Here is a 120,593-nt window from a genome sequence, read left to right as displayed (position 1 = left end):
AGCACAAAATGCAAGAAGCAAATAGGAATTTCAAGATGTCCTCAAATGCTGCAGTTCATTATGGAACAATGTTATAATAACCTGAACAATCTTCTAGATTGACTGTCTTGGGCAATTGCCCCTCATTTTTGTCATTTTTCCTGGTGTTACCTTTGCCAAATCCTGCAGATTTTTCTTAGGACCTGATCATGTATAACTGACTGACTCATACTACTGATTAAAGAAAACTGGACATCTGGGTAGGCAAAAAATAGGTACCCAGTCCATCGTGCTACAGTACAATGTACATGAGTTCAGCCTGCAGAAAGACTTCATGACTTGGCCACCTATCTTTGCCTTCTTGAAAGGGGACCAACAAAACCACCATGGGACCAGTGCAATTGGGTAGCATCCATAGAAATACCTCCTGCTTTCTTATGTCTTTAAAGAGATCAGACACTATATTTTTTGATTAGGACAAGTGGAAATTTCTTCTCTTTTACTACTGTCTGTTCCCGTTAGACAAACACCTGTTGGCATTTAAGGCCGTGGCTACAATTATTTTTATTTACCGAACAAAGAACTGTTTGGAGTGGAATAAAATATATATATATATAAGTATTAATAACAATTGTATCACGTGTAGTTTTCTTTATGGCCAGCTAGCTCCTTGATTCAAAGCAAAACATCGAATAGCAAATACTACTGTCCCAGTGTAACTGATACTGGCTATCTCACCACTTATTCAGAACTCTGTGGGGCCGTGTTATTCTGCTGAGGTTTTGGAGACTAAATTTCTAGTAGATAGACATGTAGGAAGTGTGTTGATGTACCCTTGTATTATAATCTCTTTCTTGTACTTTAGATCACTTGTACCAGGTATTAATAAAAACTGCAGGTAGAATAGTTCAAATAGCTGTAAAACCTTATTGTTACCAGTTTTGACATTTTGTTGAAGCATGATGTCCAGTGCCTCTCTGCACTTAGTGTAGATAATGTAGCTATCAATGTGTAATTTCAGTGAAATGGTGTGTACAGTATGGGTAGTGGTGCATTAATTTAATTTAATTGGTCATTGTGTACTGAGCCATAGTAGGAAATTAGGCTGACTTTCAAATTTCTGTTCTACTTTTGGGTTTTGTTCTTTTGTCTGGCTTCGTTCTCCTTCTGGCCATTCAACTGAGTCAGTTTCATAGCTTAGTAGCTGCTTTATCGGTTGATTATGAACTATCCTGTTCTGATAACATTCAGAATAATGTATGCAGCCAACTTATTGTAAATATGTTCTAGTTTTCAGCTCTCTAACTGACATGGTACGTGTCAGTACCCGCATGTGTGTGTTTCCCTGGTAGTGAGAGAAAGTGATGCAGCATCAATGTGCTGGCTCAAGAGTGCACTTGTTATGACACTAAGAACTAATGCACACATGGAGTGATTCGGGTTTTTTTTTGTTTTTTTCTTCTTGTTTGCTTTACACGTTGGGACTCTAGCACCAGAAGTTCAGTAAGTCACTGTTTAAATTAGCACAATGAGCAAGGGGAAAGCCAATTTTTCCTGCTAGGTGCCCTCTCTGCTACCTGTGCAGTGTGTGACTGATGGGCAAGGATCCACTGCTTCTGACATTGTTTGAAAAGGATACTGATAGGAAAATATGCTAGAAAATACTGCTGGAAATAAGTGCAGAGCTAAGTGCTTCTTGAACCACTGTGGTTGAGGTCCAGGGGACTGTTTTTTACAACAAGTAGGTCTGATCATACAGCAGACATATGAACTATGTATTCAGTGGCAAAATTCTTCAGAACTAAGAGCTATGATTGAGATCTGTAAGAAGGTGACTTTTCTGGGGCGGAAGATGAAGGTGGTTCTGAAAGAGTTTGGGTGGGAAAGCAAACAAAAGCTGGTTCATGCCCAAGGTACCTGAGCCTGGTTCTCATAAATATGTTCTTGCCCCATTAAGTGGAAAGTGATCAAAATCAAGTCCCAAAGCACAGGAAGTATCCTTCTTGGTGAGTCCTCCTACGGTGTTTCAGTGTGAATCACAATGTACGGGACGATGCACCGCCTGCTCCTGCTGCTGATACCCTTTGCCTTCTCTTAAAAGTGGAGGAGAGTCACGAGATGGAATATTTTCATATGTTTCACCTGAAAGGAACAAAAAGCAATAGGAATGGGATTGGTTCTTTTTGTTACTCTCAAGAAGTTCCCCAGATTTTGAAACATACTGTACAGTAACTATAGCACACGTTATTAACTAATGAATGCAGATGATAAAATTTTTCCCAACTCCGGGCTTTGTTCTTGTATATTGTAGCTGGAATGCTTTGTAGACTAATTCTATTTTTGTAGTTCAGACCTTTACACTTATCTGTAGTCATTTGGTTTTAATGCTTTCTTACGGTGTGAACTGATTTCTGTAACTTTCATGTATAAAACAAACTGGACATTCTTTCTATACTGGAAATAGTCGCGAATATAATATTTCACTAAGTGTTGTACCTCTTCTGTATATATCATCAATAAATGTTGATTCATAATTTTCCTGCCTTATATCTGTGAGTTTTGCTCTCAGTCGGGGCTGAATACTGGCATGATTTGGGTAGGAGTTTAGATGAAGCAGGTGGATGGATGAGAGAAGCTGAGAGATGCAGGCAGGGCAGAAGGTGGACGTGGATTTGCCAGTGCGCCAGAAATTCACCCACTGAGCTGTATACTCCAAATGTCCCCGGGTGCCAGCTGCAGCTGAGCTGATTTGCCATGAAATCCAGCATCTGCTTACTGCAGTGAAGTCTAGAACAGCCTTGGCAATGAAGGATGGAGGAGGAGTAAGAAATGTTAGGAGAGTAGGAGGATGTGATAGTTGGCTTTAAAAACCTGCTTCACACCTCTGTGTGTCTGAGCCACGCACTGCCAGAGGAAGGATGTTACCACATCCGGGCCTGGCCCTGTTCACATGCACTGCTGCCATAACGACTCCAGTCTCTTTAGTACTCGCTACTCCCCATTACTTGCAACTTGAAAGTAAAAGAGATGAGATTTGAGGGCTGCTAGAACTCAAACAGCCTCCTCTGTTGTACAGGTGCCTGTAAACAAGACAAGGTTGTGAAAGAAACAGGTGGCCCCAACGTGCCATGCCTAAGGAGGGGAAGAGCATTAAAAATAACCTGTAGGCAGGCTGCTGGGCACCCCTGCACCAACCACTCACAGGGCTGGAGAGGACAAGCCAGGTTTGGGTTGCTGTGCTGAGGGGAAGCGAAGGCAGCCGTGTGGGGCCTGCTGGCACTGAGCCCCGCCGCAGAGCAGTGTGCTGCCACAAGGGAAGCAGGAAGGAAGTGAGATTGCACTCAGTATCAGGCCGTGCAGCCACAGCGATGTTAGCGTGGCAGAAAGTCTCTGCAGTGATAAGCAAAGCACGTCACCAGTGACAGATAGCAAAGCTGGCAGCTGCCCACTGAAACCCAGGGAGAGTTTCTGAAACGGGGAGGGGCAGCAGAGGAACCAGACCCCCCAGCTTCAGGACAGGTGTCTAAGAAAGCATCCTAGGGCCTGCCCTTCACAGAGTTGCAGTGCTGCTCATCCATGGCTGAACTGAACAGAGAGTGCATCCTCCATTCTCATTTGTGACACTGATCCACATGGTGCCGGGGTCTTCCGCCTCATGCTCCCACAGCCCACAGGCAGCAGGTGAGAGGTACTGCTGTGGAGGTATCCCAGAAGGAGGAGGATGGCTCCAAACTGAGAGAGCAGCTGAGGGAATTCACCCACAAATTCACTGGGTGGTTTCACACACGTTTCCAGGCTTACCTGAATTACCAGCACTAAACAAACATTCAGCTTACCATTACAATTTTTGAAGTGTGTGTGGAGAATGCTCCAAAAAGGCTCAGTAAGCACCTCACCTTTGCAGAAAAGCAGCACAAAGCTCTGAGCTGTGCCTCGGCTCTGCTTCTGCCACGTGAAGGGCATGTAACCAGGGTGTAGGCTCTGTGCCTGCCTCTGCATGGGGACCTTCACCCTTTGTGAACAAAGGAACACTGTGGTTTAGCTGAACAAACAAGCGTCCTCACCTTGAGCGTATTTCAGGCTTTCTCTTGACAAGTGAAATAAACAATAACTAGAAAATGAACCACAAAAGAAGTGCAGGGAAGCTTCACTGTAAAGCTGTCCCCACTGGTGAATCTGACAGCCCACTGCTGCAAAGCAAAATATGCCAAATTGTGGTGATAATTGCAGGGCTGACTTTGCAGGAGTTGAGGAGCTGTGCTGCAGCCAGCTGAGATCCTGATCTGTGGGCACTGGGCATGGCTTTGGATGGCTCAGCTCATCCTATAGGCTCAAGCTGCAGTCTGCTGGCAGCTCTGTCTGTCCTGGCTCCAGAGAGCATGCTGATAGCAATCAGCAGCCCCCAGACAGATGTTTCTTATTAACAAGGATAGGCTGATAAAAGATGGTGAGTATAAACTCAGACTTAGATCTGATTTCTGGGCAAAACATCCCCGTTTGGTACTGCTTGTTCCATGTAAAATGAAAGCATGGAGTCTTATACACCCAAAGAAAATGTGGTTGATGAAAATTATCTAAGCTCTTTTTTGGATTAAGCCAGGAAAAAGAATAGGCTTTTGAGAACATGGTGCCAGAACACAGATATAGACCCATGACTGCAAAGTAAATTCAGATTTCAGGCTAAAACTCTGCTGTAAACAAACCACTGCAAAATGGGCATTTAGGTTAACACCATCTTAGCACAATAGCCCAAGGCTTTCAGACACAAGGTGCAAACTTACAGTCTCTGGTTGAAAGTGCCTTCTTGTTTCTTCCTCTCTTCTTTATTTCTTTCTCGGAGTTTGAAGGATGTCAGCACTAACTTGGCAGCCAAGCCCTTTTGGTGAGTAGAATCACCACTGTTTCTGAGCTGCATGCTGGCTTCCCAGTGCTGCCTACGTGCACCTAACTTCAGCTGTGTCCTTGGCATTCAACGCAGCCACCCATCTCAATCCAGCACCAGAATGGAGCTGCTGTTGAGCTGCAGTCTGTTCAGTGGGTGCTACAGAGGGAGACTTTTTTTACTCATACTGTAAAAAAAGGTTTTAGTTTTCTGACAGATACACTTAAAGTTATGTTGGATCCTATTTGACTTGACAAGCCCTATTTTCCTGTAAATTTCCAAGTTGTTGGTTTTTTGTTTTTTTTTTGTTTTTGTTTTTTTTTTGGTGAAAGGAAATAATTTACTCTTAATAATATCACAGTACAAATAGAAAGTTGTATTATATATTAGGCATCTTCTCCGCCTCCCCTCCCCCCCCCAAAAAAAAGGTAATCTATCAATCAGATATATTAAAAGTATCTAAACTATGTCTATTTCTGAAACAAAAAATATTTCTCATTTGACAGCCTTTGTGCACCTGTTTTGATCCATAGCATCATCATCTTCATGTCTTTCTTCTGAAAGAAAACACAAAACTAATGATATTGACATCAAAGTTCAATGCATGGCAGAGAATGTGTGAACCTGGGTTTCAACCCTCCACTTGTTCATCCCAATCCCTTTTGCTTATAGAGTACAAAGATTTAACAAGAAGTGTGTAAAGCCTTGAAGTTGTAGCTCAGGCAAAACCTTTCTGTTGGATCCATTCAGGCAAATCTTAAAGAAAGCTGTGTTTAAAGCACGCATAAAACTTTCACTGCTTCTTCTTCACCTGCATCTGAACAACAACAGCTCCCTTGAGGTCAGGGCATCTTCAGCTTTTCAGAAAACCATGCTGCAGCACAACTGACCTGCGCAGACAGAAGTCGACTAGAAATCTTGTAGCACACCCAACTCTGGATGGGAGAGATGGGCAGACAGAAGACCAGGTGCTGTTAATCACCTTTGTGAAGCCGGAGCTTTGCCTCTCATTTCCCACAGTCAGAGCTGGGTGCTCTCAGCATGGCATTGGTGAGTGCCACAGCAACACAGATGAGTAATAGTGAGAAGTAATCTACCAGGGGAAAACTGGTCAAAAGCCATTTGCAAATCAGGTGGTGAATGCAGAAGGTGACCTGGAGGTGGGGGAGTTCACAGGAACAGTTTTTCCCTTATCTGAAATGTGAAATCATTCAAATGCCAAAGTCCTGGGGATAATGGGGGACTTTCCCAGTCGGTAGCAAAGAAATTTTACTCACTCTCCATTTCATCTTCCAGTGACTGTACTCTTCCTTCACCGAAACCTCTGGAGTTCCCACCCCCAAAGTTCCCACTGTCTCATGCTTCTTGCCCCAAAAAAGAGATGAGACCTTTGTCCCCTATACCCACAAATCTGGAGCTGCACCCCAGGAACCTGCCCACGTCAGCATTTCTGCTCCCACCTCTTTGTCTCTTTCACCTCTGCAGTGGAAAACACATCAGTACATGTGGTTACTCAAAGGTAACCATATGCTCTTTAACAAATCAAATCTCTTGCAACCAGAGATGTCTAGCCTTGAACTGTTTAATAAGGCCAAGAAGTAATTGCTGGCTAACAGCCTAATGTAGCATAAAACAAACTGCTAGTGTTGTGTAAGCAGAGGCAGAACAGCGTTCTCAGAGGATTTTATTGCTCCCCTTCATCTATAGAAAGAGCAACGAGGAGAAACCCCAACCAGGATGATGGACAAACCTCTGCCTCTGTGTGATTGTGTCAGAGTCTATAAGACACCTGGAAATTTTCTCCAGTAATATTCCACCCAACATACACTCCTTAATGCAGTGGTAGTTGGCAGTGGTAGTGCAGTGGTAGTGGTGTTTTTTGGCAAAGGATGTGCAGAAGACATTGTATGAAGGAAAGAATGTTATACAGAAATATCACTTGGGAACTGATGTTTTGAGAAGACTTTAAAACATCCACACAGATGGAGACAAAGGCTGTACATCCTTTCTCTGCTTTAATCAAACATTCCTTTCAGAATCTTCAAGAAAATACAGGTGAAACCATCACCCAGGATTGTTCAATGAAAATATTACATTCTTGTAAAAATATCAATCACCTCTCTTTTAAATATACTTACTGCTTTAAACATTATTTCTACCTTACTGCGTTGACCTTAACTTGGACCAAGATTTGTGCTCCAAGGGAACTGAGCTTGTTGCTAACCCCATGGAGATGGGGGCCCACTGGAAGCTGGTGGAGCACGAGAGGTCCCACAGCCTACAGCCAGTTCTGCAAGCAGGAGATCTGACCGTGGCTCTGTATGACCACACTGCCAAATGCTTCTCCTCTCCCACTAGCAACATTGACCTCACTTCTTACCCTCAACATGGAACCAAGTTTATTTTTGGAAGCTTATTTTACAGTTCCATGTGGTATTTTTTGGCAATACTTTTTTAATTACAATTTAGAGATGATATTTTCTTTAACATTGATTAATCTGTTAAATAAATATGCAAATATATCTAGTGCTCTCTATAAAAAAATACATACACACAACAAACAACCCCTGAAATAATAAAACCAAGATTAATAAAAATATGCACTATATTACATGTATGAAATGGCCATCTAGTTTTGAAACTACAATGAAACTTAATTATGCATCATTCGCACAACATAACCTAAAAAGAATCAGCATATATAAAATAATGGCACTGCCTTTTTAAAGAGAAATTGAGCATCTCCATATAACAAATATAAAAAGAAGCCAACAAGTATGGTCCATACTTCTATAGGTACTGAGCATTAGATAAATTAGAAGGATTTGGTGGATTTCTCCATTTTCTCAACATCTCCATAAGAAGATGAATAACATGACCTGGCCCTTTTTATTTTTTTAAGAACATTCACCCATCAAGACAGTGAATTATCTCCTTTTGACTGAGGCTTATAATAAATTAAGATTTAAGAAGAGGCAAAATTCTTATTCTGGATCTCCACACCTAGAGAAATATGTACGTAACACCAGTTTAAACAGCCTTCGATAGATCGTTCTGATTTCTAATGACAAATAGAAAAGCTGGCCTTACGGGAATTAAACAAAAACCAACGCAGACTGTCAACAGACTTTGCACAGCACAGCTCAGTGTTGAAATATGTGCTTATGGTTGGGCTGAGAGGTTTGACAATGGGCCCCAGGTACTGACAGTGTATGTCACCTTGTCCTTATTGGCTTCAGCTTGTTTGAGCACTCTTGGACTGCTCATAGATGAGACATACACAGAGTCAGAAAGCATCCTATGCGTACACTGAAATCACACCTCATCTTGGGACCTTTTGCCCAAATGCACATTTTCCCTGAGGAGATCTGCCTGCAGATACCAGGGCTCTGAGCAACTCAATGGAATGCTTGGGAAACTGCTGAAGGGCTCTAAACTGAGAACCATAATCACGATTTTCGTTGTGCTTGGTGTCCCAGTAAAGATTAATACTAGCTAATGTTAGTATGTAGCCAGCTGAAAGCCCATCCTCTGCACTGCTTCAGATGGACAGCATAAAGTAACATGTGTTAGCAGAACATTTTCCAGTACAGGTGCTGTGGTCAGGGAGCAGCTACCTCTGAACATCTCTTACCAAACATTCCCCATCCCAGCTAACACAGACCTCACTGCTCGCAGTTCTCCGGTTGTTTTACTTGCATTTTTCTGAGGCAGACCAATTAGAAGTTATTCTCCACTCCAATATGCTTTCTTAAAAATAGCACAAATCACTGGTAGTAAATAATTTTCTTTCTGGCAGTTCATATCAATATAATGCACAGCATCATTGCTTAATACAAATACTTCACATAACAGACATAGAAGGACAAAACAAAAGTGTATGACAATGCAGATGCAGCTATTTTACTGTATTACATTACTGGGAGAGTTTCCTTAAAATTTCATTTATCTTTTCTGTAAAATTTCAACTTCTATTATCAATAAACAGTTTTTCTTTCGGCATTTTTGACTAGAAGAAGAAAATGCGGATGAAACAAATCAGAAGTGAGCAAGATCATACAAAAGTAACTTTCAAAATATTGGCAAACTGGTGCAATACAACAGTTCTGGGAGAAACTGCATCTCCTATGTAAAGTGGAGCAGGGAGAGAGAAAGACCCATTCTTCAGGAATAAAAATGCTGTCATCATCTCTGATGACTTCCAATTGCTTGATTTGTGCATGCACAATAGAGCTGGGGTCATACTGCTTTATTAACTTTACAACTGACTCCTTAAAAAACATACATGAACTGTGATCCATGAAGGAGGGAGGGGAAAGAGCAACAGACACCTCAGAAATTCAAGGATATATGTACAGATTGTTAAGATAACAAAGAAGAAGTTTATTATGTACCAGCTCATGCTTTCCTCCCTTTGTTCCCCCTCCCAAAAAAACTTGCTGTATGCCCACAGACATTTTAAAATAGAGATAAATAAACTTTGTCCTTCTGGATTTCTCTTGTTACAGACCAAGTCATCAATCATTACAAAATGTCACTTTTTGCTTTTACTGGCAGACTTTGAGTGCACCTACCACTCTTCCTGGCTGGAAGGCATTGCTGGTGGATTCTGCTGGGTTAGGCATTGTATAGGAGGCATTTCTGTTTTAAGCCTTTTTTATTTTGGATCTTGACATCTGTTACTCACTTACTGTTGTACCATGATAAGTTTAGTACCTTAAATGCCTGTAAGATGGAGCAACTGGATGCTTCTGTAACTCCGCACAGCGAAGGCACTGCATCTGGGGAACAATGACATGCCACATGCCCAGGACACAGTAAGTGCCCTTTGTGTAGGAACTGGGAACTGACTGCAACACCTGGGGCTTATTTCAGAAAGCAAATGTCACTTTTGTAACTCAGACATCATGTTAAAATAATTAAAAATGAAGAAAATTTAAGCTTAATTGTGTTCAAAAGACATCAGTAGCACAGTGCATCTGTGAATTCCTGTCCAAGGTCCGTGTGATTTTGACTTCCCCAGCACTGATCTATTTGGTGACTTTGTACCACTACACCCCGCTCTTCATATCATCTTCATGATTCTGTGTTTCATCAATGGTGAGGAATTCGTCACATGCTCCTGTTTGGTCATTTGACTGTTCTTTGTGAACCAAGTGCACCATTTCTTGTGATTTGCTGGCATCTCCATTTAATTCTCTTGTCTTCCTGTCCTCCACGGCACCTTTGCCATTATTAATGACTAGCTTTTTCTTCTGCCCACATCTAGGTCAAAATAAAAGAATATAAATACCATAAATGGAGAGTAATGGAAATATGAAAACAAAATTCAAGTAAATATTTAGGAAAAGGTTCCTGGAAATGAAACTTGTGTCTGCTAGTGCAGACCTATGCAAAGCAAAGTGCACAGTTTCTCCATGTTGCATATTTTATTTTTGAAAAAATGCAGCATTACGTGCATGAACTTTAGCAGGAACACAATGGTCCACTTAGTGTCCCAGGATCACAAAATGGTTGGGTTGATAGGGAGTTTAAAGACCACCCATTTCCAACCTCTCTGCCATGGGCAGGATTGCCACTCATTACATCAGGCTACCCAGTATCTATTAGTAGAGATGGGGACTAACATGCACTGTTGAAAGATGGAGATGGTTTTCTGATTTGGGTATATCCATATTTATGAACTGTTTATATATCCCACTATACAGACAGGATAATTCCAAATCCAGACTCAGAATCAAGATTCAGCAGCTGAGTGTTCACTGAATGCACACAGCACAGTTCTCTTAAAATGGACACCAACTTTTAAATTTGTACTGTAAAAGTGTTCTCTTTTCAGTGAAGCAGGTTTTGTCTGAATGACTAATCTGGCAGTTAAGTATCACTTTTATTCATGCTTACTGACTGATGGCTGAGGGTTATTTTATCTTAAGCAGTTCAGTTTGCTGTATAAATGTTGGGTACACACTTGGGAATGATTCCTGCTCTGCAGCTGTATAAATGTTGGGTACACACTTGGGAATGATTCCTGCTCTGCAACCATGAAATGCAGAGCGAACACAGGCTTTTAAAAGTGCAACTCATATTTTCTTTCCTGAAATGACAGCGAGTGCCTAAATGTGGGACACTGCATGGAAATTCTAACTCTTTTGGCAACAGACACCATACAGAGGGAGTCTTCTTTGCAACATGAGGAATAATAAAGACATAAATAAACAAGTAAACTGCCCCGCGCTGAACCTTGGGCAATTTGTTTGGTTTTGTTTTGTTTTAAGATAACATCAGTTTTAATTAAGACAAGAGCAATTAAACATAAAAAAAAAATAAAAATTAAAAAAAAAAAAACCCCACAGCACCAAAAACACTATGATGAAGCAATTTGCAATTCACTGAGAATGACCAATTGCTTTGTGTAAGTGCTCGAGATTGCTGCCATACTGATGTTGTAACAAACATGTAGTTCTCATTTTTAAATAAATGAATGCTTGGAACATTCCCACCTCACTGCCCAACTAACCCTGCCCGAGTCTGCAGCCAGTTAGCACTTATCAGAACAAATAAATCTCTTGTTATTTTGATCCTGCTAAAACAAGAGAAAACATTCCACCTGTTTCAAGCATACTAGATGACGTCCCTGCTTGAAAAATTGCTCCCCATAGGGATTAGTGCACGCTGCTGGGTCTAATCTGTGAATCCGTACACACGCACTCACCCACGTGCACTGTCTCTCCTTGGGTCTCACTCCCAGCTGCATGGCAGCTCTACATAAGAGATGTTTTCCACGCGCAGCATCTGGGACATAATTTTTAGCGTTGAGACCGTTTCAGTTCTTGTCAGTTGCAATCTATAATTAGTCATCCTGGCCCTGTTTGTCTGTTTCTATGGTGACTTGGGGTATGAGGAAGGAAACAAAGGCAGCCTCTGCTTTTATAGGCATAGCAGAGTGAGATATAAATCAATAAGCTGTGCTGTTCAGGGCGTGTAACTCCAGAGCCACTTAACTTAAAAGAAAGCTGTAGATACTTCTGTCTCACCATGTGCCTGATATCTTTTTTATTTCACACGGACTCTAACACTATTGTGTCAGTGCTTCATTCTATCACCCCCATCACACTTCAGTGTGTTTGAAGAAGTACAGGGTACCTCACCTCCTCCGGCTGTTAACGGCGATGCACACTGCGAGGATCAACGCCAGTGCCAGGAGAGCAGCAACGATGATCAGCCATTCTGGTTGTTGATGGAGGGAAGAAGAATGTGTTAATCCATCCCATGCAATTTCAGGGTTTCATGGACACTCAAGCATTCTTTAAACCGTAAGAATTTTCTTCTAGTTTAAGTGGATATTTGCTCATTTTGCAAATTTCTTCTTTGCAAATGAAATACATTTTCATCAGTCATGTTGCCTATATGGCCAAAAAAATTGCTCATCTATGCCCAGGCCTACTCTGATGAAATACCTGTCCAATATATAAGAACTGCACTTTGGCTGACATAGGTGTAAAGCTGTTGTATCACTGATTTATTTCAAGAGCAGGAGAAAAGGCTGAGACAACTGCAATTCTAGGTGCAAAAGTAGGATGGATTGAAGGTTGAGTGAAATGTCTACATCCATTTTGTCATTAAAAACCTTAAGTTAAGGAGCATTTGTAGGGCAAATTCTAAAAAATAAAAATAAAAAGGAACTGCAATATCATAAGGAGGTAAAACTGGAAGGGAGATCACATATGCTGTTTCCAGTGAAACAGAATGAATAAAAACACCCCTGATAAATGTTCCATTTGCTCTTAGCATTTTTCAAAAATGGAGATTTCATGGCAACCTCTCCTGTATCCTGTTCTTTATGCAGGTCGTGCTATGGTTACCTTACCAGACTTTATCTTTGTGCCCTTCCCTGTTGTTTCTGTATGATTCAGTGCCTTGAACTGAATACAGTAACTCAGCTCCAGACTTGCCAGATCTACACTGAGTGGGATAATTACTTTCTCTCTCTTAGAAATGACTTTACTGTTAATATGTCACAGAATACATTTGCATTCTTTTGCAATTGTATCACTCTGTTGGCTTCTTTCTATTCTATTTCATTTTAATCTGCAAGCCTTTTTCTGCAAAGCTTGTCTCAGCTATATTTTTCACTGAATATTTTCACAAATATGATACTTTATATCTACCTTCACCAAATTGTGTCTGATTGCATATCGAAGTATCAAGGTTATTTATCTCTAAATCCTGTTCTTCAAAACTCGACTTCTCTCATCTAGATATTACTAGAGTATTTTATGAGTTACAACACGCTCCATTTCTCAGACTACTAGTGAAAATGCTGATTCTCATCCCAACCCTGATGCCCCCTGATTCTGTGCGTTACCTGATTCAGAACAAAACCAAAATAACCGTACTTGACCTACATTTTTGTTCAATTCATATTCACATCATTCTGTTCGCATATTATTAAAATATATGACTTTGGAAACCTACCTGGTACCTGGGCTGGCCTTGGTTGTGATCTTACAGTTGTTGTTGTGGACTCTCCAGGGAAAGGAGTAGGTTCACTGTCTCCTGTGTATGGTCCCTGATCGCTATCTATATTGGATGTAGACCCTAAAGAACAAAGCCATCTGTTAGTCCAAATATTCTTACTGAGTATTTCATAGGGAGGTACAAAAGCTATGATTTTTATTATTAAAATACATATATATATATATATATATATATGTCTAGAAAGTTCACACGAAGAAACTACATAGGCTGTAAATGTTGTACTCATCCAAACTGTTGCTAGCTCTCATATTCTGATAACAAAGCTTATGGCTGCACCCTTTCACCTTTTATATATTCCATTTTTGATTGTGCTACACTTTCATGAACCAATATGCAATGATAATTGCCTAGAAATTATCTGGAAAGAGTGTAAGGACTTCTGCATATTGGCAACTTCTTGAAGAGGTTTCTACTGCTTATGTCAAAGGTCCTGCCTGTTCTACAGGGAAAAGAGAATGAGAAATGACTAGAGAGAGAAGACGGGAAGTGGTCAATAAGAAGAAATTTTAAAACTTGTAATTTTATTCCTATGAAAGATAAAATTGAATTTCTAAAACTTTCCTGCTTTCATAAAATAGAAGTACAGTTCTCTAGATGGTTTACATTTGCTAGCTATGTATCATGTGGGACCTTAAAAATTCAAAATGTTTTTCTTATTAGCAAAAATTCTCTCTGTAAACACAGAGATGGGTCCCTTGGCACTTCAAAATAAGTTCTGTAACTTGGTTCTAAGACAGAATTAGATCTTAAATCCAAATGAGTTGTTCTAGTCTCACGTATTTCCTGTGATGGTTATATGGCTTGAAATCTTAGGTGATGACAGTAATATTTCTGGGCCACATTGTTGCCATACAGGTATTCCATGTCTAAAATTATTTGTATACAGTGTTTCACGTGGGACTACAACTTTGTTATCAGTACGAAAACAATATTACAGATCTGCACCTCTCTGAACTCTTCCAGACCCTGATAAAGCAAATTAGACATCGTAATCAGCTGCAAAGTTCTTTTTCTCTAGCACATACTGCAATTCCCCTCTGTCCAGCCTTTCTGATCTCATTTCCTAACAGCAGCTGGCAAATACAAACTAAGCAGCACATTTTTCCCCACTGTTGAGCGTAGCCAACAAGTAGTTCATGAATGTTCCAGATGTTTTCATTATTATTAACAAGTAACTTATTGACTGATGAGTTGTTCTGCGATAGCTCATCCCAACGGACAGAGCACTAACTCAGCAACTAGAGGACTTGATCTAGCCTCCAAGAAAGCAGACCAAGAGGATTGTACTGACTTGCCTAACCAGTACTTCAGTGGATATTTTTTAAGGTGCTTTATGTCACCTTTGAGAAATGGTAGAGCTTTTCTACCACAAAGCCCCTTACTAATACATTTATTAAAGACTGCCGTGCTAGAAGAACTGCTACATTCACCATTCCCCTCTCCTGAGCGCTGAGGAGAAGCAGAATTTGGCCATGATCCCTGGTGTCTTGGCTCTGGGGAAGATGCCTGCAGTGGGCAGGGAGGGCTCTCAGTTGCCCTGACATTTTGTTTTGATGACATTCTGGGTTTTTTTCTTTTTGACAGTTATTTTTTGATTCATTCAGTGGACTGTTCTGTTTTTACACTGTGACATTTGGACAAAAGATCAGTCATTAGGGCAATGTCAGACCACAGCTTTAAAACCGCTGTGGAGGAAAAGAAATTGAAAAAAAAAAAAAAGCAGTACGGTACATGACACCATTCATTTGTTTGGAAGAAGCCTATAGCTAGAGCCAGCCAATATATTACTGAAACTTTTTCATTACATTACAGCTATACAATTGAAACAGTCCTTCAAGAAATGAGCCTTAAAAAAAAAAACAGCAATACTAGTAATTCCCTTAGACTGTAATTATAAAAAGCACAAAGAGTAGATAAGGGGGGGGGGGAAGGGTATTCACTTTGAAAAAGGCCTTCAGAGCAATCCGTACAGGTTTTCTATGCTCAAAGCAGAAAAGTAGCAAACATTTTTCTGCACGCTACATTGAGGCTGCTTGGCTTACTTAAGTTAAAGGGCAGTCAGTGCCAAGAAATGAATTTGTTGTAGTAGGAAACAGATTATAAAATAGGATTATCTTTCCAAATAAATGCAAATACATATTTTGCATTTATATCGCTGTATCTATGTCTAAATACTGTAATTTTTGCAGTTTTGATAAGAGTGATATTGTTGAGTCGATATGAAATTCTGAAGAAGAAAAAGGAGGAATTCTACTTGCATGAATTAACATTAATTAATGATAATTTAAGTAGACTCCACAGAATTGAGTGGAGCTATGCCAGGGTAAAAGTGGAAAGAGAAATTATGCAAACTTAGGGACATCTAGCCTACATTCTAAAATCCATTTCTAGCTAAGATTTTTCAAAATGACTACATTCACTGGAAACAAATTCTAACTCCCAGTCATTAAGAACAATAGAATTGTCTTTAAAATATCTGCTGTATAATGTTAAATATATACAAGTACATTATCATGCTTAACTGTAAAGAATAACCACATAGCATTGGCCAAAATCTATCCTGGCACAATTCCACTAACTTCCAGGAAAGTGCATGAAAGCACTATTTAGATCAGTATGAGAAAGAAATCGTTCCTGGAAAAAAAAAAAATATATTGCTGTTAGAACAATGATCTGTATGGAAAATGCATTTGGGAATAAGGAAAAGTTCTTTCATTCCGTGTTCTAATAGCAAATGACAAAAAAGAAAAAGGTATCTGTAGTGTAATAAGTAAAGTATTAACTACACTAACATTACCAGATGAATAACCCCTTTTAAATAAACTTCACAAACAAAATGTCGGTTACAACTCGGTCACTGGCGTGATACCAACTGCAGATATACCTACTATGCGGAAAAAAAAGTTAGCACAAGAAATTTTTGATATATGTTCAACCAGTGCAGAGGGATTGAGGATGGCTGAAAAAGTGACAGATAGTTGGGTTACACAGCAGTCATCTGTGCCCATTTAAAAGGAAGTCAAAATGCTAGTGTGTATTCATGGGCATAAGGAGAAAGTTTATACTTCTTCATTTTTTGAGAAGTGTTACAAAATACAAATACAGATATATACTATAAGAGAAAAATATCTGCAAAACACTACTATCAGCTTTTTGGGACAAGTACTCTGACTCACAAAGGAAAATATTCCCCTCAGTTGCATCTTGGATGAGGACTAAAAACATATTGAAAAATGTATATAAAAAATAACAATGAAAAAAATCCAAGCAAATTACACTACAAGTAATAACTAAAAATTAAGGATACTGCAAATACTTTCAGAAAACCATCATTGATAAAAACAAGAACTGACGGACAGATAAATGAGAACACTGGCAACGTATAGTTCTTACTAGGAGAAGGAGGGGTTGGTAATTGGTATAGATGATCATCAATGTCTGGAAAAACTCCAGGTATCAAACTGACATGAGAACCATCTGTGGCATTTGCTTGTCCACTTTCACTTCCAGGCTGAGTGCTGGGTGCCAGGGCCCTGCTGGTTGCTTCTTCTGGGTGGAAAACATCCGTGGACACTGTGACTGCTGGGACGATGGCACAGTCAGCTTTAGAGGCCAACCAAACCTTCACCCACATTGCTTCCCGCCTTCCTATATCACAGCACACCAGAACGCATGTTCTGCTGCCTGGCAGAAAGCACGGTAGGAGAGAAGGCGTGAAGGCCTCCCCTTCTCCTTTCACACTGTCAGTGGCTTTTGAGACCCCAAGGTAGCATGTGATTGCCACATTGTAGGAAGATGTTGGCTGTATCTACATATGCCAGTGACAGGTGGAGAGGGAAGACCTTCAGAAGAAGAGACCACAGCAGGAAACCTGATCCTGTAACTCAGGAATGAGCGGCCGCACCACAGCCAGATTTTTGTGTGTCCTGCATGGGCAAGGAGGTGCAAGGATTTAAAGACAGAATGTGTAGGGCATGGTTCCTGTGTGACTGCCCTGCCCTCACCACCAGGACAACACTCTCTGGAGATGGTGTCACTGCTGAGTCACAAGAGCAAGTCACCCAGCTAACCCCAACAGAGCACCTCCACCACACCGACCGTGTCACCAGAGCACACCAAGCCTGACCTCACTCATGTGCAGGGGAGGAGGATGAGGCCGGAAATTCAGGGTCACCAACATGCGTGACTGGCAGAAAAGACAGGAGGCCACCCAGAAACATGCTTCAGCAAAGAACAGAAACCACCAAATGCACCAGCAAGGAGACCCTTACGCCAAGTCCAGAAGGTCATTCTAACACAGATCAGATCCCGCCACAAAATTTTGCACTGCAAGTCCACAAGAAGAATGTAGACCCAAAGATGAGAAAGAGAGTAGGAGGAGTCAATTTCAGAAGAAATAATGTCTCATTTCACATGCTGTGTGAGAAATGAGCATGATCCATTATTCTTACTGGTACTTGTGAGCAGAGATTCCTCACCAGCTTCATCTGTACTGGTGGGATCCAGCCCCATAAGAACTGGACCCCCAGGGGCATCAGTGGAATGTGTGATGCCTTTAGTGCTCTGTGCTGCTTCGTTTTCTGAAGGCAGAGTTGGCCGAGTTGGGTCTTCATGAGGAGCACCATGATCAGGTGTGGCAAGTGCTGTGTCAATGACTCGAGGTGTCCACACTTCCTCGGTTACATCTTCTGGTTTCAGAACATCATTGGAGTCTGTGACTGTTGTGATGATGGCTAAGTTAACTTCAAAGATGTTTACATATCCCTACCTTATCAACTTTTCTCTCTTTATTTCATTTATCAAGGTCTACCTTTTCCTTTATTAGCCTCTGTAGAGAATAGAGTTAGGAAAAAAAAGAAAAAGCAGGACAAAGAAAAAGATCTGTATCGTTCTTTTTTTTTGCTTTTTTTTTTTTTTTTTACTATTGTTTTATTGAACACTCTAATAGTTACATACTCATTTCCAAAATGTTAGTGATTTTTTCAAGCATGCAAATCTATCAAAATCTAAGCAGCAGCTATTTAGACCTAACTATTTAAGACTGATAATCTAATCATGTTAAAAAAAAGTCCTTTTTTTTTTTCTTTTCATTTATTTATGCATCTCTACTTTTCTATGAGATAATCATAAAAAAATGTGTGCTCATATCCCTATTGAAGAACTCATAATGAATTCACATGGAGAATTATGGAATTAAACTATTTAATGAATATCCTTCCCACATCATTAAGACAGTGCTCTTTTTCTGAAGAGACTATTGTCGATGCAAAGGAATAATGATGTCACAAAAGCATGCTAAGAAACAGCACAGCCTAATTGGATGCACTTGAAGAGTATCCAAATGCCACAAAATACAAACTCAGTAATAAACATTAATACTGATGAAAAATTTACCACTGAAATTCAACATTATGAAGTAAAATGAGAAACCAAAACATTCATTTCCAAAAACTGTAGCTTACAGTGTTATCTTTGAAAATATCTAGTAATCACTATTTAAGAGGGAGATAAATCATGATATTTTTAGAATTAAATGAATTTTATGATTCCTATCATTACATAACAGTAAGATTTCAATGACCTGTCTGAAAGTATCTGAGTAAATTTTCAAATCCTATTAGGGTTTTTCCTATTTGTAATTGATCTGTCAGACCACATAAAGCTTAACATGCTGATGAAAATAAACGATAAAGCTTCATGTGATCCCTTTCATACACAGCAAACAAGAAGAGGAAGTGGAGAAACATACTGTCTTTTGTCAATGCAAACTTTGTTTTTTATAGCTCTTTGAAAAATTCCAAGAGTTAAAGTAATCCTGAAGAAAACTGAAGGTGAAGAAGAAAAGGGAAAGCATAAATATTACTTTTTCCCATAGAGGTTTTTTGCAGGTTTGTTACTCTTTTAAGAAAATACAAGGGAGGAAAAATTTCCAAAGCACTACAATGTCATGAGTCCATTATTAAACAAACAAACAAAAAATTAGAGTAAAGCCCCAATGTTGTGATAGGGGATAATTCAATAGGATAATATTCGGAACTTTTCAATAGGATAACTTAAAAACTTAGGAGCAAAAACTCATAGCTCTTCATGAACAACAGTGTATTGTTTGTTTGTTTTTTTAAATTCACAGTACTAATGTCATCTGTGACAATAGCAAGAGCAGGAGTGAATAGGTATAAAAATCTGCTTTTAAGCATATGATTCATTTACTCTAAAAGCAATAATATTTTCTCAATATGACATTCCACTAAAATCAACTTGAGAAAAATTGGAGGACATAAGAAAAAAAGATGCCCAGGGAAGAATGTTCTTGATAAATAGCATTTCTTATTTAGATGTTAACATGCAACAGGATTATTAAACAGTTTATGATACCGCAAGTCTAAAAGAAGAATGTAGACCCAAAGATAAGAAAGAGAGTAGAAGGAGTCAATTTCAGAAGAAATAATGTCTCATTTCACATGCTGTGTGAGAAATGAGCATGATCCATTATTCTTACTGGTACTTGTGAGCAGAGATTCCTCACCAGCTTCATCTGTACTGGTGGGATCCAGCCCCATAAGAACTGGACCCCCAGGGGCATCAGTGGAATGTGTGATGCCTTCAGTGCTCTGTGCTGCTTCTTTTTCTGAAGGCAGAGTTGGCTGAATTGGGTCTTCATGAGGAGCACCATCATCAGGTGTGGCAAGAGCTGTTACGACGATGGTTGAATCAGCTGTGAATGTAATATGTGCCCCTCTCATCCCCATCACATTCAAGTCTCTCTTCCCTTAAAACATTGCTACTCTTTTCACATCAGAAAAGAGGAAGAACATGTTTTGTCCCCCTTTATATCCTCGTTGCTACATTATGAAATATTAATTTCATGCACTTCATATCTTAATCCAAAAGATACCCAAGACAGTGGACACATGGAGGGGACATAGTGAAAGCAATCAGGAGAATTTCTGAACCGGTTCTCTTTCTGATCACAGATCTTCAATGCTAGTGTCATTTCCAAATTATTCTACAGAGCATTTTACCTTGCAGTTAACATTCTTGGCAGAAAAGAACACTTTCTATAACCCAGTAACACTTATTTGCTACTGAAGACTACCTGTATTTTTTCTACCGTACAGAAAATTCAATTAAATAGTAGTTCTTACTAGTAGAAAGATGAGTCGGTAATGGGTTAAGATGATCATCAATGTCTGGAAAAACTCCAGGTATCAAACTGACATGAGAACCATCTGTGGCATTTGCTTGTCCACTTTCACTTCCAGGCTGAGTGCTGGGTGCCAGGGCCCTGCTGGTTGCTTCTTCTGGGTGGAAAACATCCGTGGACACTGTGACTGCTGGGACGATGGCACAGTCAGCTTTAGAGGCCAACCAAACCTTCACCCACATTGCTTCCCGCCTTCCTATATCACAGCACACCAGAACGCATGTTCTGCTGCCTGGCAGAAAGCACGGTAGGAGAGAAGGCGTGAAGGCCTCCCCTTCTCCTTTCACACTGTCAGTGGCTTTTGAGACCCCAAGGTAGCATGTGATTGCCACATTGTAGGAAGATGTTGGCTGTATCTACATATGCCAGTGACAGGTGGAGAGGGAAGACCTTCAGAAGAAGAGACCACAGCAGGAAACCTGATCCTGTAACTCAGGAATGAGCGGCCGCACCACAGCCAGATTTTTGTGTGTCCTGCATGGGCAAGGAGGTGCAAGGATTTAAAGACAGAATGTGTAGGGCATGGTTCCTGTGTGACTGCCCTGCCCTCACCACCAGGACAACACTCTCTGGAGATGGTGTCACTGCTGAGTCACAAGAGCAAGTCACCCAGCTAACCCCAACAGAGCACCTCCACCACACCGACCGTGTCACCAGAGCACACCAAGCCTGACCTCACTCATGTGCAGGGGAGGAGGATGAGGCCGGAAATTCAGGGTCACCAACATGCGTGACTGGCAGAAAAGACAGGAGGCCACCCAGAAACATGCTTCAGCAAAGAACAGAAACCACCAAATGCACCAGCAAGGAGACCCTTACGCCAAGTCCAGAAGGTCATTCTAACACAGATCAGATCCCGCCACAAAATTTTGCACTGCAAGTCCACAAGAAGAATGTAGACCCAAAGATGAGAAAGAGAGTAGGAGGAGTCAATTTCAGAAGAAATAATGTCTCATTTCACATGCTGTGTGAGAAATGAGCATGATCCATTATTCTTACTGGTACTTGTGAGCAGAGATTCCTCACCAGCTTCATCTGTACTGGTGGGATCCAGCCCCATAAGAACTGGACCCCCAGGGGCATCAGTGGAATGTGTGATGCCTTTAGTGCTCTGTGCTGCTTCGTTTTCTGAAGGCAGAGTTGGCCGAGTTGGGTCTTCATGAGGAGCACCATGATCAGGTGTGGCAAGTGCTGTGTCAATGACTCGAGGTGTCCACACTTCCTCGGTTACATCTTCTGGTTTCAGAACATCATTGGAGTCTGTGACTGTTGTGATGATGGCTAAGTTAACTTCAAAGATGTTTACATATCCCTACCTTATCAACTTTTCTCTCTTTATTTCATTTATCAAGGTCTACCTTTTCCTTTATTAGCCTCTGTAGAGAATAGAGTTAGGAAAAAAAAGAAAAAGCAGGACAAAGAAAAAGATCTGTATCGTTCTTTTTTTTTGCTTTTTTTTTTTTTTTTTTACTATTGTTTTATTGAACACTCTAATAGTTACATACTCATTTCCAAAATGTTAGTGATTTTTTCAAGCATGCAAATCTATCAAAATCTAAGCAGCAGCTATTTAGACCTAACTATTTAAGACTGATAATCTAATCATGTTAAAAAAAAGTCCTTTTTTTTTTTCTTTTCATTTATTTATGCATCTCTACTTTTCTATGAGATAATCATAAAAAAATGTGTGCTCATATCCCTATTGAAGAACTCATAATGAATTCACATGGAGAATTATGGAATTAAACTATTTAATGAATATCCTTCCCACATCATTAAGACAGTGCTCTTTTTCTGAAGAGACTATTGTCGATGCAAAGGAATAATGATGTCACAAAAGCATGCTAAGAAACAGCACAGCCTAATTGGATGCACTTGAAGAGTATCCAAATGCCACAAAATACAAACTCAGTAATAAACATTAATACTGATGAAAAATTTACCACTGAAATTCAACATTATGAAGTAAAATGAGAAACCAAAACATTCATTTCCAAAAACTGTAGCTTACAGTGTTATCTTTGAAAATATCTAGTAATCACTATTTAAGAGGGAGATAAATCATGATATTTTTAGAATTAAATGAATTTTATGATTCCTATCATTACATAACAGTAAGATTTCAATGACCTGTCTGAAAGTATCTGAGTAAATTTTCAAATCCTATTAGGGTTTTTCCTATTTGTAATTGATCTGTCAGACCACATAAAGCTTAACATGCTGATGAAAATAAACGATAAAGCTTCATGTGATCCCTTTCATACACAGCAAACAAGAAGAGGAAGTGGAGAAACATACTGTCTTTTGTCAATGCAAACTTTGTTTTTTATAGCTCTTTGAAAAATTCCAAGAGTTAAAGTAATCCTGAAGAAAACTGAAGGTGAAGAAGAAAAGGGAAAGCATAAATATTACTTTTTCCCATAGAGGTTTTTTGCAGGTTTGTTACTCTTTTAAGAAAATACAAGGGAGGAAAAATTTCCAAAGCACTACAATGTCATGAGTCCATTATTAAACAAACAAACAAAAAATTAGAGTAAAGCCCCAATGTTGTGATAGGGGATAATTCAATAGGATAATATTCGGAACTTTTCAATAGGATAACTTAAAAACTTAGGAGCAAAAACTCATAGCTCTTCATGAACAACAGTGTATTGTTTGTTTGTTTTTTTAAATTCACAGTACTAATGTCATCTGTGACAATAGCAAGAGCAGGAGTGAATAGGTATAAAAATCTGCTTTTAAGCATATGATTCATTTACTCTAAAAGCAATAATATTTTCTCAATATGACATTCCACTAAAATCAACTTGAGAAAAATTGGAGGACATAAGAAAAAAAGATGCCCAGGGAAGAATGTTCTTGATAAATAGCATTTCTTATTTAGATGTTAACATGCAACAGGATTATTAAACAGTTTATGATACCGCAAGTCTAAAAGAAGAATGTAGACCCAAAGATAAGAAAGAGAGTAGAAGGAGTCAATTTCAGAAGAAATAATGTCTCATTTCACATGCTGTGTGAGAAATGAGCATGATCCATTATTCTTACTGGTACTTGTGAGCAGAGATTCCTCACCAGCTTCATCTGTACTGGTGGGATCCAGCCCCATAAGAACTGGACCCCCAGGGGCATCAGTGGAATGTGTGATGCCTTCAGTGCTCTGTGCTGCTTCTTTTTCTGAAGGCAGAGTTGGCTGAATTGGGTCTTCATGAGGAGCACCATCATCAGGTGTGGCAAGAGCTGTTACGACGATGGTTGAATCAGCTGTGAATGTAATATGTGCCCCTCTCATCCCCATCACATTCAAGTCTCTCTTCCCTTAAAACATTGCTACTCTTTTCACATCAGAAAAGAGGAAGAACATGTTTTGTCCCCCTTTATATCCTCGTTGCTACATTATGAAATATTAATTTCATGCACTTCATATCTTAATCCAAAAGATACCCAAGACAGTGGACACATGGAGGGGACATAGTGAAAGCAATCAGGAGAATTTCTGAACCGGTTCTCTTTCTGATCACAGATCTTCAATGCTAGTGTCATTTCCAAATTATTCTACAGAGCATTTTACCTTGCAGTTAACATTCTTGGCAGAAAAGAACACTTTCTATAACCCAGTAACACTTATTTGCTACTGAAGACTACCTGTATTTTTTCTACCGTACAGAAAATTCAATTAAATAGTAGTTCTTACTAGTAGAAAGATGAGTCGGTAATGGGTTAAGATGATCATCAATGTCTGGAAAAACTCCAGGTATCAAACTGACATGAGAACCATCTGTGGCATTTGCTTGTCCACTTTCACTTCCAGGCTGAGTGCTGGGTGCCAGGGCCCTGCTGGTTGCTTCTTCTGGGTGGAAAACATCCGTGGACACTGTGACTGCTGGGACGATGGCACAGTCAGCTTTAGAGGCCAACCAAACCTTCACCCACATTGCTTCCCGCCTTCCTATATCACAGCACACCAGAACGCATGTTCTGCTGCCTGGCAGAAAGCACGGTAGGAGAGAAGGCGTGAAGGCCTCCCCTTCTCCTTTCACACTGTCAGTGGCTTTTGAGACCCCAAGGTAGCATGTGATTGCCACATTGTAGGAAGATGTTGGCTGTATCTACATATGCCAGTGACAGGTGGAGAGGGAAGACCTTCAGAAGAAGAGACCACAGCAGGAAACCTGATCCTGTAACTCAGGAATGAGCGGCCGCACCACAGCCAGATTTTTGTGTGTCCTGCATGGGCAAGGAGGTGCAAGGATTTAAAGACAGAATGTGTAGGGCATGGTTCCTGTGTGACTGCCCTGCCCTCACCACCAGGACAACACTCTCTGGAGATGGTGTCACTGCTGAGTCACAAGAGCAAGTCACCCAGCTAACCGCAACAGAGCACCTCCACCACACCGACCGTGTCACCAGAGCACACCAAGCCTGACCTCACTCATGTGCAGGGGAGGAGGATGAGGCCGGAAATTCAGGGTCACCAACATGCGTGACTGGCAGAAAAGACAGGAGGCCACCCAGAAACATGCTTCAGCAAAGAACAGAAACCACCAAATGCACCAGCAAGGAGACCCTTACGCCAAGTCCAGAAGGTCATTCTAACACAGATCAGATCCCGCCACAAAATTTTGCACTGCAAGTCCACAAGAAGAATGTAGACCCAAAGATGAGAAAGAGAGTAGGAGGAGTCAATTTCAGAAGAAATAATGTCTCATTTCACATGCTGTGTGAGAAATGAGCATGATCCATTATTCTTACTGGTACTTGTGAGCAGAGATTCCTCACCAGCTTCATCTGTACTGGTGGGATCCAGCCCCATAAGAACTGGACCCCCAGGGGCATCAGTGGAATGTGTGATGCCTTCAGTGCTCTGTGCTGCTTCTTTTTCTGAAGGCAGAGTTGGCTGAATTGGGTCTTCATGAGGAGCACCATCATCAGGTGTGGCAAGAGCTGTTACGACGATGGTTGAATCAGCTGTGAATGTAATATGTGCCCCTCTCATCCCCATCACATTCAAGTCGCTCTTCCCTTAAAACATGGCTACTCTTTTCACATCAGAAAAGAGGAAGAACATGTTTTGTCCCCCTTTACATCCTCGTTGCTACATTATGAAATATTAATTTCATGCACTTCATATCTTAATCCAAAAGATTCCCAAAACAGTGGGCACATGGAGAGGACATGGAGAAAGCATTGTGGAGGATTTCTCTGGACTAGTTCTCTGTCTGACCACAGATCCCCTACTTTAGTGCCATTTCCAAATTATTCTACAGAGCATTTTACCTTGCAGTTATCATCCTTGGCAGTAAAGAAGCCTTTCTACAACCACTCATGCTCCTTTGTTGCTCAAGACCATATGAATAGTTACAAATTATGGAATATATTTGTAATTTGAAGATCTGTTTATGGCAGTAGTAAGAGCAGTTTTCCTAACATAGTTTTCTTGTTCCTTGTAAGTTTTATAGAAAGATATATTTGAAATCTTATATCTCAACACCATCCAGGCAGATCACAGAGAAAATGAGTCAATTTATAATCTTTGTCACAGACTTAAGGACATCAGTAAGCTACCTTCTCTAAGTCATGCAATAGCTTTCCAAGACAAGCTATTTGAAGGACAGAAGTGATGAATTATACAAAATTGATATTATGACTAGTACCTGTATAAGAAGACTCTTTTTCATGATTACTCTCTCTGGAAGGAATAACTCTATCCATTACAGTGGGTTGTGTGGAATAATCTTCCTTGCCCCAACCTGGATACACCAATGGGTCTTGCGCTGAGTCATTCTGTTTGGCCCCATGATTGGAGACCATAGCTGTTATGATGATGGTGAAGCAATTATGAACTCAGTACATAAAGATCCATTTCTCATATTATTCTCCTCTTCGGTTCTTGTCTCTATGACAGGCCTTGCTCACATGTCTACTACATTTAATGGCAAAGAGAAGTAAAGCAGATTTTCTTCTCATTATGGTTTATGTTTAGAAAGGCTGCCTACTGTCACCAATAGGAGTGAATCCTTCCTCAAACTGAGCATATGCTTCTCAGAATCAATACATCTCCTTGACTTTCAAAAGTATTTCCCTGACTTATGCACTTCATGACTTCATTTTGGTTGAATATCGAACTAATATCCACTAATGTATAAGTAAGAAATGCAAAGTAACTGGAAGAATCTGACCTGTAAGACTTTAATCACAGAATTTGATGTATTGATTATATTCAATTTTTTTCCCCTCAATTTCATGATAGAGCATCCCAAGTAATGACATATATCTCCTCTTCAGTATTTGATAATTAGCAAGAAAAGATAGCAGTGCTTAGTATAGCACATCAGTCATCAACTAGCAAATGATACACTCACAGGGACATCAACAACTAATATTCATCAATTTTCAGATACTAGCTGTACTGTAGAATTTCATCATTTATGTTTCATTTTCTTTGAGAAACCTCTCTTTTATTGTACACTATGCTTTTTTCGTTCACTTCAGTATCATCTTGTCATATTTCAAAAGTGAAATGAGTAGCTATTTTGGATACTATTTAGTAAGTTAAAATTGCCATATTAAAAAAAAATAGTGCAAAAATCAGCTCCAATAATGACTTGCAACAGGAGTGTGAACACAATTCACAAATATTATTCACAAATGAAAAAATGCAACATATGTCACTGTTTTTTCTTTTTAAACATTCCTACAGATGTAACCCTTGCAGACAGCCTGGTAAAGCCTTGTGACTGCATGACATAAAGCACTAAATGTAAGAGCCAATTCCAGTGTTAACTCACTATAGGTCTTGACACATGATCCAAATGAGAGAGAAAGCAAAGTTCCAAGACTAAGTCTGAAGAATAGATTAAAAAATTTTAAAAAGCAATCAATAGATCTGTATCGCTTGGGTTTATCCACAGAACATTTCTTATGACCTCAGAGTGCAAAATTGTTCATAAAATCTTTCTAAAACTAAACCTTAAGTAAACTCTGATAATATATTAGAATTTAAGTTGCAATGTTACCTGTATAAGAAGTTTCCTTTTCAATATCATTTTCACCTGGAGGAGTAAATTCTTGTTGTTCAGTAGCCCCAGTGGTGTTTGCAGGATTTTGTCCTTGATTGATCCATCCATAGTGAACACTGTGTAATAGTGGATGTTGGGTTGGTCCTTGACGTTTTTCAGTTTCACTTGTAACAAGTGCTGATAAGATGATGATTGAATCAATAATGATCAAAATACCCGACACCAGTCATACTATCCTTATCTTCAGTATCCTTATCTGCAGTAAGGTTGGATTTTGGATTTTGTGTTTTATCTTTTATTTGTTGCAGTGGGTGTGAAATGAAAGACGGAAAGAAATAAAGCTCCTTTGGAAACCAAAGTCTGTTTTGTCCATCACCAGATCAGTGAAAGATTTAAGTTTCCTACAGAGTATCCTAATGACCAGTGGCAGAATAAAGCTATAGGAAAAGCAGTAGAAGACATAGCAATAACGGCTTGCATCTCTACTTTGTATTAATTAACACTAACTTAATTGTTGAGTCTGTGGATTTGGGGTTTATAAAAGTGAAAGAGATGATGAAGTCGCTCTTCTGAGTAAATGTATAAACTACACAATTGCAAGGAAGGCTCTAAGGAAGTTGCCACTGCTTCTGGGAATGGAAGAATATTTAGTTGGATGAATGAAATGAATAAGTTCATATATTTGAGGTTGAAAAGCATACTAGTCTTGAACTTGGTAATAATTAAAGCTAAAATAAATTAACTAGTCAGTGTTTGATTTACTGTTTACACAGCAGAAGATGCAATCAGAAGTAATTTGAAGTACCACCACCTCAAGAGATTTTGTAATAAACATTAAAAGGCTTAGAAAATGTACATCAGAAAAGAATACCTGTAACACCAAGATGAGCATTAGAACCCAAATTAAAAAAAAAAAAAAAAAAAAAAAAAAAAAAAAAGAATGAAAGAAAGAAAAGAAAAAGTATGAGGTAGCAAATACTTCTATGAATGATGTATGAAAGTGAAAATAAAGGTTCCAACTAGAGGATACAGAGAATGAACTGGAGCTGTTACACATGCATTAAGTCACCAGCTAGAGAAACCTACATTTTCCAAAAAGAACAGAAATGGAGAGATACGCATCTTCAAATGATGAAATGTTCAAAAAGAGAGCATTCCAACAAATGTAATTAATTATTTTCATAATTAGAAAAATATTGAGAGATAATCCTGTAAAATATGGTCCTGAATTTGCAGCTAGTAGGACATTAAAACTAAGGAAAGTATGAACACATTATTTAACAATATTTCAGAATTAAAATAAAATTTTCATACAAATTCTTTCCATGTGATTAAACCTCCTGCCCAATGCCAACTGTATTGTTCCTAGAAACCCCAGGACCATAAAGAAATGTCCGTAGCTAAAGAAGGCAGATCCAAAGAACTACCACAGAAGGAAGAAAATGGTTGCCTTTACAGAGGTGTAATAAAGTTTTCCACAAGTACAACTGTAGAAAGGTACATCTTCAGCTATTCAGTTTTGATCTTCTTTTTAACAAGATAAAATGGCATTGTTGCCAAAAACAAAGTTCATATTAAGCTATACTTTAAAAACAAACAAACCAACAGCAACAAACTGGAAACTATTTATGTACACAGCAAAAACAGCTGGAGAATGCACTCCATAAGCCTTTGCCTACAGAGGTTTTTGAGCTTGAAGAATGTAATAATTGAGAATTTTCAATAGCTTGGTTGGCTAATGAGACTAACAGAAGGAAAACGTTCACTCTGCTTTGGAGATAGCATCTTATCTTTTGTACCACAGTTGGGAATGTAATGTTTACTGTTCTGTCTAAAATGGACCCTCAGGAGTAACAGATCCTAGGCTGAGCCTTTTGTGTCTTCAAGACCAGAGTGTAGTACCAGCTGGATAATTTTTAACTTAACATGGCCAAATTTATGCTACTATCACTATCTTATTATCCCACACTAAAGAATCTACTTAAATCAATCTGAGCTTTATATCTGTAGGTTTTCCACCCACATACTTTTCAAATATTGCCCTGGATGTTTCTGTAAGTATTCCTATGCTTTTATGTGTATTAAGCAAAGGAAAGAGTAGGTGGTTACTATTTAGCTTTGTCACATTTGTAACTGACAAAAACTTGTTTTTCAAGGCCTGATTTAACTGAGAAGTTATGGTTAATCTAACTTTCATGTTTTTGAATCACCGGTGCTATTTTCTGTCTTTGTCTTCAGATTTTACAATAGACATTTCACAGTGAAAAAGGGGATTTTTCTTTACCAAGCTGGGCCTACAATTACATGTTGCAATCTGCTCAGTTTTATTACACCACTGGCAGTACAAACTTTAAAACCCCAGAGATATGTGGGGAAGAGATAAGTAATGAATATTAGGTGCAAAAGATTAATTTGGAGTGACAGATGGATGTCACAGATGTCACCTCTGAGGTCTATAACACAAATAATATGAAGTTATAACCAAAGCTAATGATATGGGAATTATAATTGGCAGCACTGTGAGATTGCTATACTTCACTGTATTATGTCACAAATCTGAATATTATCTGAAATGTTTAATTGCTTTACCCCTGCCAGCCGAGCTAGGATATCTCTCCTCTTCATCTGTGTAGGAGGGTTTCCAATAATCTTGTGTGGAGACATCCAGAAGCGTTTCATATTGTGAGTCCACAGCTGTCAGGACAATGGAGGATTCAATACTGATCATGCTCTACTTCTATCATTATTACTCCACTGTTTGTGTGTGCCATAAAGATAAGGGATAATGGATATGCATGCATAACTAGATGATAGTCACAACTATTCTTCTTATCAAGTTTCTTTACACCAAGCTAGTATTTCTTTTCTTTGCATCAGACAGATGCAAAGACTTGCAGGAATAATGGTGGAAACAAGAGATAGAAGAATAATGTATAGCAGAAGTAGTGCAACACTGTTACAGCAGTTACAGACATTCAAATTTGAGTTTAAAGAATAATCCTGGGCCTAAAGAATACTGTAGGTGTCTGAGGAAATGTAAAACATTCTTGCTAATTATTCAACAAGTATTCAGATTCATGAATGAATCTGAATCTGAGAGCACCACAATAGCCACCTGAGAAGCTAGAATTAGTCAATAAAGTTATAATACAGTTGAAATGATAAAACTGCCACAAGAGCCTATGATCAGAAACTGCATACATTTTCACCCAGAGAGTGCGCAAACATCACTAGACCATAGAGCTGGCATATTATATGCCTCATGGAATAAGTCAGAGAGTAAAATGCAGAGAGCAAAAGCTAAATGAATGAAAACCAGAAACATCTAAAGCTTAGACAAAAGAAAAAGAAACCCTAAACAAGTTGAGTTATTTTGTATCTTTCTGAAAAAACAGAGACTACAGCTGAGAAAAAGACAAAATTTGAGAACATTCAGATGAAAAAAAAAATAGTAAAATGCTTAAAAGTACAGATTTATTGACACTACAAAGTACACAAGTGTACAGGAAAAATACACAACAAGAGGTGCTTAAATTATATTAAATTAAATTTTGAAGTAGAGATATGTTACTATCTTTGCGCAAATTAAAGTGATAGAGTGACAATTTCTAATGAAATGGGAATGGAGATTGTTTTTGGTCTTCCGTATCATAACTAGACTCTGTATAACAGAGCCAAGAAATCTACTAAGAAAATATATCAACAAATAGTGATGAAGGTCACGGTTACATTTCAGCAAAGATATGGTGAATGTTATAAATAATACAAGATAGATAATACTGTTTTTCTAAGAAAAACTTGGAAAAAATTATAAACATTTCTTCCAGGAAGTGCAGGTGTGGAACTACTGGGTTAAACAGGGATGAAAGTGACATGAAGCTATAAATACTCTAACATCCTTTTTCCAGTGGCAAGAATGTAATTTTGGAAAGAAGAATTGATAAGAAGAATGCACACTGTTCCCAAAACATATATGTAGCAACAGGGGAGAAACATATGATAAAAAAAGGAAAAATGAAAAACCAACACATCCAAAGGGAAAGGAAATTCCTAAGTAATGCTTTAAACAAAGCACTATGTTAGCATGACTTGCTTTACCCCTGGTTGACTGTGTGGGTTCTTGGGTCTTCTCTCTGGGGTATGACCACCACCACTGGTCTGAAAATGGATTCCACCATGACTGGGTGGTGGTTTTCTCCAGGTTGTCACGATGAGGCTCTGGAGCTGTCAGGACATGGTTCATTGAACCAAGAACTTGTTACTTCTTGAGAGGCTTACTTTCTCCAGCAAAGCCAAATCCACCAGCATCAGCACCCTGAGCATGCTCATGCCACTGAGAGAGATGTGAGCACAAAGGGAATGTATGAACTTGGGGAATCAGTACATTCCTGAAACTCATAGAGAGCTGAAAGACAGACTGCTGGCAATCCCCAGAAAGAACATGGTTGCTTGGGAGGAGGCATCACAAAACCCTCTGAGTCTTTCCTTGCCATTTAGCGTGTTAATGAGTTCCTTACAGACTGTGCCAGTAGGAGAAAAAGCAGATTGCCTCCAGTAACCTCCACAATTGAGAACATCCACCAGGACTTGGAAGAAAAATGACACAGAGAGAAAAAAGTATCGCAACAGCCTGGAAAGAGTACCCAGAAAAAAGCACACCCATTATTTTTGCATTCTCTTCTACTGATAGTTCTCTGAAGCCAGATCTGGGCTCAGAACTATGGAAATTCTGCACAAAAACGCATTTGCTCCCACTGGTGAGCTGCTGACAGTCAGCTCCACAACAGAAACACCTTTGAGTTTGGCATCAACAGATCTGGGAAACACAACTTCACCTCTATTACATTACCACCACACAGCATTTTCTCAGAATATGGCATTTCAAATAGTACCAAACCATTGATTGTGACAGACGTTTAAGGGTGGAAACAGATATCCACTTAGAGAAATTACAGGACTTTGCTCCTTTTTCCTTCGCTGTGCCATACAAGACAAATATATCACAGTGTCACTCAGGGCCAGTGCATACGGAAATGAGAGAGAGATTTTAGCAGCACTGGAAGAAGGCCCTTCTAGGGATGAGGACCTCGCAAGGTCAAAATAAACTTTTTCTTTGGTATGGGAGAGTTACCTGAAGCAGGAACTGACTAGAACAGCAGCTACTCCTTTAACAAATGCTCCTATGGTGAAGGAAGGGAAGACTGCATAGAAAATGGAATGATGAGCAAGCAAACTTAAAACCGCAACCACAGCAATGTACCCAAAGAGAGAGGAAGTTCCTTACTAGTACTTGGAGCATACTCATTCTTGGCTACACTTATTTCCCATCCTGGAAACACCGTTGAGTATGTCATCTCCTCTGAAGAGTCTTCGTCATCTGAACCATTGCCGCTTGAAGTCACATCTGCTGTGGTGATGTTAAATGTGCCATGAAGCCTGAGCCCACAAGGTCTCTTGCTGACAGCACTTAATCTTTGCTATCTCCCCAGCATGCACCCCACAGTCACAGAGGAGCCCGAACCGCACCATGCTTGCCTCGGTCCGTATCTCCTACTGGTCCTTCTTCCCACAAGACATTCATTATCTTACCATGGCCCTACTGAAGCTACCCCAATATTGTTAGCTATGTTTCTGTGCTATACATGGAGTCAAAACACTGATATCTGATCCATTTTTGCAGAGCTAAGTACAAACAATGTAATTTCAGCAAAATTTAATGAAGAGAAATCTGGTTTTATATGAATGAATTTTCAAAATGAAATTTATAATTTGACCTTTTTTTTACTCTCACAGCTTTCATTCCTTCAGAAATTCTGGTTGTCCATACAAGCAAAACTGTATACTCTTGTATTTTATGCTGTCTTGTATTTTATGTATAAGACGGAGTTATGACTTAGTGTACTTATTGATACCTTTTTTCCAAATATTCCTCATTGTTATAAACCCTATGTAAGTAATACAACAAAGAGTTTCTGGAATGATAATTCATTCATTTTCCACTTGTAGTCATCACAGTAATATAATCTAATTTCTCTATCAGAATATTTTCTCGATCAGGGCCACTGGTGGGATGTAATTAACTGATGTTAGAGATTCAATAGTTCTTTCTTTTCAAAATCAGACTTCATACTCCGAATGTTTGTTAACCACAGGCTACATGATGTGGTCTGTCACTATCAAATACATAGTCTCCAAGAAAGAGCCAAATACAATTTTCTTTGCTTTTTAAATACATTGTACCAAAAAAGAAGTAACACACACTGCCCACTGTAAACACCCTCCACTTAATGCTTCAGAAGCTAACTGCCTTGTCTCATGAGTTAAAGCACTGTGTTAGCATGACATTCTTTACCCCTGGTTGACTGTGTGGGTTCTTGGGTCTTCTCTCTGGGGTATGACCACCACCACTGGTCTGAAAATGGATTCCACCATGACTGGGTGGTGGTTTTCTCCAGGTTGTCACGATGAGGCTCTGGAGCTGTCAGGACATGGTTCATTGAACCAAGAACTTGTTACTTCTTGAGAGGCTTACTTTCTCCAGCAAAGCCAAATCCACCAGCATCAGCACCCTGAGCATGCTCATGCCACTGAGAGAGATGTGAGCACAAAGGGAATGTATGAACTTGGGGAATCAGTACATTCCTGAAACTCATAGAGAGCTGAAAGACAGACTGCTGGCAATCCCCAGAAAGAACATGGTTGCTTGGGAGGAGGCATCACAAAACCCTCTGAGTCTTTCCTTGCCATTTAGCGTGTTAATGAGTTCCTTACAGACTGTGCCAGTAGGAGAAAAAGCAGATTGCCTCCAGTAACCTCCACAATTGAGAACATCCACCAGGACTTGGAAGAAAAATGACACAGAGAGAAAAAAGTATCGCAACAGCCTGGAAAGAGTACCCAGAAAAAAGCACACCCATTATTTTTGCATTCTCTTCTACTGATAGTTCTCTGAAGCCAGATCTGGGCTCAGAACTATGGAAATTCTGCACAAAAACGCATTTGCTCCCACTGGTGAGCTGCTGACAGTCAGCTCCACAACAGAAACACCTTTGAGTTTGGCATCAACAGATCTGGGAAACACAACTTCACCTCTATTACATTACCACCACACAGCATTTTCTCAGAATATGGCATTTCAAATAGTACCAAACCATTGATTGTGACAGACGTTTAAGGGTGGAAACAGATATCCACTTAGAGAAATTACAGGACTTTGCTCCTTTTTCCTTCGCTGTGCCATACAAGACAAATATATCACAGTGTCACTCAGGGCCAGTGCATACGGAAATGAGAGAGAGATTTTAGCAGCACTGGAAGAAGGCCCTTCTAGGGATGAGGACCTCGCAAGGTCAAAATAAACTTTTTCTTTGGTATGGGAGAGTTACCTGAAGCAGGAACTGACTAGAACAGCAGCTACTCCTTTAACAAATGCTCCTATGGTGAAGGAAGGGAAGACTGCATAGAAAATGGAATGATGAGCAAGCAAACTTAAAACCGCAACCACAGCAATGTACCCAAAGAGAGAGGAAGTTCCTTACTAGTACTTGGAGCATACTCATTCTTGGCTACACTTATTTCCCATCCTGGAAACACCGTTGAGTATGTCATCTCCTCTGAAGAGTCTTCGTCATCTGAACCATTGCCGCTTGAAGTCACATCTGCTGTGGTGATGTTAAATGTGCCATGAAGCCTGAGCCCACAAGGTCTCTTGCTGACAGCACTTAATCTTTGCTATCTCCCCAGCATGCACCCCACAGTCACAGAGGAGCCCGAACCGCACCATGCTTGCCTCGGTCCGTATCTCCTACTGGTCCTTCTTCCCACAAGACATTCATTATCTTACCATGGCCCTACTGAAGCTATCCCAATGTTGTTGTTAACTGTGTTTCTGTGTCCAGTATAGGTCACAGCACAAATGGGCACCTGTCTTATTCCATCAGAGTGAGTATAGTGCACTGCCATGACAACACACTTTTCATTTTTTCTACAATTCTTTCTCATTAAAATAATCTCCTTCTAAAGTGACTTCAAGATGGAAAATTAAAGACTCTAATACATCCATTAGAGAATATCTGAAATATTCAACCCTATCAGATCTGTAATTCATGAATAATGTGGACAAATGCTCTTTTGCTACAATGCATACTACTAGAGAGAAAGAACGTTGTACTTTCATAGAACAAAGGTAATGGCCTCAATTTGAACCAGTGGAGATTCAGTTTGGATGTTAGGAATAAAAAAAAGTCTTTTCCAAGAGAGCAGTGATGCAATGGAACAGGCTGTCCAGGGAAGTAATGGAGTCACATTCCTTGGAGGTGTTCAAGAAACATGTAGATGTGGCACTTTGGGACATGGTTCACTGGGCATGGTGATAATGGGTTGAAGGCTGGACTGGATGATCTTTGAAGGTCTTTTCCAGCCTTAATGATTTTATGATTCTTTTATTTTTCCTCTTCAGAAACATTACAGAGAAAAGCAGCAACACATACTGCCCACTGTAAATACCCTAATGTTAATGTTTCTGAAGCTTGCTGTCTTGGCTCACTGGTCATTTAGCCCCTGAAAAAGTACCATCTTAGCACGAGATTCTTTACCCCTTGTTGGCTGCGTGGGTTCTTGGGTCTTCTCTCTGGGGTATGACCACCACCACTGGTCTGAAAATGGATTCCACCATGACTGGGTGGTGGTTTTCTCCAGGTTGTCACGATGAGGCTCTGGAGCTGTTAGGACATGGTTCATTGAACCAAGAACTTGTTACTTCTTGAGAGGCTTACTTTCTCCAGCAAAGCCAAATCCACCAGCATCAGCACCCTGAGCATGCTCATGCCACTGAGAGAGATGTGAGCACAAAGGGAATGTATGAACCTGGGGTATCATTACATTCCTCCAATAGCAAAAATATCCAATCATTTTAGTGTAAGTAAACAATTTTGAATCATTCTGCTGAAGTACAAGATTATATTACCAGCTCAAATATGCAGTGTGTGTGAAATACACTCCTTTTTGACAGAAAGCATGCAAAGCTAATAAAAATGCATACACCAAGAATGAAATCCCTCAAGAAATCCAGCTTATCGTTATTTATGTTTTCTTAACTGTTAACTACAAAGCGTATGGACTTAAAACTGCAATTTTACAAAGAGTAGCAATGATGGCACCAAACCTTAACAAATTGTGCCTTTCTGGTAAGCTGTGCCTGGCTGAATAATTGTTTTCTCTTTTTGTGCTTACTTTTGACTCCTTGTATTTAATACTACTCTGACTCATATCAGAAATAAAGGATTATAGTGCTCAATCTCCAAAATAAAAACAAGTAGATCAATAATGCATTAAAATCCTCAGCACTTAAAATTACAATTGTTACTAATTTTCAACAGATATACTCTGAATCAGTATGGATATTTTGGTTAGAAGAGAGCTAATACATTCTTTAGCTTCATTTGCAGTCATGTTTCAATTTTATGTATACAGAACTACACATGATTATGTGAAAAATTCCACTAATGCTTCAAGCAATAACTTCTCAGTAAGAAACCTGTGCAAAGTTATCACAAATGCCCTAGAATTTAATTAATGAGAAGGTTTATTGTTGTATGCACATACATACACAGAAACAGATTACAAATATTCTACATGCTCATAGCATTTCCAACAACCTAAAGTTGAATAACTCCCTTAATGTTGTTTTCTGTATACCTGTCATGAAGAAGACTAGATTTAGACATAATGAACACATAATTTAGACATAATGAAGTCAAATCTGATGGATTTTCTGGAGTATTAGTATTGTGCTTACCTGATACCATCACTCTCTAACTGCAGAAACAGATCACTGTAGTATGGTAGAATTTTGTTGTGATGTTGAGCAAAAATTCTTTAAAAGCATGTAAATACATTCAGGAGAAAGCTTCTCTTAATCCATGAAGAATTAAGAAATACTACACAAAAATTCACAAATAGTGATATAGCAGCGTAAATGCTATGAATCTATTTTTTTGTTTTCCGTATCTGTTCATTGCAACAAATTCATAGTTTGACAGAAGTAGCTTGAACACGTAAGAGTGTAAGATAAATCTGAATGCAATATTAGTGAAGAAAAAAATAACACTGGCTTTCAGAAATGTCAGTCCTGCTAAAATTCAGTCATTATGACTTTAGTTTCCCCACATAAAATGCTCAGTGAGCATTTACAAGAAGATTTGGAATTCCTGTACTACCAGACATGTTCGGTGGAAATCTGTCACTCTCATTTGACCCTGTGGGCTGCATCTGGACACAAATTACACAATGAAATATGAACTCATCTACAGATAAGTGAGGTTTTCTATTTAAAAAGATTGAAAAAAGACTATTGTGAAAACAACTTTGAATGAAAAAGTGGAAGAAGTTGTGCAGGCAGAGTGCCTAGATGACTTTTATGTAAACCAAGAGGTCTGAAGATACATCAATCTGAAATGAAAATACTTAACCAGCACGGTCAGGTTGTATTTTGTTCATTTCAAAACTTAAGATTTGTCTTCTACTCCAAGCCATAAGAACTCATTTAATAAGAAAGATTCCCACAGAAGTAAGAGGCAATTTTTTAGATAGAAAGTTCAAACTCAGTAAACTAAAAATAGGTGCAAATTGATTTTCAGGCATTTCAGGGCAAGAGGAGAGGATGGCTTGCCTTTTTTAAGATCAGAAAATCTGAACATTATAAAATCTGGGCTCTGAGCAATTGAGTAACAACAAATTAGTTATCTGGGGCTTGGATGGAACTAAGATCAAAATGATCAAAATTATCAACAAGAAAATAACTGAAGTACAGAGCTGCAGAGTTTTGTTACATATCAAGCTTCAAATTATACTGAAGAATTAACACGATTTAATAGAGGAAAGATTTTTCTGACACCATCCTTTAAGATCACCTACATTGCTTACTTTTGAACAAGATAGATTAAGCTTCTGTCTATAGCATCCCTCAAGAGATGAGTCCCCTGTATGTTATTTAAGGAAATCTGCTAGTAGAGTTTGTGTCATGGGAGATAATATGCGAGATGTCAAATGACTAATACATTGATTAGCCATCGTCTGCTTCCTACCTAAGTGTTATTATTTCTGGAAATATCTTAATTCACTTTCTTGAACTAGAGGGGCTAATTGTTTTGTTGTGGTTGTTGCTCTTGTTCCAGCATTATGGAATCATTTTTGGTTCTTGACTTCACTAATTTCTATGGGTGAACTAAAGTACAGTGCATTTTGTAGCAAACATTCAGTAGAAGCATAACTACTATTCATGTCCATATTCAACTTTTCCTTGAATGGTCATCTTACTTGCCGTAGTCACTCCTACCTTCTCTCCACAGCAAGTGTTAGGAACATATTTACTTGAGTGACGAATGTGGATTTACAGCTTCTTCCACATATATAAAATATCGATGTAGATGCTTTCCTATCTAATCAGTCAAAGAATGGACAAAAGCCTTTTTTAAGTAATGAGATTTTTCAAAGTATGCTCCATATGAAGCATAAGGAAAAACTCACCAGAGCACAAGAGTGTCTAATATAAATGGATGAAAAAAATCAGTCACAGTTATTGTTTGAGTAAATTGTTCTGGTAAGTTAGGGAAGTAGATCTTTTTTTTTTCTTCTTTTTTTTCTTTTTCTTTTCCTTTTTTTTTTCCTTTTCTTTTTCTCTCTCTCAGAAGGAAAGAAAAAGCAAGTGTTCGGTTCTCCTTATCTCTTTAACTAAGTGAAAAAATAATTTCACTGTCTATTTCTGATGTAATCAGTCCAGAAAGTAGTGTCTTTTGGGGTCTTTCTGAAGTTGGACAGAATGCGTATTACACCACTTACCAGAATGCACTACTGGAAAAAAGAAAGTAGTTTTAATGCAATAATTAATTGATATAGTTATTATAATGCATAAATCTTACTAGTACTTGCAGGATGCTGTACATCATCTTCTGTGGGGAAATCAGTAGCTGTTGCCAAGATAACAGTTGATGTAGGAGAACTTTCATAACCTGCATGAAATGGATGAATCATTACTATTTCATTAGCTGAGGTGTAACTTATTACTCACAACTACTTCAACTATTCTATATTGAAAGCTTTGTTCTTTCATTTACAGAAGAGAAGAAAGATACAGAATAGGTTTTTCACATGATTCAAACTTAAATATTCTTATTTTAGTAACATAGCAAAGATAATACCAAAATAAATAATTCCAAAAGGTATATATATTACAGTGATGATGAACAATCTATCAGTGACTTCCTTGTGTGATTCAAGCCCTGACTGTACATGTGTGGCATCTGCACAGGAAATCCAGAGCAACAAGAAATGTTATTCGTACTCCCCTCCTTACTGAGAAATATTCTGAGCTTTAGCCTAAAGAACTGAACTATAAGTAAGAGCTGATAAGAATTGTCATGGCTAGCAATTGAACTACATGGCATACACCTGGGAGAATGGCTCTGGTCCTAATTCCTGAGGAAGAAAACGTTAGGATTTACCATTTATGATGTGAATCACATGGAAAAACAAGTAGAAGATTCCATTAATATACTACCAATGAAAAGCTATTTTATAACTCTTCCGCCCAATTTTTAGTTTATATTTTTTAAAAACATCAGGATTAATGGAGGATAATTATGCAGACTACTGGCATTCTTCACTGGTAAGTTGTTGGCGAGTTGATAGAAAGCCTGTGGCCAGCGGTCACACAGTAAACATCACTGTACTTAAGGTATATTTGTTTCCCATAGGCTCAATGGGAGCTGGTATTTTAGACCTCTGATCATTTCCAGTACACAAGCAACATAAAAAACAAAACCAAGTACACAGCGCCTTCACAAGAAAGCAAAATGCAGGCAAGCTGCCTTAATTCACTGATTTTCCACCCTGCTGAATGCCCTAAAAACAAGTATAGTATTTGTATTTGGTAACACTTCAGGAAATTAGAATTTGGTTCTACTACCTAAAGGAAGAAGGTATTACATTTTAATTTGACGCTTTTATCACTCTATGTGTTGTGAATATGCTGTAGAAAGAAGATGTTCCAAAAAATCCCTGTATTTGTGCAAAAGGAAATCACTTGAAATGTATACCGCTCCTTTTATTACTTATTATCAATCCATTCTATTAGAGAACAGATAAATATATGTCATCCTATCTCTAGATATTCATAAGCATTGGCTCACTAACCTATCTGTTTTCACTGCTAGACAAGTTTTTGATTCTTCAACTGAAATCAATATTTTATCAGAGACATTAGCAAATTCCTAGGACCATCTATTCTCAACATCCTGGGAAGACGTTGATGTTTCCATGTGGGAAAGTATGCATATGTACAGCTGCTTTGTACACCCATGCAAAGAGAAGAAAAAAATCTTTAGAAATTCAGTAAGTTTCTGGGTGGGTTTTTTTTCTTTTGATTGTTTGTTTGCTTTTTTCTAGCCAGAAACACACTTTTTCTTTTTACTTGCCAGTGATATAAATTAGAGACAGTGCTTCCCTTTCACTCATGATATCATTTATCTTGCAATGCAATTCTTCACACAGTTTTTATAAAAGGGATATAATTGCATCCTACTATCCTTACCATATTCTTTCACATGAAGGTCTTTTTCACCTCCTCCAGAAGAATGGTCTGGCATATGTGAGATAGGAGTAACACTTCCATAATATGAAGGACTTGATCTCCTGATAGAGGTATCCCCTGGAGTTGTGTCATGTATTGATCCACTACCTAAATTTTCATCATCCACACCTGAGGTTGAGGAGTCTCCACTATGACGTGTGCCATCTGCATTATAACGTGAGCCATCCTCATTGTCAATAACTGTTGGAAAGAATAAATAGGGCAGCTGTTGATAACCAGGAGGTACATAGCTGCATTACAATTATGATAGACAGCTATGTCTTAGAACAACAAAGATGTAAAAATAAACAGTTCATCTGTTTTTTTTTCATCTCATCCAATCTATCTAGATCATCGCTTAATGATGTGCAATGTCTTACTGTTTTAACATACATAATTGTCAAACATAGCGGCTACTCTGATTCAAACATTTTGAAATTTTGATCAGATCAGTTTGTGTTTGAACATAAGATCTTGGCTTCTGTGAAGTAATAAGAATTTTAGAATGTAATCTATTATGAACATTTTCCTCCACTTCTGGCTGCTCTTCTAACCAGAAGTTTAAATGAGATGTTGAAGGGTTGCTATCTTAAACGAAGACCTGTAGATTAAATAAACGTTAGCAGCTCTGTTGTTCAAAGATGTCAAATAAAACATGCCTCCTAACACCTTGAGACAAACTAAGCCCCATATGATTTATAGGAAGACGAGTGATTAATCGTTTTAACTACCCACAGTTTATCTATACATCTTTTTCTTCGTTGGTTTGATCTTTAAAAACAACGATTGCTTATGTGGAAAAAAGATAAAAGATCCTAAAAAATGAAAAAAAAAAAAAAAAAAGGCAAGGCTTTCTGATAAGTACAATACCTATTTCACTCTGATTGCTGAGGAAAGAAGTATCTATTCTTTCAACTGGCTCACATGCTTTGCTCCTTGATTCTGAAAAAGAAGGAAAATAAAAAATATTAATTTAAGGAAAATGTGAAAAAGTCTTGTATATACCACTATTAGTTAGATTGAAAGACTTATAAAAAATAACCTATGGGAAAGCTTCTCTTCTATTCCTAAAAATCACTTGATCCTCTTCTAATCATTGTGCTTTTAGATAGAGTTGAAGACGGTGATATTTGATTTCATCCCTTATCTGACAATCCAGAAAACTTCCAAGAAAATTTCTAAAACTGTACATAATCACAGATATTGATAATAAAGTGTACTGATACTATAGATGTGCTTCTGGAGGCTGACAAAATGTATTTCTCAGTTGAGAAATAGGTTCTGTTTAATGTAGAAGACCTCATTATCACCTTAAACAAGAATTACACGTCATGGTTATTTAATTTGTATATAAAACATCATAAATACACTTACATACCTGTTGCATTGTAACAGTATGCATCATACCGACCAGTTGTGTTTGCTGAAAGTTTGTAAATGCCTGTATGATTCGCTGCACAAAGATGATATGGATTGATTCGTGGGATAACAATATGCCCCACTATAAAACCATACCTGTGAAGTACAGAGGAAAGCACATCATATATGTGCAACAGCAGATAACAAACACTCAAGATGTCTCAAATGTGAAGAAGATAAAAATGCGCCATTATTTTCATCTTAAAAAAAAATCAGTGCATGCATTTATGTATAATTTTTGTATACACGGAATGTTTCTCTTACATGTAGCTATATAAGTCTCCAGCCCATGTAATGTAATGCCTACAGCTAAATCTAATTTAAGTGAGGATTTCATTAGTTAAGATGCTTGGATTCACAGCAAGGCGGTGAAAATGAGGGGCTAGAAAGCTATGTGTGCTTTTTATTCAGTGAGAGGATGTATCACCTGACACCATAGTTTGGCTTCTTTTTCCCTACTTTTTACATTAAGCATAACATTCTACCCAGTGCCATTTCATACAAAGATGTTTGGGTCTCAATGTTACAGTACTCTATCAAATTTAGAGAGTGACTGCAAGACACACACAAGTTTCTACTATGCAGATACCTTAGTAAAATATTCAGATACACCAGTCATTCATCCACACGTTCCTGCTGTTCCTTACAGTGGAAAAATGTGGCAACTGTGTAAAGAGCTTGCCCATTTCAGTGAAGACTGTGGTTAACAGAGTTCCATAATGCACAATGCATTGGTACTATTTTGCAATGCTGTAACACCTGGTGAATTCCAATGTATTCAGCTTGAAGGGATGAAAGAATGGTAATGAAACTGTGGCTTTGTTCTGGTTTTTGCTTTACTTCTTAATATGTACAGTCATCAGGAGGAATAAATTTCATAGCTTAGCAGTTTTTTAATCTGGGAGCCCTATTCCAGTTGCATGTATAATGTACAGAGTTCATTGCAATTCTAAAATTCTGTTGTAGGTAGAATTATAAACTACTTCACCTCCACTTCCAACTGATCCTATGATGTTGACAATGTTTAATCTGTTAATCACCTTCTTTTCTTATGATCTGTTGATTCAGCTTACTCACCATTCCACACATATTTTAGCTATTTCATACTATTATTTTTTCTCTCCTACTCAAGCTCGATAAGAGCCTAACTCTACTGACAAGGACTTCTGACATAGCATCAGCAAATAAGAGGGTGGGAGGGCTGGCAGGCAGGGAGGGAGGGAAGAACCCTATCTACATGCCTCACATATCCAAATTTGTCCTCTGCTAAGATATGAACAAGTTCAATGATAAATTCAAGAATGCAAAGTTAAAATTGTGGGGAAACATATACTGAACTTTTCTATGCCAGTGAGTAATGAATTCAATTCTTCTATATTTGCTCTTTATTTTAAATTTTTATACAGTTGAAAGCTACTCAACATGAATCTGTTATGTGATCAGGGAAAAAAAGAAAAAAAAAAAAACCCTTCAAATTTACAACTCCCCATATCAGTCTCTTTTGAACTTGAATGTTTAGGTTGACTTGTGCAATAATGTATTCAGTGTTTTGTAAAACAATGTCACGTGATTATCTAGTCTGACCTATGTTGTATTAGGCAACAGACCAATTTACAGACCATTGGACTACCCTGAGCTAGATGTCATCTTTGGGGCAAATATTCAATCCTGATGAAGCTTAGGTGAGACAAAGAATCTGTTCCAACACTTGTCTTTTAAGCCAAAATTATCATCAACTTTCAATGTCTTTGTATATATTTTGCCAAACTGAGGAATTCCTATTATTCACATTTGTTTCCCCTTAAAACATTAATTATAAAGGGTGATTGAGTTACTTAATGTATTTCTATCTTTCTTTTTTTTCTTTTTTCTGAAACTTCTGTATCCACATAATTTAAGAATGTACAAACACTGTCACCAGTTCTTCACTGGAAGTCAGTAATTTATCCCCAACAATGCTATCTGATGCTCTTTGTGTTGACTGACAGGAAAGAGTTCCTTATATTATTCGTCAGGTCATTAAATATCACAAATATTTTGTATGTAATTGCTTTACCAATTAGCCAGTGACAGAGTATGATCTGAACATCACCCTTAATGGTTTGTTGTGCTCTCAATCTTCTACTATCTTTACATTTTATCTGGAGGAGTTCATGATTTCTTCAAAACAGTTGGTAAAAAGAATATGCAAAGAGTTATTATAAAACCCAGTGCAAATGTCCATGTGCCAAAAGATGGTTTGCTCATCACATAATATAACTTACTTCAGGATGACATGGCCATCTAATTAGCAACAACAGTAATTATTACACTATGGATGGCCTTGTCACAACATATAATTTTTTCCCCCAAATTCTTTACCTGCATGTTTCAAATCCAAGTTCATGAGCTCTTTCAAATTGTTCCAGTGTTGCCAAGGTACTATTGAGAGCTCTACAGAGCTCAATTGCTTCAGTTCTTGTGAGACTGTAGCGACCATTTTTCTCCACATGAAACACTCCTCCATATCTGCAACTTACATTGAATTCTGTGATTGAAAGAAAAGAAAAGAAAATTACGAATTATTGGACTTGATGCTTCACTGAGGACCGGAAATTGATTTATTTTCAAGTATATCTCTTCCAACGCAAGCCAGCAGCAAACAGCAGATATTAATTCATTTAGAAAGAGATTTGGCACTTTAAATTAGATCGCTTTCTCCATATTTTTCTTCTTTGGGCTCAGACACATGGCAACTTTTCAAAAAATGCAAAAATGCAAGTCCACCAATACAGCATGTTTTATCATCAACAATAACAATGCAGAAGATACAAATACTTTGCGAAAATCTTTGAGACCACATTACTGCAAAAAAACAACTAATATTCTAATATATTTGAAAATATTTATTCAAAGCAGAATCATTTAAAGATGAAATTATGGTATAATCAAAAACTTTATGATCATGAGATTTCTTATTTATCTTATTGTGACCCTATTAAAGCCAAGAGACTTGCACTGGAATCTACCTGTTATGAAACCAAAGAGAACTGCACAGACATTCTGAACAAGAACAACATAATACTGTTAAATACTCTGAAAGGCAAGCTTGAAGCTCTTCTTATTCTACCAGCAGATAAGAGAAGCCTTGGCCATACATAATGTATGAGGACACATGAACCACCTTCTTGCTCCTTGTACCTCAGTTTTGACAGCATTTCCCTTCATTTTGAAAGACTTCTGCTTGCTGCGCTCTGAACTCACTCTTGAATACAAACATGTTATTGTCAACCCACATTAGAATTTCAATATATATTGCAGTAAGTTTTTTTAGTAGGAAAAAGTGTATTAGGTGGATTTCAAATAATACTGTGCAAGTTTGCACATGGAATTATCTTTAGAAAACAAGTATGAGAATAAAAGTAATGAATAAGTTTAAAATAGTATCATGGGTGCCATAGCTCTATTGTACAATTCATTTCCTGGCCTTCACTCTGAATTAGCAGTACAAAGCCTACGGGATGGGAGTGCCTCGTTCAAGCCACTACAGACACTGAATGAAAGGCAAAAGGGTTGGAGGCTCTGAGGAGATCACCGTCCGCTCCTCCCTGTTGGAAAGATGCTGCCTACACAGTGCAACAGCTGAAGAGTGAAAAGACTGTATAATCAAAGCAAAGTCTGTGTCTGAGTAAAATGAGAGGAAATATGAACATCTGCTTGTTGTCTTTTTTTTTATCTTAGCAAAAACTGTGAAGAAAGAGTTAAAAATAATAATAACTTCAATACAGAAAATATGGAAAGATCAGGATCCTTCAAAGCAACTTGAAATAACTTTGTTCCTGCCCCACCTTTCCCTCAAGAGAAAAGTGTGGTAGCAACTCCAGACCAGAATGGCAACTGCAGAGCACGCTTAATAGGAGTAGCCTGATATTCCTAGCAAAGAGAGGAGCATGTATCACTTTTATCTTATAATCTCAATGGGAATTCCACGTGCAAGAAAAGGAAAAAAGGGGGGTGTCTGCCCCATCTATTTGAAATAGAAGTTGCCATACAACAGCTGCTTTCCCAAAATATCTCAAATGCACTTCATGCATTTCATTGACACATTCTATGTGAATAACTAGCAACTTTCCTAACACCATTTTTGCTAGACAGCCTACCTTTGTCTAAAGCTAAGATGTGAAAGCTAATGATAGTAATCAAGATGTACACATTCTCCCCTCACTTTTGTTCACTAGCAAACTGAGGTTATTGTATCTACAGTGTATCTACTCACTGCTCCTGCATATTCACTGCAAGGAATGCTCCTGTCCACAGGTAACAGGAAACAATCACAGGAAACAATCAAGGAGATCAAAACAGCAGATTAAATCCAGACTGTACAGCATATCAGAAGACAACGACCATTCACAAGATAAGTAGCATCCAGTACTATTGTGGCAACTCATCCAAAAGAGCACAATAGCTGTGCATCCAATCTTAAATGTTTTTACTATAGGTAATAGAATTAATCCTTATCATTACTTGGATTGCATTTACACAAAAAGGATGTCAAAAATATCTCTCCCACTCCATTACCACACAATTATACAGATCGAGAAAAGCGCTTCATGTGTATAAAATTGATACAGATTACATAACAACTTATTGATAACATTTATTGATAGTTTGAATAACTTGTAATCCAAAAATATACCAAGGCAGCACAAATTTTAGTTTTACAAAATTTCTGCAAGTCTAACATGTTTTCTCAAAACGTCCTTTTTGGCACATGTTTTCTTCCAGAGAAAAATAGTTTTATTAAACTTTTTCTGATGACAGCCATGTCATGAGAGGCTTTTAAGGCAAGAATGAAGAGCTGGTCAGAAGGAAGAGAACACTAACAAATGTACTTTTTTTCTCTGGAAGACTTAATATTTCGCAACAAGTCTGAGTTTCCCAGTCTAAGGAGAAGCAAGTAGATTAACATAAAATGATAGCCTCAGCAACAGAAGCCTCAGCACAACATGCTCGAAAGCCATCAACACAACGTGCCTATAAGTCACAACAAATGTACTCAACAGGCATTTGTGTTGTAGATCCCAACAGATGTTTTCTCATGACAGCACAACTAAGAGCTACTCTGTGCAGAAGGTTGTGGCCCATGGCTTCAACTATGTGATGGAGCTGCTCTCACTGCTGCCTCCTGAGTGTCTCTTACTCCAAATATTCCTGATTTGAAACCTGACACTATATGGGAAGTTTTCTAATGAGCAGCTATATTAAGCATAAATGACTCAGATGGGTCTTCTCTTCACTTTTCCCTTTTTGCTTCTCTCTCCCCTGTAGAACAAGACAGGTAGATGTTTCTTAATAAATAAGCATACTCTGTGAAGCCCTAGATTATATTATATTTGAAGGTCATATCACAAAGATGTATTAGTTAATTAGAAGTAACAAATTTAGTGATTTTGGAACTAGGTTTTTTTGGAACATCAACATTTCTTCCAACAACTTCAGTTTCATATCTGAAGAACTTCTGCTATGAAGGCAGATTTCCACATCCCCTTGTTTTGGATTGCATTTGAATCCTGCAGCTTATAATAGATTTGCTGAAACATTAAGTGAAGTTCACTTTTGTTTAAAGGGAATTTGATTCAGTTCTCACCAAATTTCAGTCTATTCATGGCTTTTAAACGTTATAATATAGGTGCTGTTACCAACCAGAGATCCAGTAACGATTGGAATCGCATTTTAAGGCAGTCAGTTCCCTAACCTCCAACTGCAGAGGACAAATAGACCTACTTACACAAATAAGCTTAATAGAACTACTTGTAGGGTACAGCTCTGCACATGCATGTTTTCCATGGAAATGCTGAGCTTGGTCCAACAGTGTACATCCTGCACACCAGGATGCTTCTGAAAAGCACCAGGCACATTGCACGTGTGCTGAACATCTGCACTGCAGAAGAACTGAGGCTCCCAGGAAGCCGTATCCATGCAATGTGTGAGAACACGTGGCTGGCCAGGAAGCGCCAGGGACACATGTGGCAATCTCATTTGCAAAACTGGTTTTGAGGCCATTCTCTTAGCTGGCACTTTGCCCTAAAATAATGTTGAGACGGAGAGCTTTGTTCTTATTTTGACTATATCTTCTAAACCTGCTATTAAGAGTGTCTGCAACACTATTGCAGCACAGGCACTTCTGTTTTTGAAGTGGCGAGTGTGAAAAAAGGATAACAGTGATGCCTAAAACTCACATAATGTTTCATAGTCTCAACACATTGTATAAACCCAGCATCTCCTCTGTGAAGGCAGTAATTTCCACATTTTAAATATGGCAAACTACGGATGCAGAGGACACTGATCAGAACTATGCAGTCAGCCAGGGAACCTGGAAATCAAACTCCAGAGTTCTTACATTATGGCTCCACATTGTGTGCCAGACTGTTACTGATCCCCTCACCGCATATGAAGTTTCAAAGGAGCTGATTCAGAGTGGACTCAGAGCAGAATCACAACAGGCATCCAAACCTTCCCTGCTGCCCCCTCCTATAGCTTGGCAGTCTTTGAGGGCTGACAGGCCATGATTTGTCCATGACACCCACATGATTTGCTGCTGCTGAAAGACAACATTGTTTAATAACAGCTCTTAAAAGAGGAAAAAGGACTAAACATGCCTGAATTGTCATGATCATTAATCTCATACAGACCATGAGACTTGGCTGACTCAACTCAAAGCCATGGAATGCCCTTAAGCTTGCACTGAATTTTATAAGCATGGAAAACATTAACACAAGTCATTTCTCCCTTCCTTTCCTACGACTTCTGGTGCTCTGCCTCTCTCTCTAGCTCTTCCTTTTTTTCTTTTTTTTTTTTTTTTTTTTTTGGTCATGAGCAGACACTCAGAAAACAGCTGCAAGTTCTTCAGTAAACCTTTTAAAGCTATCACCAATTCTGTATCTAAACCAAACTTAATTACTGATTTTCAGCCCAGACTACTATCCTTGTTCTCCTGAGAATTTGCCAGCTAGACCCCACTGTTGTGATATAACTAGATGAGATAGACTAAAGAGCCTTCTTGTCCCTTCATGAAATTGTGAGTTACACCCCATTTGTTAATACCAGAGACTTGTTAGAAGCTGTCACCATAAGAAGCCAGGTGCAATTCCATTTCCATCCTGGTTCTGCAACCCTTACTCACAGTGAGTAGTGTTGACACACAAAAATTTTTCCCACTATAGTAACTTCTCCAGAAAGACGTTTTATGTACTGTGTGGATGGTTCATGTACTGCTTTCTACTCTTCATTGCTTTCAGGAGAAAACCTAGTGGTTTCATTCTCAAGGTGGATGATGTCTCTCATATATATATACTTAAAGGTATATAAAGGTATATAAAGATATATATATATATATATAAGAGTTTTTTAATCACTGCATAGATTCATCAAAGTAAATGAAGTGGAAGACATGTGAAAACCTTGTTCCACTTTACAGAAAATCTGTAGAAGAACATCAGCTTGTTAATAGATTTCTTGGTAAAACCACTGTGTGTATCACTGCATGGCAACAAAAAGGAAACATTAGTATGTTGTTCTCAGGGGGATTTTTCTCTTTGGTTTGTGGTTCAGGATGATTGACTGGTAACCACGATGTGATAAACTGGGTCTGAAAACAGGGACAGAACTAGAGTCTTAAAGTTGCAGGCAGTTTCATTCTCTGTTTGCTTATGTGGCTTCTACTCTTAGCTTATAAGAGATTTGCTCTAAGTTTTTTACGCAGATTTCAGGCTTTAGGCAGATATAAATGGGTAAATGTTTCCTTAGAATCATGGGTTATTTAATTGTATAGATTATTTAATCTTGTACCGACACCAACGAAAAGGATCAACTTGCTTACTACTGTTATCAACACTGTTAATATTAGTGCCTGTTTTAGTGCTCATAATGAATAAGAGAAAAGTGGCATTTTATAAACATCAAAATCCTTTTAAAAAGAGCTCCTGGTAATTAATTTTCCTCTCAAAGCAAATCTAGAAAATGGATGATAGGAGTCCTAAGACCTGTACATGAGTCAGATCTCAGTTTTCGGTTCAGATCTATCTGCTACAGTTAGTGTTTGCTTTTTAAATGTTTATTGGGAAAACCACTTTATGGCTGAATCATAATGCTGAATACAAAACTCATGTGGGATGAGTTCATGAAAAATTTCAGAAGCCAAGACATTCTGTCTGTAGAAATACTAAGAAAGCACCACTACTGTAATTTTGATATCTGTGACAACTTGAATAAACAAAAATATTGTTCAGTGATCACCTAATACATACATGCTGGCCTGAATGACTTGATTATTTGCTGATTATTCCACCATTTCTTTAGAGTCTATTAGTAAATCCATTCCCTACACCAATTCACAGTCCAGGCAACTGTAAGGGCATGCAGAAGCTTTCACCTTGATGTCAGAAGTTGGACTAAAGCCCAGGTCAGTACTGCTGGAAACCACTGGATAGCTGTTCATTTGATTACGTAAAATGATTCATTAGTCCCAGCCCCATTCACTAATAGACACGTGTCGACATCGTTAAAACACACCTACACCTGAATCCCTCAGGGCATGATGGGGAAAGGAAAGTTGTACCGGGAAAATCTGACTCTAAACTGGCATGACTACACACTGATGAAAATTTAGAAGTCAAATTCTGCAGAATCCACGTGAGTTAAGCAAGCATGTTTGTGTGAGGTTGTAGAGCTTTACCATCACAACAAAAAAGTGCCAAGGATCAAGCAACTTGTTTGTCTTCCAGTGTGGATGGGTGATGTTTTTATTTTCTCCCAGCTGTGATTCTTGTTCCTCTAGTCCCCCTTCTCTATAGAAAGTAGAGAAAAAAAAACTGGAAATAAGCCACCTACATCATATGCAAGGTCTCTCCAAATAATGGCTGGCACAAGGTGAAGGTAATTTACAGATTCCTGGGAGTTGGCAGATGAAACACTTTCCTTGGTATCCTGCCAAGTTGCGAAACTTAAAGTAATTTATAAGAAATATATTTCCAGATACAGTGATTATAAACCATATCTTCTGTTTTCTAAGTATTCCTTGTGGATACTTAAAGCTCAGTGATCCTTGTGGGTCCCTTCCAACTCGAGATATTCTGTGAATGTGTGAAAAGTTTTGTTCTTCAGTTTAAAACTCTCATGTTTTGAAACAATGAGTTTGCATAAACTAAGAGGAAAGCAAAACAATTTCAAAAAATAATTAATTTAATTGCTTACTGGGTTTCAATATAAGCTGACAGTTTAAGGAACCCAGTCCAACATTTCCTTGTAGAATTAATTTTAATTTCTTATTTTTATTTCAGTTTGGCATAGGAAATTCACAGAATATCCCCAGTTGGAAGGGACCCATAAGGATCATCAAGTCCAACTCCTAGCTCAGCTGCGGCTTATACACCTTGCACTCCAGACCATTCCTCATCTTCATAGCCCTCTTTTGCATGCCATAACTTATTCAGACTTCAATCAGTGCAATCTAACAGACATTTCTGAATCTTGAAAATTTTTGTGAGAGAAAAAAATCACAGCTGCATCTCTAACAGATTGCTAATATTCAGAAAGAAAATCTCTGCACAGCTGGCTTTTTAAAGGCAGCAAAGTCCAGGAACACACTTGAAAAGGAATTACCTGCATTCAGTGAGGGCTGTCTGCTGTAAATAGAAACAGCATTTTCTTAATAGCTGGGTGTGGTGACAAGAAAGTGAAGATGTCTCCATAGATTCAGAGCTATAAAATCAGACCTTTCTTTGAAGTTATGCCAAAGCTGTTCCTACTATGCAGTTATATTTGGGAACGTAGTAATTTTGGCTGAAAAGGCAAATAAGATTGTAGCTTCCTTACATCTCTGTTAATTGTTAACTATGTAAAAAGCCATGACTTAACTATGCTTACCCTATGAGCCAAGTGGACTGAGGTTACCCTTTGAAATGAAAAGAAAGTACTAAGGAGAGATGTGGCAGGGATACAGACAACAGTATGAAAAGGGTGACCTGCAGTAAGATAATCTCCTTTCCCTACCAAATATTAATAAGTATCCCTAATGTCTCTGTGCTACTTCAGCCAGCACCCACTCAAAAAAGCATGTAGAACAGAGCTCAAGTACTTGGCTTCCTTCTAAGTTGTTCTCCCTATATATACCTACATGCCACCAAAATCAATTGTCTATTTGATTGCTGGTACTTAGAGATCATCAGTATCTCAGTATGATAGTTTCCCTGACTACCAATTTACCTTCACAAAAACAGGGGGATGGTGGGAGGAGGAGTGGCACTATTATTAAATAAAGCATTCAGAATACAAGTAAGTACAAGAAATATGTTCAGTTCCTCAGCATTTGCTGCAGAAAGAAAGTTTGCTAATGCATCTTCCAAACTTGCTTCATCTCCTTGGCAACAGTTGCTCTGATAAACATCCTCAGTGAGCCTATACAGTGTCACCAGTTACAATAAACTTCCTTGTTGCTGACATTAATATTACTTTTTTTGCAATAGCTTTACCCAGCAGTGGGTTGAAAGTCTTCAGACTCCACTAGAACACGGTACAGCTGTGCAGCACCTCTTCGGAAAAATTGCAGGCAGTGAAATCATAGTCTTGGAATTAGACAGTTATCAGATATGCCCCCCTGCATATGATGAAAACATGATCATCGTTGGCATACCAGCAGTGCTTCAGGCTGTACAATAAGCAGTCTAATCCCAAAGGCTGAATAACAAGGACTGCAAAGTGAATCAGTTGGGACTGGTTCCACGCAACCCAGGTGAAGAAATGTGCAGGAAATGAAAGCTGGTGATTAATAGTTGGAGTCTGATCTTCATTTTTTTGACTGAAAGTAAATTGTTATGTCATTTGGGATAAAAGCAGGGGAAAAGCTCTGTTGCTCAGCAGACAGATCCCAAGCCTGGAGCTCAAAGTGCCTTACGTCTATTCCCTGCTCTGTCATTTACCTGCTGGTATAATGCAGATATACCAATTCATCTCTCTTTGCCTCAGTTTGCAACTAACCTCCCTAACAAAGCAATCTGAGATTGACTGATAAAGAACACTGTAAGAGCAAAGAACTATTACAGTGTTATTTTATTGTGTTCTTACAAGTTTTGCAGTCAGCCTCCATCTAAGCTTTGAGAAGTCACGGGAAGCCTACTTAAAGTTTTTTGGTTACTTAGATAAAGGATTCATACAAAATCAGACATAAGATCAACAACTCCAATTAAGTGATAGATTTTAAATTCTGCCAGTTTGCAGCATGCTAGCTAATAAAAACAGCAGGTGAGAGTTGAGACTATTCTTCACCTAACATTTAAAAATTTCTTGGTAAATATTTTCTGAACTTAAAGAAAAAAATCCCCCATGAAAACCTCTAGTAAATGTTCACAGAATTTTTACAAGTTCATTACAGAAAAGCAATCAATGATCAAAACCGAAAAGAAGAAAAAAAGACATTGAATAAAAAAAGTAGAATATCACTGCCTTGAACAAGGCCCCTGTAAAAAAACAACAGCTATAGGAACCTCAAGAATCTTTTTAAAAGCTCTGAAAACTAGACAGCTAATGTAAAGATAATATTAGCCTGGTAGACACACTGAAAGGAACAAGACTTCTTAGAATATGCTTTACATACTAAGATGTCAAAGGACAAACAGGAGTCCTTGTCAGTCCTTATTCAGCATTCAACTTCCTCACAATGCAGACAAACTCATACACGGTTTCTTTCACATCCCCACTCAAACATCTGGAAAAAGCTAGGAAAAAAAAAACAATCTTTTTTTTTAAAGCAGTTTCTTGTATGAATTTGCAAGGAAGTACCTTGCAAAATAATAGCACAATTTTAAACAATTAATGAGGGTGCCAAGTTCTTAACTGCATATCGATTGAAATATTGTCCAGTAATCCATACAACTTGACGAAGACCTCACTGGTGACTCAAAGTGGAGCACTGAAATCTCCAATGTAACAGATATTTTAATGACTCAAAGTAGATTCAGCTTTCTCAGATTAAAAATATAGTTGCAACTTTTGTACACAGCTTTGAAGTTAGAAACATGTGTAAAATACTACTATTGAATACTTGTGATTTTCACAAAAAAAAAAAGGCTAATGATATATGATATCATCTGCATTCCTAAGGCCTGCAGAATATGCAGGAGTCAAAAGCACTGATACTTGTGTTTTTTGGAATAATCACTGTCCTAACAAACAATTGGATGAAATCTGTGACCAGTCACTTACACAACCCAATTAGATGCTGAATGATAATTAAATCATGAACAAAACTTGAAGAAAGCTACTTATTTGAATCAACGTCTGGCAAAAATCTAACTTTGTGAGTATGTTGATCCCAGTGTGAATCTCTCTGTAAAAACACAAGAGGCACCAGGCAACGAGTACATCTTCAACAGAGGGATGGCAACCACAGCACTTTTAGGATCATTGCAAAGTATACTACAAAGTACTGAAAAAAAATCAGACTCAAGAAATGATTATTTCGTATGCATTTCCTGAAAACGGTGAAATTTAATTCCGGAAGAATTAGGACAGACAGTGAAAAAGCCCAAGATTTTCATTGGTAGAAAGATTTGGTTTGTGACCTGCAGTATATATTCAAACAAAAAGTCAGATTTGAAAATGATCACTTTCTATAAGTACGTGCAATGATTAACACAATTGTCTTCATCAAATCCTATCTGGAGTCTATGCAAGTCAATGGAAAAGTTAAAGGCACTTAAATCAGTACAATCTCCTTGCAATGGAAGAGAACAGTGTCACACCCACTCCTCCCTCTTTTTTTCCAATACCTCAGGGGCTGGGATCACAAAGCCTGTAAACAAAAATGCCTAGGCCAGCAGGCAGCTTCTACTGGAACTTTTGGTGGCACAATATTTCCACTTGCTGGATGCCACATGACTCTACGCATCCGTACCGCAGTTTCAAAGATCTTGAGATTTCTACCAAAAATATCAACTAGCAAGAAATTTTCATAACATATATACAGGTTGTTTGTATGTCAAGTTAAATGTTCAGCTCAATTTCTTAAATAATCCTTACAGTTCTAGTCTTGAATCTTTTAAGAAAAGTTTTAGGAAAAAGTTATTCCTATTGTTTGCAATTATCATTAGGATGCATATAAATTTGTTGTTACTGCAAATATAGGGAAAATTGCAAAATGCCTCATATATCTGTCCTACTTTATTACTGTCCCCAGATATTTTTCATGGGAGTAAGGATTCACATGCATGAGGGAAGAATGGGACAGAAGTACTGGCAGTGTGAACTCGGTATTTTGTGAATTCCAGTACTACATTAAATCCTACATGTGTTTAGGTATGTGCACTTCTGTTTGAAGACAATAATCCTCAAGTAGTGGATTTGATGCCTTCCTGAAGTGTAGCCAGTGATTTTGCTGTGGTGCTCACAAATCCTAATAATCTTCTATTTTAATGAATATATGTGAATTTTATTAAAAGATTCAAAATTATGTCAACATTTCAATAGCAAATGATGAAGTGACAGACCTCAGTTCATGCACTGTAATTTTCCCGAGATTGGAAAGTATTAAGAAGTTACATTCACTTTGAGCAAAAGTCAATTCAAATAGCAAATCAGGCATAAGTCTCATCATAAGTAGAAAAGCCTAAATAGGTGTTTTTGGAAGAAAAATGGTTACATTCTAGAAGAAAAAAAAGTCAAAGTACATTAGACAAAGTAAACAACTGATCTTCTGTGATTCCCCTCATGATGAGTAGGTACAAAAGTACAAGATGAATTGAGACCAAAAAGTTTACAGCAGACATGAAAAAGAAAGGAAACCAGTAAAGGACGCTGAGAACAGAAGTGTGAAGATGTCATCACATACTAAGTAAAAACAGAAGCAAGAAGTTCTTTACACAAAGCAGAGATAGCTCTTAGAAACAGCAGAAGTAGCTGATGCAGAGTGGGAACACTTCTGAGGATGATCTACTATCAGTCATAGTCTCTAAGAGTCTTGAACAGTCTGAAAGAGTCTTAGGCACACCATACAACCAGCTTCTGAAATTCTGCTCATTCGTCTGACTCTTAAAACTATTTGTTTTGAAAGAATGGGAGATACTGGGTGCTTAGCAATCCACTTGAGATACTGATCCAGTAAATAAAAAAGCAAAAGATAGACTTACATGGGACATGAACATGTTGCTATAGCCATGATTGTGAATATATTCATATGAAATCAGGCTTTGTCAGGTGTTAATAAAAGGTGTTAATATGTTGTCTTGCAATTGCTGCACCTGAATTTCCTGTGAGTCAACGGCAATAGGATTGTGACTTGTACTGATAAAGTGATATGGCCAGAGCACTGAGTATGAGCAACAAAGTCGGTAAAGTGTCTGATAGGGTCAATAAACTCAGTGCAGGTCTGCAAACAATGGCTTATAAAGCGCTTCATGAATTAGGAAAATACTTATCTCTTGCTCATAATGAAACACATACAGGAATATTTTCTCGCATGTATTGTCCAAATGTGGTAAGGACTGAGTAGCCAGGTGCAGACTACCAAGCAGCCAGTAACTAAGAAGTTTCCTATTTTAAGATGCCAGCTTTCCAGAAATGCTCCAGTCCTCTCTACTCTTGTAAGCTTCTGCAATTGGAAGAATTTTACTCGAGGACTTTTCTCTTCTGAATAATAAAAAATGCTTATTTCAGCTGAAATAATCTCGTATCCGAAATCACGGCTGCTTTCTGAAATCCAAGCTAAAAAAAAAAAAAAAAAAAAGCACTTATCTTGTGGATGGAGCACTATGCTGAGGCTGAGGAGAAAACTTTCTGTTTCCAGCTACATTACTTTGCTTTCTCTCCATTTCCCCACACGTAAGGTGGGGGCAACATCACTAACTTCCAAAGCACTACAACAAAAGTTAGCTTCTCTTGTCTACAATGAGCATATCTGCCAATTCACTTGGCTCTCACTAGCTAAGGTCTTTTTTTCTGTTAAATGACAATATACTCAGATATCAGTTTCTATGGTAACTTAAACACATTCAGCCTGATGCCAACTGTGCTGTTTATGTTGACAAAATGCATCAGATGAGACAGCTGATCTCTCCAGACCAAATGTTGTAACATTTACATGAACTCCATGTTATGCAGGAAAAAGAATGACTACAGAACTAAATTTCATCAGAGACATCTCCTCTTTCTAAAGTGATATATTGAGAAAGTGTAAACATTTGAGTTCTCTTTAAGAAAAACCCAAGTTCTTCTTTTACAGTATCAGAGAGAATCCAGCAAGTGACAAATGGAAGGAGAACATTTCAGACACATGTTCATGTCCAGTTCAAATGTTTAAGGCAATATAACATGCGTTCAGAAGAGAGCACTGCATTTTGACGATGCAGTTCTGTAACAATAGATTTTATAAGCACTTTTATAGGTTATTAATGTATATAGTCCTTGTTGAGCTCAAGATTTCCAATGCTGTGGCTATTCTATATTTCCTAACAGGATTGTGACAACACAGAAGCAACAGAAGTAAGCTTGTCTGTATTTTGTTTTGAAGGGTAACCAAGTCAAGTAGAGAGTTTTTTGAACTTTTCCTCTTTTGCTCAGCAAAGGAAGGTCACTAAGAAATTCATTCATTTGCAAATGTGAAATTTCAGATAAAAATGCCACTGATATTTAAGGGCACCACTGTGCTAGTTTTGCATTGCTCTGCAGACAATATATTTTTTACTCTTGTCTAATTTACCATAGCACTGGACTGCACTGGCACATATACACATAACAGGCTTTCTTAGGAAATATAAAACAACTTAAGAAAAAAAATATCTCTAACTCCAGAATCATGAACTACTTGTAATATGAACTGCTTAGACAAAAATATACTCTCAGCAAAGGGTTAATAAAAAATACATTCGGATGCAGTCATTGATCTCAATGGCATCTAAATCCCAGGACATGCCTTCCCATGAGAACTGGATGATCACGCTTTTCTCCAATTCTCAGAAACCCACACAGACAGAAAATCCTATCTAATCCTTATGCCTAAACGTAACAGTGCTGGTCTTAGCCTTCTACTTTGCTCTGTTTCTCTGTCTTAAAAGCCAGTTAATGCTGTGCTAAGTTCAGGATGAACACCAGCTGCATCATTACTAGATAATGTGTGAGACTTAGCAGACCAAGGAGAGGTGGAGAACACAAAGCTGAACTACCCAGACCACTTGCCATCCAACAAGCAGCCAGGAAATACAGCTGTAAGAAAAAGAATGAATGGGACTGATCTAATGGAAATATCAGGAGATACAAAAGTCATATACATCCTGAGAAAAGCTCTGCAACCTTTTACACCAGAGCAGTAAGCAAATGGATTCAGGCTTTTCTGGGGCAAGCCATAAAAGCAGAAAAGAAACTTTTCTCTAGTTAGTCACCATGGGAAGTTGCCTCACATGCTCACAGTGCCTGCCTGTTGCAGCTGTACATACAAGGTCTGGGAATTTGACAGCTGCCTGTCTATAACTTTAGCCGTGTCCATTCAGATATCAGTGAAAACCAAGTACTTATTCTCTGTAGCTATAAAAAGAATTTGTTATATTCTGGAAAAGTGGAGTTTAAGAGTTTAGTGCTCAATACAACACTCCTAGCGAAGCATTTTTATTTTCTGTGCTGGAAGAGTTCTATGCTTTTTCTCCTCTCAAGAAGGCAGTGATTTTTTGCCACTGAAATATAAGAGTAACATTTTATTAACATCACTCTTTGGAAGTCAGTGGATGCTCTGCCTTGTAAGTCTCACATTAATCCCGAGGATAGCAAGTCAGACTTGCCAGCATAGAAGGCTGAAATGAAATTTAAAAAAGGGTGAATAAGAAAATTTTCATATTCCTTGAGCCTTCACTGAGGCTTGCCTCCTGAAAGAGCTTGGTCTCCACATTCCCTTTTGCCTGAGAATGTCTTTGCTGCTGAGCAACATTTTTTTTACTGTATTAAATAGATTTATTCCTTTATTACAGACACAGGCTGATAAGAGTCCAAGTTTATTGGACTGCTTCAGCCAAATGCCACAGAGAGCTGGATTAATGGGGAAAATGGGAAATAGGTAGAAGCTGTTGTTCAACACAGAGGTGTGTGAATCTAAAAGATACACTTGGCTACCAACTGGATACACACAGTTGCTGCATAGGGGCACTCAAATTCTCCAAATCTGTAGCCTTTTGGTTATGTGATATTCTGGCATGGCAGCCAGATGGCCCACCTACAGGTTAAGGGCATTGGGTCTGTTCCTGGGTCTTCCCCTGTCTTGCTGAGTCATTTTGTGACTCCTGACACTCAGCTTTCCCAGAGTATCAAGCCTTTGTGCATAAACACCCCTTACGATATCAAGAAAAGAAATGGTAGTTATCATTACAAAGTTTTTGCCTCAAACAGGAAAGAGACATGAATGGATTTAATACATCATCCTTCTGTTAATCATTAAATCAATTTTAAAGTTCTCGAATCTAAACAAGTGTTCAGTTCGACAGCAGGACAAAAGATTTAGATAAGTTCTCATTTGCCAAACGGCTTCAAACATCCCTTATCAGAGAAGTATCAGTCCTGAATAGAAACTTTTAAAGAAAATGATATATTGTATAGGCAGTGGTCTAACAGGAAGCAAATGTTATTGCAGTGAAAATAACTGCCAGTCTCCAGTGTGCGTATGGATAACGTACACATGAGTAAATAGGACAGAACCATCGGAGTGATGGAGAAAATTTTATCTGATTTTAATGAGACTGCTTCTGGAGAAATTGATTTGAACACCGAATAAATATTATTCAATATCTATGTTTTAAATGTTCCTATATGCCAAACTTATGTATAAGCAATAAGATACAGAGAACAAAAGAGTACATTTATAAATCTGGAGGTTCACTAACAAAAGAGGCATTTTCTCTACACTTGCATGGCTGAAAACAATGGAAAAGGGAAAAGGTGTGAATGGAGGACACCTAATCAGGAAGGACAAGGAAGAACAGGGAAGCAAGTGAAAGCAAACCGTGAAATGAGCTCAGGCTTCACCCTCGGTTTCTTCATTAGTAATGAATCATGTTTCTTTATAATGGGCAATACTACTTTCCCTTGAAGCTCTGCAGTTAACCATTCAACGGTCCCTGCATAGGAGCTCCACCGGTACTCTTGGATGGAGGCAGGAGGCCTGGCTGCCCCTGCACAGCCAAACCACACCACCGCCTTCGCCTCCACGTTCCTCCGCGCGGGGCCTGTCTGCCTGTGGGATGGCAAAGGACTGGTGAGACACTGACTGCTGCCATCACAACAGTTCCTAAGTTGAACTACTGCACTCACATGCTGCAGGAGGAGCAGCTGGCAGCTTCCTTGGCCTGCCTTGAGCGGGCACATGTGCTCTGCCTGCTCTTTGAAAAGGTTCAAGTTGCATGGCAGAGGTAGGTGTGATACAGTCCCAAGCTGCTGTACTCGCCCAGCAGCGAGACACATTCTCTCAGAGCGGCTGCCAGTTTGCTGGCGGGGCAGCCCCTGAGCTGGCCAGAGGGCTGTGTGCTGCCTGACCCAGCTCGCTTGCTCTGCCCAGGGGTGCTGGCTGGCCATCGACCATGTGCTCCGCGCCAGTTCACCTCTGGCTTCTGCATGGGAATGCTGCGGGGAGCTACTCATCACCTCTGCCCACACACACCACACCCTGCTGCTTTACAGACACCTATCCATTAACAAAAATAACAATAAAAAAGACCCCTAGGGAAATATACTTCTGAGAACCCGTTTCACCATGAGTCTTGCTAACTCACTGTCCCTGCGTGACAACTGTAATCAACCAAAGCTACGAAACAACAGATTTTTCGGTATTATATGTTGTGTCAAGGACAGCTTCTTACTTACAAAAGCAGGTATCTACTGAAATAGACATTACCTGCCTAGCTGATGATCGCTGGCTCAAACCCTCTCCCTTACCAGCTGCCCGCCTGTGCCTGGCACTCTCTTTTGCAGCCATCTCACGTTGCTGCTGGGACAGGATCATTAGCAAAGACAGCAACGGAAGTTTTACCACAGCTGCTGCATGTCTGAGGTTGCTTCATTTTTTTTTCCTTTTATGCCAACACATAGCACTGTCTGTTAGAGCTTCCAGCCACTGAATCATGTCCAGTCACCAGTAGAAGGAAAGAAAAAAAAAAAAAAAGCAAAGCAATGTATTTTTCAAACTGTGGAAGTCACGTAAATGCAGGTCTCTGTGATTTTTACTTTGAATTGGTGTTGTTTCTTGAATCTACCTGCTGGCAATTGCTAAAGTTTGATTATTCAATTTATTTTTGTTTTCTTTCTTTTTCTTCCTTTTTTTCCTAATGAGAATTGAAGGTTATTGTACTGAAGTAAGATTGCTGCACTATAAAACACAGCCAGTGTTGTCTTATACAGGAACTGGAAAGTCCCAAATCCAGTGCATACAAAAGGGAATTCAATTACATGTTTAATTGTATGCACAGACTCCAAAAATGACAGCAGGTTTCTTTAGGCAGCAAACAGTTGCAGAGGCTTGAACTTTAAGTTGCAATTAGCTGAACTTTCCGTCTGACTGAGAGGATTCTCCGAGGAAAACCCCTCTTTCCTCTGCTGGCTGCTGTTGCACATCACTGCCTGCAGATTCATTCATGCACCGGGCTTCTGCACTGTGCCTTGGGTGGGGTGGGCCCCAGTGAGGGATGAAAATCACCGCCAGCTGCTGCTGATACTACTGCTAATGCTGCCGTGGAGAGCCCTGTGATTTCACGGGAAGGAAGCTGATAAACATGCAGGGCTGAAACAATTTTCTCTGCCACCCCTATTAACAGCAGCCACAATGGTCACTGACAATTACAGTGTCTGATGGCTGTAAGCCTGGCTTTGAAGTGATTATTATCTCCCTTGAAGTGACAGACAACAGTGCTCCTGAATTTCTGGAAAATGGCAGAGGCTGCTCCAAAGTGGCTCTGCCTTCCAGCTGCCAATAGACCACAGAGAATGGCCCAAGCCACCAGATACACCACTAAAAGTAGGCTGTAGGAGTGGGTTTTACTCAGTACCAACCACAACATCTTTAGCAGAGAGGTACAGGTGACAATCCCAACCTTGGTCTTGCTTGTCTCACTTTGTTCACTTTCCACTAGAAGTCTGAAATTCTGTAGTCTAAAAATTCAATTCAGGACCGATACCCCAAATTTGATTAATACTTGCTCTTGGTTATCATTTGATGCTTATATATCATATTTTGAACAGCATGACTTATTCCAGTACACTATTGTATTCTTTTCAGAGAAGGCAAGACTACAGTAGTTGGTCCTGGTCATTTCACCATTATCCTCTCTGTGAGCTAGCCATATACATTCAGACTTAGTCCTGGAAAAACTATTTCAGAGAACAGCTCTTTTGCATGGGATTCTCTTTCAAAGAAACATCAGTGTTTTTTGTAAATAATGTAATATATGTTATGTGAGATTTAAAATTGCCTTACTTTATCCTAACACATGCTCGTTAGTCTCAGAACAGAAATACAGAGCAAGAAGATGAGAAAGCCAGTGTGGAAGCCTTGTTACATCGTCTCTGGAATTTCCCCAGAGTTCTTGGGCACCGTTTTCCTCTCTTCATCATTTTTTCCCCTGCTTCTCTATGATATATTTCACTACCAGTCAACTGCACTCAGAACTAAAATTACCCTTTTATCAAAGCAAAAACACAGTTACCACAGGACTTCTACTCCATCTTCTTACCCAGGATCACGATCACCAACATCCAAGCTGTCCTTTTAAGGCATTTATCCAATCTCTTTATCTAATCACTTCTTAAAAACAATCTCTTAGCAACCTATTTTCAAACTTAATTATTGCTGCTGTCTAGCCGTTCCCTGTGAATACCTCCTTTTCTTTGGCAAGAGCACTGCCATATTTGTTTGTCCTTTTTAATTAACACATATCTCACAGATTTCACCTCTATATTTTCCTCTGCCATGTGAAAAGTACAGATTTTACTTATTCTAACTTTTCACACATTCCTATTATATGTTAGCTTGATGGCTGCTGCAATCTTGATTTATTACTAATTTCTTATTTTTCCCTGTACCTTACAGTCAGTTTCTAAATTAGTGGAAATCTTTGCAGAGGTTTACATTAGTTTCCTGCCTGGATACTTTTCAGATTTCTTCTCTAAGTTAAAATTCTTCAAGACTTATGATGTCTATATAACCAATTTTAGTTGACTCACGAATCCACTGTGCTCCTTACCATGCAACCAAATATCATTTTGAGCTTTTCATTATTTTTCCTCACTGTATTTTTCTGCTTTTTTCCACATTCTTTCATTTGAAATGCTTTTGCTGCTGTCCATTAATAAAAACAATTTTTTTTACTCTTGTATGAGATTCTTTTCTACAATATCAAGTATTTTAGCAGCAATGAACTCATGCTTTACTCTACTCTTTATACTTGTCTATCAGCATCTGAGGACATCTCATCCTGCTAGCACATTCTTGCTGCAGTAGAACCTCATGCACGTTTAGGTACTAGATAAATTACTGCAGTATTTGTACAGCCTTCAAGTCCCGGCCTATGAAAGGCATGGGAACAGTTCTGGAAAGAAAGACACACCAGGTATGGGAGAACATTTCATTTCATCTTGGCTTGAGCTACCAGTGGTTTTAAAACATTTAGTTAAAGAAGTTCTCCTCACTTGTATGATGCTATCTTCTCTCATTAAGCCTTTCTCTTCCTGTTTTCAAGGTAATGGCTCTGCATTGTGGTGAACACTGGGAACTAAAGAAGCAACAAATATTTCTCCAAAGATAGCAAGACAATCTTCTGCCATGGACTGTTGGCTCTTTGTGTGAGAGCAGTTCAAGGGCAGACATATAACCTTTCCATTAAACAACGATGGAAGTCAAAGTGAACTTCATTTAAGTTTCTTGGCAGCTTTGGGAGAATAGCCAACACATACACAAGTGAATAAAAAGCACAAAGAAGTGCAAATAACTTATTTAATCTATCTCATTTGCAGATTAACATGACACATGTAAGCTAAAAGGCTTCCTCTGTGATTGACTGATAACTTGAGGAGCCCTGTCCTGCAACTCTGACACCTCTTGGATGCCAACAGAGAACCCCTCCCTCCACTGGTAGACTCATTTTCTGCCTTTGCACTTCATCTTTGCTCCTACTTTTGTTTCAGTTTCTTCCAGTTTAGGGATCTACAATTCTACAATTCACTTCTTGCTAATCAAGGAAAACCATGAGAGAAATGCTTTAACAAATACATCATGCCCACAGGGGAAAATCTCCCCTCAGAGCTGTCATTAACCAGTCTGCAGCTAAACTCTCCTCGCCTGTGAAATGTGGCTCAAACTCATCGGACATCAGAAATCATATCAATACCACAAGTACCCCTCCCTCACATAGCAGTGACACAAGAATGGTCACAACAGCACTGAACTCAGGATGAATCAGGTTTTCTATATCTTTCCTTTAGCAGTCACACTAACTGTAAGCCCAGGATGTTTCCATTTTTGCCACATTCAGTACTAACAGTGTAATCAACAGCTATGACCAGTATCCTGTGATGCACAGCGAAGTCATTGGTTTAAAAAAAGAAAATAAAACTACCATTAACTGCCATTTTGAAGTCATTACTGACTACAAAGTCATGCTGGAATGCACTGCATACCAGCGAAAATATATTGTAGCTATAATCTAATACCTTGCTAAGCCATTAAAGAAACTTCCCCGTGGGGCATACACGAAGTCTGACATACTTCAGCTACGCTGAAGAGTAGATGGTGAGCTTTTCTTCCATGCCTCACTGCAAAATTGTACAACTCCCTGAGCCAGTACAGACCCCACTTCTTTAGGACGCTCTTGGCAGCTCATAAAAGGAGAAATCAGTTGAGCAGGTGGTAACCAAAACACTGTAATTCTCCTACAGCACACAGACTTGGAGTAAGCCAAAGTCTGTCTTGGATATTCCTCTCATGCAGTACTCCCGCCCTTTCTCTATAGACTGCATCTATATTCCTGATTTTAGCAAGCACACTTTGGAACGATGGGCAGACAATTCATAGGAAGGAGAGCAGGGAAGGTTCTCCAGCTATCCCAGATGTGCTGAGAACTGTTCACTCTGACACACCCATTCACAGCCCGGCAGCACTGCCACCATTACAGAAGTATTCACTGCTGCTCAAACAAATGATATATATATGTACCATATGCACAAACACAGCCCTTGGGTGACAATGGCAATGAAAAATGTACTTTGTTAGATTTCTGGAACTGATGACTGGAAAAAAATAATGTAGAAGGATAATTGTTGCCCTGACCACAAAGTGCCTCAAGGCAGTTGCTGTCACAGTGAGAGTCTGCTAAAAGCATGGCCATTTCCCTCGGACACTGCTGAGCCTGCACCACACCAAATTTCTAGAGCATTTTTGCTGTTTTGGACCACAACTATTATTTTTTTCTCTATATGAACATTTCATTTATGAATACAAATATGTGAAGCAGATAACCAAGCCACAGAAAGCTGACTGATACACAATTAATTTTGTAGGCACTTCTGACGCCCTTTGTTCCAAACTCTCATCAGTCAGCCCCAAAGAAACCTTAAGAAGTCAGAAACAGGCATGCTCAGCAGAAAAGCTCTGTAAATTTCAATCGCACAGATCACTGCAGTTGTGTTTCTGTTCAACAGGCTGTGTCCAAACTCAGACTGTATTAGCTGTTAGTTCAGACCCGTGAGCTCAGGAATACAGTTGCTGTATGCTGGGGGGGGGTTCCCTCGCTCCAGCTTCCAAGAGTGCTGGGAGAGCAAACCAAGTGTGTAATGTTGTTGAACGCAGATTTACCAGAACTATTCCAGATTCCCAAGCATACTTCTGCTCTTAATTTAAACTTTAATGCTCTATGACTCCCTTTTTATGGATCCAGAATTGTCATTTACAAGCAGTACACAGCTTTCCCTGGTTGCACAGAACAGCACAGCCCAGGCTACAATTCCAAAGCATCTTCAATAAGTCCTGCAAGTAACAGTTTATACAAAGACAGATGCAAGAAAGCTGTTAGCTATACAGCAGCAGAACCGCTGCTGTCTGAAGCACGAACTTATCAGCAATCATAAAAAGCTTCATTCATAAAAAACTTACGTGTCTCTGTTAGACAAAGCTTCAGCAAGCATAATCCAAAAGTTGCCCATAAGTAGAAGTTGGCCATTGTTTCCTCAGAACTGCTTTGCAAAAAAAAAACAGAGATCCTCGCAAGCTGTAGAAGGAAGAAAAGCCCCGGCGCCTGTTAAGCCTGCAGTCAATGAGTCTGAAGTTTGCTGCACTTTTTATTCTGATTCAAAGGAACTGAAGTAATGACATAACTGGGAGGGGGAGCTCCATCAAAAGTCACACCCATATTGCAACAAAAGTTACGGAGCAGGGCAGGGGGGGCCGCGGGGGGCCGTGAGTTCTGACTAAGCAGCTACACGAGTTTTAAAGAGGCGCTAAGCCTTCTCTTCTTACACAAGTACAGGCAAAAGTTGTAGCTGTTGTGCTTGCAGAAAAATGTGTGTAATCTCTCATGAGGTAGCTCAGGAAGGCACCGATTGTTGTAAGCTCCCCCTCCTGCCTTTTACAATCTTATTAATGTAAACTAAGTAAACATAAAGCAATACAGCTTTGAGAACCCAGCTAAACACCTACAGCTGCCTGGATGTTTCTCCAAAATATTTTGCTAATTTTGTCCCATCTCATCATACTCTCGCTCTGCAGTAAAATTTAGGGCAAGCAAAAATACCTGCTTTGCCACGGGCTCTCCTGAGATGCTCCTGCTCACAGCCGGAGGATAACCCCACACAGCAAGTAAGTCGAGGCTCCGTCGCCTGCAGCCCGTTCCACCCCGTGCTCCAACAGCAGGTGGGTAACTACTCAGTGCCAGGACTGAGGACCAAGGTCAGTGCTTTATTGTATTGATGGTACAGCATAGGGAAGGAGTCGTTCCTCCTATTTCCAATTCACAAAACAGAGGAACAGGATGAGAGCACGTAGCAGTCTTTGGCACGCAGTGGAAGTCCTGCTTCCCAAGGGAGACACAGAGTGTGTGGGGTTCTTTGGGACGCCACAGTTAGCAAGACACCACACAAAATCCTTGGTGAAAACCTCAAAGCTCCTGCAGATAAGAGAGAGGCATGTCTATTGCACACCCTGGTGATCTCACAGTGTCTCTCTCAGCAGTCATGAGGTGCTTTATGTGGTGGCACAGGGGCTTCGAGGGCTCACCCAGCATGGCACGTCCCACCTATAGCAGCCAACAGGGCGGGCAGATGGTATTCCCCCAGTTTCAGTTTCACTCAGCAAATTCAAAGTGAAAAGTTCTGTATCAGATCACCACGGTGTTGATACAGAAGAATTTTCTCACTAGTTTTTAATCTCAGCTAACACGATCAGTGGAAAAATACTGACAGGTCTTTCCAGACACGGGCACAAGAACGTTATACTTTGCCTTTCCTTTGACTTTTGACTTCAAGATGGCTGGCATCCCTTCCTCCGTCAGCTGGCTCCTGAGCAGCAGGTTCCAACAGGCTTTCCTACAGGTCTGGGATATCTGATGGGACAAGGTTAAAGTGAAAAGTTTTCCTCAAACCCAGAGGATCTTTTTATTAAGAAACTAGCAACTTTGAAGTTACAGATTAAACATATTTTGTTTTGTGAATATGTTGCTTTTCCTTTTGAAACAAATGTTTTTAAGAGCAGAGCAAAGATTACCTCCTATGTAACTTACTGTTTATAGGAGTGAAAATAGTTCTGTGAATCCCTGTACATTTATACCTATGTGCAGACATCTAACTTTATGAATGAATGAATGAAGCTTACTGGGATTTAAAATGCTGTATACAGTTAAGGCCTGTTATATTTTACTAAGGATCTACTAAGGAAATATCTTCAATTGATAAATGTCTTTTGAAATTCACGCCACATGTGAAACAAAGGAATTGAATATTTAAATAAAATTTGGATATTTTTGACTGCTGTTTGTTTGTTTGCTTTGGTTTCTTTTTAGATAAACATAAAATACTACTCTGTGAATGTCCTGTGTTCCAATTTAAATGGAACAATAACAACAAAACAAAACATGTTTTCTTTACCATGGGTAAGTGGAGAATAATGTTCATTTCAGGGATATGGGTAAGTGTTACAGAAACAACACTCTTATTTTACTGGCAGTGGAAATTCCTACTCTCTCCATGGACTGAAGTTTCTCATTCTGTCTCTTTTGACATCAGATTTTTTCTCAATTATTTGATACTTATTTTAGACATCTCAATACTTCTGCATGTGTTTGCTGGGGGCTAGTGATATTCCAAAAAAATCCGTCTCTTGTTTCCTGAAATTGGGCTAAGATTATACATATTTAGGTCAGGTGCTTAGATGTTCTAGTAACTAATACAGGTGGAAAAGTCAGATGTGTACAAGAAGAATAATTCATCATAGTATGTCATTTCATGCGATAAACCACAGAAAGAATAATGAGTATATCCCAAGTCAGTCTGACCATTTCACATGCCATCTGCTTGCATACACACCAGTCTAGGACACAGACCTGCATTCCAGATCCCTGAGCACTTCAAAGTGCTGCCACTAACAAATAAATAAAAAGCCTGAGATGAAAATATTTCCTTAGTTCCCACCCAAACATGGAATTTCTCCCTTAAAACATGTTGGCCTGAAGTAGGCAATAATCCATATTTGGCCTGGGTGCAGGGCCTGATGCTATCCAGAAAATTGAGTCAAAGATGATGTTCATCTCTGGAAAATGTATAGGACGTACAATTTTTCATAGAGAAATAAATAAGTTCTGGTTTAGCTTGAGATAATCCTAGGAAACATGAAAATCTTGAAGCAGCTCTTCAGCTCAGGAAATGTAGCAGAGCATTGCTTCAAGTCGAGGCCATCAGTTCATTTCAATTGAGAATTTGTTCCCCTGACAGTATTGTTAACAACACCCATTACCTTTGGCCACAAAGACTTAAATTATTTGACACCAAAAAAATTATAAAATATTAAGTAGCACCAAATGAACTGGATTTTCAAAAGAGAATCCATCAACAAATCCAACAACTACAATTACAAAACCACAATGTTTAAAAAATTGTCTTGTTCAGAAGTCTTTGACACAGCAGATACCGTGGTCATGACGGTGCTATCTATAGTACAGGAGCACCAAAACAGCTCGTTCATGATTTTATCACACATGTGAACTGTAGCCAGCATCAATTAATTTTGAAAAAAATCCTTCTAGGGAGTACATGATTTGGAGCCCTAGAAAAGGAACGTGTGGCTTACAGCAATATAAAAAGATGTTTTTTTGCTGGAATTCCCTTAGAGAATGAAATTCTGGTCCAGCTGAAGTCAAACATCAAAATTCCATTGGATTCAGGAGGGCAGCCTCTCCCTGTAATGTATATTTATTTGGGTTTTATCACATCTACTGATTGTCAAATGAAAATACCTGAACTTATGAAGTAAATGAGATCATTGGAGAACAATTTCTTTACTAAAATTGGAACAACTGAAACAGGGGGAAGGAAGAAATTTTGTTTCTGTCAAAATCGCTTGCCTTTTTTTTTTTTTTTCAAAAATGTGAAAAAAGGATGTTCTTAATTTGAAAACTTCTTTTTCTATTTTCACTGAAGGAATATTTTTAATAAAGAATTCTTTTTTGAATCTATTTTTATGAAAATTTCAAATCATGAAGAAAATTCAATTATCATGCAGGCCTGAAGAGCATAATCTTGGTAAGAATGAAAAGTACAAAAAATCTCATTAGGTAATTCTGTTCATGGCAGCATACATTCAGCATAGACTACAGTTGGTGTTTGAGCCTGGCTGTAAGACAGTTTGGGGCTGGAAGGAGGACTTTATACCCACGTAACTAGGATCTCAATAAGATATGGCATTTTTAATAAGATTTCCTCCTGTGACCCCAGACTGCAATCTTGTTTGCCACATTTCAGACTGGATTTAATTTTCACGATCAACCCTGAAACCAGGTTTTGTAATGGAAATAGTTGTAAATGCTTCAGTGTAGTAAATCCTGTACTGCACACTTCCTGGGCTCTGAGTGCTGTTGGGAAGGCAGAAGAGGAGGCTGTGCTAGCCTGAGCCAGAAAAGCTACTCTTTTGGCTGGAGGGCAAAGCACTCCCTTGGGAAGTTGGGCACCCGGTTCTACTCCCATCAGCCTTTTGTTCCCAGATGTAATTTACAGTTTGTGTCCTGCAGAGAGTCAGGAAGATGAACAATGGTTGCTAGTTGTTTACTTCTGGAAAAGGCAGCAACCCAGATTGGCACCTACCGCGCAGATTCATCATCCTGTTTTACTGGTTTGCCCCAGATCCCTAAACAATTTGCTAATCCAATGCAGTCAAAAATCTCTAAGTCAGAATCGCTCAAGTACGCTGCAAGAAATGCTTTGCAAGAAGGTTTCCTCTTCAGCAGACTGTGTAGCCCTGTCAGCTTCCTCGCTCCTTCTGCCTCCAACAGATCAGCCCCTGGCTGAACCCCCTGGCGCACAATGGGGCACCAGCAGGACATCCTGGCACAACTACCCATCCACGTCTTTCACACCATTATACCCCATTAGTTACTAGGTCACTGCTGGAGATGGGGTAGGATCCTGGACAGAGCACATCAGCTGCCACCAAAAAGCCGGCACACAGAAAAGATGTACTGCTTGCTTGACTCACAGCCAGAAGCAGCTGTGTGAGGGCTGGGGGAGCACAGGGGGAACTGAGAGATGGGGGGGACATATTTTCTGCAGGTGGTTTTGGTTTTCCTCTTCTCCTCTTGCTTCCTGCTTGGCCCTCCCAGCACCCACTGCACAACACGAACATAGAAATTTTCACACATGAGCTGCCATCTTGGCACTAATTTTTGTCTTCCTGCTTTCGTTTCTTGCATTTGCCCTTTACCAATGAGTAAATCATGCTTATACCAGGCCATCTCCAGGATGTGCGGTTTCTTGTCTTCCCCATTCTCCTCCTGGTTTTGACTTCTACCTCCACTTCTCTCGTCTGCACTTTTTTCACCTCTCATCCTTTCTCATCTGCTCTCCCTTCTATGCAATGTGTTGGAATAACAAAGTCGAAGACTTAATGCTCCAGATGAGCAGGTGAGCTGTACAAAATGCAAAGATTCGTATTACTCAGGAAACACTTAGGATTTGCATAAACAAACTGCTAACCTCACTGACAGATAAATCTGAGGGGCCTGCTGCACCTAATATGGGCCTGGCCAGAATCTTTCAAAGTCAAGGCAAGCTCTGTGCTGATTTTGAGGAATTTCCATCACTCAAGCCAGCTGTGAACAATGTTTGGTTTAGTCTCAGTATCTGTATTATGATAACATTTTTTTCGTGTATGTATATAATCTGAGAAGATAGAGAAGTTCCATCAGACTTACAGTCAAATATTTTCCTATTTAAAAAAGTAGAAACTGAGTCCTAGCTGGATTCATTCATGGAACAATTCCTATTCGTACAGTGTATGTTTGTGCCCATCTTGCCACAGCCACATATAACACAGCCACATTTAGGCTGTGCCCTAAACTTAGCAGCGTGGGAATGAGTAGTTAAACTTCTCTTTTCCAGTTAAAAAGAACACTAAAACCAGACCTGGCCTGAACGTAAACAGAAACTTACTGAATTTCAGCAGTCTCCCTGTTAGTCAGTTTATGACCGTTGTGAAAGGTGGAAGGGAAGGAAAAGTATCCTAATTTTAGACCATAATAGGCATGTTTGTTTTCAGAGACAAAGATAATAGCTGGTTCCAGTCTGGCTCTCGGAGGAAAGGTGCAGGTGTGTGCACGTCAGGCAATGAGCAGGATGAGGAGGCCAGCAGGCGCAGCAGTGGGAGCATTTCACTACTCAACTTCCTGGGTAAAACACGCATCAAGCGGTCTGACCTTTCTCAAAGCCTCAGTTAGTGCATTGCTGGAGCATCTTATTCCCCACAGAGCATTTCTCTTGCCTCACTGGACCTGCAACTATCGTATTCTTCCCTCCCTTCCAAAATAAAATATAGTAAACTGTTAGTTCTGCAGATTAAACATAGCCAGCAGTAAAGGACTTTGTCCCTTCCTGGTGCAATAGCAGTGGCTTGTTTACTCAGACTTGATCCTTCACACTTGGGCAAAACAGCCCAAGCCTAGACAGCTGTCTCCATGGCCCAGCTGGTAAACAAGGAGCCTGAGACCTAGCAGCACTCAGGGCCTCTCTGCTAATGAACTTCAGTTCTCCATGTTCCTAAATATCTGTTAAATAAATATGTAAGAGAAGAGCTGAATGCTATTACAACAGAATGAATTAATCACAGAACTGAGAATTGTCACATTAGACCACACATCCATTGCCTACATCAGCACTTGGCTTAAGTAACAATGAAAGCTAGTCTTACAGAAATGAAAAGAATCAAATAAAAAAAAGTCTCTCATCTGAAATATTATGACACAGTTGGTAAGAGTTCAATTATATAATAAAGTTGGTTTTTTTTTTTTTTCATAACATACCTGGCATAATACAGCTTAATCTGGGTGCATGTTTCCTGTTGACCAAAAGCTGATATTACTGAAGTGCTCTATTTTCTTTGTCTTTTCTTTAAGGATATTGAACAACAATAGTTTGTGTTTGTTTTGGACCTCAATATCTCTGCCCTTTAAAAGCACATTAGCAAGACATCCTGGCACAGAGGCTTAAAGAGAGATCAAGAATCCAGGAGATGTATTCCTCCTCCCAGTCTTAATTCTACAGACTTGAGACAGTGACACAATACTGCATCCATTCTCTCCAACAGTCTACAAAAGACAGAGAAAAGAGGAGAAAAATATTAACTTGAATATGATTTTGAATTGTGCTTGCAATTCAGTTGCAGTCAGTTCAAGTTGGTTTTTGAGAGACATAAGACCTGGCAGGGTCTTCCAGAAGCAGAAATTTGCAGACAGAAATTCTATACAATAAAAAAAATAAAATTTATTGTTTAATGCAATTGTAAATTACAAAATTTGCACCATGCTGGTGACTTATATAAATAGACTAATCATCAAATATCAGAGCATCACATGATTACCATTATTAACCAACCCCATTTCATCTTTTGATTCCTGGACACTGCTTTTCAATCATTTGTGATTCATTCGTAAAGAAAACACTTGTTTTAAAAATTTACCAAATTCACCTGAATAATGTACATCTAAAATATTTGCACTATGTTTACAACCTCTTAATTTGTAGAAATGTACAATTGGTAATAAATAAAGTATTATGAGCTATTTGTTCACCTCTAAAACACTACTTATGTATGCTAAACATTTTATTGAAGTGTTGGAAAGATTAAGCAGGTCATGTCTGAACAGCATGTTGAACAAGTCAGATCTGGAAAACTATTAAGACTCCTTGAGATGTTAAAGTTTCAGCCAATTTACATTAAGTTTACAAGAAATGATGCATGTCTGAGTCATCTGAGATTTTAAAGATACAATATGAGAGCAAATTTGGTGACATAGAAATGGATATGAGAACTACCAAGGGAGACTGCAGTTTTTCCGCCGTCCACTGTACATGGAAGTCCTATCTGCAAAAAGTCCCTCTTCCTATATTTTTGAAAGATACATTAAGACAAAGATGTTTACATACTTAAGAATTTATCTAGAATTCACACTCCACCAAGTTTGCTTTCTACAATGATGTTGTGAACTCTTCTTTAATTGTTACAAGGAGTTCAGTGAAAAGTTTTTCTAAAGGAATGGGTAGGAAGAACAGAAGGGAGAAAAAGCCAGACAAATCTGGTACGAGCGTAACATCTGCACAGCATTATTTAGGAAGCAGGAAATGCCAGACAGTACCATAAAGAGTATTGTACTAAACAGGTTTCTGAAAATCTTGGGACAAAATGGAATGCATCTAGGGAACTCCTGTAAAGTTTCTTTCCCTTATACAGGAAGAAATCACTGCTTGGTATTAGCTAGCCTAGGAGGGATAGATCTACATCAACATCAACTCTTACACATGTATTACTCTCTAAGTGATGAATTATACAAGGCATATCTCAAGGGGCATAGATGTGAGATAGACAGGCTATGAACGCTCAGCAGTCTGGTTCAAATAAAGATATAAGGATACTAGAGCTTATCTCAACTATTTAAGGATTCCTTTTTAACTTCTCCCTCCCATATTCAAATCCAGTTCTCCAATCCCAGTCTAGCTAGTTTTTCCTCTCTTCTTAATCTTTTCTCTACAGACAGATATTTGAAACTCAGTTTGCATGGCCCTGTCCTTACTGAACTAAGCTACTAGAGAATACGTTGCTCTATATCAAGCTTAGCCCACCTGAGAATTAATTGAAACACTCACAGAAAACTGAAAAATAAAAGATAAAAATAGACTATACACTACTAGTCACAAGCACCCAGAAACTCTCACTGAATGTCTGAGGAGGCCCAGACTGCACCTCTCCTGAAATTAATCAAGTCCTTCCAAAATATGGGTGCATTATGTAAAGAACACAGCAGCTCCTTTGCACAATATTTTTAAGGATGAGAATTTCAGAGAATAGAAATAAGTGTAATCTCTATCAGCAAATATAGTCCTAGTTATTCACACAGCGATTTTCTGAGTTAGAATGCAGCCAATACTATAGAATTGCATACACATCTACAAGCAGGTAAGACCAAAGTATTAGATTGCACTCTTTTGTGCTGTCCTGAGAGAGTGCACTAGGCACTGAACTGCTTGGTCCCCTTGAGCCAGTACTCTCTCAAGCATTCACACTGAAGTTACTCCATTCTAGCGGAATATTGAACCAGAGAAAGAAATCCAGCCTGTGGCTGGATGGCCTTATTAGACTCTTGTGGGAGAGCCTCGGTCCTCTTCCTTCTCCCTTGGAGAGGTAGTGAGCATGCATATGCGTGTCTGCATAGCAAAGAAAGTCCTAGCCAACTGTCAGCTGAGCCCGCTTCAGAGGTGAAAATGTTGGAGCTGTAGTTATAGAGTATTGCATACAATTAGACCTGCAGATAGAGCTAACTAGCTGGGCCCAATCCATTCTCATAATGATCTATGGCTTTCAGGAACTCATGATTCTACATAGCTCTGGATATACAAGCTGGATACATCTCTTTGCTCTTTTCTGCTGGGTCCCCAGAGATAAACTAACCTGAAGAACACAGCATATTGCAAGATTTAGTCTTCTGTTACTAGTAATGCTGCTTGTGATTTTTCAAGTAGGAAAGATTATAGACTATATCACCCACTGAAGTCCAGAGAAGTATGCCCCTCCCCCACCTTCTCTTTTTTTTTTTTTTTTTTTTTTTTTTGCAAGGTTCTGTGAGATTTTCTATTTTGCTAGTATGGATTTAGGAAATTATTTAGCAATAAACTATTCATTAACAGATTTTGGCCTTGTCATGTAAGAAATTACTGGCCAAAGAAACAAGTCTTGTAGCCATCATTCAGCAAGGAGAAACTCTTCCGGAGATCCAATTGGTGTGAAAGATAAAATTCAGAGAGAAAAAATTGAGCTGAAAATTAGGAAGGGTCTGCTATGGTAACAGTTACGTAGTAGAATATCTTATGAGAACATGCTCACCCTAGCTGAATGATGAATGACTATTGCTTTGTAACTATGAACTTATGATTCACTGAAGAGCATCCCACATCTCCTCTGCCACACAACTGAAACTTGTAACACCTGAACAGTCTCTGAAACCAGTCATAGGAGTTAATCACACTGTGGTGGGATATGCCACTCCTCAGAGGCTTTGTTGCAGACAAAGAATGCTTTCAGTCACACAGCTGTCAAGATGAAACCCAGCTAGAAACATCCTCTCTTGGAATACAAGTATACTTCATTACTTGGTGTGAAAGGACATATATCATTTAACCCGTATCGTACTCGTGTTATTGATCATCTCACAGACACGGTGGATTTTACACACCCCAAGAATCCATGTCATCATCTCTGAAGAATGAGAGATTCCCAGCAGATGGCCAATTACTGGGTGGAAAATAAGGAATACTCTGAATTTCCACTTATGAGACTGGTCCTCAATGGTTTCTTAATGTGTACTCCAAAAGAAGAATTGATTTATCTATACTTCACCCTACTTGGTGCCTTTGTCATGGGCAGACAGCCCATGTTCTGGGCTGTGTAATTCAATTAGAAAATAGCAAGATCAACATCTTAGAATAATTTCTGCCTACTGCTTGCTATTACAAGTTCTTCAACACTTCCTACACAGAACTACTATTTTGCAAATAATGGTCACTTTTGCATAGCATGCGGTGCTACGGAATAGTGGAAACAGCAACTATGTAGCTATAACTTTTGTTGTGAATTCTTATGACCAGAATGGTACTATAGGACAGAAGCTATTGAAAAAAAAAGAGTCACAACATTTGAAACATGAGTATGAGGACTGGTCTAAATACAAGCTTTTTTTTGTTTGAGATTATTTTAACATCATTAATGAATCATTTTGCGCCTGCTGATGCTCAGATCCATGAAATACATAATGCCATCTTCTTTCAAGTGTGGTAGTAGGGTACAGAGGTATAGAATATAACTCCTGATATATCTTTTGCCACTGAAATATCAATTCTAAAGAGAAAAAAAAATCTCAAGCAAAACATACTTCAGATGACAGCTAAGTTCACTCACGTGTGCAGGTTTAGCCATGCACCAGTGACCATACAAATAACACATAGAATACCCTCATGAATTTGAGAGCCACAAGAGAAATTATAGGAAGCTGGGAAAATAGAGGAGAGTTCCACAAAAGGCTCACATGGTGATGATTCATCCTGCTTTTTGGGGGGTAAAGCTGAGCTAGGCTGGACACATAGACAACTCAGTAGCACTGGCCTTACGCATTCTTTTGTACAAGCAGAGAGTCAAATTCACCAGAAGCTTTAGTACCAGTTAAGGCTTCCACATTTCCCAGTGCTAAGAAGTTTCAGAATGAAACCATATAAGGGTCATGAGCTACAGTTTGATCCTGTCTATCTTTCAGTATTGTCCCCAGTTCCTAAATGTAAAAAGTAGATTTAGACTCCTAGAGGGGAAAAAGTAAGTTCTTGATTTGAGTAGATTCTTTTTTGATATCAGTGGAATTTGTCCTAAGACAAATTCTGTGCAGGAATTTGTGCAGGAAGCAGCACAACCAACCAACTAGAACAACCATTGAAAATGACAAACACAAATAAGAGAGAAGCATTAACTCTTGACAGCATGAACCCTCTCACTATCTTGAGGATCTGAATACTACCTATCAACCAGTCCAAGATTTTGTGAAGAGAACAGCAGTGACTGACAACACAAACCAAATGGCATTAAGCTGTATCTGTCAAAGACTTCAAACTTAACTTTAAAATAAAAGGAGAGGAGGATACAAAGTAAAGTTTTAAAAATGCTGTCTGTTCCATGCTTCAAAATTTAAAATCAAGTTCTATTTCCTCCTTTTGATTATAAAGTTTAGCTTTCTTCAGGACCCGCAAGCTATCCAGAACACTTATAAAGGTAGAATATCTCCATTAATTCAATATCCCTCACTGAAACTATGTTACCTTTTTTCCCTGCTTATATCCTCAAACCCAACACGGGATTTTAGTAAGGGATTTTAGTGGGCGGGGGGTGGGGTGGGGTGAGGAAACTCCAAAGTGTCAAGAATTTTCATAAACCTCAGCTTGCTTTCTCTGTTAAAAAAGACACACTAGAATTTGCATTTCTGGCAATTGTAATGAGGCAGAAAGAAGTGCAAAAAGCAGAGAAAATATGAACCTGGGGAGAATTCTGAACACTGCTTTAAGACATATTCTCAAGTTAGAAACAAGTCAGAGAAACAACATGAGCTGTGATACAGACAGAGAACACAGTTCTACCCAGAAGTTAAGGCTGTGTTGTCTCAATCAGTAATCATTTGCACGTAATCACCACCTACTTACACGTTCCGGATAAACAGAAATTCACTTCTGAAATTTATTCTTTAATTTACCATCAAACACATTTGTTTAATTATTCACAAAAGCTTTTGAAATTGAATCAGGATCCCTCTGTGGGCTTTATAAATAAATTCCAATTTCCAAGTGAACAAACACGTTTTTCACAGCATCCAACTTAGTCCAATAATATCTTTCCTCTGCATGTGCCTACATGATGAGTGAAGGAAAGGAATAAACAATCATTCCAAGTGCTTGGCAATGAACTCTCTCTATTATTGTCAAGAAATTGCACATCAGATGAGAAGCTGCAGAGCTTAATTAAAAGGAAACACAGTTACAGTTTGTTACTTTCTTCTTAAGTTATGATTTATTTTAAACTTGCAGAAATCCTCAACATCCTCTTAAAGGAAATAAAGATCTCAGAAATGCAAACAGATTATAGAAAGTACCAAAATGGCATTCAAGGATTGCTTGGTTTAAATATCCCCCTGTATTTCTGCACAGTTACTCTACTGTTTGGACTCCCTTGCGACTATTATTGGTGTTAGCTTTAGTGGAGGCATTTTTTTAAAAGAGAAAACCTGCGGCAGGTCTATAAATACAAATGCCTACTTTTAAAAACAAAGACTGGAAGGGAGAAAAAAAACTAAAGAAAAAAAAAAACAAACCAGCAAGCAAATGAGAGAGTTATGATATCAGGTTTCTTTGTGTCTATTTTCATTCTGAAATGCAAATGAAGGCTGAAGCCTACACTCTAGCATACAGCAATACAAAGATGCTTGTACACACATTTGAAATATAGATTTTTTTGCGTTATGTATCTCTCTATATACTGCATGTAAAATCAGCAACTTTATGAATCACCCATTGCATATTTGAAGAACATGGTCTCCTTGAAGATCTTAAACCTGACAGGGTTTATCTAAAAAAGGGGATAAAACTGATCAGCACTTTGAAGACAAAAGGAATTCCAGACATCAAAAAAAAAAAATCACTACTGCTGCTACTAAGTACACTTTAGAAAAGAACATTGAAGTATGCTCTCTCTCTGGTGTGAGGGAATAGGTATTTATCCTTACAGATTCTGCTTTACACAGGTAGGTACCTACTGATGATAAAAATAGGCACCTCATTTCAAGTGACTGTTCAGGGATGTGATGATCTGTGAATGGAAGAATTCTCTTACACAGCTGAGAAATAAATCTAAATTTGGAAGAAATGTGAGCTTTCAGAAGTGGCCCTATTCCTCTCAACATTTCCAGAAACAGCTGTAGTAAATATCTTTTATAAATCTCATTTGGAGATGCTTGACTCTCTTTGTCCACTCTGTAGGGAAATCTGGGTGAGGTTTTGGCTTCTGCTCGGGCAGCCAGAAGGCTGACACACCTAATTATTAAGCATTCAAGTGCTTTACAAGGTCTAGTCTGAAAAGTAAATTCCTCAAAAACTATGTCAGCGATTGAAAGGTCTCAATGGGACTATTCTTGGACTTAAATTTGTGAATAAGATTAGGTATTTTGAATTTAATATATTTAAATCTCTGAATGAGAGATTTCATGTTGCTAAATGATCACTGATTGCCACATAGACATTAGTATACACTGACTTTCTACACATCTACTATTTATAACTAAGCAAATGGAGATTGCTGCCATGTTATTTGCACATCATGATAAACTGCTTTTCAATCCTCCCAGACTGGCCACTGAAGATTTGAGGCAATGGCAGAACAAGATTTCAGTGCTTTTTCATAGCTCTGTAATCTAAACTCTGCCCCCCCAAGAAAGTTTTCACAAGATATGAAAGACCGATAAGTTAGGAAAATATGAATTAAAACAAAAATTTGTTGACATTTTGCTGGATCATTTTCCTTGTTCTTTCCCAAACAAATGTAGGAAAGACGTGTTTTTTTACAGGGAGCAGCAAGCAAGGAAACATCAATCCTACATGTCCAGGGCATGAAAAATGAAAATCCTTATCACATTTAATATGCATTGCATTTGTTTCACACAAACCTCAATTAGGAGACCATTTGAAACAAAGTGTTATTTTACCAAATTATTAAATTATTCTTTGATCCTTAATATCTTGTAAATGGAAATGAAACGTTCATGCTTTGAGCTCTTTTCAGATCTGTATAGCTCAAAAGTGCACTGAAGAAATTAAGCCACTTTACTTCTGCCAGTGACTCAGAATATAGAAAAATAAGTATTTCCTCTACAACACTGCATTTTCTTGCAGTCAGAAACAGTGTTTAGAGCTGTGGGAGGCATGGAAAACACCCTGTTTTGCTTAGGAATTATCAGATAGACAGGAGCAATGCAGAGGTGGGGAGCTGAGCGAGGAGGGAGTGAAATAAACTGGCAATTGAATGAAGCAGGAAAAACAATTATAATTAAGGAAAGCCAACTTAAAACGTGATTCCAGGTGAACATTTCAGAAGGCAGTTTTACTGCCAGCCTACAAAGAAGTGGAAGTGAGTTGAATTTATGAAAGACATTCAGTTCTCTCGAGGTCTCTGTCACACTGGAATCTATACAGGCAGAGTAATGATTCTAACTGTAACAGAAACATGATTACTGATGTTGTTTTTGGGTTTTGTGTGTGTGTCTAAGACCTAAAACTTGCATCTTTGTGCAGCGCCTCCTCTACAGAACCCACTGAGGAAACTGACATCACATTATTTTACTGTTTCTACTTCCCCTTTCTACAGTGCCCCAAAAGCCGTTTCCCCTGCATTACCAGTAATATCACCTCTTCCATCATAAAAAAAGTACCCCATGTTCTTCCCTAATTTTAACAAGTAGGCGTTTTACATTTTTTCAGTCCATAATTAGGTTTTATAAAATTTTTGTTAAACCTACTTTTCTCTAGCAGGATGTTAGGTCAAAAATTCAGTCCATATGAATTTTCTTTAAACGATCATTTAGAATTTTAAATTGAAACGGTGTTTGAAAGTGAGCTAGGCGTATTTTCCCATCTTTTTATGCAGTAAGCAGCCACGCTTTGCCATGTGGGAATTCTCAGGGCATCTCTAAAATAGAGATGAGACTGAAAGCACAGACTTGAAGGTGTTGAATACAGAGACATGTTCTGTCACATTCCCTCTTGAATGCAGGTTTCTGTGTCATTGTACAGTTATTGGCTCATCAACCATCTATTTCATAATCCACTCAGCTTCCATTATTCCTAACTGCTACTTAGAAACTACTGATGACTGCGCATTTTGTTCAGACAGAAGTGCTTATGACAACAAGAAATTCCCAGATAAAGAGAACTATTTCTCTGTTAAAGACTCTCAGAAACACAACTCTTACTGTCTTTCATACCACCTAATACAAGAAATGTTTGCCTGTACTTCCACTCATTCGGCAAAGGGATAATTCATTTTTATTCTATGGACCTAATGGACTAATAAGAATTACATCAAGAGAACAAAAAGAGAAGTTGAATTAACCTGTTTGTTCAGAGAAATTTTCTATCCAGTCTGTTGCCCTTTTATCTCATTGCTTAAAAAAAAAAAGCCATAATAAGTAAGTTTTTTCATGCCCTCCTTTTTTTTTTTTTTAAACCATAAATTTCTTCCTGGCCCCTGTATACATGATTGCATAGGATGAAATAAGATTGGACTCCCATTAATGAAGTAGGAATCACGTCCAATATCAATTTTTAGAATGACAGTCTTTTCCTTACTGTACTGCACTTCACAGCATACAATTTTATAGCCCTTGTATAGAATACAATCATAGTGAGGATTTACTTCTGCCAATGACATATTTTTTCTACACACTTAGCAGATTGTAAGATGTATGCTCCCAAAGCAACAGTTACAGTCAGATTTTCCACCACCAATGAGATCATAACTAGAATTAAAGAAATTCTTCTTCCATTGCCTATAACATTCTTTAATATTATTTGATCTCTTTCTCAATTCTCTAGGCTTAGGACACAAGAACTAAGCATAAATTATCTGCTTCTCACAGCACTTTAAGCAAAGTGTTCATCATCCCTCCCAACTTACAAGTCAGAACGCTCTATTTTAGATAGCTTTGCAATTCTGACCTATAAATTGTACTGACTGTGTGTTTATAAGGAAATGCGCTCACATTTACATACTCATTTATGCATATTCAGATCTTAATGGAAGAAATTACTAGATTAAGCAAGAAAGTGAAGCAGTTTTAATCAGTGCTGATGTTTGTGTTGAGCCTAATGGTTTCTCTTTCAGAGAGTCAGTCTGGATACAAACCAAACACAAACCAAGCAATTCCACTGAAACGGACTTGGTCATTGGAAGAGATGGAATTACAATATTTAGCCAGAAGTTCATTCTTATTAGTTTGGCCTTAGGAAGTCATCGATATCGTGCTACAATCAGAAATAAATTGGTCAGTGTCACAAAAATCCTTTACAGTTCTCATTGTGACTGCACTATTAAAAAGAGGAGAATCAATACAGCAGTGGATATACAGAATATTGAAATATTCTTCTTTTCCAACACCAACAGATTATTTAGTACGTTTATGATACACATTGTTTTGGACATATACAGATGTGTACACTTCAAAACTGAGCCAAAAGACATACACTATATTACTAAGAGGATTTGAGGATGCACTGTAGTGTCCATAAATATTCTGCATGGCTTTTGCATGATTAGTTCCATGGTAATTATGGTACGGTATTATTTGTACAGGAACTGCAAAGATCAGGAGTTTATAAACAACGTTATATAAATAAGCACTAATGAAGGACTACTTTGACAATCTCCATGCATGTTTACTGCTGGTCTACATTCAGTAAAGACCTGAACCAATATCACCACCACTGTTTTTAAAAAATAAATACATGAGGAATGAAGCTGGTACTTTCACAGTAAGAAATCTTTGGAGTTTGCTACTATTTTTTCTAAATAACAACAGAGTCAGTAATGATTCAAAACGTCAGGATTTGCCTACCGATGCCCCTGATGACCTTTCAAACTTTCACTTCAAGAATAGCAAATAGGTTGAGAAAAATTTAAGCTTAAACCCAATTTAATCAAGTTTCACAGGTAAATCCGATGCATGCTCCAATTCTGTCATGCTTTGGTGATCTCAGAAATAAAGTGGTTACCATACAGAACAGCTCCTTTTTTATATATAAAATCATCCTATTTCTTGAATTCCAGAGCCAAAACTTCACATGGTTTTAATCACGAAACACTGAAGTTACCCGGAAGAACAGAAGCAGCAAAGCTACTGCCTCAAAGTAGCTTTCACAGCCTATACAGTCATATTTCTGCTTTTCTATTATGTCCATTTAGCATTCCTGTATTTGACTAAAAAATCCTTGTCAATGATGTTTACACATTCCCAGAAAAGTATTAAAGTTACAAGTTTAGTCATAGCAGCAATTACATTCTCCTTGCTTTCAATAAAGTGAAGTGGTTATAATAACATATTAACACAATAAAATAAGAGCTAATGCATAACATTTTCTTCAGTAATTTTGGCAGTAGAACTCTAAGGAATGTTAGGTTGTATCAATTTGAACTTATCAAACAGTATCAATGACAATAATCTCTATTTATGTGCTTGATTTCAAGGCTTTGTATTTCTCCTTCAGACTACTTTATAGTACCTTAGGCATTATTTCAACATCGCTTGGTGCAAACTGGATGCACAATGAATGGCTCCTGGGTCTTGATATGTAGATGCTGATTTTCAGTCCATCATTAATTATATCTGCTGATCTGGGAAAAAAGTATTATGTTATCTCACAAAATTTGTTCAGCTTTAATTGCCACTGAATTAAATATTAAAGCAAGGGAACCATTTTTCATAAATCCAATACTACTAACAGCAGTTACTCTAATTATCTTTCTACATAACAAGAAGAAAATTTCTTTGCAAAAGCGATTAAATCTCCCCCGATGTTTACAAATCAAACATTGTAGAACTGACTGAGAATTAAATTGGCTAAAATTCAGTAAATACAAAATGAATCCGGGCTATTTTCATTGTCTGTGCTAAGCAAAATGCAAAAGCAAATAAGCAGAGGCAACTGCAAAAAGGCAAGAATGTTCTTCCTCCCAATATACGTTCTGATGCCCACTACTTAAAAGTTGGTATCTGCTGTATAGTTGCAGACTCTTCTGTTTTATGGAACTACTGAATCTCAGAATCATTAAGGTTGGAAAAGATCTGTAAGATAATCTAGTCCAACCATCCATCTACTAACAGCATTGTCCACAAAACACACACAAATACAAAATACATACAAAGTGGACAGCAATCCTATATTTTTAGTCACAGGTACCATTAACGATGCAATAACATGTTTCATGCATGAAATGCATAAATGTGTGATACTCATTATGTACTTACCTGAAATTCACACTGAGGGTATCACCAGCACCAGCAGCAAGGATGGAAAAAGCAAGGCATTACAGCCTTCTGGATGGGCCTGAGGAAGAAAAGCTTTTGAAAATAAGCAGTTCGAAGAGATTATTGTATATTGCAGAGCTTTTCTGTGAAAGCAGTTTAATTAATGAACCCAGAATCATTGCCTTGGTTCTGGGGCCTCAAGATGAAAAAAAAAAAAAAAAGCAGAAATCAACATTATTAGTAACTCTCAGCAGGTTACATGAAGAAACAAAAGTCATGCCAAGACCTGTGTTTAATCAGCTTGAGTGGCTAAAAAGAAAAATCAAAGGCAGTGAAGAGCAAAGTTTACTGAAGACCACTTGACCTAAAGAAGAGCACAGAGAAGGCAAAAAAAGAAACAACAGATTCTCTGAGAGGTCCATCTGTATGAGCCCTCAAACACATCCTTGCTAGGATGCACATGCACAAGCCCCAGGGTACAACAGTCCTTTGGTCACATTAGCAGTGCTCAGCAGATCTGAAGCTGTGGGGAAGATCAGGTAAGATTTTAGTCATTTGCTTCAGTCTGCACTATCCTGGCTGTACTCCCATCAGTTCCCAAACCACATCTTCTACACCTGACTTAGTAATATCTACTTGGTTTTTTCTAGCCATTCTTCATGTAATAGTATCGTCTTGGTCTTTGCTGTCATGCTGTATATTTATTGCACAAGCACCTGGAATAAAACACCTGGTGATTTTGCAAAAATGAAGAGGTGTAGGTTCTTCACAAGGAGGTTCAGAAAATCCAACTCATTGTCTGATATACACTCATCAAGATTGTATTTCACTACTGCAGCTATACAGCAGCTGGTGAGCGTAAACTTGGCAATGCCTCCTAGCAGACAAAATGACGTTCAAATGGGGAATCCAAGAAGTTTGCCAGGACTCTTGAATTTAGCCTTGTGTATGTCTTGAAAAATAATAGCATTTTTATTGTTTTGTAGTTTAGATAAACCGTTCCCCTCCTTCCCACTGTCTGAGTCAGTTTGCCTTTCCTTTTGTAATTACAAGAGAAAATAGTGCATGGTAAAAAGGTAGATTTAATTCCTTCTAGACTGTGAAATAGCACATCAAGTATCTGCAATAATTGGTAGTAGACAGTTTATAAAAATCAACCAAGATTTTAGTGCTGCTTCTATGAAAGCCACCAGGGGAAAACAAAATAAACAAACAACCCATGCAAACAATTTCAATGACTCATTCCTACTAAGGAAAAGTTAGCCTCACACCTGACAAAGTTCTCATTTTGCCTTGAAAGCAAAGATAATGCTTAACTGAACAAGACATTGAGTAAAATGAAATAGCTGAAATATATATGACTTGAAATATATTGGTTGAAAGGAAAAAAATATTACATTTGGAAAGAAGAAACAGAACATAAATGTTACTGTGTAAATTTTTGGTTTAGCAGTTCCTATTAAAAAAAAAAAAAAATCCCAAACCCTGAAAAAAAAGAAAATCAGAGAAAACAATTCAGACAAAGGTTTGGTCTAAGGCACAGATATAGCCACATGCGTACAAGAATCTTCTTGCCAGTTAGTTACCAATGATAAAAAAAGAAATGCGCATTGCTGCCCTTTGTGGGATTCAGTTTCCTGCCTAGAAGACTGTTCTCTGCTTACAGTTGTAAAATATTACATGCAGCTGTACTAAAACACAAGGCACAGACCAATGACGTGCACTAGACTGCTGTGTATAACTGAACTGTCTGGTTGTTTTAATCACTGCACCATGTTTTACATCAACATTTTCTTACTTTCTTATTCAGAGTAAATGGAAGATATTTAGAAGCAAGTGGAGCAAGAAAACAGAGACTCCTCTAGACACATTTCCATTAGCTAATTATTCCTACTTTCCTGTTAGTTTTTCCTATCTCTCAATTAGTCAAATTTTGTTTAATTTCCCAGTGCAAAACGGACAGAGCATGTACAATTCTATTTGGAATACCCATAATATACAAGTAACATGCATGTGTTGCATTTAAGAGTGCAATCTCTTCGTATTCTCTTCACGCTCCTAATATTTGCTGAAATGATTCCCACAGGTTCTCAACTTCGTATGTTTTTATTCTGTTCCTGCTATTGCCAAAAGTCAAAACCAGCTTCTAATATGAGATCAGGTGGTCAGACTGTGATCTCCCTCAGCAAACCCAGCACATATCTATGGAAGATGTGGCAGATTCTTCACTCTAAAAGCCAGTGGGTGGCAAAACAGTAGACTAGCAAAGAGAGTATTAGAATTATATCAAAGGAATAGGGAAATCAACACTGGCATTTAATTGAATTATCACAATACTGTAGACTGAAAACAATTTCAAAACACTTTTTGGCTCTTTTACACTTCCAGGCCTTCAGCAAGTTCTCAATTAAATTGTCTTTATCTAATGTTTGTGGGAAAGTAATATGGATCAATTTCTTCCTTCCAGCTATTCAAGCAAGACTACCTAATTCACATAATTCATCTATTCAACTGCAAGAGATTATTTAACTAAAACTTTTCCTCTCTGAGTGACTTCTATGTTTCAGATCCCCTCCCTTTCCTTCCTCTTTTCCTATTTGTTCTCTAATTGTTTCACTCACTGAAAATTTCTTACAAGGAATATCAAATTTAATATGTTATGCATTTGAGGAGATATTTCAGATGGTTTGTTTTACACTGTGTGGTCATGTTTAATATGACCTCACAAAGAACTCTCTTATCTTGCACAAAGAGCTCTCAGATTTTGGACTTCCCATTTGTTCAGCTGAAGATTTCTGTGGTTGAAAAGCTGGACGGGATGGAAACAACCAAGCAGAAGTAAGTTAAATCATGCAAGAAAAGTTTGCTTCCACTGTAAAGGAATCCAAGCTACAAAGAAAAAATCATGAGGTTTCCCGTGAAGAGTCTGCCTTGCTGCAGTAACCAAAGACATTTTAGATCAAACAGATGAAAAGATCAATAATCTACTCTTGCAAATCTGGCACTTAGTTCCAATCAACCCTCTTATGCCACCACACTGAGAGCTTACGCTTCTGTTTGATTCAAATGCTTAGAAGAAGCTTATAAATATTTACAACAGACAGAACAATAGTGACACACCCAAGAAGCAATGACTTTCTCTATGATTTCCATGTAGAGATGCAGGAGATATATCTAGTGGTCAGAAATATAAACTGCAATCTTTCCAATCTGAGAACAAACAAGTCCCTTTCCATTGGAGGGGGTGGGGTGGGAGGAAGGGGGGCAGGGGAAAGAGCAAAGTATTAAATAATGGCAGACAATAATCTAAAGAATCACAGAGCCACCAAGATTGGAAAAGACCTCCAAGATTATCCCGTCCAACCAGCCATGTACCACCAGTAATCCCCACTTAATCATGTCCCTTAGTACCACATCTAAACGTTTCTTTAACACCTCTAGGGATGGTGGCTCAACCACCTCCTGGGCAGCCCATTCCAGTGCCTGATTGAGCGATCTTTCAGAGAAGAAACATTTCCTAAAATCCAACTCGAACCTCCCCTGGTGCAGCTTGAGGCTGTTCCCTCTAGTCCTGTCAAAGGAAGATTTAAAATTCAGTAATCATTCTTGTTTTATTGTGTTTATGTATGAAATAGCTGATTGTTCTATTAGGTGCAAAAGAAGAAAGCAGTACAAGTTCTTGACCTTCAGTGGTCTGGAATCATGCTACTTGTACTACACCTGCTTTCACCACACCTCTTTCCTGCCACATGCTACCTTAAAAGCACTGTATCCTCTAATAATATTTTACTGTTTGTTCGGGGAAAACACATTATATCTCTTCAACAGAAAACTACTGCTGAAGTGATTCCTAGATAGAAATAACCAGTGAAAAGTGTCACTGACTCCGTCAGGTCTGATTAAATGGGATTAGATGACTAAGGAGCTGACAATGGAAAAATAAACTTTTTGCTGAACTTTCATTTGTGTGGTACAATGTATGTTACCTTCTGTAACCACAATTTGCTTTGTCTTCGTGTTTAAATTGCCCAATATTAGCCAGATTCTATTGTTTTTTGCAGTTTCGCAACTATAAACTGCTTGTCTAAAAATATACTGAGCTATAGAACCTAAACAATTATCATCCCAGAGAGGAGCACACTGTAAAATTTTGACAATAGATTAGAACTTCTTTGCTGCAGTAATATAAAAAACAACATTCCACAAATATTACATTTTTAAAAAACACTACACAGAAACCACTGAGCCAAGTTGAGAAACGTTAACATGTAATTAGTGTTTACTGAGTCTGTATGACTAGTGAGAAAATGCACAAAATTCGGATATGCTTTACAACCCAGTTAATAGTATTCAAAATATTATTCAGTAGTATCTAACAGAATTCCAAGTAGATTTTTAAAAAACTACTAGAGGTACCAAAAAGCAACAGTCTAGGCATGCCAGTATACAAAGTCTCCATACCAAACACTTTAAAATAAACAATATTATAAAGTAGGTATATATTAAGACTTGAAGTTGTCTGAAAACTCCCATTTAGCAACTATGAAGTCTGGAAACTGAAAAACATTCACTTCTGACCCTAATTTATTGCTGAATCTTGAGATGTTCCAGGCTGATCTTGAACTGGCTACTAGTGGGAGCTAACACTAGCTGATAGGTTTTATTGTCTCTTCTACTGTACACTGGGCATGTCTACATTGTCATTTTCTTCCATGGATTCTTGCCTTACCTTGCACATTGCAAGCATTTGTTCCCTCACTTCTGGGATGCCCTTCAAAGTAGGACAAATATGTTTATGCCCAGAAAGAATTCTATTCAGTAGGAGTGAAGATATGCCTTGCTGCACATCACCAGTTCCATTCCCAACTATTAATACATCACACCCTGTGATTATCCCTTTTTGCTGTATCTGTCCATGCAAAAACACACACCATTCCATTAAGAAAACACAGATAAGTGGGTAGAAAATTGACCTTTTAATTATCTTTTGTTTCTTGTGAAGAAATATGAATGGTTACTTGAGGAATTTTTACAAGTGTTAAAATGTCTCAGAATCAAAAGTAGGCCAGAAAGAGCCAAAGATATTCAAATTCTTGCTGTACGCCATTCTGGGTTACCATGCTTGAGCAGAAGAACTGGACTGGATGACATCAAGAGGTCCATTCCAGCCTCGACAGTTCTGTGATCTGGGCTCTCAAGGCACTGTGTTAGTGTAAGGTGGACTTTACAGTCTCTGTGGCTGCTTACACTGACAGAGCACAGAACTTCATATTGCATCTCAATCCCAAACTGGAGCTTAGGACTACTTTAAGGACTAAGTGGTGATAACCAATTCTGTAACATGGTAAGTATGGAGTAAGCATGGAATGTACAACTTTCTATAAAGGACTGAATGTGCAAAGGCTTGTAAGATATCAACTCAGAGATGAGCCCAAGAGTGGGTTGTGCCAGATTGTTCTAGGTCGAATCATTAGAATAACAGGCTCTGTGCATGGAGCAGTCAAAAGGTTTACAAACAGTGATAAACAGCATTTAACCAAAACAAGTTTAAACCTGGATTTTGGAACAGGTTCGTGTGACATAAATATGCCAGAATGGTGATAAATGTAAATTCTATCAATAAGTATAATAAAAAGTACCATCAAATCTTCTCCTAGGCCTAAGAAAGTGATGAAGGGTCACTTTAAAACTTTTACTCAGACTACAGAGAACTAAATAAAACACTTTTAAAAGAAAAACAATAAACATTGTCTTGTCTGACTGCAGCAGCTGTAAGTATGATCAAATCCTCCTGTTATGCAGATTCATGAAAGGAATTTAGGCACTATTTATAAATATAAAACCACTGAAATTCCCATTGTAGCAACTCATGTTCACAAGATCGCTTGATTTATTTTTGTTCTCCTTTCACTCAATATGATTCAACTGCCTGCTCTCGATGAAACTAACTTGTTTAACTAATAAAAGCAACCAAACTGGGGAGGTTTTCCCAGAAGAGGAACAGAAATTTTTTACTGAAGAGTAATATAAAATTAACTGCTTGAAAAAAAATTCTTAACTGCTTCAAATCTTCAACTAGAAAAGTCTGAGAGGGTCAGATGCACACATCTGCAAGTATTTCATTCTCCATTCCTCGCTGCAGCCACACCTCTGCAGAATTATCAGCCTGTCCTACTGCTAAGTCACTAACTAGGATGGCCAATGAGCCAAAACATGCAAACACTAACTTTTGTCTATCTGAACTGTTACTTTTTCCTTTCAAGTGCATATCACTGGTCCCCTAGAAATACCTTCGCAGGTGTATTTGTATCTATCAAAGGAAAGTAACATCTAAAAAAGTATTTTCTAGACTTTCATATTTTCTGAACACTCCTCAGTACTTTAGATAAAATGTTCATTAGCTACGTGAAAAGAAGATGGAATCTTCAACACAGCCTTTCTCTTTTCATTCAGGTAAATGTAACCATTCCTTCTATATGAAATTCATTACATGGAAAACTAAGGAATCTCAGATTTCTCATTGTCACTGAGAAAAAAGTTTTGTGGCAAGCTTTTTTGTGTGTGTATGTGTGTGTCTCAACTGATAAGCTTTAAGTAATGACCATAAAGCAAAACTGCAAAGTGCTTTGCAAAATGTATTCTGTTGTCAGTTTTGCAGAAGTACAAGACCTTGTGACAGTGGAGCTGCTTCCTCTCTTTTCTTGCTAACATGTAGTTTAAACATCAAGTTGAGGACGTCAGCACTGATTTGGAACAATCTCACTCTGTACCAGGGTACTTTCAGCAAAGTATCAGAACAGATGACTCTGAGTACAGTGTTCTATATTCCTTCCTAGATATCTCTCCTGCTTATTTCAAACCTCCTCACAAAAATCTTAGATGATCTCCTTTTGCATACACTGGGCATATTTTCCTGCACTGAAGGGATTAGATAGTGAAATGCCATTCTACCACTTTTGTATTTTATGTCACTCACTTACTGTCTCATATTCAGCATCATCCACTGCAAAACTCAACCATGGCTAATAGTGCACATCCCCTCTCTGCTGATATAACTTGTAATCTGGAACCTTCTGAAAGATTTTCCTAAGTGAACTGGAAGGTGGTAACAAAGGGAAGATACTTCCTCAGAGCAACAGAGTAAATATTGTAATTTTTTAAAATAATACATCTTACTATACAGTATTGGCACATCGTAATTCCAGGCAGACTTAGCCAGCCCAGAAAGGCCTTTAGCTCAGACAGTAAGACTGTGGAACCACTTCCAAATGATAATGCACATGCCTACACTAAGCAAGATAAGGACATCAAAGAGGTGATAGTATGGTCTGCGGAGGGATGTGTTTAGTGTACAGTTTCTGCAGACTCCAGGCAATCAGAGCATCTATTTTGGCATGAAAAAGTTGGCTATCTGTGCAATTAGCCTTAGGTATTGCATGGTGACTTTCTATAAGAGGAAAACAACATTTACAGCTGGAGGAGGCACTTTAATATTAAAGTACTATAAAATTAAGTACATCTTTAATGACAGGCATATTTTTCTTGTAATTTAGCTCAGTAACTTCACATTTTTTCCTGCACTGTAGATTAAGAAAACTGGAGCCAGAAGTTGGACTCAATGATCCTTGTGGATCTCTTCCAATTCAGGATATTTTATTGTTCTATCAGCTAGTTCTACTATATGATCACAATGTAACATCACCTTGTCATGGTCAGCCCAACCCACCATTGCAAAGCTGCTGCTTTACCTCTCTCTTCTATTTCTATTTTATAGTTGTTGCACTCATTTCTTTCTTAGTTCACTATTTCTAATGTAGCATTATATGTGATACATTTAAACTCAAATAAAGAAACTCTTAAAAATATGGGAAAGAGGCTTACACTGATTTAAATTTTGAATCATAACAAACAAATAAGCTTACTCTAGATCATGCATGTTCTCACTGCACTGAACATCTTTCCTTGTTCCTTTTCAGTTTATATGGCAGAAGGACCTAGGTAAGTCTGAATTTTTTTTCCCCCTGGTAAGCAGGCCATTCCCACTACACTATTTATTGTAATATAATTCTGGAGGCAGTATTACCCACTTAGGTACAAAGGCCCTGGAATAAGTATCCCCTTGCATGAAACAGGAATTCTTTATAGTTTCACAACATTCTAATTAAACTTTGGGACTTGCCTACACTCGAGCTTCTCAGCTCTCTTGCTCAAGTAATTTTACTTTATACATCAAAACTGTGGGGTTCTTTTCTGTCTTGAAAATGAAGGACTTATTTAGAGATATGCTTTTGTTTATCTTTCCTTTAGTCTACAGTGGATCAAGCCCCCATCAGTCAACATATGATTGTTTTCTGTGGCCAGCTCTCCTGTATCATCTTTGTAGAAAGTTTAATTACACAAATGAAAAGAAACAACATAATCACTTTCTGATTCAGGGAACAGTCCATGAAATAAAGTGTTAACTATCAACTCTCGGAATGTCTAAGATTCATAATTACAAGTGACATAACCTGTACCAAGAAAGCAAAAATCTAAAAGTCATCAATTCCCCAAAGTATTAGAAAGGCTGGAAGTCTGAGAACACCAATATGGTTCAGTATCGTCCTACTATAACTTAACTGTTCTTAACTAGATTTCCTTTTCTCCTTCTTCGCCATGCAACCTCTTTTCCACTTGTTTTGTTTACATCTCATCATAGTCTTAACATATTGCATTATTCATCTGCTTTAACACCACCAGTTAAGGGCATAAATAGCATTTTTGCATACAGCATACCTCTCTCAGTACTTCCAATCCAGTCTTGAGTGTTAATTCATCATGTTTCTGTTGTTCCCATGCCGTCTAGTTTCATTTCCTCTACCATTACAAGTTCCTCCGTTGTGTTGCCAGGCTGCAGTATTAGTATATAAATATTTGATTTCTCACTGACCGCACCCAGTCTCTCAGATGAGGTGCAGTTCCTTCTGTACCTATACTGTTCCCTATTTTAATCCACATTCATGACTCTTCTTGCCATCCTGTTATCCAGTGATGAGACTCCTTTGTGGTTTTCTTGTATTCTTATTTATCTTACTTTTCATTCTTTTGGTGAGCGAAGAACTATGCCTGGAAAATATACAGGTCTTTCTCCACCTTCTTCCCTTGTTTCTTATTTTAAAATTCTTCTCTCTCATTACGATTGCAGAGATTTCTCCAGTTGATTAGACAGAACACGTTTAAAGTCGGTCCCCATTAGCCTTTACCTTTTCACACATTCAGTAATATAACAGTCAGAAATGTGAGACAGCTGCTTCACACAAGTAGTGAGGTCTCTAAATGGGAAATAAAATCATATATAGGAGGTAAGACTACATAGCTCAGAATGTAGATTATTCAGTTTCAATTCTTGGTCTCGTTCATATACTATATATTTTCAGACATTTGCCTGTTCTCATTTTTTATGTCTACTTTAAAACATTTTGTAGTATCATGGATATATTTCCCCCAGTTTTTTCATCTCTCTTGTGTTTGTTGTACCTCCTTTGCATCACAGTAAATTCCTCTTCTCCTTTAGCATTCACTTCAGCATTTGTAGATTATTAACATGACTCCCTCTGATTTACCATTTTACAATTTCCTCCTAAGTCAAATTTTCAATACAGCAATCAATTTTATGCCATGCCTTGCTCTAGAAGTTTTGCAATTGATCAATAGCTCTTTACGTGACTCCTGTAGAATAATAATCTTTCCTTATCAAACAACTGTACCGAAGAGAGTCCTTTATGCTGCCATAGCTATGATTTACATAATGATTATTGAATGAAGTTATAGAATTATACAATTCTTCACGCTGACAGCTAACTGAACCACCACTACTTGATTGTTTCTGCCCACTTCAGTCATGCCTCATACATGCCTGGTACACCTTTCTGGGATAAGGAAATATCTTTTTCTGCAACGTTTCTCTGCAGCACATCACAGACTTGCACTGCCACGAGTAGGATCACAAATATTGTTAACCACAAAAGAACGCAGTGAAAACAGTACAATATCTTGTTTGAATGAAAAGAACATCTAATATTATTATAGTTTTCTTAGTCTGTTTTGTTCAGTTTTTCATATTTTTTTTCCCTTTTCACTTCTACATGGCTGGAAAAATGTAGCAGAAGGAATTTGGTGTCAGCAGGAACTGTGAAAGTATAGTGAATCTTGAACAGTTTGTTACTGTGCAACTATCCAAGGGTTCTAAATTTGCCCTTCAAAACTCACATGTAAGATGATCGCAAAGATATGCATTTAGAAGAAATAAATTTGGGCCCTAAGCTTGTTCTTATACGAAATTCTAATAATTATTTTCATGAAGGTTCAAACGCAAATGCTAAGTACCTTAATGAAAAGCATATCACCAACATTGCAAGAAAATTGACTTCAGCAGCACTTGACAAAGGCCATTGGGATTAGAAAAAGAGAGTCTGTGAGGCTGCATTAAGCTCCATTGGCAGTGTCAATTTACAGAGGAAACATTCCAAGTTTCTTACTCTCAGAAAGCAGACTACGGATTGCAATTAATTTTTCTTTGCAAGGATGTTGAAAGAAGGAGAATTTTAGAAAGGGTCTCTTTGTCCTTTTCTCACATAGCACTTGATGCAATGAATTTCCTTGCAGTTTAATTACTGTACACCCAGACCTGGAAAGGTAGATCCTAACATACTTGCCATGAAGTGTGTAGTCATCAGCTGTGTAAATACGAACGTAGCACTGTTAATTCTTTTCCTATAAACAAGTCCACTTTTTCCCTCATGGACATGAAAGTGGATTTGGAATGTGTCTCCTTGTGAATGTGATGGAAGAGAATTTAAACCCTTCAAGAGCTCTCCGTGTGAACTTTACAGGGTAGACACTTGTCCCTTTTTATCTCTATTTTTTTTTCTTTTAAACAAAGAGATAGTCTTCTCACTAGCAAATAATAAATGGCATAGAAACTCACTCATCAACCTAGCCTATTGTTCAATGTGAGTAATAAAAATGAGTTGTAGAGAGGAAAAGAACAGTTGTGGAAGAGAGGGAAATAAAATTTTAAATTGAGGAATGTACAAGAAGAGGAGGAGAGAAATAAAAGGAAAGGGAAGAAAAGGTAAAATAAAAACTACGCAGTGATTTCCCTTTGGGAAGTACATACAAATAACTGAACAACAGGTACCAGAGCAACAGTACTATTGTCTATTCAATTCCTCTTTGAGAGCATACAACTCCCCCTTGAAATTACTTCAGGCAATTCAGAGGTGGTTTGGGATGATCACAGAAATCCTGAGCAATGTGGAGAAGTTCCAAGACTTTTTTTTTTTTTTTTTTTGCCTTTGCCAGCCATTTTGAAACCAAATGTACCGGAGTGAAATCTGGCTTAGTTCCTCTGCCTGAGTGTTCCAGAGCTCTACAATAATCTTTCATTTTTCTTCCTCCATTCAATCTAACTCATTTTTTTAATGAAGAATTTCTTAGGTTGTATTTTAAGAAGAATAAAAAGCACTGAAAGTGTCAAACCATAATTAAAAGAGAAGAGAAAAAATTATATACAAGGCTTAGCTAATAGCTCAAGTATCTTCCCTATATCTCTATCTTCTTGAGAGAATGCCAGACAGGGCTCAATTATGTGTCAGTACTGTAAATTGAGAAAAATATTTTATTATATGCAGAGAGAGGGGAAGAAAGGAAGGAGACACTGATTGTGTAGGAAATCCCTTCTCTGGAGGAAAGAAAATCCTTAAATATAAGGATTATATATAAACTTATATATACATATAGGTTTAAAAGCTCCGAGACTGGAAAGAAAACAAACAAATCCAGCACACAGGTCTATATCTAGATAGTTGCTTGGGTTCCGTATTAGTCTTGTGCAGCTATTTCTTTATATTTCTATTTATTGGTGATTTGGTAGCCTCTATCATTTGTTCCACCTATTAATGCCATGTAACAATACTTATTTTAAAGGTCTGCTAAATTTTGAACTTATTTTTTTCTGAATATTTTGTTAAGGTAAATCCAGTTTTGTGGAAAATCCAATCAGAATAGTTTGATCATTTCAAAACACAAAAATAGGATTTTTGTTTTATTCAAAACTACATATTTCTGACATTTCTTTCAGTTCTCCTTACACCCACGTATGTTTTTACATTTTTACCTGGGAGTGGTTGTTGCATCAGGACCATGCCATACTCCATCCTTAAAACTGTAAAGGTAATAACTGTGTCTCATCTACACCCAGTGGCTCTTTGCAGCTATTATCAAATATTCCACCTCCACAGGGCATGCCCAAACATGGAGATGAGCCCAACTTTCCTTCAAACTGCCAGATATGATGTAGTCACACTGACTGAGAGAAATAAAGAAACTACCAGAGTTGGGGAAAGGAGAAGAGCTGATTCATATATCAGTGGACTGCAAAAAGGATCCTACGGAAAGACCTGGCTGGGAGAGAAGCAGACGTAGGTTGATTCAGTACGGGAACAGCCCAGAAAGCAAAAGGGAAACTGTGTGTAACAGAAGCCATAGAAAGGTTCAGCTTTGTGTTGTAAGAAAGAAAAACAGCAGCCATGTCTAAACTCATACAACTTTTTTCAAGATATATTTTCCCTCCTGCCAGGAGGACTTCCACACTGAACGCACAGTATATGCATTCTGGAAATGTGGCTGCACTATGCTAAAACCTCAATCATCTGTCACTCCTTCCCTTTTTCCTTAGTGATGGTCTGGACATCAGCATCAGTCCACCACAGATAACTGTCACTGTTAACTGAGACAAAAACTGTGACTATAATAAAGATATTTTTCTAAGAGGCAGCATTTTTGGAGGCTTTAATTTTGATTTTGAAAACCCAGTCGGGTTGCATAGAACACCTCTTGTTTTTCAGGTTGTAGGTTCCAAAATTAGGAAATATCAGGACGCATGGATGTATAATCATAGCTCTGTTCTGTTGTATGCATGAGAAGCCGCCCTCACAATTTCACAGCCGTATAATTTCCTCCTTCACCATACATTATTCAGCATCGAACCATGGATTGATGAATTAGTTTCACAAAAACAAGGTCATATATCTCATTAGTTTTATTGCTCTCCTTTTCAATGTTTTAATAAAAAATATTTTAAAATTATTTTTTTTGTTACTTATATACATTAACTATATTATATATTTTATGAGGGCAGCTCCAAAAGTAACATTTCCTATTTTATTTTATTTACAATGTCAGAGGTGGATAGTGCTGGTATGGTGATAGAAGCTGAACCTCCCTGCCAATGTTCTGTTCCATTTTGTTGCTGTATGACCAGTGGCAGCAGAGGGGCAGCCTGACAGAAAGGTATCTGACATGGAAGTGCATAAGAAGCAAAGGTGTGCTATTGAGTTCCTCCACACAGAAGAAATTGTACCCCCTGATACAGCAGGTGGTGGATAGTGCAGTGGATGACAGTGCATCACTTCCACTGGTACAGGTTGTTACAAGCATGGCATTGAGGCTCTTGTTCATCACTGACAAAAATACAGATCTAATTGTGACTGCGTTGAAAAGTAAGTGTTATGTAGCTGAGAATTTGCTCTATTAAACAGTGTTACAGTGTTGTTGTAATTTCCATGGAAATACATAGGAAGCATTACTTTCATAGTGACCTACATACATGCAGCCCAAGACTATTTCTCTTCTCTCAGGGTGGCCCAGGCAAGCCAAAAGGTTGGACACCCATTGGCTAAGTGAAAACGAATCCTGTCTCTGCCACATATTTTCTATCTGGATCTGGAGAACTTAACGCAATTAAAATAATAATAATAATTAAAGGCTATATATTAGCTTCTGAATTTCTAAGCTGAACCTTCTGCTTCAGTTACAAAAATCTCACTGATTCACAGCTGCAACTGGAGAGCTGCTCTTTGAGTGCATGAAGTTCTGTTTACTCCTACATATTCTACAACATGATTTCCTGCATGTCTCATTTTTGTTAGAACTGCACATGATGTTAATGAATAGAACTGCACTGTCTCAAGCTCACAAAGTTAATTGTTCCTTTTCCTCATAAGCCCCATCTATCTCTCCTGGAGGTACTGTGGTTTGTCTTGGGGAACACTGGAAAGACAAATTATCGCTTTTGAAACATTCTGGCATTGCAGTCACAAATCACAGAGAAGCACGAGGGATTTATCTTCATCAGAGAGAGCCCCTGAGTGGCACACATAGAATAACATGGCATAAACAAAATACAAAAAAGACTCTCATTAAGTGAGACTGACAGTGTCAAGCACTGCGTGAGTCTGGGGTTCTGGGAAGATGAAGAGAAGAAGCAGCATGTGATAGTGAAGAAAGCACTGTAACCACTGTAATCAAACTGCATGCCTACATAATTATATCTCCTTTGCCAATTAATTTTAAATGGCTTGATCTAATTATTTCCTATTATACTTAGCGAGGTGTTCAGGAATATCTATTGCTAAGCATAAGAAAATGGCTTTGGGAGGAAGCCAACAAATTAGGAACAGGTAGAGGAAGAGAGCACTGTGGGTTAAGAGTTGGGAATACTCATAGATGACATAAGGTGACAAAACAAAAATCATTTTCCCTACAAATTCCTGGTTATTTACGAAGTTCACATTTGAGAACAACCTATACCAGTGATACTGGCTGCATTTTCCACAATCTCAGTGCTGGCAACCTCACACTGAATTGACACTTTCATTCTTCTGAGCATTTTAGTGTTTCATCAGCAACAAACTTCTTGTTGTCCCTCTCTCATGTATAGTACTGCCTCCTCTGAAACAGTTGACACCAACAAGTTCTGCCTGTGCCCAGCTGTCTCCTAGTAAGCAGAACAAATTCTGTTGTGATTTTCTTCTCTAAAGACTAAGTTCACTCTGGGGCACTACTATTGGATGCAGCAGAAGATAACATTGACATTAAAATGCAACTTTAATATCTTAGCAACAACTTTATTTTTTCTTTAGAAAATTTCTGGGCTTTTTAAAATGTAAACTCAGTAAAAACATTCCTCCTGTATTACTGCAATGACACTCTGTATCAGGAAATCCTTTAAATTGTTTTCTGAAACCCCTGGAACTCACTCCGAGAGAATTCCCACTCCTCCCACTGAGGAAATTTTTCAGTTCCAGTTTCCCATCTCAAATGGGGAATGCCTCAATACGATTAGCGGGAAGCTTAATCTCAGGGAATGACAAGGAGACTGACACAGCAGATCACATGAGCTAAGAGAGAAAGAGAGAGATCAGCTAGGGCAGGCTCTGCAGACTGCTAATAACACAACTGAATCTGAGCGCAGATTCAGCCATTAGTCACTGCAACGCACGTTTGATTGCAGCCAGCATCTCTTAAACCGAGAATGGGAAATTACACTGAGATGTGAAAATCTTAGCTTCTGGAGGTGTTTTATGTGTTTTTCCCCTTGGCTGACACCCGCTACATGAAGGCAGAGCAGTCACATGACATGTTGCTAATAACCCCCACAAAATAGTCACACTAATGAAGTTAATTCAGACATATGCACGCATTCAAGTAAAATCATGAAGGGCATATAAAGAAGTTTTCAAATAATCAAGGAACTATAATAGCGGAGTAGAGAACCATCCTGTGCAATATCTTGTCCTTGAGTTAGCAAAATGTGATACACTAAAAGAAGACGAAGGAAAACCTGGCCATCTACAGTCTCCCAAATACCAGGAAACAAACCATTAATCTAGCCTGCTCAAACAACTCAAGGAAGCTAATCTAATGCCATTTCTAACATACTCTCCAAGCGAGTGTGATTTTCTTAATTAAAGGCCTTCATATTTCAAGCTGCCAATCTAGCATTATTCACACGAAACTTAATTAGCATAGAAAAGTGAACATCACTTGAATGAGTTACTATTCAGTTTCCGTTGTAGCTACATTTTCTTTTTCATTCCCTGATCACTGTGTTCCAAGCACCATAAATTCTGCTTCTTAAGGAACAGAAAGTTTAATTTTGTTATAAAATATCTAATAGATATTGTTTCTTATGATTTTGCTGTTACCTTTTGACTGACATGAAACATTATCTTATGAAAGCCAAACATATATCTGATCTACTGGAGTTTCCATCTCAACTTTAAACCTCCCAGGCAAAATGCAAAATAGACCAATTCCTCTGTCTAGCAGTTTTTTGTTTTTTGTATTTTTTTCTGTCTATCATGGCAATATCTAAAAACTATTTGTAAGGGACAAAGATTGCTATTTATTTAGCAGTCCATCACCATCAATTGACTAACTACAGACTACATTTAAGGATTAATTTGTCTGTCACTGCAATACAGCAACCAACTGAAAGCATATTGTTTTGACAATTGTTTATTCCAGATGAATTTATGTGAAAATGTAAGGTAGAAGAACATTGTTACTTGGAATCTGACCAGAACTGTGGGTTATACTCTTAGATGCAAAGGAACATTCATAAGCATAGTTATAGCAAGGTAGTCATCAGCTCTCTGTATGCAGTTGGTTTCATCCTAACTAAAGCCAGCTGCCTGGCCAGAAGGGCCAAAAAGACTGAGATGAATTCTCCAAGAGCAGAGTGCAGAGAATGACATGAGGTCCCTGCAGAACCTCACTGCTCATTGGGTAACAATGACCCTTATTTGTGGGTGGAGATGAGTATGTTTCTATGGCATAAACCTCTCTTTCCAGTCACACCCTGAGCTCTCTCTCCTATCCAGGAAATTAGCCACAAACAGGTTGCTTTGTTGTATTTCTGGTTCTAAGAATACCTTATTTTGTAATGCGTTAATATAATTATTGCTTGTTTCTGGTTATTTTTGTAATAATTTTCCAGGAGAAGAGGAAGAGAAGACAAAAATGATTCCAAAACAAATATTGAAGGTAAAATCAGAGAAAGGATATAGGAAAAAGAAGTGATGATGTCCTTAAGTGATAAAGATCCAAAATGGTTTCTTTCTGCTGTAGAATATTTTAAAGTAAGTTTTGTTTTTTGGAAATACACAACCAGCCCCAACAGATACGTGCACAAATGTTTCGGTACCTGTGTTCCTTGTGCTATTCTTTTCCAGACTGTTCTTCATAGATTTGTACATCAATTTTTCGTTGGAGTCATTGGGGTTAAAGCATGGAGTATCTATTTACTGCATTCCTCAGAAGTAAACCTGAGGTGATATTACTCTTCTTCTGCACTTTCAATCAATGTCCAAATTTCATCAAAAAGGAATCAATCAGTTCCTAGAAAAACAGAATTTCTGATCATGATTTGAATACAAACTCCTCTGGAGATATTAGGCATAATACATTAAAAAAAAAAAAAGTAAATACATTTAGAAATCAAATAGCACACATGCCTTGAACATACACTTGGAATGTAGAGGAGACGAGATCTGAGAGAAAAGCCTGATCCTGTGAATCCTTGATTTCAAAAGCTACTGGTTGCCAAACAACATGCATGTTTTAATTAGGACCTTGGTGTTGGTATTTTAAGCCTGACATCCGTGCAGTACAGTGCCAGGTACACATCGTATAACTGCATGCTGTTGCAATCACTGCTCTGGTTTGCACAGGTGCTCAGTTCATCTCATTTTGCCTGAGAGCAAACACAAGACTGTGTTAATAAAGATGTTGACCGCGTTCTGAAATAGAGTAAAAGCTTTAAAGACCAACAGTTCCTATGTCAATCTCTCCTGAATCATTTCATTACAAGTTTAATAACAGTGCTTTATAATTAATCCAAAGCCCTGAATGCTCCTGTTGGGTGCAGTAGGCAAGAGTTGCCTTTGCATGTAGCAAGCTGAGACTTGTTATTTCCTACAGGTTGGTTTTGGTGACCCTGTAGGAGTAGATTTAATAACTGAGATGCTGTTAAATCAGCTGCCTCTGCCCCCTGTGATGCTGAGAATGCCTTCTGCTTGGTAGCCATCCACTCATGCCCTAAGAATGTTAGCTGGGCTGCAGCAGAGCAGGCTGCATGCAGTGACAGCACTGGTATTGTATAAATTTGTATTCCAGAGACAGTGGAGATACTTTTGACAACTTAAGTGAAATAATTCAGCGTTTCTAAGTCAGAAAGCCCCAAGACTGAGAAATCTGGGAAATCCTTGCTGTTCACTTCCCATCCAGGAAGTCTCACTAACTTCAAGTTCAAGAGCCGTTTCACAATTCCTTAGTCTGAGATTTACCAAAAACAGACAGCTAGAAAAAGTACTCTCTTGGTTACACCACTCTTCCAAGTTCTCCTAAAGCACACAGTGTCTATAGTAAATGGAGGGCTTTTTTTGTGGTTTGTTTTTTGGCAAAATAGATAATATATATTTTATATATATATAATAAATAAACAGTAAAAGAGAATGTTTTAAACATTCTGTGAAACACTGTGAAACAGTGAACAGATGTTTTAATAAGAGCTTTAATTTTGGCAAACCTACTTCTGCTTGGCCCTGTTTTTCATGTTTTCAAGTGACAGTGGATACATCACTCATTGACAGTCAAATCACAGGACAGCATGCGGGCAGGAATTTGTTCAGCTTACTCTGAGGGCTTTTTTTCCTTCCAGTTTGTACCAAGTGACCCCTTCAGACACAACATTTCATAGAGAAGAAATCCCAGCTCTTCTCTTCAGTAGCGCACACATGAATACACGTACAATACACACAGAAATATTTTTCTATTTTAAATAGAAATAGAATAGTTTCCAATAAAACTATAAATAATTAGAACAAAAAGGTGCTCCTGATCTCTTCTAGTCACTTCAGGTAAAAAAAAAAAAAACAAAACAACAAACACTCTGTTTAAGCATTCAGAAATTCACTGAAAATATCTTGGACCATTTAAGTCTAAACAAAAATACTTTTGAAATAGACAATGTGATATCACGTCATATTTTTTTTAAGACAATTTTTACCTCTACATTTAAATTCCTCTAAAACCTTATGGCCTGTGATTTACTCCTTGTGATAAAAATTTTGGTTGCTTTTTCATATAGTCTGTATATCCTGGATAATTGTTTGGACTTTGTTTATAAAATTATCTGTATTGATTCTATGGTTGTTATTGCAAACTAAGCAACTGGGGAAGTACTCTGTGAAAGCAGAATTATCTTTTCCTTAGAGCACATTCTTCAACTTACTATACCATGAGAAAAAAAAATTAATTACTAGTATGCCAAATTACAGCCCTGCTTGGATAGCACGCATATGAATAATAGTGCATGACATACAGACCACGTATTCATTTGGGGTATTCTCCACCTCTTGACAGGCAGACCCCACCAACAGTCATCAGCCTTGCATTCTTTAAGCTTACTCAGAAAATTATCAGGCACATGTGGAAAAGGCAGTTAACTGACTCAGTGAAAATGATCGGATTTCCAAAAATGATCCCTCTGATGTAATTGAGATGTCTTTAAAAGAACAAATGAGTCATGTTGCTATAGCAGACAACGTTTCCATGCATTGTGCCTTTGAGGTATAATCATGGAAAACTGTGACCAGGGAATAAATCACACTTGTGTAACTCACACATACAAGCTCTGTTACTGTATCAGCCCAGCTCTATGCAATTCAAGACTTCCTTTGGATTCACCTGTTGTGAACCATCACACAGCATATGACAAATTCCTTTGCTGGCACATATCATATCTCTGGCCATGACTATTTCACACAGATAACAGACAGAAGAGCCACAGTGCCATTTATCTAATGCCACGCTGAAAAAGGGAATGCCTTCAGAGAGTGGCATTAATCATCCAGAAGGCAGCACTTTCACCTTCTCCCACCAAGCACTATGCCTGAAAGGAAGAAAATCAGATATCTATTACCTTTTATTTGCAGGGCATACCACTTCCACTAACAAACAGTTGGTCCTTCTTTTCTCCAAGTCTCAAACAGACAGTCTACTGATATCCTACGAAGCAACAAAACAACAAATGGATACATACAATGAACTAGATTCACAAATAGATTCAGGCATACCTCAAGTGCAAAAGAGAGGATTCCAGGGGTCCCAGCCCAAAACAGTGACCTTCAGCAATCTTATCTCAATATTTTGATGCCCTGTATAGCTGTGGTTTTGGCATTAAAATGACTTTGATTTCTGCTCCTGGACACACACAGAAAGTCAAATGCAAAATTCACTGAGATCAGAAGAGCTAAAAAGTACGGTCAGATTTCTCATCATTGATGGGAAATATTGATTACTGTTTACCTAACAATGAACAGTAAATAGAACTTTGTTTTTGGCAAGTAATAATTGATAAGGTGTAGACTTGCCCTTGAGAACTACTCCTCCAGGATAACCCACCCCCTGGTGGGCTGTATTTGCCTTTGAATGTTGTAATGTCTGCTCCATTGTGGCTCACTTTTATAAGTATAGATAAAGATAATTAGGTGATTTTTATCCCCTGGGTTACCTGTGTTTTGTTGTTGTTTTTTTCCTGGACGTGTGAATCCAAGACAGAATACAGAAGTGAACCCACATCTTCTACTTCCTGAGCAAGACTGAGCTTAAGACTTCCTTTTACAAGAATGCATGGTAAATACTCCACCACTAAGAATACAAAAACCTCTCCAGTTTTATTATCCCTCAAGTCATGATTGAAGTAGAATTCTAATGCCAGGATAAAGGTCAGATTTCAGAATTGCTGTTCTACTGGACTCCATCAGTCTGCCTTGAATGACCAGGTTGGCTTCTAGTCCAGCTCTCCATGCACTGCAAGATGCTTAATATCCACAGGTTCCCTTTTTCATTGGAGAATTCCATCATTAACTCCCAGGATTTTCAGTAACTGACAGCCTAAATGACTCAGAAATCCCAAGGAATTAATTATAAGCATAAATACTGGTACCAGATATATGGGAGACAGTCCATTAAAAACATGCACCAAAGTCTCTCTGTTTCTTCCTTCTGAAAGAAAAGTGAATGGGATTGTCTTGTTAGGAATCACAGACTCTCAAAATCTTTAAAATAGGGTGTTGCAATAGTCAGCATTTCAAAGTAGTTACTTTCTGCAAGGAGATGTGATACATGCATAAAGAGGAACCATTCATATTCATTCTTTGATTTTGGCAAAACAAAATGGTATCACTCCGTTTCCTCTCCTACCCAAGTTTCCCATCATTCAAGACTGAGTCCTTTACTTTCAAAAAAAGAATTCTTCCATTAAGGTCTTTGAAACATATGTCTGGGAGAACAAAACAAAAAAGTCCTTAAAATTATCTTACAAAAGAGAGATCACAACCTTTAGACTTAGTAGTTGTCAACTGGGGATAAATTTTCGTATACAGAACAGCTGATAATCTACACTACTATCCACGAACACTACAGTTTGATGGAACAATAAAAAAGAACAACAACAACAACAAAAATCACAATCCAAATAATTTCCAGACAAAATGGACACAATGCTAAAATGAGTTTTCTCGCTTTAAATTAAGGGTTGTGATATTTTTGTCCTCTGCTACAATCTAGAGATTTACCTAGATAAAGTATGGAATGAGTTATGTCTGAATGGGTTTACTTTGAAAAGGCTGTACTTTAAGGATACTATGACCTAAGTTGAAGAGCAAGCTAGCAACAGGCAGAAGACGTATACTGGAAAGGAGAAAGAAACTCCTGTGGCGGAAGCATCTACCAAGCCATTTGAGATTGAAAGTTCACTTGTTGAATACAAAATTCGATTCTCAGAGCCAGCTGCATTTAGGGAAATATGACGTTATTCACCTTTGGAAGAAAATTATTAGAGAAACTCCCTAAAGTGGAAAGAAAGCCACGTACCTCCCCAGAACTAATCAGGGGAGTTAGCTATGCAAACAAATTACATTACTTATCAGACTGTTTTGGATAATTAAGTCTCATGGGCCAGGGTGTAATCGCTGGAAAATTCCCACCCTCTCCCCACCTCTGTGTATGACTTTGAATATATTTCTCATGTGTCTTATTCCTGTTTTACTGTAAGCTCATCAATCATAAAACACTACTGAAAACAGGATGCAGAGGTGAATCGTTATCTTCCAGGTTAAACTGTTTGACTGTAAATAAGAGACAAGAGCTCCTGCCCCAGTGAACTTAAATTCTCTGTACCTGAACACTTTTGCACTCTGAAAATACTGCAAAGATTACATAAATTAGCTTTATGCTCAAAAGCTGAGAGCCACTTAAGAACCTGGACAACATATTGGTCTAGCCCCACGCAGATGAGGACCATCCACAGTTTTTGATCAGCCTGCAGAGCTGCCACAGGACAGAGAGCAGATTTTACATCAGGCTTTTCCTTTGGCCGTGAATGAGCTGTACCAATGTATAAGGCTGCCAACTTTTTCTTGTGGACCAGAATTAGGAAAAGAGCTCTTTGAAACTGAAAGGAATGACAACTTTACAGTTCTGGAAACAGACCCAGTAGTCAGACAAGCATCATAAAAAAAGATACAATTTACAGTAATAATGACAGACCCATATCATGATTAACCAGATAGGAAAGGACCTGAAAATGATGTAGGATAACTGTGTCTAACATCAAGATTAAAAAATAAAAATTCAGACATACTGATTGAGAAAATATCCATCCTTACAAGTGAACATGGCTATAAAACCAGTAAGAATTGTACAGTACTCACACTACTAAAAATATTTTTTTCCAATATTTTTTCACAGTTTTAAATATTAAATCACTACTAACACATTTCGGGGGAAAAACAAAACAAAACAAAAACAACTACAGTATCCTTAAAAAGGAAGACAAGAATGATGTGAGCAACTCTCCTCTGTTCCTTAGCCAAGACATGGCTAAATAAATAAATAAAATCTTCTCTCAGCATTAATAACTTTGCAAAAGTGATTTTCTTAAAACTGAGAAAATAATGAACACCATGATAGAAACTGTGCAGCTTGATAGCTCAGTCAAAGATATTTCACTTTCTTTCTAAGAAAATTCTCATAGCAAAAGTAAGCATCCTAGACACGATGGTCTTGTTTCTATTATTTAAATCAATATTATGCTAAATTTCTGATAAACCCTACATTATAATTGCTTATATATTGCAGTAAATAGCATTCTTTATGCCTCTCCACTCAAGCAATGTAGTCTCCAGGATGAACAGACTGATCTGCAGGAAGGCCAGTTCAGACTCCAACAGTTCCTTGTGAAACATCTCACACTTTCAAGCATTCCACTAAGGGGATGTCCTGATGGGGAAACAGTACTTTTTCTATTGGCAGCTGCCACTGAGTCATCAAGCACAAGTGATGAGATAGAATCTATTTCTCAATGTCTTGAACATCAATGATTCAGTGACCACGTAGATAACAGACTGCTTCCTTTTAAAAGTTAACCACAAAGCCCAGACGGTATTATTAAAAGAAATAATGTAGCTAGAAACTGTATCTAGGGGTGACAAACGAGCCAGACTTGTGATGGATCAGCTGCTGCTTAAAAAAAAACCAAATAGTTGAAAAGACTTCCCTTCTTTTTATAAGACTGCTTTTGTATGTCTTATAAGACAGAAGTCCTTATGCATTTTCTACTTACAACATTCCAAAAAACACTGTTTTAGCAAAACTCCTCTGATCCTGCTAGCTAATAGGATTGGTGATGACAGAGATTGTTTTATGGATATTTTACTTCATATTATTGAATGCATAAGAACAAAAATTTAAATTCCAGGTTAAACAGCACATGAGCACCTGATCTAGTGTAGGTGTCCCTGTTCGGTGCAGGGGAGTTGGACCAGGTGGCCTTTAAAGGTCTCTTCCAACTCAAACCATTCTATGATTCTATAGACCTTTCTGGAGAGGTGGCAGACAATCTGCCTGGAGCGCTTCCCAGAGCACAAGTCACTACACAGCCCCTTCCCAATTCACTGCTTACTCTACTGTTGCAGTGTGACAATCTTGGCTAACTTTCCAGTGCAGTCTTAAAAGCCAGCCACTGTAGTATATTACACAGCCTTAAGCTACTCCTGCTAGTAATTGCACTGTGCAGAGAGAGGGAACTTTGCCTCTCTTCTCAGGCAGGACAGAGTAGTTGAAATCTTGGCCCAATGTTTGACTTGGAGGAGATTTAAAGTTAACACTCCAGCATGAAAGACCTAATAAACCATGGAAACAATCAGAAAAAATATCATTATTAAAATGGCCTAAGTGTCAAGGATAACTAACTGTTGCCATGAGTGAAAGACCACTCACTTTCATTCAAATCCTTCTGTCTTTCATACAAAATATAAATCTGAATAGGCAGCACTGGGCTAATAATATAGCTGAGACCTAAAATAAGAGTGAGAATAGAAACTTAGAAATGAGAACAGGAAAAAAAAAAGAATGGAAAATTGAGAGGCAAACAAAACAGAATTATGTGAAAACTAATGGGAGTGTGAGTGCCAGGGATAAAGCTGGAGGAAAGAAAAAGAGAAATGAGTCACACTAAGACAAAGAGGAAATTGAAAAGAGAGAGATCAGAAGACTAAGACAAGACCATGGTTGTCTTTGTAAAGTTAGATTTCCAGAGGCTGCCCTAATAATGTCAAAACATATAAATATATTTTCATTTTGCTCTGAAGGGGTTCTTTTCCCTTAACCACTAAAGATTTCCAGGCTATTCATCATCCAGTAGGCTACCAAGAGTGAAGGTTACTGATTTTTGAGAACACTTTTGTATTCATTACTAAGTCTCTAAAACAGCTTGCAAGTGTGACATTAAAGCCTGATACTCAGCAGTTAGCAATACAACTTGAGGAAGATCCTGTTGCATCATACACATCTCACACTTGTGTCTTTCATACCCAAACACTAATTTTAAATCTCCTCCAAGTCAAACATCTGACCATGATTGTTCTTGAAAAAGGAATAGCTGTCCAAGGAAAAAAAATGATCTACTGTGACCCCTTACAACAGATTTTGACGTTCAGTTTTTTGTTTTATTTTCTTTTTCCTAGACATAGTACACTTGGCAACCCAATGTGTTTCTTGCTTAGGCCATTCCTGTGGTTAATATTCATCAAATGAGGTTGTTGAACGTGATAAAAAATTTGCAAGACAGAAAGTGACAGCACCTGATTTTACTAGCCTGTAGGTTTTATAGCAGAGGTATAATGCTGAGATACAATGTAACTGGTTCTAGTATAAAAATACACAGTATTCAATTAGGGTTAAAATAAAAACTCATGTGTTAAGTGAAAAAGTGGGTAAGCAGATCCAGTTGCATTTATATTAATGCCTTGAAATACTCCAAAACTGGACTTTAAAAAGAAGAAAGCAGAGAGAGCTTTAAAAAAATCTGCCTATTTCCTATACAAAGCATGGTTCATTCAAGGGCAAACCATGCTGGGCAAATTTAATCACTTTGGTACAGACCATCAGGCAAGAGAAACATAGGAACTAAAGCTTCTAGATTATTCCTTAGTACTGGTGCTCCAGTTTGAATTCACATGAAAAAAAAATCACTACTACTCAAATGAGGAGGAGTACAAGTGGGTTTTCTTGCAGTGACTTAGGTACTTAGGAATTTATATTCTACTGACTCACAGTAACACTTAAGCTCTTGCAGGATACATTTTTAGGTATTGAGATCCCATTAGTCAGTGATGGGAACCTGATTTTTTAGGACACTTTTACCTTTCAGCATTTCACTAGTTGTACCATGACAAAGTAATCAAGTCCTGATTTCCAGCTAACTACTGGTCTACTAACTTTCCATACAAAACAAAAGACACAGGAGTTGAGACAAAGCTAGAAACAGAGGCATCGTAATCCAGGTCAGTAGTGAAGCCTCCTCACCCCTGAATTTACATGGGCCCCAGGCCCATGGGCAGGATATGCACAGTTGTGTATATGTACCCCAAGCAAAGCTGGTTAGGGACTCCTAAGGCCTATTAGTACTCTCAGAGAGCTCTGATGCTCATTACCTCCTCCAGTGATGTCAGCTCAGTCTTTATTCACATACAGTTCTTCAGTGATGCAGAATGGCATGCATACATTAGCCCAGTGCACAGAACTAATAGTGGGGAGATGTCAAGTACAAGAAGCTGAATATGTTCATAGCTGTGGAAGATGGTATAAACATGTGGAAGATAGTATAAACAACGTGGCTGCAGAACTTTAAGACAAGATAAAAGGAAGGAGGGAGAATATTACACATTCCTGTGACTGTTTCACAATGAAGAGGCCGAAGCATTCTCTGCAAGTAGAGCAGGCACACTCTGGAGATTCAGTGAGCACACTAGTGCTTCAAAAAAATCCAATACTTTTTTTTTTTTTAATTGAAACAACGCATTTTGCAGGTGTTTATTTACAATTTTAGTATTATATTGACAATCTGATTTGTATAACCTTTACAACACATATAACATTATGATTTATGATTCATTTTAATTTTTTTCTTTTCCTTTATGACCTTAAGAACACTCAGAATCTGAGACTCTAAAGCCTATGTTAGTAGTAATTTTATTCTGGGTACTTCCTTCTGGCTAGAAAGAAAAAATGAAGGTCTGATTACAACATCAGGTTTTTTCCTCAAGAATGACTTCAAGTGATTTCAGACAGACTGTTGCGTCATTTATGTTCCACAGGAAAATCAGGAACTGGACAGTAAAAGCATGCCATTCCAAATGTCAAAGAATTCAATAAGAATACAGTTTTGGAAATTCAGTTGCAAGATGTTTTGTGAAAGAGAGTCACTGACTTTTCTGAAGTCACTAACCTACATCAAGCATAATTTTAACATTTACAATGAATGCTTTCATTCAAGGTCTTTTTAATTAGATCAAACAGTTGTTAATTTGTTGAGAAATCACATTTACTTCTTGTTTAGAGACTGTAAGAGATTGGATAGCCTCTCAGAGACTCAGGATATACAGCACATAATTTGTCATTTCTTACCTCTTCTCAGTTGGAGCAGACAGCAAACATGCTGTGGTTGACTGCTTTGCATTTACCCAGCAGGCACAGCAAATCTGTTTTATCTGTAGTCTGTGAGAATCATAGAGAAGGGTCTGGTGTTTACAACTTGCGCTGGACTCATGCTCTCAGGAATCAGAAACTGCTTGCATGTTGCCAAACATGCTGGCATGTCACAGAGTTAATAGTTGTGCTGCAGAGACAAGGTATACACTTTCCTTTAAAAAACAACAAACAGCACAATAATAATCCTGTAATTAATGATTCAGTGAGGTACAGTAACACTATAACCAGGGATGAGGCTATTACTTATTAAATCCACTTGATTTTTTTCCTCAAGAATAAAGAGTATGCTAACTCTGTCTAATACTTTGCTGTCTTTCCTTTAGATTATTTATTGTCATAGTAATGATAGTGCTGCTTTGAGGATAATATTTACTATTGTGATTGGGTAGTGGATCTAAATGTCACTGATGGAAAACCACCCTATCTTCAAGTTCGAGAATAGTGAATGATTTATCCTCATTAGTAGTGGAAAGGGAAGGAAAAAAAAAAAGCTTGTGGAAAACTCAGATCAAAATAAGAAGTAAGTTTCTTCCAAATTCAAGGGACAATTTTATTCCAGGCTTTGATCCTTGTTGCCTTCTCCCAGTACTGGTACTTCAGCACATATGAGCAATAGATGCATCTGACTTAGCTGCACATAGTTATTATTTTCCAACCATAATTTTCTGCATCACTATGGCTGTTACAAAGTCACACAGTAAGTTAATATCTGGGTATATTTTTTTTTAGTTAGTCTTTGGTATCAGCAATTCTCTTCCTCTTACATAATTTGGCCTTCTGTCCCTAGAGCAGACAAATTGAAACTTTTCCACACCCTTAGTGCATTTCTTGGTGAAGTAGGTGCTATAGAATATTTTAATATCAGAATGTGAGGGTAAGCCTGTTTAAAATTCTGGCAGATTCATGCTAAACAATACACAGTGGAAATGTTGCCTGGAAAGTTACAACTCTTTCCAAAGCTCCAAAAAGAATAACTGATACCTCACTGGAGTTTAATCATATTACTCTAGGGATGACGTACAATATCATGCATTTAGTATTAAGGATAAGATCTTTCTTTCTCAAGTACCCACCCTGCTAATAATAATCCTGGAAGATTGTCTTCTATTTAAGATCCAGACTTTTTTCTCCAACCAAAAAGACAAACTTTATAAAATAATCTGCCATAGAGAGGATTGACATCTGAATAACGGATTTTACTCTGAAACATCAAAACTGAATAAAGTCGCTGGAGAATGCAAAGGCACTGATTTGCTGAAGTATATTCATCTTGAAAACAGTGTGTAAGTGCACAGCAAACTGCACAGTAGCAAGCAGCTTGTGATCAAGACCACTGGGTAGGTATCCTTTCTGCTCCTCTGTTAAAGGAAGACAGGTTAGATGAGCTGATAACATGGGCATCAACATGTGATAACGTAAGCAGAAACTCATCAAGGTTCAGTTGCTGTTAAAATGGCAAGGGAACTATGAAGATAAGCCAAGGCTTTGTTAACTACAAGTTGTTAAAAGGAGTGTAAGAAATGCTCACTTGAGAAAAGCCTTGCTATTTAGTCCATGCACTATATATATCAGAGTATATCAGAGAAATAATTACATGTGCCTTTGCAGATTTGTCCTCCAGTTGTGGTGGGCTGATGTCCCATACTGTATGATTTCCCATACTCAGAGGCGAGCAGAGGGTAAAAGATAAACTCCTTTAGAACACAAGAAACTAAAGAAGCTTCCTTATCCTTTACCATGTCACACACATACAAAGATTTCATAGGCCTCCATTGTTCCAACATTTCTAAAGCCTTTCACCCAAATGATATAGGCAAAGGCAACTGTTCGTGGCTCTTAAATATCTCTGAGGCATAAAGCTGTGACTTGTTCCTTCTGGGATTTTAATTAAAATGCCTTGGAAACATTTGCCTATTCATTTCCCTGCAGAAACAGTCCCACAATGCCTTCAATGAATACCACATGGTCACAGCAGTGTTAGACAAAGCATCTCACAAAATCATCCACTGATTTCTGGAGGAGGTTACCTATTCCCTAGTACAACACTTACTAATGCATTACACACAAGGCACCAAAAGAGCTGAAGCATATCAACCTCAAAAAAAAAAAAAAAAAAAAAAAAGCTGCAAAATTCAATCTAGATTGGGCATATGTACTTAATAGATTGCCATTTTCCTTTAGCCACAAAGTAACCTCCTGTAATGTGACAACAGAAGGCTACAACACTCACCCAGTAACACCAATTAATGGGAGAGAGAAGGGGTGCAGAATCAGAGCTATTTTCTTTGGAACGTAAATGGTTTTATTTTTTATTAAGTAATTGTAGTCAATGGGTCATTGTTTTCCACCAAAACAAACTGAAGCAGCACCTCGCTGGCATCCCAGGCACAAATGATCATTGTTGGATACTAGAATTAGGGCAGACAAGCCTCTGAATAACCCCCTCTCTATCCTGCTGGTCACAGATGCTGTTATAGTCCACATAAGAAATCTCAAAAATGTGTTGTACTAAATGCCTGTAAAGGTTGGAATGAAGGTGGTCATACACATTATAGCCTTAATGTGGATGAAAAACCAGGATGCAGAAGAGGCACAGGAGGCAAGTGCTCTGTTCTGGAGATCAGTGGACAGTTACTGGAAATAGGGAGACAGTCCTAAAACAGATTGCCTGCAAGTCACCAGACAAGTCCCTCCTCCCTCCATTCACCAGACTTGCTCTGTTTTCTACCATGCTGCCTGCTGGACTGCAGCTCCACTTTCAATATCCATCTCTCATCTCTGGCATACGGTCCTCTGCTGGAAACAGCATGCCTCTCTTCAGCATGGACCGTGGTCTCATTTGCTGGTATATATTCCCTCTCAAGCCAATCTATCTTCCCTAGAAAATGCTCACCTGGTCTCAAAGACACGCCTAATTACAGACTTAATTACTTGACTGCTTGTATGAATTACAACCATATTAACTAATTATTAATTCTTATTCCAAATAATCGGCTGGAACAGTCCTGGGAAAAATCTACCATATAGCTTTTTATAGCAGTTAATTCTCCTCAGTGTTTGAGATCAAAGGCATTGGTTTGATGATGTCATGCTCTTGTTTTAAGATGACAAATCTATTGTGTCGTAATCAGCACCAACATGTACCAGCATCTCGTTTTTTCCCCCACATTTTTCCTGCTTCAGTGCTAGCCTACTATCCATTAAGGAAATGCTCCTCTTCTGAATATTCTTGTTTCATTTTGTACATGCAAACAGTTTAGGAGATTCCTACCAAATTACTCTTAGGTTGCTCTAGAAAGTCATGTATGCTCTGTAAAGTTCATATCCTTACAATAGGAAGAATAATTTTTTTTTTTTGTCTAGATTAAAGGTTTTTTGATTTAAAAGATAGAAATACACATGTACAGAAGAAGCAACTTTATCCTTTGCTTCTCTTTACAAGAGAGTGCTTTGCAAGCTGACTCCTGACCTGTGCATGAAGCAAGTCTGTGCCAGGAATGTGGCAATTCTAAGGGCTGTGAGTACCATATGTACCTTTATCTTTGGGACATGCACAGCTGGTGGTGTTGTTAGACACAAGTCTCCAAGCCTATGGAAAAAATGATTCTCTTTATATCATACATTGCAGTGAGAGCACAAAAGGTCCTTTCAAAAAACAAAAACAAACACTCATTAAAAGTAATCATTCATGCTGTTTCTCTAGGGAAACAAGAAACAGCAAGCCAAAAATGAAGAGCAGCTTCTCTCCATGCTTACTCATTGATGAGAGTCAGTCACTTACATGCAAGCCTCTGTTATTTTAGTCACTTTGGCTATCCCACCTATCCTCTAGTTTCTACTCCAAAAGGGCAGCTTTTGTCCCTTATTGTTTTCCCTTCATCTTTTTTTAACCACTTCTTAAAAGCCACTGTAGTAAACATGTAACTTGAGGGAGAAAAATAACTAAAACCTTAAAAGCAAATTATAAAGCACTAGCTTCAGCAATGCTGTATTTTATACATCCCACCATAAACAGCTTCTAACATTGATGTGGCAATGGGAACCCTACTCGAAACTCTAAAACACAGAGCGTGACCTAAATTAATGAGGCCTGCCTCATCGGATCTTGAAGAACTAGAATAGTTTATAGGTGGACAAAGGAATTCTTTGAAAGAGTGGCAAATCCTGCTGGATTACAATGAGTAGTTATAACTTCCAAATGAGCATATAAAAGTATATCTTAATTATAATATTTCCTCTTGCCTCAAAGACTTACACTAGTTAGCTCAAAATAAAACATTCAAGGAATTTTCTGAGTTAGGCAAATGATCACAGTATTCTCAAATATAAATGTAAATCTATCACCCCTTCCTTGACATTGGCCCAGAAGACAGGTCATGAAGAAGCATAACTAGCAGGGATTATTCAAAGCCAATGGGAAGATGGAAAAGAGGAAAGATGAGCTAAAAGCTGAGAAAGGCTGGCAACCAAGGCTTACAGAGAATGAGGCAATAAAGTTGTGGTGTTCTATGGGGTTTTATTGGTTTGCTGATATGGGGGTAAGCATATAAGTCACAAGCTGTTTCAGATGTTGAGACTTCTCTCTAACAAACAAGAGCAAAGGGACTCCACAGAAACCTCTACTGCAGTCAGAAAAAGTTCCTGGCTTCATATTTATGTTAGTGGGGCAACTGATCTTTAACTGTTGAAATCACAAGGAAAATGAAAATCTAACATTCTTGTAATATTTCTCACCTCTAATCTCTGAAGTCTTTATAATATCCCTCAGTAGCTCAACCAGGTACGTCCAACTTCTGTTGTATGAGTTGTTTTCTTTGTCTTCTCATAGAACTACAGCTTGAAAAAGGTGAGACAATGCCAGAAGAGAAACAGGTGGACACAAAGCAGCGTGTCCTTCCCTCAGTAACATTTCAGTATCACTGGAAGCAGATGGCAGCTTTCTTAAGATGACACTGGAACAACTATCCTAATCTTTTCAGTCTCATGGCACTTCTATGGACAGTTCTAGCAGCATTTTCATTTTATGACAATGAATTCCATTTATATATAAGCAGGAAAATAATTCTTGAAAAAGAATATTTAGAAATCTTAAGTAAATAAAAATAAAGTCCTATTTGATTTTTATGCAAATTAACATCTTTAAAATCTTCATACCAGTTCTAGAAAATGCATTTTTAATCACAGATATAACTCCACAGTTCTGTGAAAATGTTCACGTACTTAAAAATGTCTTTGGTTAAAGAAAATTAGATGTTCTCACCTTGTTGAAAGCATAGAAAAAAAGTCTTTTTCACATTTCTTACCATGGGAGAGATGGGGAATCTACCATAGAAAACATCTAGCAGTTGCATACCTTAAAGAAACACTATTTACAATTACAGTCTATAATTGCTTAATCTGCTGTTCACTCAGCCAAGTATTTGAGCTAACAAAAAGAACAATAGCTAAACACATGCAAACATTTCTTTTCAGTATCACAAAAACTTCAGAAGAAACCTTAAAAACCTCCAGTCAGAAAAACGCATTCCAGAATTTATAATTAGAACTCGTGGTTGGTAGGGTAATTTCCTCTCATTAAGACTTTTTCTCCTTGTCACTTAACAAGGAAGAGTTAAAATTCGCCATGTTTAGTTAACCTGAAAAATGAACAACAACAAAAGAAAAATATTGCCTAGATATGCAAGTTTCACAAGAACTCTGGATACTAAGTTCCAAGTTAAGTCACTGTTTTCCTGCTCTCTTGCTTTCTGTCATTAGATAGGCAAAACTTACATCACTAGATTAAGTACTATTCATTATTCTGGCAATTCAGGAATTTTTTAAAGGTGGTATTACATGAAGTACTAATGTCTGTCTACTTAATTATGAAATTACAAGTAAGTTTATAATCATATATAGAACACATCCACAAGCAGAAAATCGCTGCATTAAACAGCCTAAAACTAAAGTAGGATTCAGGTTCAGAAAAGTGCAGAGTAAACAATAGTTAAGACTATGCCTAAATCAGTCCCAATCTCCCGAGAATTCTAGACTATCCTTCCTGGGTTCATAGATTTATCAACAAACTTATTAAAGTCCTCTGTAACAGTAACAATTTCTGCTCAGTTAGTTATCTTTTGGTATACAATTCTAACAAAACCAAGTATTTAATCCACCTCGAAGAGCACTAGACACTAAGTTCACACAAGAATAAAAGACCCTCCTGCTCCCTCCCTGCCAAGTTTACATCACTCCAAAACACTGTGAGGAGATATGTACAAAGGAAAGTCACCTTCTGCCATGCATATTGCTTCACAGATTCTTTAGGATGTCACTCTGCCAAGAGTACCTGATTCTCACTATCAACCTGCTCATCATTTTTGTTTGAGCAATGTAGGCAATGTTGCAATTATTTTCTTAAACATAATCAGGGCAGGTTTCTCATAGGCCTGCCCAATGTACCAATACACACACATTCACACGCTTATATTGTAATGCATGTAATGCAAAATGTATACAGTAGAAATGTTGAAGACTTGGCAGTGGAATTCATGAGCCTGTCCCCAAGTTCATCCCACAGCCTGAGTCCAAAAGTTTTTCAAACATTTGCTAAACAGTACTGTGGCTGGTCCTCTCTGCTAATCCATCTCAGTACACACAATGCATACACACTTTAAATGCGTTAAAAGGAAGCAAAAGTCAAATTCATAAATGTGTTATGAAGTAAAATTTTTGAAGAAGTATTTCCCTAAGAATTTACTAAAGATAATTACATGGGCAGAGACCATCTGCTTATGCTTTACAGCTTTAAAAAAAATCCAAGTATTCCTTGATAATCAACAAAATAGAGGTACTACGTGACATAAAGAAAACTGACTAAAATCAACTGAGAAAGAAGATTGATTTTCATTTATCTGTTCTACCCTATGCAATAGCAATTATCTTCCAGTGTCTTCCTACAATGGCCAAAGAGCATTCTTTGGCAAAAGCACCTCTCTCTCTCTAGGCTCTAGAACTCACTTGAGTTTTAAGTCATGTAAATACAATTTAAGACACTCCTGAGAGATCAATCTAGTTTTGTAAATCAAAGCAGAGTCTGTTAAAACTGAAATTAATGACTTCCAGGTAAACAGTATTGACCTTCATATGCTTCATTCTTCCCTTAAACGCAACCAAGTGTGTAACCAGGTACTGATATATGCAGCTGTCACAGTAACAGGCAGTTGGGAAAAGCTCTCTCCTTTTATAACAGAACTATTAACACAGCAGTAGTTCAGTGGTGGTAAAAACTACAAGCCTGTACATTAGCTAACAGTCAATGAAATGAGCTCCCTTGTGGCTATTAACAAAAATCTTACAAAAAGGAGAAAATCACATTTCTTTTCCTTTATGAGTATTGCTTATTTCAATAAGAGCACCTAGGCCTTCTGATGGATTCCTCTGCAGCTGTGAGAGCAATTGAAACATATCAGCATAAAAATACATAGGGAAAGCAGCCAAGGAGGTGTCTTTGAGCACTGCTTAGGATAATTTGGCACATTCCAAAACATGACTTCTGCACCAGGTTGGGAGTCCCTCACAATCATTAGCACTTCTCATAAGCTTAAGTAGGCCATCACCTGCTTTGAAGACTATGAAAACAAGATAAGTCTCAAAATAGGAATGGACAGAGGAAGGATTCCTAATCTGCCTGAAAAAGCTGTGCTGTAATTTCTGTATTCATCAACAGGAAAATGCAATTTGTTACAACAAATAAAGTTCTGTGAGATCAATTATTTTATGAATTGCCTCCAAAATTGGCAAAGCACTACAAACATCATGTGGCTGAAATTTAGAATTTGAGCAATAAACATTATATTTCAGAAGACTAAAAAGAGTTTCAGAAGAGGATGCAAGTTTCTTGATTAGCCAGGAGATCCATTACAGTTTATATTTTCCATAAAGAACAGGAGACAGCGATACCATCTGCTGACACAGAATTTCAAAGTATTCTGCTAATGGCTGCTGGGATGTGACACAGCAACTATGAGTATCCACACAAACAGTCTTCACAGGTATTTAAGCTTAAAATTATGGGCAGTGAAGAAATTCTAAGCATACCAAAGCTGAAGAATGAAATGTATTTACATGTTTTCTTAAGATGAGCAGTTGAAATGGGAATCAGTTTATAACTAGGTTGTGAGGTTCAATTGCTTGCATCTCTCCAAAGTGAAGTGAAAAGCACACTTGTAATAAATGTTACACAGACAATGCAAAAATCATGAAACTATAGGTGGTATCTGCAGCATTAACAATTCAGTATGCTTTTCTCGCAATAAAGTAAAAATGATCACAGCTCCCTTTCTTCCTACCCAGCTCTAGGCCACAGGAGAGGAACTTTTTAAAGTATGTAAGAGAACCTTGATCTCTAATCTTGAAGGAGATGAACAACAGTACTTATTGACATAGCATGAATCATCTTCCTTTAGTACCGGTAATGAACAAACAGAAAAGTTTGTCATTTTCCAGCTAATAATTTCTAGTACTGACATAAATGGTTAGCTTGCCAGGACAATTATTATGGAGAGAGTGAGGAACAATATAGGTATTGTATTTGAATAATTATCCCCATCATACTTTCAAGTCAAAGCAAATCTGACGTAAAAACAGAAAGAGCGTAAACTGAAAA

The 120,593-nt window shown here is 38.2% G+C and overlaps 1 protein-coding gene and 2 long non-coding RNA genes across 12 annotated transcripts; all 3 read right to left on the bottom strand.

Annotated features, from left to right (window-relative positions):
- Positions 1–6,855: 6,855 nt before the first annotated feature.
- CD44 (CD44 molecule (IN blood group)) lies at positions 6,856–67,073 on the bottom strand. 10 transcript variants are annotated; one of them, XM_090140785.1, is made up of 23 exons: positions 66,811–67,073; positions 45,030–45,195; positions 42,628–42,764; positions 42,120–42,191; positions 41,211–41,450; positions 39,541–39,630; positions 36,217–36,342; positions 35,161–35,283; positions 33,975–34,100; positions 32,907–33,026; positions 31,721–31,846; positions 30,212–30,316; positions 27,620–27,799; positions 26,258–26,416; positions 25,356–25,547; positions 24,298–24,483; positions 23,679–23,843; positions 21,603–21,869; positions 17,851–18,117; positions 16,793–16,978; positions 13,337–13,459; positions 12,010–12,088; positions 6,856–10,126 (listed from the first exon to the last, which is right to left on the bottom strand). In XM_090140785.1, exons 1-23 carry the CDS (start codon positions 66,875–66,877, stop codon positions 9,913–9,915), a joined length of 3,516 nt encoding a protein of 1,171 aa, XP_089996911.1. In that variant the 5' UTR covers positions 66,878–67,073; the 3' UTR covers positions 6,856–9,912. The 10 variants fall into 10 exon arrangements, with proteins under 10 accessions (XP_089996911.1, XP_089996903.1, XP_089996904.1 ...); XM_090140777.1 differs by lacking the exons at positions 31,721–31,846; positions 32,907–33,026; positions 33,975–34,100; positions 35,161–35,283; positions 36,217–36,342 and adding exons at positions 19,926–20,090; positions 20,545–20,733 and having other exon boundaries at positions 24,298–24,486; positions 66,811–67,057; XM_090140778.1 differs by lacking the exons at positions 31,721–31,846; positions 32,907–33,026; positions 33,975–34,100; positions 35,161–35,283; positions 36,217–36,342 and adding exons at positions 19,926–20,090; positions 20,545–20,730 and having other exon boundaries at positions 24,298–24,486; positions 66,811–67,057.
- Positions 67,074–67,452: 379 nt separating this feature from the next.
- LOC149917791 (uncharacterized) lies at positions 67,453–102,221 on the bottom strand. Its single transcript, XR_016466814.1, has 6 exons — positions 102,036–102,221; positions 93,782–94,317; positions 85,007–85,085; positions 84,261–84,372; positions 73,214–73,498; positions 67,453–68,254 (listed from the first exon to the last, which is right to left on the bottom strand). It is a non-coding gene; the product is annotated as an uncharacterized LOC149917791 (long non-coding RNA).
- A 130-nt stretch (positions 102,222–102,351) lies between these two features.
- Positions 102,352–106,021, bottom strand: LOC149917790 (uncharacterized). Its single transcript, XR_016467248.1, has 3 exons — positions 105,840–106,021; positions 104,814–104,899; positions 102,352–102,584 (listed from the first exon to the last, which is right to left on the bottom strand). It is a non-coding gene; the product is annotated as an uncharacterized LOC149917790 (long non-coding RNA).
- Between the last annotated feature and the right edge of the window lie 14,572 nt (positions 106,022–120,593).

The sequence above is a fragment of the Phasianus colchicus genome, chromosome 5 (assembly GCF_987193195.1).
Source record: "Phasianus colchicus chromosome 5, bPhaCol1.hap1.1, whole genome shotgun sequence".
Lineage (NCBI taxonomy): Eukaryota > Metazoa > Chordata > Aves > Galliformes > Phasianidae > Phasianus > Phasianus colchicus.
Note: the sequence above shows the minus strand (reverse complement) of the source record. Positions and strands in the feature narration are given on the sequence as shown.

Bases quoted from the DNA above. Each gene is read 5' to 3' on its own strand.
- CD44 (XM_090140785.1), bottom strand. From the start codon at position 66,877: ATGGCCAACTTCTACTTATGGGCAACTTTTGGATTATGCTTGCTGAAG. The intron at 41,451-42,119 runs GTATTGTACTTA...TCTTTCCAACAG, and splicing joins CAGCAATCAGAGTGAAATAG to TTATTGACAATGAGGATGGC. The intron at 16,979-17,850 runs GTAAGAATAATG...TCGTCCCAGCAG, and splicing joins ATCTCTGCTCACAAGTACCA to TCACAGTGTCCACGGATGTT.